This window comes from Oncorhynchus nerka, linkage group LG10 (assembly GCF_034236695.1).
Source record: "Oncorhynchus nerka isolate Pitt River linkage group LG10, Oner_Uvic_2.0, whole genome shotgun sequence".
In the NCBI taxonomy this organism is placed as follows: Eukaryota; Metazoa; Chordata; class Actinopteri; order Salmoniformes; family Salmonidae; genus Oncorhynchus; species Oncorhynchus nerka.
The window spans coordinates 78314209-78416227 of NC_088405.1; the positions used below are offsets into that span (position 1 = coordinate 78314209).

The window sequence follows — 102019 nt, forward strand, 5'->3', positions numbered from 1 at the left end:
CACTGTGGGCCATCCGATGATACCCCCAGACAGGGCCAAACAGGCAGGATATAACCCCACTCACTTTGCCATGGCACAGCCCCCACACCACTAGAGGGATATCTTTAACCATCAACTTACCATCCTGAGACAAGGCCGAGTATAGCCCACACAGATCTCCGCCACAGCACACCCAAGGGGGGCGCCAACCCAGACAGGAAGACCACGTCAGTGACTCAACCCACTCAAGTGACGCACCCCTCCTAGGGACGGCATGGAAGAGCACCAGTAAGCTAGACACTCAGCCCCTGTAATAAGGTTAGAGGCAGAGAATCCCAGTGGAGAGAAAGGAACCGGCTAGGCAGAGACAGCAAGGGCGGTTCATTGCTCCAGTGCCTTTCCGTTCACCTTCACACTCCTAAGCCAGACTACACTCAATCATAGGACCTACTGAAGAGATGAGTCTTCAATAAAGACTTAAAACCTGTTACGGCTAGACGTTCCGCTAGCGGAACCCCTCGACAACATCCGATGAAATGGCAGAGCGCCAAATTCAAATTAAATTACTATAAATATTAAACTTTCATGAAATCACACATGCAATACACCAAATTAAAGCTACACTTGTTGTTAATCCAGCCAACGTGTCAGATTTAAAAAAGGCTTTACGGCAAAAGCAAACTATACGATTATCTGAGGATAGCACCCCACCAAACAAACACATGACATTAATATTTCAACCAGCCAGGCGTGACACAAAATTCAGAAATAACGATATAATTCATGCATTACCTTTGAAGATCTTCTTTTGTTGGCACTCCAAAATGTCCCATAAACATCACAAACGGTCCATTTGTTCGATAAATTCCATCTTTATATCTCCAAAATATCCATTTATTTGGCACGTTTGATGCAGAAAAACACTGGTTCCAACTCGCGCAACATGACTACAAAATATCTAATAAGTTACCTGTAAACTTGTTCCAAACATTTCAAACAACTTTCCTAATACAACTTTAGTTATTTTTTTACGTAAATAATCGATCAAATTTAAGACGGGATAAACTGTGTTCAATACCGGACGAAAACAAAGTGGAGCGAGCTTTCAGGTCGCGTGCCCCAACCACAACAGTACACTTGGCTATCCACCCAGATAGGAAATGGCTACTTCTTCATTTCTCAAAGGAAAAACATCAACCAATTTCTAAAGACTGTTGACATCTAGTGGAAGCGATGGGAACTGCAAGCAAGTGCCTTAGAAATCTAGATCCACATAGAAAACCCATTGAAAACACTGTTACCTCAACAACAACAAAAATCCTGGATGGGTATTTATCAGGCTATCGCCTGCTATATCAGTTCTGTTATACTCACAGACATTATTTATTTATTTATTAAATCTACCAATTATACGCATATCCTAGCTTATGGGCCTGAGTAGCAGGCAGTTTACTTTGGGCACGCTTTTCATCCGCACGTGAAAATACTGCCCACCTGCCCAAAGAGGTTATTAAAGGTTGAGACCGAGTCTGCTTCTCTCACATGGGTAGGCAGACCATTCCATAAAAATTGAGCTCTATAGGAGAAAGCCCTGCCTCCAGCTGTTTGCTTAGAAATTATAGGGACAATTAGGAGATCTGCTTCTTGTGACCATAGCGTACGTGTAGGTATGTACGGCAGGACCAAATCGGAAAGATAGGTAGGAGCAAGCCCATGTAATGCTTTGTAGGTTAGCAGTAAAACCTTGAAATCAGCCCTTGCCTTAACAGGAAGCCAGTGTAGGGAGCCTAGCACTGGAGTAATATGATCACATTTTTTGGTTCTAGTCAGGATTCTAGCAGCCGTATTTAGCACTAACTGAAGTTTATTCAGTGCTTTATCCGGGTAGCCGGAAAGTAGAGCATTGCAGTAGTCTAACCTAGAAGTAACAAAAGCATGGATGAATTTTTCTGCATAATTTCTGGACAGAAAATGTCTGATTTTTGCAATGTTACGTAAATGGAAATAAGCTGTCCTTGAAACAGTCTTGATATGTTTGTCAAAAGAGAGATCAGGGTCCAGAGTAACGCCGAGGTCCTTCACAGTTTTATTTGAGATGACTGTACAACCATCAAGATTAATTGTCAGATTCAACAGAAGATGTCTTTGTTTCTTGGGACCTAGAACAAGCATCTTTGTTTTGTCCGAGTTTAAAAGTAGAAAGTTTGCAGCCATCCACTTCCTTATGTCTGAAACACAGGCTTCTAGTGAGGGCAATTTTGGGGCTTCACCATGTTTCATTGAAATGTACAGCTGTGTGTCATCCGCATAGCAGTGAAAGTTAACATTATGTTTTCAAATGACATCCCCAAGAGGTAAAATCTATAGTGAAAACAATAGTGGTCCTAAAACGGAACCTTGAGGAACACCGAAATTTACAGTTGATTTGTCAGAGGCCAAACCATTCAGAGACAAACTGATATCTTTCCGACAGATAAGATCTAAACCAGGCCAGAACTTGTCCGTGTAGATCAATTTGGGTTTCCAATCTCTCCAAAAGAATGTGGTGATTGATGGTATCAAAAGCAGCACTAAAGTCTAGGAGCACGAGGACAGATGCAGAGCCTTGATAATTTACCACCTTCACAAGTGCAGTCTCAGTGCTATGATGGGGTCTAAAACCAGACTGAAGCATTTCGTATACATTGTTTGTCTTCAGGAAGGCAGTGAGTTGCTGTGCAACAGCTTTTTCTAAAATCTTTGAGAGGAATGGGAGATTCGATATAGGCCGTTAGTTTTTTATATTTTCTGGGTCAAGTTGGACTTTTTCAAGAGAGGCTTTATTACTGCCACTTTTAGTGAGTTTGGTACACATCCGGTGGATAGAGAGGCATTTATTATGTTCAACATAGGAGGGCCAAGCACAGGAAGCAGCTCTTTCAGTAGTTTAGTTGGAATAGGGTCCAGTATGCAGCTTGAAGGTTTAGAGGCCATGGTTATTTTCATCATTGTGTCAAGAGAGATAGTACTAAAACACTTGAGTGTCTTCCTTGCTCCTCGGTCCTGGCAGAGTTGTGCAGACTCAGGACAACTGAGCTTTGGAGGAATAGGCAGAATAAAGAGGAGTCCATAATTTGCTTTCTAATGATCATGATCGCCAGCAGCATACCACCCTGCATACCACTGCTGGCTTGCTTCTGAAGCTAAGCAGGGTTGGTCCTGGTCAGTGCCTGGATGGGAGACCAGATCCTGCTGGAAGAGGTGTTGGAGGGCCAGTAGGAGGCACTCTCTCCTCTGGTCTAAAAAAATGTTTAAAAATATCCCAATGCCCTGTGTAGGGTGCTGTCTTTCAGATGGGATGTTAAACGGGTGTCCTGACTCTCTGAGGTCATTGAAGATCCCATGGCACTTATTGTAAGAGTAGGGGTGTTAACCCCAGTGTCTTGGCTAAATTCCCAACCTGGCCCTCAAACCATCACGGTCACCTAATAATCCCCAATTTATAATTGGCTCATTCATCCCCCTCCTCTCCCCAGTAACTATTCCCCAGGTCATTGCTGCCAATGAGAACGTGTTCTCAGTCAACTTACCTGGTAAAATAAAAATGATATTTTCCTCAAAGAAGTTCATGAATTTATTACTGCTGAAGTGAAAGCCATCCTCTCTTGGGGAATTTTTTAGCTTTGCGACATTATCAAAAATAAATGTAGGATTGTCCTCAATTAAGTTGGAAAAATAGGATGATTGAGCAGCAGTGAGGGCTCTTCGATACTGCACGGTACTGTCTTTCCAAGCTAGTCGGAAGACTTCCAGTTTGGTGTGGGCCATTTAAGTTCCAATTTTCTGGAAGCTTGCTTCAGAGCTCGGGTATTTTCTGTATACCAGGGAGCTGGTTTCTTATGACATATGTTTTTCGTTTTTAGGGGTGCAACTGCATCTAGGGTATAGCGCAAGGTTAAATTGAGTTCCTCAGTTGGGTGGTTAACTGATTTTTGTCCTCTGACGTCCTTGGGTAGGCAGAGGGAGTCTGGAAGGGCATCAATGAATCTTTGGGTTGTCTGAGAATTTATAGCACTACTTTTGATGCTCCTTGGTTGGGGTCTGTTGCGATTGCAAACATAATAAAATGGTGGTCCGAACATTAAGATCCACAACATTTATTCCATGAAACAAAACTAGGTCCAGAGTATGACAGTGGCAGTGAGTAGGTCCGGAGACATGTTGGACAAAATCCACTGAGTCGATGATGGCTCCGAAAGCCTTTTGTAGTGGGTCTGTGGACTTTTCCATGTGAATATTAAAGTCACCAAAAATGTTCATATTATCTGCTATAACTACAAGGTCCGATAGGAATTCAGGGAACTCAGCGAGGAATGCTGTATATGGCCCAGGAGGCCTGTAAACAGTAGCTATAAAAAGTGATTGAGTAGGCTGCATAGATTTCATGACTAGAAGATAAAAAGACGAAAAAATTGAAATTTGCTATCGTAAATGTTAGCAACACCTCCGTCTTTGCGGGATGCGTGGGGAATATGGTCACTAGTGTAACCAGGAGGTGAGGCCTCATTTAACACAGTAAATTCATCAGGGTTAAGTCTTGTTTCAGTCAGGCCAATCACATCAAGATTATGATCAGTGATTAGTTCATTGACTATAACTGCCTTTGAAGTGAGGGATCTAACACCTAAGTAGCCCTAAATAGCCACCCTTTGCCTTGATGACAGCTTTGCAGCCTCTTGGCATTCTCTCAACCAGCTTCATGAGGTAGTCACCTGGAATGCATTTCAATTAACAGGTGTGCCTTGTTCAAAGTTTATTTGTGGAATTTCTTTCCTTCTTAATGCGTTTGAGCCAATCAGTTGTGTGCGACAAGGTAGGGGTGGTATACAGAAGATAGCCCTATTTGGTAAAAGACCAAGTCCATGTTAGGGCAAGAACAGCTCAAATAAGCAAAGTGAAATGACAGTCCATCCTTGCTTTAAGACATGAAGGTCAGTCAATATGGAAAATTTAAAGAACTTTGAAAGTTTCTTCAAGTGCAGTCACAAAAACCATCAAGCGCTATGATGAAACTGGCTCTCATGAGGACCGCCACAGGAATGGAAGACAACTAGTTACTAGAGGTCGACCGATTATGATTTTTCAACGCCGATACCTATACCGATTATTGGAGGACCAAAAAAAGCCAATATCGATTAATAGGCCGATTTTTATATATATATTTGTAAAAATTACAATTACAACAATACTGAATTAACAATGAACACTTTTATTTATTATTTTTTAACACCCTTTTTCTCCCCAATTTCGTGGTATCCAATTGTTTTAGTAGCTACTATCCTGTCTCATACGAAGGTCGAAAGTCATGCGTCCTCCGATACACAACCCAACCAAGCCGCACTGCTTCTTAACACAACCCAACCCGGAAGCCAGAAGCCAGCCACACCAATGTGTCAGAGGAAACACCGAGCACCTGGCAACCTTGGTTAGCGCGCACTGCGCCCGGCCCTCCACAGGAGTAGCTTGTGCAGTTGGGTTGGGTTGTGTTTCGGAGGACGCATGGCTTTCGACCTTCGTCTCTCCCGAGCCCATACGGGAGTTGTAGCGATGAGACAAGATAGTTACTACTAACAAAAAAACAAAACAAAAAAAGAGTTACCAGCCTCAGAAATAGCAGCCCAAATAAATGCTTCACAGAGTTCAAGTAACAGACATATCTCAACATCAACTGTTCAGAGACTGTGTGAATCAGGACTTCATGGTCAAATATGGTCATTGTCTGTTCTTTTGAGTGTTGATGTTGAGTCTTTGCTCAACAAAGTTATGTTAGGATATATAAGTTATCCTGTACAAGCTTTTGTGCAGAATACATTACGTTGTTATAGGTGTCAAGCTTATGGGCATGTGTGTAGGAGGGAGGTTCCTAGGTGTGAGAAGTGTGTAGAAGGCCATGAGATAAAGGAATGTGTAGCATTGAGGAAAGTAGTGTTAATTATACGGGTGCCGATGGGGCTGGGGAACAGAAATGTACGAGAGAGGCAGGTTGAGGTTTCCAGGGTTAGAGTAGTGCAGAAGTTGTCATATGTTGATGCAGTGAAGAAAGTAAAGGAAGATGGGTCAAGTGTGAGGGACCCTGAGAGGAGTGGTGTGAGTAGTAGATCTCTACCAGTACATATATGTTTCAGTAAGATTGGATGTTTAGCATTTATAGCAATGGTTATCAACTGTACTGCAGGGATGGAACGTAAGTTGCAGAAAATTGAGGTTGTGGTGGCAACTGCAGAGAGGTATTTGGGTGTGAGAGACTTGCCATCAGAAGAGTTAGAGTGTGTTAAGTGGTGATGTCCAATCCTTTCAGGTTGTTGGCCTGAGGAAAGTCTAAATAGATTTAAATAGTCGAGTAGGGTGGTATTATTTTTATTGTATAAAAAGTGTGGTGTTAGAAGGGTAGTGTATTTGCTTATATTGTTATATTTTTTATTTTCAAGCGAGGTATAAGGGAGCTGTAATTCAGTCTAGTAGGTGGCGGTAATGCAACATATTGGATGTCAGACGCCGTTAAACCTCATCGAAGAAGAAAATTATTAAGAATGTTGGAACCTGACCAGTGGGTGTGGCAGTTTATGGAAAATGGCAAGCTGGGGAAGGGCTGCTGGAGTTTTGAGAAACTTTTTGACTAGACCTTGGTCGTACAGAGCGCTGCATCGTGCCTTGGGACCTGGCATTTTGGGGTCTCTTGTTGGAAGCGGACTGATATATTATCACTATGAACCGAGTAAAAGGTTTTTTCCCTTCACCGTTCATGCCGAGGAAGAAAAGGTAACGTATATTTGGCGCAGCAGTAACTAACGTTAGCTGGATTGATATCTATGTTAGCTAGCTAAAGTTAGCTAGTCAGCCACGATGTTTGACATTTTCTTGCTACTTAGTTACCTGTCAGTGCCTGGTGAATCAGTGTTTGTTCGCTACACTCGTCTACCATGATCACAACTGAATATTACAGTGCACAAGTAAACAGCCCTACATAGGACGATTCGCGGAGTCCTATATAGGGCTAAAGTAAACAAGTAACGTTAGTCAGGGTTGAGGAGTAACTGATTACATATAATCTGTTACATGTAAGGGATTACATTTTAAAAACTGTAATCCGTTACCTTTAAAAATATATATATTGTAATCAGATTACCTATAGTTTTGAAAAACTAGATTACTTAGATGATTATTTTTGAATTCTGAAAGGATGTTTAAGAAAAACAATATTTGACACTTATGTTTAGTAAATGACATTCAAATAATCATTGAAAAACGGCGCATGTTTACATTTGTTCCACCTGAGCGAGTCTGGCCACAATGATGACACACCAAATGTGTTTGATGGATCGCGGGAAAATAGCAGGAATAGGCTTTTGCAGGCTACAGTTCAAGCCATGTCTTCTAATGGTTCGACTAATGTCGGCATCCAAAGATGTTCCAACTCGAATAAATGGAGGTAAGGGTGGCAGCAGTGGTGTAGCCTACGGCGATACGGATATAACTTATTATTGATATCTACATAGCCCATTGACGTGAATCATACTGTTGCGCTGTCATTAGCTATTTGCGCCTTACGGATTGAGGTTGTTGTGGATGGCTGTTGAACCCAATAATGGTTGAATTCAAGAAGCTTAAACTGCCGATCAATTGAAGCCAGTGGACAGTGCGGAACCTAGCCTATGGAATACAAGTGGTATTTTATTGCTCAATCTAATTAATTCTGATAAATAAATACAACAAATCCATAGGCCTAATGCTCAAACTGGCACACTTTTGATAGACTTAAAAGGACATTCTGTAGTTGCTACATCCATATTTGGACTTATCAATTATATATATAATTGATATCTCCATTGATTGTTGAATATAACTTGTAAATGCCTCATGAGCTTAGTTCAGCTGTCACACTCCACGAGAACCCAAAATATAAGCCTGTTTTGCATCAATGTTTGTAAACATTGTAAGTCTAAACAAACACTTTATAGCCTCATAATATTGTTAAAACTATAATGTTAATATCATGGATGGTCAATCCACAGCTCTGTCTATTAATCTGAGAGTGGTTACATTTCTTCAGGCCCATCGCTCAGTTTCTTTACCAAAACAGAGGCGGGCAACCGTTTTGTTATTACTTCATCTGAGGATTTGCCCTTTAAACAGCTGCATATTAAGATATCAGAACTTTTGTGAAATAGCACTGTTGCAAATAGAAATCAAACTGGATCTGATCCTACTCCAGGCCAATGACCTGAGAGGACAGGACACTACTACTCAACACACCCTGTAACTCTCCTGAAGTCAACTCTACTCCCTCCAAGTACTTCTCTGCAACTGCCAATGCATCTATTTTCTGTGACTTATGTTCCATCTCTGCTGTACAGTTGATAAACATTGCTATGAACGCTTAGAGGACAACCTTACTTAAATTTCACTCATTGGTCTCCCTCTGTTCTTGCACAGATTTACTATTTACAGGGATCCTCTCAGAATCCCCCACCATTGATCTACCCTCCTCCTTTCACTGCCTCACCATACAACATCTTCTGCACTACTCTGACCCTGGCCACCTCAACCTGTCTCTCTCGCACTGGACACCCAGGGCTGTAGGGGTGCCCAGCAATGTGGGCACCCCTACAGTTTACATTTTACATTTAACATTTAAGTCATTTAGCAGACGCTCTTATCCAGAGCGACTTACAAATTGGTGCATTCACCTTATGACCTCCAGTGGAACAGTAGTGCATCTAAATCTTTTCAGGGGGAGGGGGGGTGAGAGGGATTACTTTATCCTATCCTAGGTATTCCTTAAAGAGGTGGGGTTTCAGGTGTCTCCGGAAGGTGGTGATTGACTCCGCTGTCCTGGCGTCGTGAGGGAGTTTGTTCCACCATTGGGGGGCCAGAGCAGCGAACAGTTTTGACTGGGCTGAGCGGGAACTGTACTTCCTCAGTGGTAGGGAGGCGAGCAGGCCAGAGGTGGATGAACGCAGTGCCCTTGTTTGGGTGTAGGGCCTGATCAGAGCCTGGAGGTACTGAGGTGCCGTTCCCTCACAGCTCCGTAGGCAAGCACCATGGTCTTGTAGCGGATGCGAGCTTCAACTGGAAGCCAGTGGAGGGAGCGGAGGAGCGGGGTGACGTGAGAGAACTTGGGAAGGTTGAACACCAGACGGGCTGCGGCGTTCTGGATGAGTTGTAGGGGTTTAATGGCACAGGCAGGGAGCCCAGCCAACAGCGAGTTGCAGTAATCCAGACGGGGAGATGACAAGTGCCTGGATTAGGACCTGCGCCGCTTCCTGTGTGAGGCAGGGTCGTACTCTGCGGATGTTGTAGAGCATGAACCTACAGGAACGGGCCACCGCCTTGATGTTAGTTGAGAACGACAGGGTGTTGTCCAGGATCACGCCAAGGTTCTTAGCGCTCTGGGAGGAGGACACAATGGAGTTGTCAACCGTGATGGCGAGATCATGGAACGGGCAGTCCTTCCCGGGAGGAAGAGCAGCTCCGTCTTGCCGAGGTTCAGCTTGAGGTGGTGATCCGTCATCCACACGGATATGTCTGCCAGACATGCAGAGATGCGATTCGCCACCTGGTCATCAGAAGGGGGAAAGGAGAAGATTAATTGTGTGTCGTCTGCATAGCAATGATAGGAGAGACCATGTGAGGTTATGACAGAGCCAAGTGACTTGGTGTATAGCGAGAATAGGAGAGGGCCTAGAACAGAGCCCTGGGGGACACCAGTGGTGAGAGCACGTGGTGTGGAGACGGATTCTCGCCACGCCACCTGGTAGGAGCGACCTGTCAGGTAGGACGCAATCCAAGCGTGGGCCGCGCCGGAGATGCCCAACTCGGAGAGGGTGGAGAGGGTGGAGAGGAGGATCTGATGGTTCACAGTATCGAAGGCAGCCGATAGGTCTAGAAGGATGAGAGCAGAGGAGAGAGAGTTAGCTTTAGCAGGATACAGTTGACACACACAGCTTTTTTTCACCGGAACTACACATTCCTCTGTCCCATGTCCTTCTACACACTTCCCACATATTGGAATCTCCCTCCTACACACTGCTGTGACATGCTCATGACGGCTATAACACTAGTATATTCGTCACAAAATCTTTTAACAGCATAACTCCTACAGTTGAAGTCGGAAGTTTACATACACCCTAGCCAAATACATTTCAACTCAATTTTTCACAATTCCTGACATTTAATCCTAGTAAAAATTCCCTGTTTTATGTCAGTTAGGATCACTACTTTATTTTAAGAATGTGAAATGTCAGAATAATAGAGTTATTTATTTCAGCTTTTATTTCTTTCATCACATTCCCAGTGGGTCAGAAGTTCACATACACTCAATTAGTATTTGGTAGCATTGCCTTTAAGTTGATTAACTTGGGTCAAATGTTTCGGGTAGCCTTCCACAAGCTTCCCACAATAGGATGGGTGAATTTTGTCCCATTCCTCCTGACAGAGCTGGTGTAACTGAGTCAGGTTTATCGGCCTCCAAGCTCCCACACGCTTTTTCAGTTCTGCCCCCACATTTTCTATAGGATTGAGGTCAGGGCTTTGTGATGGCCACTCCAATACCTTGACTTTGTTGTCCTTAAACCATTTTGCCACAACTTTGGAAGTACGCTTGGGGTCATTGTCCATTTAGAAGACCCATTTGCGATCAAGCTTTAACTTCCTGACTGATGTCTTGAGATGTTGCTTCAATATATCCACATAATTTTCCATCCTCATGTCATCTATTTTGTGAAATGCACCAGTCCCTCCTGCAGCAAAGCATCCCCACAACATGATGCTGCCACCCCCGTGCTTCATGGTTGGGATGGTGTTCTTCGCCTTGCAAGCCTCCCCCGTTTTCCTCCTAACATAACAATGGTCATTATGGCCAAACAGTTATATTTTTGTTTCATCAGAGCAGAGGACATTTCTCCAGAAAGTACCATCTTTGTCCCCATGTGCAGTTGCTAACTGTAGTCTGGCTTTTTTATGGCGGTTTTGGAGCAGTGGCATCTTCCTTGCTGAGTGGCCTTTCAGGTTATGTCGGAAAGAAGACTCATTTTACTGTGGCTCCAACCTAAGTATATGTAAACTTCCAACTTCAACTGCATATCCTAACATTACTTTTTCAGGTAAAGACTCTGAATCAAAGCTCAAAAGAACAGACTGCCACCTCTGTTTCAACATGCTCCCCACCGGATCTACTTTACACCATATGGCAGGCGTCGCAAACACCAGGGAACTTAAATTCCACCTCCACACTTAATGCTACCCCAGAAATCACTCCCTTCAATGGTGCCCTGTACCTAAGTGCAAAGCAAGATACTGGTCTTTCCTCAAGTTGCCGCATGGAGTGCCTGCTCCCTCTGATCGGAAAAAACACAAACATCACAAGTCTGCTTCGGGTTACCTTCACCGACTCAACAGCACCCACCATCTTTTCCACCCAACCTGAAACCATCCATGGATCAGCCAAAAGGCCTGGTACCACCCTATTCAAAAATCACACTCCCTCTGGACCCATACTCTGCCTCCCTCAGTCTTTTCAACCTCCTCTCTCTTTCCCTCCAATCCTCCTCCCTTAACCAATTACCCGACTCCTTTTGAAAATATTCAACCTTTCCAAGACAATCTTGTTTTATCCTCCTCGAGAGATATGCTAAGCCCTGTACTCCCTTCACCTCAAACGTGAACAATCTGCCCAAAATGCTACTGAACAACAAGCTAGCTAGCAAACTAGCCCCAATCAGCATTCGAGCCCGGAATGCTGATTGGCTGACAGCCATGGTATATCAGACCGTATACCACAAGTATTTTTACTGCTCTAGATAAGTTGGTAACCAGTTTATAATAGCAATAAGGCTACTATGATATATGGCAATATACCACAGCCCTTCGCTGTAGTAGATTGGTCCTATACCACCCCCCTCAGGACTTATTGCTTATATATACCACTATCCCCAACACACCCCACCATTCCTTCCCACTACTTTTGGGGTAAAAAAAAGAAGACATTGGGGGCTTAGCTGAAAGTTACAGCCTATAAAGGGATAACAGACAATAGGCTAACAGACATGAGCCAAGTAGAGAATGGGTTATAAGACCCCTGATTCATTTAATTTAGTCAGTTGAATTGCTGATTTTTAACAAGGTTAAAGGTTGCAGTACAGTTCAGCTTCAGTCCACAGGAGGGCACTGTGTCACTGTCAGAAGATGTGTGCTTCAGTCAGAAAAAGTTTCTCTTCTCTCTTTGGTCTCAGCTAGCTAGCCAGCCAGCCAGCCAAGCTAGCTACAGAAAAGAAACCAATCAAATGCACTCACTGGAAATAAACACTTTTCCTTTTATCGTGACTTATATCAACATCAGTTGAGGCTGCTGAAGGGAGGACGGGTCATAATAATGGCTGAAATGGAGTGAATAGAATGGCATCAAACATATAGAAATAATGTATTTGATACTATTCCCCTCTAGCCATTACCACGAGCCCATCCTCCCCAATTAAGGTGCCACAAATTTCCTGTGATCAACATCCTTACATGGTGACCACTCCGCTCGCGTTACAAAATGAATGTAAACATGCATGTTATTCGATCATTGCATCCAAACAGCTTGCGCTTGTCAACGAGCGTCTGCGTAGCCAGGCGCTAAGATATAACTTGGTTCTATTTGTGACGCTTGACGAGCTGAAAGTCCTGCCTCTCCCATCTCATTGGTTTTTGGGAACATATTCCCATGTGGGTGATTGAAAGATGAACTAAGGTCCACACTCCAGCCCAGTTGGTGGTGGTAATGCACCTTAAAGTTGGTTGCCAACCGCCATATAAAGTCCAAAGAAGAAGAAGCCTGAAGGAGGAGATATAACTAGAAACAAACTCAGTTTACCCTTTTATCTGTGGATTAATTAAAAATAACAACACAATTTTTAAATCGCAGGACAAATTAGCTAACAGCAAGCTAGCTAGCTAAACTCCCATGAATGTTTCATGCTTTTTGACTTGTTCCCAAATGATTAACATAATTGTAATATAGTTGCTTCAGAGTTCGTTTTGATATTTCAACCTACGTGTCCTGATCGTGTCTGGTGTGGATGGACAAAATCAACATGCGCGAACGCATGATCTAATCAGCATGTTGGTTTGCCCATTCACTAAATACACTGTTAAATAACTCCGACTGACACACAGTATCTTAAATTAGCCAACTCTTATGCTGAGGGAGACTAGCTATTTAGTATGAAAGTCCAGAGAGGACATATAAATAAAACATTTATCTCATGTTGATCACAATTGATTTATTTCATGATCATGACATAACAAAAGTTGTTTTGTTGAGATCACGATAAGCTCTATATACAGGAGTGGACATATTGATGATAGATTAAAAGTATGGCTGAGGCGGCAGAGCCCATGATGGGTCAGCGCATAGTGTAGCAATCCATTTTTAAAAAATTAAGGGATGGTACCTTCCATGCTAACATCATGCTTCCATTTGTGTTTTGGAGCTCAGTATCAGTTTATAAGTTAGAATGTTAGGAAGCCAAATCGCCTCTTACCTTGAGCTAAGAGCTTGTGGGGCATTTAAGCACTTTACGATGCCTGTAAGCCAGCTCTTTTTCTCCTAGGCTGTGTGCCACCCAAAAGACCACAGCCAATCGCATGCGAGCAACAATGCCACTAACTTGCCGAATCTTGTGAGTGAGCGCATTACAATCAAAGCAGTCACAGGGTTCCTTGATGAGGTGGTTCTCGTGCATCTGGACAAATGAATGGATAATACATGGTATTTTGGATTTATCTCATCTCGACAAAATGTTCTCGTGATCACAATTAAACAACTTTTATGTAGTGATCATGAGATAAATAAGTTGTGATCTCGACATAACGAGGGATTTATTTTATTCATATGTCCTCTCTTGACTTCTGTAAGTTAGCTATCACCAACTCTGCATACACCAAGGGGCCAGGGTTCTGAAGCACTGGTTTGACTGCTCCTACAGTTTTGCTTCGGTACAGCAGTTTAACTGACACCCGGCCCAGAAACACAATTTCCATAGACTGTCACATAAAGACATCAGATTTGAAGACACTTTAGTCATCAACTTTGTGCACAAAACATCCATTGAATTATTCAAATAATTGTTGCTGAGGTGGATTATTATTATTATTAATATTAATTATTTTTTTCATCACTTTTTTATATTCATCCAATGTCTTCCTTGTTTTTGGATGACCAGATGACGTCGCTGCTCGTTGACGCTGACCCCTACCTTTTTTAGGGAATAAAAGTATTACTTTTTCTCTGAGCAATTTTATTAGTATAAAATAATATAATTTCCCAATTTTTTTGGGAGCATACAATATAGCTCAGTACTTGAATGATTTATTTTATACAGTAATTTTTGCTCATCTTTATCAAGGGTGTCATTAATTTGGGACCCCACTGTATATCCATAGTAGGTAGACAGTTCTTACTAAATCGTCATCCCTTACATCACCACACCGAGCAGTGCACAATAAACTATTCAATCCAGTTGTTAGACCTATGTTCTCTATCTATGGGGAAATTGTGCAATCAGTAGCCTTGATAAATTGATAGCTGAAGCAAGTGAAATGTATTAACTAGTTGCTGTTAGACAAATAACAGACATTCATGCAATGTGCCACAATAGTTGGTCAGGAGTACTGACAATTCTTCTATAGTCATTACCTTATCCAATTTTCAGCTTTGCACTGCCCTTGTATTTTAGACCTTGTCTTTCTTTTAGTGCTAATGCTTCTTTCCATATTATAGTTGCTTCCAGTGTTCCAGCTGTCTGCCAGACGGATGTGCTTCAACCAGTTTGCTTCCATGACGTACAATAAGGAACTCTACATGACACCAAGGGATTTCCTCTTCTCAATCATGTTGGAGAATGTCGACCGTAAGTACAGTTGTATCAATTGATAGTGTCCATGTTGTAAAATGGCCTAGCTGGTAGAAAAGGGAATACTTCATGATGTAATGAATTGAATTGATTGGTATATGGCTACATAAGCTCCCTCTCTAAGTGTATTCAATTTTGTTACAGGCAAGAACTGCACTTTACATAATTTTCCTTTCATCTGCCATTAGGTAAATTACCAAAGAAAGCTCTAACCAAAAAGGTGAGTGTTGTGATCGGGTTAACTCATTGTCAGAACGGGTTTTGGGTTTTGGATTTTAGTCCTATCGTGCAATGCCATCAACATGAGCTTTACAGCAAGAGAATACTATTGGTTGTTTCTCCTTGTATAATATATGTTACTTGCAGGAGGTGGATAAGATGCTGGATGCTGCCTCACGGGTCCAGGCAGGTAACAGTCTGTTCAGACACTTCGGAGACGATGGTACGTTTTCATGCCATGGTCAAACAGCCTCACTGGTGCTATGTGCTTCATCAATGTAAAAAGATGCGGGATAGTTATACTTCAGGCAGGACATATGTATTTGATCACTATGTGGGAGTGTCAATCTAAACAGGATAAATGAACACTCACTGAAATGTTTGTGTGATGGAGAAGGCATGTTTTGTCTTGCAGGTCTGATATCCTACACAGAGTACCTGTTCCTGTTGACTATTCTGACCAGTAAGTTATAGACCCAGAATGACATACAGTGGAAACAGCCCTCCCTTTCAATGACATGCATTTGCAACCAGCATCCTCTAATTCTTACACAACACATTTCACTTCATCTGGGTTGTGTGGATTATGAGTCCATGTCCTTGTTTTTGTTTGAAAAGCCTTTTTTTGTCAATTTAAAATAACATCACATTGATCAGAAATACAGTGTAGACATTGTTAATGTTGTAAATTACTATTGAAGCTGGAAACGGTAGATATATAATTTTTTATGGAATATCTACATGGGCGTACAGAGGCCCATTTATCAGCAACCATCACTCCTGTGTTCCAATGGCACGTTGTGTTAGCTAATCCAAGTCTATCATTTTGAAAGGCTAATTGATCATTAGAAAAGCCTTTTGCAATTATGTTAGCACAGCTGAAAACTGTTCTGATTTAAAGAAGCAATAAAACTGGCCTTTAGACTAGTTGACAATGTCTGCACTGTATTTCTGATCAATTTGATGTTATTTTAATTGACAAATTATTTTTGCTTTTCATTTTAGAATAATAGTGAAGACATCAAAACTATGAAACACCTGGAATCATATAGTAACCAAAGTATTCTTCAAAGTAGCCACCCTTTGCTTTGATGACAGCTTTGCACACTCTTGGCATTCTCTCAACCAGCTTCATGAGGTATTTACCTGGAATGCATTATAATTAACAGGTCTGCCATGTTAAAAGTTAATTTGTGGAATTTCTTTCAAAATGCGTTTGAGCCAATCAGTTGTGTTGTGACAAGGTAGGGGTGGAATACAGAAGACATCCCTGTTTGGTAAAATACCAAGTCCATAGTATGGCAAGAAACACAACAGTCCGTTACTTTAAGGCATGAAGGTCAGTCAATCTGGAAAATTTCAAGAACTTTGAAAGTTTCTTCAAGTGCAGTCGCAAAAACTACCAAGCGCTATGATGAAACTGGCTCTCATGACCACCACAGGAAAGGAATGTCTTTGTGAGACGAAGAGTAGGTGAATGGATGATTTCCGCATTTGTGCTTCCCCCCATGAAGCATGGAGGTGTGTCGAGGCTTTGCTGGTGACACTGTGATTTATTTAGAATTTAAGGCACACTTAACCAGCATGGCTACCACAGCATTCTGCAGCAATACTCCATCCCATCTGGTTTGTGCTTAGTGGGATGATCATTTGTTTTTCAATGGGGCAATGACCCAACACACCTCCAGGCTGTGTTAGGGCTATTTGTGCTGCATCAGATGACCTGGCTTCCACAATCACCCGACCTCAAAACAATTTGAGATGGTTTGGGATGAGTTGGACCACAGAGTGAAGGAAAAGCAGTGCTCAGCATATGTGGGAACTCCTTCAAAATATAGAAAACCCTTGACTGAGTAGGTGTGTCCAAACTTTTGACAGATACTTATCTTTTTTTCTTTCTTACTTTCTAACCCTACCTCTCCTGATTGGAGTGAGAGCTAGTGAACAACAATGCTTAGCCCTCTACTTCCAGCTTATACATATTATGGACACAGTATTTTACAATAGTTCTATTTTGTTTGTTTTTACTCCATTCCTTCATAATTTACATGCATTAACATGTAGTGTGTGTGCATCTATCAGGTGCATTTCAGTACAGTACATATAGTGGAGACAACATGGGTGACAGTTGTCAACGTGTTCAGAGGGTCCCTGATTCGAGCCCAGGTTGGGGCAAGGAGAGGGACTGAAGCTGTTACACTGTTACACAAGTACATATAGTACCACCTTGTTTCACTCTGTTTTGGAACACTTTCTTCTGTTGAGTTTTGCCTAATGAACAGGACCCTGGTTTAGTGCAGCTGTAGCTTAAAGACGTGACCAGGCAGTGCCACATTAGTGAGCTCTCATATACTTTTCTGCATGCACGACACAACCATGCCTTGGCGGACCAGCACAACCATAATTGTCGCAATAATTTTGTACAGAAGCTGGCTCCTTATGGATTGCCGAGTGTCCGTTGCCCATGATATTCTCAGGACCTGCAGTTGTCTGCACATTAACTTCATTTATTGACATTGTACGTTAGATTATGGTATCTATCCTGTTTAGGATCGTACATTGTGTAGCCTTTTACTGTAACACATTGACTGAACCTGGGTGGTGTTCAGTTGGCACAAAACAAAAAAGGATGTCTTTTTTTCCATTGACAGTTTTTTATTGCTGTTTTCGTACTTACTGAACACACTGCCCATGTGGTAGTGTTTTGACGACTTAGCTTCCTCATTCAAAATGTTGCCCAGTCACCAACAATGTTGTGCTTGAATCATTATTTCAGGAGACCCTGCTGTTAACCTTGTGGCGTGGACAGCAATCGAAAACTAACCGCTCATCTTGTCGCTGCTTTGTTCTGTCCAAGCAGCACCTAGTGAAGTTAATTTCTAACAGAAAATGCATTGTTATTTCAGAGCCACACACAGGATTTCATATAGCTTTCAAAATGCTTGATATTGATGGCAATGAGCATGTGGACAGAAAGGAGTTTCTCAAGGTATGTTTTATAATCTATATTATAAAATGTTCCTTAAAGGGCCAATCTGCAGTTCAAACAACAGCAAACGGGTACCACTCAACAGTTTTAGGTAAACGGTTTTGGGGTGGGACTAGAGAAATGTAACCACTCTCACTTTCATAGACAGGACTATGGATGCAAGGACTAACCATCCATGAGAGCAAAATAATAATTTGAACTATGCTTTTAAGCTATAGTGTTATTTTACATTTGCATTGTTTATAAACAATGGAGTAACTCAAGCTTATATATAAGCTTATCATTAATTTTACATTTTAAAAATGGATGTAGCAATTGCAGATTGCCCCTTTTTAAATGTTTTATTTTATGCTTCTCAAGGAATTGATGGAATTGTATTCTGTATTCAGTGTCATGTATTGTATATCTATACAGTGGGGCAAAAAAGTATTTAGTCAGCCACCATTTGTGCAAGTTCTCCCACTTGAAAATTACAGGCCTCTCTCATATTTTTATCATAGGTACACTTCAACTATGACAGACAAAATAAGGAAAAAAAATCCAGAAAATCACATTGTAGGATTTTTTAAATGAATTTATTTTCAAATTATGGTGGAAAATAAGTATTTGGTCAATAACAAAAGTTTATCTCAATACTTTGTTATATACCCTTTGTTGGCAATGACAGAGGTCAAACGTTTTCTGTAAGTCTTCACAAGGTTTTCACACACTGTTGCTGGTATTTCGGCCCATTCCTCCATGCAGATCTCCTCTAGAGCAGTGATGTTTTGGGGCTGTTGCTGGGCAACACGGACTTTCAACTCCCTCCAAAGATTTTCTATGGGGTTGAGATCTGGAGACTGGCTAGGCCACTCCAGGACCTTGAAATGCTTCTTACGAAGCCACTCCTTCGTTGCCCGGGCGGTGTGTTTGGGATGATTGTCATGCTGAAAGACCCAGCCACGTTTCATCTTCAATGCCCTTGCGGATGGAAGGAGGTTTTCACTCAAAATCTCACGATACATGGCCCCATTCATTCTTTCCTTTACACGGATCAGTCGTCCTGGTCCCTTTGCAGAAAAACAGCCCCAAAGCATGATGTTTCCACCCCCATGCTTCACAGTATGTATGGTGTTCTTTGGATGCAACTCAGCATTCTTTGTCTTCCAAACACGATGTGTTGAGTTTTTACCAAAAAGTTATATTTTGGTTTCATCTGACCATATGACATTCTCCCAATCTTCTTCTGGATCATCCAAATGCTCTCTAGCAAACTTCAGACGGGCCTGGGCATGTACTGGCTTAAGCAGGGGGACACGTCTGGCACTGCAGGATTTGAGTCCCTGGCGGCGTAGTGTGTTACTGATGGTAGGCTTTGTTACTTTGGTCCCAGCTCTCTGCAGGTCATTCACTAGGTCCCCCGGTGTGGTTCTGGGATTTTTGCTTGTGATCATTTTGACCCCACGGGGTGAGATCTTGCGTGGAGCCCCAGATCAAGGGAGATTATCAGTAGTCTTGTATGTCTGCCATTTCCGAATAATTGCTCCCACAGTTGATTTTTTCAAACCAAGCTGCTTACCTATTGCAGATTCAGGCTTCCCAGCCTGGTGCAGGTCTACAATTTTGTTTCTTGTGTCCTTTGACAGCTCTTTGGTCTTGGCCATAGTGGAGTTTGGAGTGTGGTTGTTTGAGGTTGTGGACATGTGTCTTTTATACTGATAACAAGTTCAAACAGGTGCCATTAATACAGGTAACGAGTGGAGGACAGAGGAGCCTCTTAAAGAAGAAGTTACAGGTCTGTGAGAGCCAGAAATCTTGCTTGTTTGTAGGTGACCAAATACTTATTTTCCACCATAATTTGCAAATAAATTCATAAAAAAATCCTACAATGTGTTTTTCTGGATTTTTCCCCCTCATTTTGTCTGTCATAGTTGAAGTGTACCTATGATGAAAATTTACAGGCCTCATCTTTTTTAAAGGGGAGAACTTGCACAATTGGTGGCTGACTAAATACTTTTTTGTCCCACTGTATAAAGTATCCACACTGCAAAATATTGCCGCCCCTTACATGGACATTACCTAATTGGAGGTTTTGACACACACGCTCCTACAATGAATGAGTACTATGAACACTTGATGCTAACACAGAGGTACTCTATGGCCAGTACCTTAAGTCTGTGCCACATGTTTGTTCCTCTGAACTAGTTTCTCCCACCTCAATTGGTTCCTTCTGTCAAAACATTGGCCTATTAATTCTTAGTCTGAGGTATCACATTTTACAAGGCACAGAAACTAGCTTGTAAACATACTGTATCTTAGTTGGCTTTAGCACAATACAGTATGCATACATTGCTACAAAAATGCCTGTGACTATACAATTTTGTACAAAACCAGTGAAAAGTTGATTCCCTAATTTAGAACTGAGGCTGTTGTGAAAATTGGCAACACTGGGAACCACAAGGGTTAGAGTCAGACAACTGTTGTGTTCCTAAAACCCACTGCACATCTAAAAGGTGTTATGCACCTCCAATTAGATTATCGTTTGGTTTAGATGATGAGTTCCACACCTGACAAAGTAGAGCGGAGCAGCATGGATAATAATTCAGTGTGTTTGAGGGGATCTGTGTGAGCAAAGCAAGGCAAAGGATCACTAATCTTGATCACATAATAATTAGTAATTGGGCTACAAGGTGATTTGTAGATTAGTGATTCTATGTGGTCCAACTGCTTTGTAGTCGATCTCAAACACTCACTGTTTGCTGTTTCATACTGTTTCCAGTTTTAATATTAGACTGAGGCATTGTGGGTAGTTGATAACCTTTTGACTAATGAAATGTTCTATTATTGCTGACATTTCTTGGATTATTCAGATGAGTAAGAGGTATGTATGTGTTATTAGTGAATTTAACTGAAGTAGTAGTTTCCCGCATTCTGAGAACATGTAAGCTAGCTAAGAAATGCTCTCACAAGTAGTAAATGTTTTTAGCTTAATCTTCTGTTTTATCTGCATTATTATAATGCAAAGAATCATTGTTGCTGCTTTGTTTTATGATGAAGCTCAAGAAAATCATTGGGAAAAGAAAAGAGACCGTGCCTAAGGAAGGTGCCACAGATGTGGTAAGTCAACACACTTTATTTTTAAGGCGGAATTCTCATGTGACTTTTGGAAACACTTTTTTAGAATACTTTCTATAGATGACATTGAATGGCCTTTGGGGAAATGCCTATTGAAAGCACTAAGCCTGGCCAACTGTCATTATATGATAATGTAAACCGTTGTATACGGGCTAGAAAAATGATTGTTTACTCGTATTTCAAGCGTGATGGGGCTTGCAGTAATGACAAAGGCAGGAAGTGTTGAAACTTGATGTCATCTAAACAGAAACCAGTCGCAGAGGGGGATGATGTGAACACTACACTGCAGGCCTTCTTCTTTGGCAGGAATGGTGAAAACAAGCTTCAGTACAAGGGATTTTGCAGGTAAAATATCTGTGGGTTACAATGTAGTATCATTGGTGTTAAACGGTATAGCTACTCCCAACCTTTTCCTTGTAGGTATACCTAATCCTAGTAAAATCATGTTTTCGATACTTCATATAGACACTATGGATAGACTTCAGAGTAGGAGTGTTGATCTAGGATCATTGTTGCCTGTTAGATCATAATGAATATGGTTACATGGACAGGGGGAACTTGATCCTAGATCAGCACTCCTACTCTTAGACACTTTTTGAATACAGGCCCAGAACCGACCTAGTCATGTTCAGTGTCTTTACTCTGGATTTCTCCTCTAGGTTCATGGAGGACCTGCAGGCGGAGGTGCAGGAGATGGAGTTCCTGCAGTTCTCCAAAGGTATGGACACCATGCGGCGGGAGGATTTTGCCGAGTGGCTGCTGCACTACACCAACGAGGAAGCCAACGAGGCCTACTGGGAGAACATGAGGAAGAGGATCCCTGCGGGCCAGGTAAAAAGGAAAGTAATCCACCCTCCTTTCCTTGTTTCCTTGAGATCATCACAGATCAGTAAGGGTTGTAATAGGTGAAAGCGAGGTTGCCAATTACTACCCAAATGTTTTCCCCAATTCAACAAATTCAGATATGGGGGTCACTTTTTATTGAAGGATGACATTTCAAAACATTCGGATAGGGATAATATGCAGTAATGTCAATGTACCTTCAGGTCTAAGAAGTGAAATATAACACATTTTGGGGGACTCTTAAGGGGTGACTGATCAATGTACGACTTGGACATTTGTCCCACTTCTCTTGTAGAGCATCACATTTGACGAGTTCAAAGCGTTCTGCCTCTTCACCAACAACCTGGAGGACTTTGCCTTCTCTGTGAAAATGATAAGTGAAGCCAACCGACCTATCGGAATGGGTAATTTTCTTATCTCTACATAGTTTTTTGTAGGAAGGACATTTTGTCTGAAATATTCTGATTCTACACAGTCAAATCACTTTAAAGCAGCATTCAGCAGTTGAAACAGTAACAAAGGGCACTCCCTGCCCCTGTTTTGGTGAAAAGCTGAGGGAATGTGCTGGAGAAATGTAACCACTCTCAAATGTATATCCAGAAGGACTGACCATCCATGATATCAACATTTTAACCATGTTTTGAGGCTATATAGTGTTTATTTACATTTACTTTGATTACAAACATTTGCGTAAAACAAGCTTATTTTGGGTTCTGTTGGGGTACGACAGTTGAACTCAGTTCATGAGACATTTCTAAGTTATATTCTTCCATGGATACGTATCATAATTATTTTTTTTGTCCAATAATAGACATAGCAACTGCTGATTGCCCTGTTAGCCAAGTACATTATCCTGATAGTTTATTTCCCTTGCATTCTCTGCAGTCCAATTTAGGCGAGCTGTGAAGATTGCCACAGGGCACGACCTCTCTGAGAACGTGCTGGACACTGTGTTCAAGATCTTTGACCTGGACGGCGATAACTGTCTGAGCCACAAGGAGTTTATCGGAGTGATGGAAGACCGAGTACTGCGCGGCTTGAAGGTACAGGGGGCATTTAACTATCAGTTGAAGCAGTCCTTTATGGCGTTATTTGGTCTTGAGATCCACGCTTAACTTTAACTGTCATGCAAGTCTCCAATTGACGTTAATAATCATTGTGATGTGAGTTGCGGTCTCTGTATGAATTGTGCTATACAAATCAAGTTTAGGCTGAGGCTGTATGACCTGATTGATATGCGATGTTACTTTACGCACAAAAAAACATTCAGAAAAACCTGATGCAGCTGCTGCTCCCTCCCCATCCCTTCACGTTCCTCACTTTAGGCTACTCACCTTTATGAAAACCCCAGTCTTATCAGCAACATGGTTTACAATCTGCCTCACATTTCTGAACTAAAATAATATATTTTAAATTGATTTCACCTGTGCTTTTGAATATTTCCTGCATGTATTATTTTAGAACGCATGGGTGTGGTTTTATGCTGTCTGTTAACTCCCCCATCAATTGATGTAATCTATTTGGGCCTAGTACAGACTAAAAAGCTTTGTGCAATGATGTAATCATTCTAGATATGCTGTCATATCGGAGGCCTACCCTAAATTACAGGGGGGGTAGGGAGTTAATAGCTGCTTGTTACTCCCCACCTGAGAAAGGAATATTAAATCACTATTTGGATGTTGATCATGTCGCCCAATTTTTTTTGTATGTTCATCCCGGAGGTAAGTGAGAATTAGAAAAGGGGAGGGAGGGAGCAGCAGACATTGTGTAAAAAAATAACACGTGCAGTAAAGTTGTTTAGTCCTGGGCTCAGTTTGTCAAATGTTATCTGGATTTTGCCTATCGGATACGATTAAATGCATAGAAATAGAATGAATAGAACGGACAAATCAGTCTTGAATGGGGACTCCCGTTCTATTGTTATGCTTTTAATCTGATAGGATAGGGCCCTGGTGATCAGGTCATGCAGCCACTCTGGGAAGTTTATTAAAGCTGCAATATGTAACTTTTTGGGCGACCCGACCAAATTCCGACATGTCATTCTCATTGAAAGCAAGTCTAAGAAGCGGTAGATCTGTTTTATGTGTACTATTTCTATGCTACCCATTAAATTTAGTTTTTTTGTCTTTTACTTTTGGTTTTGTATACTAGCTTCAAACAGCGGAAAATACAATATTTTTGGTTATGGGAAAGATACTTGTTATTTTAGATGGTACAATCAATTATCTAAACAATGACTGCTTGTTTTGTTGGCAAACTATTAGAATTGTAGCAGAGATATTTGCATATTTTACCTTTAACGTTTATTATGTGATGTCTGTATTTCCCCAGGTGCAGCCCCAGCGTGGCATCACAAATTACTGGAAGTGTGTGAAGAGGGAGACCCTAAAGGGGGCCCAAGAGGCCCTCCGGGACACCGGAAGCCCTTTTTGAGGGGCTAGGCCATTGGATGGAGAAGCGTCTTACGAGTGTTCACTGGGTGACTCCAATGTAAAGCATTGATGGCTGACCACTAGTTGACCATTATCACTGGATATTTGTTAATGGAATATAAACATGGTCCTAATGAACTAAATCAATGTTTTTCAGGATTTTTGTTTGCGAAAATATAATTGCAATATACAGCACATAATCTATAGGTGAGGTTTATTCTAATATAAATGGGTTGTTGTGATGCTTGATACCAGTCTATGCATACAAGGCATATAAATGTGAGATCTTTTTACATTTTATTGAAAGTGTCTTGGCACTTTTTACCCTATTTCCCTCAAATGCAAGTGATTTGTTTAGACAGACAGACATGGTGTACTGTGGTATCATTTGAAAGTTCTAAACTGTTGAGTCATATAGGTGGAAAGAGTCATGTTTGAAATATGTTTGTCTTCAACACATTGCTAAGTACAGTTGTGTTGTAATATATTGGCACCCTTGCACAATTCACTTTGATTTCTTCAATAAGTTGACATTTAAACGTTTTGTTCACCCATGTATTTAAGAACTGCGCAGGATAAAAAAAAAAACCTGAAATTAAGATTGTTCACTACAAAGTCAAAATGGTGTGGACAAAATCATTCAGAATTCCAATTAATTTGGTTGAAGGAAGGAGATTCTTGTTTACGATGTGATTTTTCACCTGTGGTAAGTTGCATGTGCTTACAGGGTACAAAGCTATTCAATATGTTTTGAAAACAGAACATTCTGCTCCATTTCATTCCATTGTAAAGTGCAAGGGTGCCAATCTATTAGATCATAGCTGTGTACTTTTTTTTGTGTGTAGATTAAATAAATTCAGAATTGCTGCATTGCTCCTGGAATGTGCATTTGGGAAAGATTCAGACCCCTTGTTCTACATTTGGTTACGTTACAGCCTTATACTAAAATGGATTAAATACTTTTTACCCCCTCATTAAACTACACATACCCCATAATGACAAAGCTAAAACTTTTTCTTAGCAAATTTCTTTAAAAAATAACATACCTTATTTACAAAAGTATTCAGACCCTTTGTTATGAGACTTGAAATTGAGTTCAGGTGCATCCTCGATGTTTCTACAACTTGATTGGAGTCCACCTGTGGTAAATTCAATTGAATGGACATGATTTGGAAAGGCACACACCTGTCTATATAAGGTCCCACAATTGTCCGAGTAAAAACCAAGCCATTAGGTCTAAGGAATTGTCTAGAGCTCTGAGACAGGATGGTGTCGAGGCACAGATCTGGGGAAGGGCACCAAATACCAAATAAATTCTGCAGCATGGAAGGTCCTTAAGAACACAGTGGCCTCCATTCTTAAATGGAAGCAGTTTGGAGCCACCGTGACTCTTCCTGGAGCTGGCCAAACTGAGCAATTGGGGGTGAAGGGCCTTGGGCAGGGAGGAAGAACCTGATGGTCACTGACAGAGTGTAGAGTTCCTCTGTGGACATGGGAGAACCTTCCAGAAGTACAACCATCACTGCAGCACTCCACCATTCAGCCCTTTATGGTAGCGTTGCCACTCCTCAGTAAAAGGCACATGACAGCCTGGTTGGGGTTTGCCAAAAGGCACCCAAAAGACTGACCATGAGAATCAAGATTCTCTGGTCTGATGAAACCAAGATTAAACTCTTTGGCCTAAATGCCAAGCATCACATCTGGAGGAAACCTGGCACCATCCCTACAGTGAAGCATAGTGGTGGCAGCATCATGCTGTGGGGATGTTTTTTTTTTACAGACTGGGAGACTAGTCAGGTTGGAGGGAAAGATTCTTGATGAAAACCTGCTCCAGAGAGCTCAGAACCTCAGACTAGGTCGACAGTTTTACTTTCCAACAGGACAACACCCCTAAGCACACAGCCAAGAAAACACAGGAGTGGTTTCGGGACAAGTCTCAATGTACTTGAGTGGCCCAGCCAGAGCCCAGACTTGAACCAGATCGAACATCTCTGGAGACCTGAAAGCAGAGATGCTCCCCGTCCAACCTGAGCTTGGGAGGATCTGCAAAGAATGGCAGAAACTCCCCAAATACAGGTGTGCTAAGCTTGTGTCATACCCAAGAAGACTCAAGGCTGTAATCACTGACAAAGGTGCTTCAACAAAGTACTGAGTTGGGGGACTGAATATGTATTTAAATGTGATTTTATTTTATTGCTAAAACTTCTAAAAAACAGTTTTTGCTTTGTCATTATGGGGTATTGAGGGAAACAAACTATTTCATCCATTTTAGAATAAGGGTGTATGTAACTTAACATTTGGAAAAAGTAAAATGGTCTGAATGCGCTGTAAATGTAAACAAAGCGTATCATTTTTTATTTTACCTTTATTTTACTAGGCAAGTCAGTTAAGAACAAATTCTTATTTTCAATGACGGCCTAGGAACAGTGGGTTAACTACCTGTTCAGGGGCAGAACGACAGATTTGTACCTTGTCAGCTCGGGGGTTTGAACTTGCAACCTTCCGGTTACTAGTCCAATGCTCTAACCACTAGGCTACCCTGCCGCCCCAAGTTGGTAGAACTGCAATTGCACCACCAAAAAGGGAGAAAGAAAAAAAACAAGTGCAATGAATATTCTGTAATTTATTAGAGTTGACCCCATTCGATCACATTTGAATACGTGGGCTAACCATTGAAGCATGTTGCTAATTATCTAACCGTACATATATTTGGGAGGATTTCAGGAAAAGTCAATTAGACAAACAACCAGCTTACTTTTGTGGTAGATGAAACCGAGTGACTGATGCCAGAGGTTATCAGCGTGTACAGCATACATAGATACAATACAATAAAATTACAGCGCACAAAGCAGTCTTTGGTCTATAAACTCATACATATAAATGTGTATTGTATCAAAAGTAGAAATTACATAGTCGTTGAAAGTAAATTCACATTTTTGACATACAATATGTAATAAAGGAGCATACATAGACATTGTATGTGTTAATAAAATGTTGAAACCATGGCTTTTTTAAGGACCTACTGGTTTTGCCATTTATTTTTTCACAATTATATTTTTCCTGTCCAAATAATTGCATGATTCTGGCTACCCATGTACTTTCAATATCAGTATCATTCACTTGTATGACAGTATGCAACTAAATATTTTTTTAAATATAATATATAGAAACATCTGAAATGCTGAGAGATTGTCATATTGAAGAGCAGACCTGTGCTTTTAATCCTGGGCTTTTAAAACAAGGCCTCTTGAATAGCCTCTGCTGCTGTGTTAGACATGAAGAATAATGTGTGCCAGATTTTCTCTTGTTTAAACTGTTACTACTAACCCCTGCAGATGAGCCCAGCCCAGAAAAGACTTGTGGCCCCCCTCGATGGTTCTGGTGCCCTCCTAACTTGTTTAGAAGGTTGTTCTGTTGCCTCCTGGCTTGCGTGGTGATTCAGTTGTGAGGCACATGTGATGAACCTTCCGGGTGAGATAGATCAGGGAAGTGCTTTTAAAGTGTTGTTTGACCCGCTGTGGAGAAAGAGGACAATTACAATCTTTATTAGCAACAGAATCACTACTCAAATAGATCTATGGAAAAATATAAAGAGTGATGTCATCAGCCTCTCACCTCAATAAGACATGGTCAGGGGTCGTTCTCCTTCTTTACCGTCACGTCTCCGTCTCCGGCAAGGATGGTGGAGATCTCTCCCTGCATGAAGGCCCAGGGCACGGTGGATCCAGCCAGAGGGCAGCGCTCGCCGCTGGGGCAGTACACCTCTCCTCCGGGGCCCTGGCTGCGAATGGAGCCGCGCGTGCATGGGAAGCAGAACTTGTGGTGCGGGACAGATGGACACTGGACAAAATGAGTGTCCTCCAGGCGCTCTCGGCAAAGGGTGCAGCAGAGCAGGGCGCTTGGGGTGCCGCTTCCAGACTCCCCAACGCTGGTGGTGCTTGGCCCCCCTTGGCCCATAACTGCCTGGGAGACTGCAGCAGAGGCTGAAGAGGGACTGCCACTGGTTGGGCGACCAGATGCGGAGGAGTGGGCCGAGGACATGCCGGGGCCATCTCGGGACATCTGGTTGGAGCTCAGGCTGTCGGCCACTCCCATGAGCGCTGAGATGGGTGAGGGCTGGCTGTGGGAGCGGGGCGGGCCGTCCTGGGGGTTGGGCATGCCTGAGCCCAGGGGCTCCATGCCTGGATAGGCACCTCGAGGCCAGGGATCCCTGGCTGGGTGATCCCCCATGGGCCTTCCTTCACTCTCTCCGTTTTCTGATCCAGGGGATGCTTTGCGTCGCCGTGCAGCACCCTTTGGAGGTGCAGAGCGAACGGCAGGCACCATTGGCATGCCGCCATCTGCGTACAACTGTGGAAGAACATCGGGCATTGGTGGCTCCTTAAATGAACGCACGCCATCGCTCAGGAGCTCAGTGAGTGCACGCCAGTCCCCAGCGCTCTGCCGCCTCTCGTATTCCACGTAGCGCAGCCCAGAGTTCACTGCTTTGCCTGCGTCTTTGTTAGAGTCACGGAACATCTGCCTGACCAGCTCCGTGATGCCAGAGAACACTATTCCAGAGCCGCTGGGGTACTCCACAAACACCTTCAGCTCAAACTCTGGCCCGGCCCCGGCTTCGAAAGCGAGGATGCGCCCCACCAAGTTGTGGTCTTTCCTGAAGCGCACACTGAAGGGGGCACAGCCACAGAGGGTCACCAGGACTTCTCTTACCACTTTGGGGCGATTGGGCCAGCCCTCTGCCCGGCTCCTGGCGCTCTCCGCTAGCTCAGCCATGACCTCCCCATTCCTCCAACCTGCTTCCAGACCCACCAGAGCAGAGGCGCCAGCTCCCAGCGACATGGCTGACACTACCTGACGCCTACTAACATCACCCATTATAGGGCCAGAGGAGCCAGCAATCTGTTGCCCCCCAGCCCTGGTGCCTAAAACGGGAGCCAACAAGCCGTGAGGGGGCCCCACTAACCCCTGGGCTATCAAAGCATGAGGTATGGTCCCATGTAGAGCAGGTATGGCCCCAGCCATAGCCCGTCTGGTGTTGGGGCTCTGCCTGCTCCCTTCTGACATACTCACATCCTCAGCTCTGTGCAGACCATTGGGGAGACGGGGGGAAACTCCATACTCTCCCCTAACCCTGTCTAAACGCTCTGCGTGCTGCCTCCCTCCTTCCATTGGCCCACCTGAGCTGGGTTTTCCTTGCTGAGGGCCTGGGGACCTTCCGTCCAAAACACCGTGGCTGCTCTTCAACTGCCTGGCCGTCTCAATTAGAAGCTCGATTCTGTCTGCCCCGTCGTAGTTCACGCATCCCCGGCAAACAGCTTCGCTGAATTCCCAGAGCATGGCCCAGGGCATCTTGGGCAGATCGCAGAGATAGCACCATTGCCGCCTAGAGGATGTCTGTGAGGCAGACGACATGTTGTTTACAGGCCCTCGCACAAACTTTCTTGAGCGGCCAACGCGTTTCAGTCTTTACTTTTCGCGGATTTTTCAATATTCAGTCACGTCGAACAACATGCCCCGATTTTGTTGTAAAATGTCAAACTGTCCGAACAGCTCTTGTCGATTGCCGCTTTTAAAAGTTAGCTACGTTTTCTTTCTCGGGCTGCCCGTGTCGTTACGTCTGGGAGGAAGTAAAATGAGTTTAAGACACCGGATACACCTACTGCATTGCTGTTGAATTCTGGGAGTTGTAGTTGAAGTCGGAACTTCTTCCAGAGAAAGCTAGCCAGCTCACACTCATTGAACAATGAAAAATGAGCTACTAACTAGGAACTTGAGTAATGCCATTTTCAGTCACCAATGCTTCTATGCATGATGGCAAAAAGCTAAACGATGGGACTAGTTTATATTTACTGAAATCGATCATATCTAGAATTTATGAGATACCATTTAAAAATGTTGCGATACTAAGTCAACATTTTGAGATACAGACAGACCATATACATTTAAGCAATAAGGCACGAGGGGGTATGGTAATTAGCCAATATACCACAGCTAAGGGCTGTTCTTAGCTGTGGTATATTGGCCATATACCACGAACCTCTGAGGTGCCTTATTGCTATTATAAACTGGTTACAAATGTAATTAGAGCAGTAAAAAATATATATATTTTGTATACCCACGGTATGCAGTATGATTGGCTGTCAGCCAATCAACATTCAGGGCTCTAACCACCCAGTTTATAATTCATAATTTGTAACATTGTGAGGTGATTTCAAAGGTGACACCACAGGAGTGTTTTCCTGGGGCCCAAAGTTTATCCTGATCTGGTAGGCAAAGCTAACCAGGAAAAAATCTGGACCGTAATTCTAGGGTATGACAAGTAAGTAAGTAAATAATCAGCTTTAATATAAAACGGTTTTATATGGGCTATAATGGGACCACTTCTAATCAGGTCATACATTTGTTTTACGACAACTGCGATTAGACAACATAACTAACAGGAATGAGCTTGCTTTATGCAGGGTTGCATTGTGTAGGCAATTGCATCAGTAATTAAACAGTTACTCACGCAGTATGTCATCACTGTGCAGTGTTGGAAAAAGTACACAATTGTCATACTTGAGTAAAAGTAAAGATACCTTAATAACAGAAAATGACTCAAGTAAAAGTGAAAGTCACTCAGTAAAATACTACTTGAGTAAAAGTCTAAAAGTATTTGATTTTAAATATACTTAAGTATCAAAAGTAAATGTAATTTAAGAAATATATACTTAAGTATCAAAAGTAAAAGTATAAATCATTTCAAATAGCTTATATCAGGTAAACCAGACTGCACGATTATTATTATTTTTTAAATTTACGGATAGTCAGAGTCACACTCCAATACTCAGACATAATTTACAAATGAAGCATTTGTGTTTAGTGAGTCAGCCAAATCAGAGGCAGTAGGGATGAGCAGGGATGTTCTCTTGATAAGTATGTGAATTGGACCATTTTCCTGCCCTGTTAAGCATTCAAAATGTAATGAGTACTTTTGGGTGTCAGGGAAATGTATGGAGTAACAGTACATTATTTTCTTTAGGAATGTAGTGGAGTAAAAGTAAAAGTTGTCAAAAATGTACATAGTAAAGTACAGATACTACTTAAATAGTACTTAAAAGTATTTTTACTTAAGTACTTCCTTTACACAAATGCTATTGTGTTGATTAATTCCAGTCAATAATTTTGGATTCATAAGGTCGAGGTAGCCTAATCACCCGAAGTTTGAATATAATCAACATTTGATCACATTCACGTGTTCTCTTAACACATATAAATACATAGTTTATGGTCTATAAATACATGGCCTTACCGCTTCGTTTCCCCTGGCCAGAGGGGATAAGACTGCATAGGCTTCTCTAGGCTACCTACAGTTGTGGTTGTTATCAGTAGGCTACACTTAATCAGACTGAAGCACAGATTAATTGTGCATGAGTTGACAAATCATGAGGCAAAACAGACTAAACAACAGTAATTGGTCCCTCTTTTCAGCGCTTTTGTGTTTATTAAACCTAATCTAAAGTGTTGGGGCAAATACCAGTTGACCACATGTTTGCCAGTGGCCCTGTTGTGCTGTTCCCTGCAATGATAGATCTATATAAATCTCCACCTAATGCTACAAATTAAGAAACATATCCAGTTTGTTCTATCTCAAAATGTCGAGATACTATCTCGATTTTTTTTTAGATAGTATCTCAACATTTTTACATACGTATCTCAAATTGAGATAGTACATTTTATAAATTGGTGTTTATAAAATACATTTTATAAATTGGTGGCTGGATTGGGCTTCCTTCCATACACGACAGTGCCGTTTTAATGTGCTTATCTGATTTGCTTGGTGAGGCCATGGCATGAGGGAATGTCCGTTGTCCCCAATTGAGTGAAAAGTAGGCTCTTTCTTTGTCTATTCATAACTGTTAAGCTAGCTACAGGTGTAAACTATATACTCAGATGTTGAAACAAATTCGCGAATTAGCTAAGTATTTTGATTGAATTTGACTTTTGTCAAAAATTTTGGTGACGTTCATGTCTAACGTTACTCAATGCGAGCTAGCTAACTAATGCATAGTTAGCTAACGTTACAGTACACAATAATGTTAAATTGGTGAAAGAAATTACTTTTGCAGTAAGTAGCTAGCCAGCTACTTTTACGCTCATACTTTTATTATCTTATATAACTAACCACCTGTGTAGATATGTGTAGTCAACTCTTTGTTAGCTAACGGTTAACTTGCTAGCAAAATTTAATTTAATTTCACACAAATATCAACATTGTTTTTTGGTTTTGTCCATTTTAGAAATGTGGACCATCCAGGTCTCCCTCATTCTGAGCTTTCTGTGTGGAAGAGGATTAGGAGGAGCAGCCAGAGGAGAGTGTGAATGGGGTGTCAGTCTTTGTGAAATCGGTGACCCCCTCAACCGCATTTCAACCTGTAACTTTGAAAGTCCTCTGACCACCCTGTCAGGAGGCATAGAGATGCAGCAGTTCAGCACCAAGGTTCAGGACATTATAAAGACTCTGACTGACCAGCCAGTCAACACCCAGGAGAGTACCACTGTGAGTTTCCAACCCAGTCAAAGTACAGTGGTTGAGATTTATACCTTGTAACTAGAGGAAGATTCTTCACTGGTTAACTGCACAGTTTCTGTTCTGCAGAGTTATCTTGGCTTCCCTTACTACCTACGCATAGACCTACTGTGTGGTTCAAAGGTAACATAACACCTCTTACATCCTTTAATATGACTTATTTTGAATGCAAACACATTGACTAGAAGAAGAATCTACATCTACATACAGGAGTCTTCTAAGCGTGCCATTCGGGAGGCCCTTCTCACAGGGTTGACCCCCAATGTAGTCCTGACCTTCCAGGAACCTGTCCACCCCATCCGACTCAAATCGCAGAGACTGCAGATCATCCTTACCACAGCCCCCCTGCTGGACAGTGGTGTGTGCGCATGTGTGTCAGTTTTGTCTTGCATGTTGATTTGAACTAGGCCAAGTTTTTATGAGCTACATGTGTGGTCTGTTTGTAGAGTGGAATTCACTCATGTTCATTTGTGCTCCCGGTCAGGAATGTCAAGTGTGTGTGTTTCCCCCTGCAGTGCCCTGTGACAGCGACCTGTGCCAGCTGGGTTGGTATGCTCCCATGCCCATCCTTAATGGGTCGGTAGTATACAGGGTTCAAGTGGTGTCAAATGGCCAGGGTCAACTGGTGCCTGAGAGAAGGTCAGTGACAACTGTTTGTGTATTTAAATGTGCATGCATGCATAGGCCTATACCACACAGTGCCTGCCTAGCGTTGGTCGTGTACTTGCTTCACTTTACAGGATGTCAAATCGGCCACACTTAAAAGTTTACTATTGAATTCTCATCTAGAAAATATTTTTGGGGGTATGTCTATTAAGCAATAAGGCACGAGGGAGTGTGGTATATGGCCAATATACCACGGCTAAGGGATGTTCTTATGCACAACGCATCGCGGAGTCCCTGGACACAGCCCGTAGCCGTGTATATTTTGGCCATATACCACAAATCCCCGAGGTGCCTTATTGCTATTATAAACTGGTTACCAACGTAATTAGAGCAGTAAAAATAAACATTTTGTCATACCCGTGGTATACGGTCTGATATACCATGGCTGTCAGCCAATCAGCATTCAGGGCCAGAACCAAGATCATGACTCTCTCTACATGACTGCTGAACTACATGCTGTGTCTGTGTTTGTGTGAGCAGCTTTGCAGTGAATGTTAATGGCTATGTGCGCACCACTGACAGAGGGGAGACGGAGATCTCCTTTGGTACGGAGGTGAGGGACAGACAGATCCACAAAGAGGGAGAGGAGGAAGGAGAGAGAAAATTAAGCTAACAGACATTCTGTAGATGTGTGGGTGGTTTTGTGCGAAAATGTTTAGCACTAGGTGTCTTCTGAAGGAAGGATTTTTAAAGACATGTAAACAAAAATGTATTGAAGTTGATTATCCACGAGTAATTGTTAAAGTATAGATTATTTATGATTTATGATATTTCAAATGTATATACAGTGCTCTGCTCTTTCTATCTCTCTGTTCGTATGTCTATAGATGCCCGCACTGGAGGACATGATGGTTTTGGGCAGTCCCTCTCGCCCTCTGTGGGCAGTGGTGCAGAGTTCTCCCGTCCTCATCCTCCCTGGTATTCCTGGCTTCAAGGCTGTTCTAATGACCGCCACAGAGTTCCAGCACACCTCCCCCATCGAGGTAAAACCAGACACATAGTATAAAGATGCAGGCTCATTGACTGTTTGTGTGAGTGTGTAGTACTGTGTACCCAGAAGACCTGGGTTCAAATAGCATTTGAAAAAAGGTCAATCTATTTTGTCAGGGAGTCATGCTGAGACCAAGGTCTATTTTGCAGGTTAGCCCTGTAATTACAAAAATAAAAGTCAATACAATACATTATGCAAAACAGAGATACATTCATGGAAGGCAAACACATTCTTCGTCAAAAATCAGCTGCCTGAATTGCTATAGAGGCACCAAATCATCCAGTTTTGGAGATTATTCCACAAGGTGAATTTTTTTTCTCCTAAAACCTGATTTACATAACTCTTGTCGACTGAATTATCTGCTTTCTACTATTAAGCGAGAGGCATGACCTATTTCTATAGAAGAAGCCAATTTTTATTCTAAGCTTCTTTACTTACTCCTCAATATGCTTTTTAAAAGACAATTTATTGTCTTTCAAGATGCCCAGACATTTGTTATCTGGGACACGATAATGTGGACCCCATCCAAAGTACTTATGCTTAAGTCATTGGCGTCATCTCTATCCGTTCTAGAAAACAACATATACTTAGTTTTAGTTTTACCCGCTTTCAAAACTATTTTAAGGTCAAATGTTTTCTGTAAAACAATGACGTTCAGATAGAGCCTGGTTAACAGAAAGGGCAATAGAATACACAACAATATCATCCGCATAGTGACAGTTACAATTTTTTACAGACAAACCAATATTGTTTAAATAGATAGTAAAAAGTACATCACCTAAAATCAACCCCTGTGGGACACCTTTTGTAATATCAAGGAAACCTGACTTAGCACCATCAGAAAATACACATTGTGTCCTGTCAGTCAGGTCATTTTTAAACCAATTACATGCAGCCTCATCCAGACCAATTTTGGACAACATTTTTAATGAATAATGAGTGGTCAACAGTGTCAAATGACTTTTACAGGTCAATGAAAAGGGCAGCACAATGTTATCTTTTGTCCATACAGTTAACTATATAATTTATAACCAATGAAGCAGCAGAGATAGTGCTGACTGAAGCCAGATTGAGGAACTCTTAAAATACATTTTGTAGATAGGAATGATCTTAGCTGAGAGTTGATCAGAGTTTCTAATATTTTTGCTAGTCAAGAAAGTTTAGAGAGAGGGTGGTAATTATTTTGTTCCGATGGGTCACCGTCTTTGTGGAGAAGGAGCACATGGGTCGCCTTCCAAATGCTCGGGATAAAACCAGATATGAACGCCAGACAATTAAAAAAATATATATTTAGCAATCAAGGGGCTGGAAACCTGCAGTAAAAACAGGTCAAGCATATCAACCCCAGTAGGTTATGTAACATCAATCTTAAGCAATAGGTTATGTAACATCAATCTTAAGCAAGGCAGTTAGCACATCACAGGTAGTAACTTGTTGAAATGAAAACACAGATTCACTAGTAGTTGAGGAGTTTTCAGCTAGAGGCTGGGAACAAACTGACTGATCAGGGCCCTGTATCCCGATAGTGATGGAACCTAGGTATACGAGTGTTTTAACTATGCATCTTTCCTACAACGGCTGAAGATGTAACGTACATTTCCCAAAACACCCCGCAGATATGTCGTTGAGGCATGTCAATACTGATAGTATCAAAAGAAAGACAATGCTGCTCTCGGATCAGCTTTCTCCATTAAAATCTTAACTTAACATTATAATTATTCTACAATACTAACAATGGATCAGCTCCTAGAAAGATATGATCACCTATGGCTGCAAATATTGATACGGCTTATTATAATGCTTACACTATAACAGGTTACCAACTTTGTTAAAGCAAGGCCCCTGAACTCTCATGTATTTTCTGCGCTATCCAATGATATGGGCAGCGACCATGTAAGGCTTTTACAACATATAGAAGTGCGCTGGTTATCAAGGGGCAAAGTATTTACATATTTTTTTAAATTGAGAGACGAGCTTAAAGTTTTCTTTACTGACCACCATTTTCACTTTCCTGACCGCTTTCATGATGACGAGTTTCTCACACCACTGGCCTATCTGGGTGATGTTTTTTCTCGCCTGAATGATCTGAATCTAGGATTACAGGGACTCTCCGCAACTATATTCAATGTGCAGGACAAAATTGAGGCTATGATTAAGAAGTTGGAGCTCTACTCTGTCTGCATTAACAAGGACAACACACAGGTCTTTACATCATTGTATGATTTTTTGTGTGCAAATGAACTCAAGCTTATGGACAATGTCAAATGTGATATAGCACCTGAGTGAGTTGGGTGCGCAATTACGCAGGTACTTTCCTGAAACGGATGACACTAACAACTGGATTCGTTATCCCTTATCTGCCTCCAGTCCACCTACCGATATCTGAACAAGAGAGCCTCATTGAAACTGCAACAAGGGGTTCTGTGAAAATTTTATTTAATCAGAAGCCACCGACAGATTTCTGGATTGGGCTGCCCTCAGAGTATCCTGCCTTGGCAAATCGCGCTGTTAAGACACTGATGCCCTTTGCAACCACGTACCTATGTGAGAGTGGATTATCGGCCCTCGCTAGCATGAAAACTAAATATAGCCACAGACTGTGTTTGGGAAATGATTTAAGATTGAGACTCTCTCTAATACAACCCAACAATGCAGAGTTATGTTCGTCCTTTCAAGCACACCCTTCTCATTAACCTGTGGTGAGTTATTCACAATTTTCGATGAAAAAATTAGGTTTTATATGTAAGATTGTTAAATATAGAGCAAAATTATTGATTATTATATTATTATTTGTGCACTGGTCCTATAAGAGCTCTTTGTCACTTCCCACGAGCAGGGTTGTGACAAAAACTCACACAAAACTCATAAATGTATCGTATAGTGTGTGGCAGGCTTACAATGTTGGCAAAAAACAACATTTGAGAGTGCGCTGACTCTGATGCTAGAGGGGGTACACAGCTGGAGGTTGAATATTTAAAGGGGTACGGGACTATAAAAGTTTGGAAACCACTGCCCTATAATAATGCACTAAATCAAGATTTGGGAACATCATTATGTACATGTTAGGCTACACTTCATGAAATATATTGAGACAAATTACAGACAGTAGTGTACAAGTAGAAAAATAGAACTCGATTAATTGAACATAGGCCTATAGCCTACTGTAGACAATTTATATTTGAATGCATTCATCTGTTTTAATTTGTAGTATATTTTTTTATACGTCACTTGTTTGTATGAATTGCAAAGACATTGGCAACTTTGTAATGATGCCTGAGTCTGACAGAACTTGCTTAGGCAGGGAAGGGGAGGAATTTGCACACTTCAGCAAATACATTTTTTTCACAAATGTATAAGAATCACCAGCAGAGTCAGAAATAGAGCTTAACAAGTAATTGGATTTCGCTTTTTTAATAATAGTACAACTGTTTCTGAGTTGTCTGAAAGATTGCCAATCAGAGACAGTCAGTTTTCCTAGCTTTGGCCGAGGCTTGGTTCCTCTTGTGAATATCAAATGAATACCAAGTGTTTGATTTGTTCTTAACTGTATATTGTTTTAAAGGTGCATGTTTATCTGCTAGGCAACAGCCTGGGCAACTCCAGTCCTCGGGGGCCTGATTGGTGTCACACTTTTGTCCCAGTCCCAGCTAACACACCTGACTCCAATAATCAACTAATCATGATTTTCAGTTTACAATGCAATTAGTTTAAATCAGCTGTGTTTGCTAGGAGGGGCAAAGTGGGGGAAAGTGTGACACCAATCAGACTCCTGAGGACTGGAGTTGCCCAGGCCTGTCAGACCTCAGACAGTGAGGGGGATAAAAATAGAGGAGAAATGTTCAATGGCTAACTGAGTCAGGAATTCGGGAAACTCTGGATAACTCGCATTGGGATAATTCATGTAAAATTTTAATAGCCGATTAAGTATAGAGGTTCGGCCACTGTTGCGACTCGATAGGTTTGGGAGATCCCTCGATGACCAAGGGGAAGTGGGACATGGTGGACCCAAGCCAATCAGTAGAATACCCCGAGGCTGAGGGACTGTAGTCCTCCGCAAGTAAACAGGTGTTGCATTGGAAATTGCGCCGGTCCACGTTGTCCAAGAACAGAGCAAAATAGATGCAACTCCTACAACGTAAGAAACGTTTACCTTTGATATTTTTGTTTCATATACTCCCAATAATAAACTATACAAAAAGATGAAAATGTTTGAAAGCTTTAGTTGTGCTTGATTGCTCTTGCATGGTGCAATGGAACTAATGAAATAGTCCCTAAAGTGCAAACCCTGCCCATCTGTCACACCAAACAGGCTCAAGCAAACGTTTCATTTTAGTCAATTTCAATTCCAATTTTCCTGAATGCTTCTCCATAAGAAAAACATTGTAATTTCAGTTTACTACCTGAATTTACATGGAATTGACCCCCACGGTTTACACTTAGGTGGGCATCGAGAGCTGTTGGGCGGGCTCCCTGAACTGCCCCCAGGTGGAGTTCTCCTCCATGATCTTGGAGGCAATCTCCACAGAGAGCTCCCTGTTCATCCGCCAGAACCAGCTGCTGCACCGCTTCGTGGGCAACTTCTCTCTGCTGCCTCTAAGAGCCCCGCCCTCAGGTACAGCACACCGTCAGACACCGCTGGCTCCCATTCACCCTGCTTACACACTGGAACAAGAAATCTGGAATCTCTGTCCCCTGTGTCCACAGAATAAATCAAATCAAAGTTTATTTGTCACGTGCGCCGAATACAACAGGTGAAATGCTTACTTACAGGCTCTAACAAATAGTGCAAAAAAGGTATTAGGTGAACAATAGGTAGGTAAAGAAATAAAAGAACAGTAAAAAAAAGTAAAAGTAGCGAGGCTAAATACAGACACTGGTTGGTCAGGCTGATTGAGGTAGTACAGTGGGGCAAAAAAGTATTTAGTCAGCCACCAATTGTGCAAGTTCTCCCACTTAAAAAGATGAGAGAGGCCTGTAATTTTCATCATAGGTACACTTCAACAATGACAGACAAAATGAGAAAAAAAATCCAGAAAATCACATTGTAGGATTTTTAATGAATTTATTTGCAAATTATGGTGGAAAATAAGTATTTGGTCACCTACAAACAAGCAAGATTTCTGGCTCTCACAGACCTGTAATTTCTTCTTTAAGAGGCTCCTCTGTCCTCCACTCGTTACCTGTATTAATGGCACCTGTTTGAACTTGTTATCAGTATAAAAGACACCTGTCCACAACCTCAAACAGCCACACTCCAAACTCCACTATGGCCAAGACCAAAGAGCTGTCAAAGGACACCAGAAACAAAATTGTAAACCTGCACCAGGCTGGGAAGACTGAATCTGCAATAGGTAAGCAGCTTGGTTTGAAGAAATCAACTGTGGGAGCAATTATTAGGAAATGGAAGACATGGAAGACATACAAGACCACTGATAATCTCCCTTGATCTGGGGCTCCATGCAAGATCTCACCCCGTTGGTTCAAAATGATCACAAGAACAGTGAGCAAAAATCCCAGAACCACACCGGGGGACCTAGTGAATGACCTGCAGAGAGCTGGGACCAAAGTAACAAAGCCTATCATCAGTAACACACTACGCCGCCAGGGACTCAAATCCTGCAGTGCCAGACGTGTTCCCCTGCTAAAGCCAGTACATGTCCAGGCCCGTCTGAAGTTTGCTAGAGAGCATTTGGATGATCCAGAAGAAGATTGGGAAAATTTAATATGGTCAGATGAAAATATAACTTTTTGGTAAAAACTCAACTCGTCGTGTTTGGAGGACAAAGAATGCTGAGTTGCATTCAAAGAACACCATACCTACTGTGAAGCATGGGGGTGAAAACATCATGCTTTGGGGCTGTTTTTCTGCAAAAGGACCAGGACGACTGATCCGTGTAAAGGAAAGAATGAATGGGGCCATGTATTGTGAGATTTTGAGTGAAAACCTCCTTCCATCAGCAAGGGCATTGAAGATGAAACGTGGCTGGGTCTTTCAGCATGACAATGATCCCAAACACACTGCCCGGGCAACGAAGGAGTGGCTTCGTAAGAAGCATTTCAAGGTCCTGGAGTGGCCTAGCCAGTCTCCAGATCTCAACCCCATAGAAAATCTTTGGAGGGAGTTGAAAGTCCGTGTTGCCCAGCAACAGCCCCAAAACATCACTGCTGTAGAGGAGATCTGCATGGAGGAATGGGCCAAAATACCAGCAACAGTGTGTGGAAACCTTGTGAAGACTTACAGAAAACGTTTGACCTCTATCATTGCCAACAAAGGGTATATAACAAAGTATTGAAATAAACTTTTGTTATTGACCAAATACTTATTTTCCACCATAATTTGCAGGTAAATTCATAAAAAATCCTACAATGTGATTTTCTGGATTTTTTTTCGCATTTTGTCTGTCATAGTTGAAGTGTACTTATGATGAAAATTTCAGGCCTCTCTCATCTTTTTAAGTGGGAGAACTTGCACAATTGGTGGCTGACTAAATACTTTTTTGCCCCACTGTATGCATATACTATGCATATATGATGAACAGAGAGTAGCAGTAGCGTAAAAGAGGGGTTGGTGGGTGGCGAGACACAATGCAGATAGCCCGGTTAGCCAATGTGCGGGAGCACTGGTTGGTCGGCCCAATTGAGGTAGTATGTACATGAATGTATAGTTAAAGTGACTATTTATATATGATAAACAGAGAGTAGCAGCAGCGTAAAAACAGGGGTTGGGGGGGCACACTGCAAATAGTCCAGATAGCCTTTTGATTACCTGTTCAGGAGTCTTGGGGGTAAAAAATAGTTGAGAAGCCTTTTTGTCCTAGACTTGGTCCTAGAAATTGCACTGTTGATTCTCAAACTGAGACTACAGCACCTAGAGACGCATGAACACAGATTAAATTGCATATTCATTCATGAATTGTATGTTTCTGTCCATCAAGTTAAACAACTCAACTATTTTTGGATAAACTGCATATGTAAAAAGACTGTCAATGGATGACTCACATTGGGGAAAAAACAGTGGCAAAATTTCGGACACAAAGTCTCTTTGTGGCCATAGCAATCAGATCCACTAACAAAACCGTACATGGCTCCATTAAAACTCTCCGTATTCCCCTCTCTCTACCCTGTGTCAGAGGCGTGGCAGCAGGTGCTGCGCACAGTGTGCGTGTCCCGCATGGTGCCTGTGTTCATCCCGTACCACGGCACCGAGTACTTCTACATCCTGGGAGGAGGCTGGCAGAAGGGCACCCTCTACAGGGCCCAGGTCTACGGTCAGTCAGTCAGTTAGTTAGTTATTCAAGCAGACAGGCAGCCAGTCAATTAGTCAAACAATGAATGAATCAGTCAGCCAGTCAGTCCCAAATCCCTGGCTGTCAGATATGATGATTCTTTTTTTACTCCGGCTATGTGCTTAGCTGTCTCTTCTTTGGGATTTACTTCTCTGTTTTTTACTTATCACACAATTCTCTTAGTCTTTACTTCTCTTATTATTTTCCACGGTTCAATTTCCCCAACAGATGGGGATGTGACGTTTACTCAGTTGCTAGACTCCAAGGGCAGCACTGCTTGCGAGTTTATGAACAGTGAGTTCACCAGCCACTATATTTTCATGAATTACCATGAATGTTTTATATTAAGGTTTTTTGAAGTACTATACACAACTGTCTAATGTAGGCTAACTGATGGTTGTGTTATGATATATTATTTTTCATTGTCTGCAGACCTGTATTTTAAATTATTTGAAATACTTTATCTGTGCTTGATTGAACTTTCCTGGCTTAATTAACCAATAGAATAGTTACAAAGGTGCTAACCCTGCTCATTTGGTGCTCAAGGAAACGCTGGAAGTATTTGAATGAATTCAAGTAGTATTTGAACCCAGGTCTGAACTGTTTAGATTCACCCCTCATGTGTATATTATCCTCAGGTAAAGCCTGCCAGGTCAAATGGGCAGCCCAGGATTCTTCCCACAACCACCTGATTGACTTGGTTCTCCTCGAACTGCTACCGGACAATAAACAGGCCCACTCCTACCACCTCCTCATATTAGGTACAGTAGTAACAAGTTATTTCAGATGATTTACAGAAACTTTGAAGCCCGAAAGTCTGCACACTATAATTTCAATGTAACAGAGTGGTGTGAGAAGTAGGACATGTAATAATAAAACTGTTTCTGGTCTTTGCAGACAATAATTTCCACCTTGGCGACACCTTGCCCAAGTATATACCAAAAGGTAATTTCTGCCCCTATTATATATGTTTTGCATTTTGTAACTGAGTTGAGTTGGTTTAAACTCACTCCTCAGGTTGAAATACCCCCACCCGCTAGCTGTTCGGTGGTGCAGCTGGCTAAGGTGTTTCCAGAGGAAGGGCATGTGTGTTTGCAAGACAGAGGATGCAAGATTGAGTTCCAGTGTGAACTCTTGAGCGAGGAAGCTAAACTATTGAGCGACAGCATGACCACATTAATATTATGTATTATACAGTGAGGGAAAAAAGTATTTGATCCCCTGCTGATTTTGTACATTTGCCCACTGACAAAGAAATGATCAGTCTATAATTTTAATGATAGGTTTATTTGAACAGTGAGAGACAGAATAACAACAACAAAAATCCAGAAAAACGCATGTCAAAAATTGTATAAATTGATTTGCATTTGAATGAGGGAAATAAGTATTTGACCCCTCTGCAAAACATGATTTAGTACTTGGTTGCAAAACCCTTGTTGGCAATCAGAGGTCAGATGTTTCTTGTAGTTGGCCACCAGGTTTGCACACATTTTAGGAGGGAGTTTGTCCCACTTCTCTTTGCAGATCTTCTCCAAGTCAAGGTTTCGAGACTGACGTTTGGCAAATCGAAACTTCAGCTCCCTCCGTAGATTTTCTATGGGATTAAGGTCTGGAGACTGGCTAGGCCACTCCAGGACCTTAATGTGCTTCTTGAGACATTCCTTTGTTGCCTTGGCTGTGTGTTTTGGGTCATTGTCATGCTGGAATACCCATCCACGACCCATTTTCAATGCCCTGGCTGAGAAAAGGAGGTTCTCACCCAAGATGTGACGGTACATGGCCCCTTCCATCGAAGTTGTCCTGTCACCTTAGCAGAAAAACACCCCCAAAGCATAATGTTTCCACCTCCATGTTTGACGGTGGGGATGGTGTTCTTGGGGTCAAAGGCAGCATTCCTCCTCCAAACACGGCGAGTTGAGATGATGCCAAAGAGCTCCATTTTGGTCTCATTTGACCACAGCACTTTCACCCAGTTGTCCTCTGAATCATTCAGATGTTCATTGGCAAACTTCAGACGGGCATGTATATGTGCTTTCTTGAGCAGGGGGACCTTGCGGGCGCTGCAGGATTTCAGTCCTTCACGGCGTAGTGTTCCCAATTGTTTTCTTGGTGACTATGGTCCCAGCTGCCTTGAGATCATTGACAAGATCCTCCTGTGTAGTTCTGGGCTGATTCCTCACCGTTCTCCTGATCATTGCAACTCCACGAGGTGAGATCTTGCATGGAGGCCCAGGCTGAGGGAGATTGACAGTTCTTTTGTGTTTCTTCCATTTGCGAATAATCACACTAACTGTTGTCACCTCCTCACCAAGCTGCTTGGCGATGGTCTTGTAGCCCATTCTTCGTTTTTGAAAGTGTTCAGTTTCATTAAAATAAGATGAACCCTTACCACGATGCTCTTTGGTCCTCTCCTTCTTCCCAAGACAACCGTTACAGAAACACCCACCAAAAAAGGATCAAGCAGCGTTGGGGGGAGTGTGGCGAAGTCAGGTAGGAGACCTGCGCCAACTCCCCGTGCTTACCGGAGAGAGAGAGGGACCGGGCAGGCACCATGTTATGCAGTGGAGCGCACGGTGTACCCGGTGTGTGTGCATAGCCCGGTGCGGTACATTCCAGCTCCTCGTATCGGCCGGGCTAGAGTGGGCATCGAGCCATGTGCCATGAAGCCGGCTCTACGCATCTGGTCTCCAGTGCGTCTCCTTGGGCCTAATCTCAGCTCGTTACCTGTATAATTTTTTATTTTATTTCACCTTTATTTAACCAGGTAGGCAAGTTGAGAACAAGTTCTCATTTACAATTGCGACCTGGCCAAGATAAAGCAAAGCAGTTCGACACATACAACAACACAGAGTTACACATGGAGTAAAACAAACATACAGTCAATAATACAGTAGAAACAAGTCTATATACGATGTGAGCAAATGAGGTGAGATAAGGGAGGTAAAGGCAAAAAAAAGGCCATGGTGGCAAAGTAAATACAATATAGCAAGTAAAACACTGGAATAGTAGATTTGCAGTGGAAGTGGAATGTGCAAAGTAGAAATAAAAATAATGGGGAGCAAAATAAATAAATAAAATAAATACAGTAGGGAAAGAGGTAGTTGTTTGGTCTAAACTATAGATGGGCTATGTGCAGTAATCTGTGAGCTGCTCTGACAGCTGGTGCTTAAAGCTAGTGAGGGAGATAAGTGTTTCCAGTTTCAGAGATTTTTGTAGTTCGTTCCAATCAAAGACACCTGGGAGCCAGAAATCTTTCTGATTGAGAGGGGGTCAAATACTTATTTCCTCCCATTAAAATGCAAATCAATTTCTAACATTTTTGACATGCGTTTTTCTGTTTTTTTTGTTATTCTGTCTCTCACTGTTCAAATAAACCTACCATTACAATTATAGACGGATCATTTCTTTGTCAGTGGCAAAACGTACAAAATCAGCAGGGGATCAAATACTTTTTTCCCTCACTGTATTAGGTGAAATATTGACTTGTTTTGCATTAGGGTGAGTAACGGTGTGTGTTTGTGCAGGCAGTGGAGACTCGTTCACGGTGGTGACCAAGACTCAGGAAAATGTCACAGTGACTCTGCACTTGAGGGGCATGGTGTTCAACCCCATCAGTGCCATCCTCTACATCTGGGGCAACGCTCTGCTCTGCTCGTGGGTATTCAGCTGTGTGTGTGTGAGAGAGAGAGCGGCTAGCTTACATTTAGGGTTCATATAGCTATAGATTTGAGCGACAGGACTGTGAGCACACACAACTGAAACCGCCTCTGAAATAAAGGCTAGAAAGTAGCAGAAGTGTGTGCATAACGTTCGTGTAAGGGTTTCCATTAGGAAAATGTGGCGCCGAACATTTGGCTGGCATTATTTTAATTTACCAGACACCCACGGTTCTCAGAATGACAGAAATCACCTCTCCATCACGGTGTCCACAGTGTCGCCCTCCCAGAGTGCAAAGAACCTTGGCGTGACCCTGGACAACACCCTGTCATTTTCTGCAAACATCAAAGCAGTAACTCAGTCCTGCAGGTTCGTGCTCTACAACATCCGTAGAGTACGACCGTACCTCACACAGGAAGCGGCGAAAGTCCTAATCCAGACACTTGTCCTCTCCCTTCTGCACTACTGCAACTCGCTGTTGGTTGGGCTCCCCGCTTGTACCATCAACGTCCTGCAACTTATCCAGAACACTGCAGCCCACCTGGTTTTCAACCTTTCCAAGTTCTCTCATGTCACCCCGCTCCTCCACACACTCCCCTGGCTTCCACTTGAAGCTCGCATCCACTACAAGACCATGGTGCTTACCTACGGAACAGCAAGAGGAACTGCCCATCCCTACCTTCAGGCTATGCTCAAACCCTACACCCCAACCCAAGCACTCTGTTCTGCCACCTCAGGTCTCTTTGCCCTCCCACCCCTAGGGCAGCTCCCGCTCAGCCCAGTCCAAGCTCTTCACTTTCCTGGTACCCCAATGGTGGAACCAGCTTCCCCCTGATGCTAAGACAGCAGAGTCCCTTCCCATCTTCGGAACACCCCTGAAATCCTACCTCTTCAAGCAGTATCTTAAATAATCCTCCTCACCTTGAGCGCCCCCCCTTCTAGCTCTGACTCTACGTTGAGGAAGAATTTACTGTCTATGCCTGTCATGTGTTTGTCCCACCTAGCTGTCTTTAGATGAATGCACTAACTAGATAAGAGCATCTGCTAAATGACTAAAATATCAAAGTTAATTAATCCTATTAACAGAATATGCAACTCGATGATGCAACTGCGTGCGTACTTTAGAATAAAATAACGAGTAACGTTAGGCCTAATGAACAGCAAAATCACTAGTCTATGTCAATCTATTATCCCCCATAGTAGAAAAGTTGACCTATTCTAAATAGCCTATTCTAAACAGACTCTGGGATGATATATCCCACATTCATATAACCAGTACGCCTAGGCAAAAAAAATCTAAATAAGCCATGAGGCTGATGCAACAGATCAGAACGTTTCGCTTAAAATGTTGATAAACCATTATTTCTTCACATTATAAGCGGAGCAATGCGCAGGTTTGTGCCTTTGGCTACTGGACAATGAAAGAAAGTTGATTTGAAAACCAATAGAACATGAGAGAAATGGGCTACTTGTTTCAATGGCATATTTATGAAATAATTACCTCCCATGTTTGGTTGTGTTTTGGCTAGGCCGCTTTGAAGCAAGGTGAACATTCCTCATAATATGTCGTAAAATGATCAGGTTTCAAATAATTAAGTGTATGTTTTCAAAATGCATACTGCCTCCAGCTCATTGCAAAGTGGTGCGTGACGAGCTGAAGCCTGCCTACCGTTATATCCACTTGAATGGCAAAGGGGAAGTGTGCTTCAATTACAGTTGAGAAATAAAAATAATAGTAGCTCTTTTTAGCCTGGGCTATCAAAACTGTTTTTAACATGCGATTTAATTTAGAATTGTTTGCGCAATGATTGGGCATAAAAAAAAAAATCACGTTTCACTCCAGCTGCAACAGAAGCTGAAACAGATTTTCAGCTTTAACTAGACTCTCTTATCTGTATGCTGTGCACGTGTGATAAATAATAATCATAACGACTAATGAAAATACATCTGGCCATTTAATTCCTCTAAATTATGCAAAGTAACCCATAGACCGATAAGTATGAGCGGTCAAATGTATTTGCATCAACTGGTATTTTCATAAATTAATAGGCTAAAAAGCATTATTTTGCAATGGCATTTTTTTTCTTTTTTTTCTGATAATTAGCTGTTGCCAAGTTTATAATTTATTTTAAAAAATTATCTGCCAATATCCAGCTACTACCGGCTAACAGAAACCCTGGTGCAAGTGTGTGTAAACGCAGGTACAGTTGAAGTCGGAAGTTTACATACACTTAGGTTGGAGTCATTAAAACTCCTTTTTCAACCACTCCACAAATTTCTTGTTAACTAACTATAGTTTTGGCAAGTCGGTTAGGTCATCTACTTTGTGCATGACACAAGTAATTTCTCCAACAATTGTTTACAGACAGTGAATTATAAGTGAAATAATCACAATTCCAAAGAAGTTTACAAACACTAAGTTGACTTTGCCTTTAAACAGCTTGGAATATTCCAGAAAATTATGTTATGGCTTTAGAAGCTTCTGATAGGCTAATTGACATAATTTGAGTCAATTGGAGGTGTACCTGTGGATATATTTCAAGGCCTACCTTTCAACTCCGTGCTTATTTTCTTGACATCATGGGAAAATCAAAAGAAATACAAGACCTCAGAAGTTTTTTTAGACCTCCACAAGTCTGGTTCATCCTTGGGAGCAATTTCCAAACGCCTGAAGGTACCACGTGCATCTGTACAAACTATAGTACACAAGTATAAACACCATGGGACCACGCAGCTGTCATACCACTCAGGAAGGAGACGCGTTCTGTCTCTTAGAGATGAACGTACTTTGGTGCGAAAAGTGCAAATCAATCTCAGAACAACAGCAAAGCATCTTGTGAAGATGCTGGAGGAAACAGGTACAAAAGTACATATATCCACAGTAAAACGAGTCCTATATCGACATAACCTGAAAGGCCGCTCAGCAAGGAAGAAGCCTTTGCTCCAAAACTGCCATAAAAAAAGCCAGACTACGGTTTGCAACTGCACATGGGGAAAAAGATTGTACTTTTTGGAGAAATGTCCTCTGGTCTGATGAAACAAAAATAGAACTGTTTGGCCATAATGACCATCGTTATGTTTGGAGGAGAAAGGGGGAGGCTTGCAAGCTGAAGAACACCATCCCAACCGTGAAGCACTGGGGTGGAAGCATCTTGTCGTGGGGGTGCTTTGCTGCAGGAGGGACAAGTATACTTCACAAAATAGATGGTATCATGAGGAAGTAAAATTCTGTGGATATATTGAAGCAACATCTGTCATGGAAATGTCCTTAATTACCAAATGATGAGAGAGCAAATCACACACCAGTCAGAGTTAACCTTCACCTTTAATAATAATTAAGCTTTTGCAATAGCATTTTGACTTTCAACATTTCAGTATCTCTAATGAAAAGTTGAGAGTGGTCAACATAATGGCAACTGAGATCTTTTATAGCAAAGATCCACCCCCCTAGTCGCCTCTTCAACCTCCTGAGGTTGAAGAAATTTGGCTTGTCACCAAAAGCACTCACAAACTTCTACAGATGCTCAATCGAGAGCATCCTGTCGGGCTGTATCACCGCCTGGTACGGCAACTGCTCCGCCCACAACCGTAAGGCTCTCCAGAGGGTAGTGCGGTCTGCACAACGCATCACCAGGGGCAAACTACCTGCCCTCCAGGACACCTACACCACCCGATGTCACAGGAAGGCCATAAAGATCATCAAGGACAACAACCACCCGAGCCACTGCCTGTTCACCCCGCTATCATCCAGAAGGCGAGGTCAGTACAGGTGCATCAAAGCTGGGACCGAGAGACTGAAAAACAGCTTCTATCTCAAGGCCATCAGACTGTTAAACAGCCACCACTAACATTGAGTGGCTGCTGCCAACACACTGACTCAACTCCAACCACTTTAATAATGGGAATTGATGGGAAATGATGTAAAATATATCACTAGCCACTTTAAACAATGCTACCTAATATAATGTTTACATACCCTACATTATTCATCTCATATGTATATGTATATACTGTACTCTATATAATCTACTGCATCTTTATGTAATACATGTATCACTAGCCACTTTAACTATGCCACTTTGTTTACATACTCATCTCATATGTATATACTGCACTCAATACCATCTACTGTATCTTGCCTATGCCACTCTGTACCATCACTCACTCATATATCTTTATGTACATATTCTTATCCCCTTACACTTGTGTCTATAAGGTAGTAGTTGTGGAATTGTTAGCTAGATTACTTGTTGGTTATTACTGCATTGTCGGAACTAGAAGCACAAGCATTTCGCTACACTCACATTAACATCTGCTAACCATGTGTATGTGACAAATAAAATTTGATTTGACATGACAAACCACAGGTCTTAGGAACTTACACAAAGAAAGACTTTACTTCAGAGAGGAGTATCCCATAGCCAGACAGCATTGGCTAAACAAAGCTCTTATCTCGTTCTTGGTATAAAGTGGTACCAAGACATTACCCCCACCCAATGATATACAGTGCCTTGCGAAAGCATTCGGCCCCCTTGAACTTTGCGACCTTTTGCCACATTTCAGGCTTCAAACATAAAGATATAAAACTGTATTTTTTTGTGAAGAGTCAACAACAAGTGGGACACAATCATGACGTGGAACGACATTTATTGGATATTTCAAACTTTTTTAACAAATCAAAAACTGAAAAATTGGGCGTGCAAAATTATTCAGCCCCCTTAAGTTAATACTTTGTTGCGCCACCTTTTGCTGCGATTACAGCTGTAAGTCGCTTGGGGTATGTCTCTATCAGTTTTGCACATCGAGAGACTGACATTTTTTCCCATTCCTCCTTGCAAAACAGCTCGAGCTCAGTGAGGTTGGATGGAGAGCATTTGTGAACAGCAGTTTTCAGTTCTTTCCACAGATTCTCGATTGGATTCAGGTCTGGACTTTGACTTGGCCATTCTAACACCTGGATATGTTTATTTTTGAACCATTCCATTGTAGATTTTGCTTTATGTTTTGGATCATTGTCTTGTTGGAAGACACATCTCCGTCCCAGTCTCAGGTCTTTTGCAGACTCCATCAGGTTTTCTTCCAGAATGGTCCTGTATTTGGCTCCATCCATCTTCCCATCAATTTTAACCATCTTCCCTGTCCCTGCTGAAGAAAAGCAGGCCCAAGCCATGATGCTGCCACCACCATGTTTGACAGTGGGGATGGTGTGTTCAGGGTGATGCGCTGTGTTGCTTTTACGCCAAACATAACGTTTTGCATTGTTGCCAAAAAGTTCAATTTTGGTTTCATCTGACCAGAGAACCTTCTTCCACATGTTTGGTGTGTCTCCCAGGTGGCTTGTGGCAAACTTTAAACGACACTTTTTATGGATATCTTTAAGAAATGGCTTTCTTCTTGCCACTCTTCCATAAAGGCCAGATTTGTGCAATATACGACTGATTGTTGTCCTATGGACAGAGTCTCCCACCTCAGCTGTAGATCTCTGCAGTTCATCCAGAGTGATCATGGGCCTCTTGGCTGCATCTCTGATCAGTCTTCTCCTTGTATGAGCTGAAAGTTTAGAGGGACGGCCAGGTCTTGGTAGATTTGCAGTGGTCTGATACTCCTTCCATTTCAATATTATCGCTTGCACAGTGCTCCTTGGGATGTTTAAAGCTTGGGAAATCTTTTTGTATCCAAATCCGGCTTTAAACCTCTTCACAACAGTATCTCGGACCTGCCTGGTGTGTTCCTTGTTCTTCATGATGCTCTCTGCGCTTTTAACGGACCTCTGAGACTATCACAGTGCAGGTGCATTTATACGGAGACTTGATTACACACAGGTGGATTGTATTTATCATCATTAGTCATTTAGGTCAACATTGGATCATTCAGAGATCCTCACTGAACTTCTGAAGAGAGTTTGCTGCACTGAAAGTAAAGGGGCTGAATAATTTTGCACGCCCAATTTTTCAGTTTTTTATTTGTTAAAAAAGTTTGAAATATCCAATAAATGTCATTCCACTTCATGATTGTGTCCCACTTGTTGTTGATTCTTCACAAAAAAATACAGTTTTATATCTTTATGTTTGAAGCCTGAAATGTGGCAAAAGGTCGCAAAGTTCAAGGGGGCCGAATACTTTCGCAAGGCACTGTATATTAATTGTCATTTTAGACACTCCCATCCCAAATACAACCAATTCTGGACAAGCTCACGGAGAGGAGAGTGAGCCTCTAGGTCAAGATAAGGGCAACGAGAGAGGGAACATAGAATGGTTCCAGACACTGCCATCCTCCTCTCCCCGATGGGAAAAGTAGGGAGTGACTGGCACACGGACATGGTAGAGCCAAGAGATAATTGGTTCCCCCTCAATCATCCCTTCACATGGTTTAAAATATACGTTTACACATGACGACAAGTTTGACCTCTCCCCTCTCTGCGGCCCAAGTAACTGAACCCTGACAGAGAACAGATAACTGCAAATGGCCACCATATAGTACAACAAGATACCTTCTGATGAGAAGTAACTCACAAGCATATAATGAAAATAAAACATCTTATCTATGTTACCCAACTAATTCTGATTTATCCCCAACACATCTCAAGACATCAGTTAGGAAGTTAAAGCTTGGTTGCAAATGGGTCTTCCAAATGGACAATGACCCCAAGCATACTTCCAAAGTTGTGGCAAAATGGCTTAAGGACAACAAAGTCGAGGTATTGGAGTGGCCATCACAAAGCCCTGACCTCAATCCTATAGAAGATTTGTGGGCAGAACTGAAAAAGCGTGTGCGAGCAAGGAGGCATACAAACCTGACTCAGTTACACCAGCTCTGTCAGGAGGAATGGGCCAAAATTCACCCAACGTATTGTGGGAAGCTTATGGAAGGCTACCTGAAATGTTTGACCCAAGTTAAACCATTTTAAAGGCAATGCTACCAAATACTAATTGAGTGTATGTAAACTTCTGTCCCACTGGAAATGTGATTAAATAAATAAAAGCTGAAATAAATGTTTCTCTCTCTACTGTTATTCTGACATTTCACATTCTTAAAAAAAAGTGGTGATCCTAACTGACCTAAAACAGGGAATTTTTACTAGGATTAAATGTCAGGAATTGTGAAAAACTGAGTTTAAATGTATTTGGCTAAGGTGTATGTAAACTTCCGACTTCAATTGTACATGCATGATGCTTGCATGAAGGTAGGTCATATTTGCAGAAAGTCATTGTCTATCGTTTGTCTGTGGTTCCCAACAGTCAAGACCAGGGGATGAGCTACCTGTTCTTTAATGGCTTCCCTCTGGATCAGATGATCAAGTACTTCACTCTGTCCTACCACGGAGAGTTCGCCTTCGTCACAGAGACCGAAGAGGTATGTATATCCGTGTGAAGTACTTTTTTGCTCATTCATTGTGAAATTACGTGTATTTGTGTTACAAATGAGTGTGTGTGAGCATGTTAGTTTGTGTGCACGTGTGTGTTTCAGCTGTGGTGGGGGCAGGAGGGCGTGGACCAGGTAATGCGAGTGCGCCCCTCCCTGGGCTGGCAGGCCTTCTCTAGCCTTCAGGCTCTGAAGGGCGACAGCTCCTACTCCATGACCCACAGCCTGCTCACTGTCTTCTACGACTGGGACAAACAGTTGCAGGAGGTAACCCTATAACTATTATCAATTTATAAACGTGGATTGTGTATCAGTCTCATAGGGATGTGTATGATTAACCAGATTGACAAGTGTATTGTGGTAGAATCAGACAGTTGTGGCAGTCTTAAGATTTGATCACAGTTGTTATATAAAATAGGTTGTACATCACTTGTACAATCTGAGTGTGCACTAGGCCTATTTGTTTTCATGAGAATATACACTGCGTGTACAGAACATTAGGAACACCTTCCTAATATTGAGTTGCATCCCTTTTGCCCTCAGAACAGCCTCAATTTGTCTAGAATGGACTCTACAAGGTATCAAGCATTCCACAGGGAAGCTGGCCCATGTTGACTCCAATGCTTGACACAATTGTGTCAAGTTTGCTGGATGTCCTTTTGGTGGTGGACCATTCTTGAAACACACGGGAAACTGCTGAATGTAAAAAACCTGAGTGCGTTGCAGTTTTTGACACTCAAACCGGTGCGCCTGGCACCTACTACCATACCCTTTTCAAAGGCACTTAAATCTTTTGTCTTGTCAATCCACCCTCTGAATGGCACACGTCTCAATTGTCTGGAGGCTGAAAACTCCTTCTTTTAACCTGTCTTCTCCCCTTCATCTACACAGATTTAACAGGTAACATCAATAAGGGATCATAGCTTTCACCTGGTCAGTCTTTGTAATGGAAAGAGCAGGTGTTCCTAATGTTTAGTTGTCTCAGTGTAGATGTTGTATAATTCCACCTGTGGGAGGTTGACGGTAAACCCTCTCTTTCGTCTCTCTTTCCTCTCGTTAGGTGGTTTACACAGTGGACTCTAAGGGAAAGGGTTCTGTGGTGAAGAGGGAGCTGCCTGTGCCAGAGATACTTTCCTATAGTCACTTCTCGACCACCCCCCGCAAAGTCCACCACTTGGAGTACTGTTCCTTTATCTGGGTTTTCTACTGACTATACATTTTTTGCCGAATATATATATATATATATATATATATATATATATATATATATTACCGTTTTCCTTTCTCCCGCCCTTTCCCCTCTCCCCCCAGGTCGTTCAGTGCCTTCTCTTTTCCCCTGACCTGCCCCTTCTTCTGGGAGCACATGGCAGACCTGCCCCACCCAGAGCCCTACAACCGCATCCAGCAATACCTGACCCGGCCCCCCCTGGTGCCCACCTCCTTGGGCCTCCAGACCACTGCCTCCCTGGCCACCTACCAGGGCCTGCTGCACCACCTGCTCCAACTGCACTCGGACTACATCATGGTAGGCCTATATCAGCCGTCTGTCTGCTCCATACATCGCCCAATCCCAAGTCGACCCCAATTCACTTGTGGAGATGAGAGGATTTCCCCAGGTCCTACAAATGAGAATGTCATCTCGGTCAACTTACCTGGTAAAATAAGGGTTAAAAAACATTTGACCATTATCTACCTCAGATCTCCACAAGTGCATAGAGCGAAGAATCGAGGGGCCAATTTGGGATTGTGTCCTACTCCTTCATTCTCCTTCCTCAAGCTCCAGTGTAAAATTACCGCCTCCCATCAGGCTGGTGAAATCCCTCACCTCAGTGCTGTTGTGATTGCCAGAGGAGGCATTGCTTTTGTGAAGGATTTAACGATACTGACTTGATTGACTTTACCTCTTTCCAGGACATTGGCGACCCCGTCCATAACCCAACCTGGCGCTGGTGGAAGGACAAAGTTATATATGCGGTCAGATTCTTCTTCTAAGAGTTTGACCCTGCACAGAAAACACACACGCACAGATGGATACACACACAAATATATACACCATCTGTCACTCCACATGAAAGTTTCCTTTTACCCCTTAATACCAATCATGTCCTCTTGGCTCCCCAGGACTACTACTTCTACATGGCTAGCAACGGCGTGTCGTCCACAGGCTTCAACGTGGAGATTGGGGGCTACTCCCGGGCCTACATGAGTTCGGAGATCACCTTCCCAGACATGGTGTACCTGGACCGGGTCTCCTCCTTCTCCTTCTCCATCTACATCGCCTGCGGCTCAGCCAAACACCTCTCTGTGGAGGAGAAACCCCGAGGTGGGAGCAGAGAATGGGCTCATGTTCATTAGGCTATATTTAAAAGAAAGTGAATGATGTTTGTACTCAAGTCATACACCAGTGAAAATCATTTCAACATACTAATGAACTGTTTAAGAGCATTCTGTTGGCGTTCCTGTGATGTTGTTTTACGTCATTTGTTGTGTGTCTCTAATGATTGTCGTACCTTAAAGAGCTCAGTGACATCAACTACATCTGGCTCTCAGCTGAGGTATCCAACAACCGCTACATCCATGTGTCTGTGACCAGGAACGAGCTCTTCAACAGAGGGGCCGTGTTATATAAGGTAACACATACAGAAACCAAGCCTATGATACCTCAGTATGTCCCTGACTTTTACAATCTACAACATATTTCTTCATTTTCACATATTTTCAGTTGATCACAGTGGCAGTGTGCTCACAGCTCAGTGTAATATAATATTTGCCATTTAGCAGACACTTTTATCCAGAGCATGCATACATTTTCATATCGGTGGCCCCAGTGGCAATCGAACCCATGGCCCACGACCCTAGCGTGCTCTACCAACTGAGCAAACAGGACAAACTGTATAGTGTTACCATTACAGAACAAAATTTTGTTCTTCCGCGTTCCCAGGTGACTGTGAAAGACAGGGGGCTGTTTCCCGGTCAAGTGCTGGCGGGTGAGGGGCTCCTGGCTTTCAACCTCCTGCTAAGGGTGAGATGCGAACGGCGAGGGCCTGGAACAATATGGCTCATATATTTGACAGGGAATGCTACAACTCTGAATGTTTGGAGATGTTTTATGAGTAGTGTTGTTGAGTCTTCTATCCACCAGGTGTCTCTCTCTCTCTCTCTCGAACTGATGTGTGAATGCAGGTGAGCAGCTCGGAGATGAAGTGCTACCAACAGAAAGACCAGGGGATAGCCCTTAGAGTCAGTATTATGTTGTCTGTACTCCATCTATGCTGTCCTATTTTGTTAGACTCATTTAGTAGGGTCAACTTCAAGACAACCCAATGCATTGAAAACACTGGTGCTATAGGCCATTCAATGCCATCTAATGCATAATTCACATGGCTCGATTATTTTCCTTTCATGTCATCCTTTCCATCACAATTTCAGCAACTATGGTGGATGTGTTACCAGGCTAGCCCAATACAGCTCAGCTCAGCCCTATAGTGTGACCAGGCATACATGTCTCTGCCACCTGTAACTGATATTCCGTTTTGTTTTGCACCACCACTTAGGGGCTGCACAGGGTGCCCATCTACATTGGCTGCCCTCCCGGGAACCGCCTGGCGTTTGACATCACAACCACCCTGGAGCAGTGTGCCAACAACAACAAGCGCTACTTCAACTGCCCCAAACCCGACCCCATCATGCCTTGCTTTTACTACGAAGACCGTGAGACTATGACCCTGAACTAAACCTGATTTGAAATAGTCAACGTTTGCGAAGACATAAGTTTTGACCCTCAACCTAAATCTAAATTGCATACATACATCTTGTACATTAGTGCGGCGGGGAGCACGGCAGTGAAAATGTATAATGTAAGCCCCCTCTAAATAGGAAAAGGGGGATACCTAGTCAGTCAGTTGTACAACTGAATGCAGTCAACTGAAATGTGTCTTCTGCATTTAACCCAACCCCTCTGAATCAGAGAGGTGCTGCAATAATCGACATCCACGTCTTCAGCGCCTGGGGAACAGTGGGTTAACTGCCTTGCTTGGGCAGAAGGACAGGTTTTTACCTTGTCAGCTCAGGGATTCGATCCAGCAACCTTTGGGTTACTGGTCCAACGCTCTAACTACTAGGCTACCTGCCGTCAACTACCTACCCAATTTACATGTCCTCCATTGTGTCTCTGTCTGCAGTATTCTATCCCTTCTTCTTGATCCAGGACATGGTCTCTGGAGAGTCCGAGAGATTCCTCGGGAGGTAAACCCCCTCCCCCTTCATATTAATCTCATCCCCTCTTGTGCTGCCTTTTTGTACTCAAGACATAAAAAGAAACGTCTTTGTGGTTTCTATACATTAATTGCTGTTGTTGAAGCCCATGGCTTGATATCATACTGTCTCTAATTGTTACACTACAGCTATACCTTTAAGGTGGTTGGCGGAGGAGCTTACTCGAAAGATCACATCCGCCTCTACACTCCAGAGGAGGTGCTTATGTATAACAGCCTCAACTACAGGTAATGGAGTTGCACTGGAGCTACACAGGAAAACACACAGGAACCAAATGTATCGTTTTAATATATTAGGACCAGGTTGGTTTAAAATACGATACCAATAGAGATGCATATGTGTGTGATTCACCCTGGTTTCCCTCTGTCCCACAGCTCCCAGAGGACACTGGTCTGGATGTTTGAAGACATGGACAGCAGTGTTAATATCACTAAGGAAGGATTCGTGGTCATGCATGGCAATACAAACAAGATTCGGTAACACTCACCTACACATATATACATATATACACATTATTTCAGCTTTTATTTCTTTCATCACATTCCCAGTGAGTCAGAAGTTTACATACACTCAGTAAGTATTTGATAGCATTGCCTTTAAATTGTTTAACTTGGGTCAATCATTTCAGGTAGTCTTCCACATGCTTCCCACAATAAGTTGGGTGAATTTTGGCCCATTCCTCCTGACAGAGCTGGTGTAACTGAGTCAGGTTTGTAGGCCTTTCTGCTCGCACATGCTTTTTCAGTTCTGCCCACAAATGTTCTATAGGATTGAGGTCAGGGCTTTGTGATGGCCACTCCAATACCCTGACTTTGTTGTCCTTAAGCCATTTTGCCACAACTTTGGAAGTATGCTTGGGGTCATTGTCCATTTGGAAGACCCATTTGCGACCAAGCTTTAACTTCCTGACTGATGTCTTGAGATGTTGCTTCAATATATCCATATAATTGTCCTTCCTCATGAAGCCATCTATTTTGTGAAGTGCACGAGTCCCTCCTGCAGCAAAGCACCCCCACAACATGATGCTGCCACCCCCGTGCTTCACGGTTGGGATGGTGTTCTTTGGCTTGCAAGCCTCCCCCTTTTTCCTCCAAAAATAACGATGGTCATTATGGCCAAACAGTTCTATTTTTGTTTCATCAGACCAGAGGACATTTCAGGTTATGTTGATATAGTACTTGTTTTACTCTGGATATAGATACTTTTGTACCTATTTCCTCCAGCATCTTCACAAGGTCCTTTGCTGTGGTTCTGGGAGTGATTTGCACATTTCGCACTAAAGTACGTTAATCTCAAGGAGGTAGGACACTTCTCGTTCCTGAGCGGTATGATGGCTGCGTGGTCCCATGGTGTTTATGCTTGCGTACTATTGTTTGTACAGATGAGCGTGGTACCTTCAGGCCTTTGGAAATTGCTCCCAAGGATGAACCAGACTTGTGGAGGTCTACAATGATTTTTCTGAGGTCTTGGCTGATTTCTTATGATTTACACATGATGTCAAGCAAAGAGGCACTTAGTTAGAAGGTAGGCCTTGAAACACATACACAGGTACACCTCCAATTGACTCAATGATGTAAATTAGCCTCAGAATCTTCTAAAGCCATGACATAATTTTCTGGAATTTTCCAAGCTGTTTAAAGGCACAGTCAACTTAGTGTATGTAAACTTCTGACCCACTGGAATTGTGATACAGTGAATTATAAGTGAAATAATCTGTCTGTAAACAGTTGTTGGAGAAATTACTTGTGTCATGCACAAAGTAGATGTCCTAACCTCTTGCCAAAACTATAGTTTGTTAACAAGAAATTTGTGGAGTTGTTGAAAACTAGTTTTAATGACTCCGACCTAAGTGTAATGTAAACTTCCGTCTTCAACTGTATATATACACACATACCTATATACATACATATATATACACACACACTCACAGACATACTATTTGAAGCATGTATATGTGTATAAATATATATATATATATATATACACACACGTACACAAATATATACACATATATATATATATAATTATATATATACACACACGTGTGTATATATATATATACATATGTATATATACGCACATATGTGTGTATATATATATACGTATATATACACATACGTATATACACGCAAATCGGAAGGACGCCTTTTTTCACAGACGATTGCACTCTCTCGAAGGAATCTCCAAATGGGTAAAAAAACGGAGATTCTCTCCTCCCAAAGGCACGAAACCATGACTGTGCAACTGGAAACATTTGTGACTGGGAATAATTTTTTTGTAAATTTTTTATTTAATGCACATATATATATATATATATATATATATATATATATATATATATATGTATATATACACACATGTATATACACACGTATACATACATGCAATATATCACAAAAGTGAGTACATTTTTGTAAATATTTGAGCATATCTTTTCATGTGACAACACTGAAGAAATGACACTTTGCTACAATGTAAAATAGTGAGTGTACAGCTTGTATAACAGTGTAAACTTGCTGTCCCCTCAAAATAACTCAACACACAGCCATTAATGTCTAAACCGCTGGCAACAAAAGTGAGTACACCCCTAAGTGAAAATGTCCAAATTGGGCCCAATGAGCCATTTTCCCTCCCTGGTAACACTAACGAGTCACATGACACAAGAATGAAGAATGTCTGGTTGTCAATTGGATACGTTGTAGTAACGTCGTTGCGTGATAGACGGGATACACTGTCTGTTCCTTCCTAACCCTCGTTTGCAGCGGCTGTTGCTAACCCAACGGCTAGGAGGTATCACTTCTGTAGTGAATAAGAGTTCAAAGTTCATACCATTCGCAACCAAAGCTCACGCTGATGTTGGCTTCGTTCTGTAGTTATTATCTGAACCATTCTGACATCGGACCGTCGTCCTCGGAACAGGAGGTTATATTGTCATCAAGGCTTTATATAGGAAAGGAGAGGAGGGCGTGTCGGGCCACTGTTTGAGCAGAGCCCAACCTTATGAAAACCCAAATCTCACATTTTAGAAGCTAAAATCACATTTCATCCCATCACGAATAATTTCATATTCAAACATTTAAATTGAACAACAATTCCATGTGAATCCTATAACTCTGATGTGTAGAATTTCCACTGTTGAGTTTGTAATCTTATCATTGATGAGAATGTCTCAGATGACAACCGAACTGACATCATATTCATTAAGTACCACCGCATATGTTCAATTGGTTGAATTACCAGAATATAGTTCATTTCCCCCACCTTCTGATGTTCCCAGAATCTCAATGTTAACCAAGGGTTTTGCAAATGTAACATCAGTAGGGTAGAGAGAGGAAAAAGGGGGGAAGAGGTATTTATGACTGTCATAAACCTACCCCCAGGCCAACATCATGACAATACTGTACTCTATACCACCTACTGCATCTTGCCATTTTTATGTAATACATATATCACTAGCCACTTTAAACAATGCCACTTAATATGTTTACATACCCTACATTACTCATCTCATATGTATATACTGTACTCGATACCATCTACTGCATCGAGCCTATGCCGTTCTGTACCATCACTCATTCATATATCTTTATGTACATATTCTTCATCCCTTTACACTTGTGTGTATAAGGTAGCTGTTGTGAAATTGTTAGGTTAGATTACTCGTTGGTTATTACTGCATTGTCGGAACTAGAAGCACAAGCATTTCGCTATACTCGCATTAACATCTGCTAAACATGTGTATGTGACAAATAAAATTTGATTTGATTTGATGTACATATATATATATATACACACATATAAATCTACACACGTATGTATATATATATATATATATATATATATATATATACTCATATACACGTGTGTGTGTGTGTATATATATATACATACACATATATATATGTGTATGTATATATATATATATACAAACACACGTGTATATACATATATATACATGTAATATACACTGCTCAAAAAAATAAAGGGAACACTAAAATAACACATCCTAGATCTGAATGAATGAAATATTCTTATTACATTTTTTTTTTTTACATAGTTGAATGTGCTGACAACAAAATCACACAAAAATTATCAATGGAAATCAAATTTATCAACCCATGGAGGTCTGGATTTGGAGTCACTCAAAATTAAAGTGGAAAACCATTACTACAGGCTGATCCAACTTTGATGTAATGTCCTTAAAACAAGTCAAAATGAGGCTCGGTAGTGTGTGTGTCCTCCATGAGCCTCTATGACCTCCCTACAACGCCTGGGCATGCTCCTGATGAGGTGGCGGATGGTCTCCTGAGGGATCTCCTCCCAGACCTGGACTAAAGCATCCGCCAACTCCTGGACAGTCTGTGGTGCAACGTGGCGTTGGTGAATGGAGCGAGACATGATGTCCCAGATGTGCTCAATTGGATTCAGGTCTGGGGAACGGGCGGGCCAGTCCATAGCATCAATGCCTTCCTCTTTCAGGAACTGCTGACACACTCCAGCCACATGAGGTCTAGCATTGTCTTGCATTAGGAGGAACCCAGGGCCAACCGCACCAGCATATGGTCTCACAAGGGGTCTGGGGATCTCATCTTGGTACCTAATGGCAGTCAGGCTACCTCTGGCGAGCACATGGAGGGCTGTGCGGCCCCCCAAAGAAATGCCACCCCACACCATGACTGACCCACCGCCAAACCGGTCATGCTGGAGGATGTTGCAGGCAGCAGAACGTTCTCCACGGCGTCTCCAGACTGTCACGTCTGTCACATGTGCTCAGTGTGAACCTGCTTTCATCTGTGAAGAGCACAGGGCGCCAGTGGCAAATTTGGCAATCTTGGTGTTCTCTGGCAAATTCCAAACGTCCTGCACCGTGTTGGGCTGTAAGCACAACCCCCACCTGTGGACGTCGGGCCCTCATACCACCCTCATGGAGTCTGTTTCTGACCGTTTGAGCAGACACATGCACATTTGTGGCCTGCATCACTTTGTATACCAGGGTTGGCTGGCCTTCTCTAGTCACTCGTAGGCTCAGGCACTAGTATACTTTGATTTACAAAGCCATTTTGGGTTTACTACCTTTTTATTTGGGCATTTTTATTGTTCAGAAATGTGGTGGGTACTCTCTTCGTTCGCTGGACTTTATCCTGCTAACTGTTCCAAATGTCTGAACTGAATTTGGTAAAAGGGCTTTTATATACTCTGCGCCATCATCTTGGAACGCCTTACAAAATACTTTTAAACTGGAAGAACTTGTCCCGATTGGTATTTTTAAATCACTGATGAATGATCTTGAGACTGATTCCCTGACCTGTCAATGTTTTTAATTTGCTGTTTTTGATTTTGTTATACTCTTGTGAATTCTATGGTGATTACTTGTAGTTTTTCATGTTGTTTGTCTGTATTTTTTGTAATGACTTGGCCAGGACGCTCTTGAAAAAGAGATTTTAAATCTCAATGAGCCCTTACTGGTTAAATAAAGGTTAAATAAAATAAAAAATACATACTCACAGTGCATTTGGAAAGTATTCAGACCCCTTGATTTTTCCATATTGTTACGTTACAGCCTTGTTCTAAAATTAATTAAATTGTTTGTTTTTTCTAAATCTTTGCATAATACCCCATAGTGACAAATCAAAAACATGTTTTTAGAAATGTATTAAAAATAAAACAACTTAATCAGATTTACTTAAGTATTCAGACCCTTTGCTGGGTACTTAGTTGAAGCACCTTTGGCAGCGATTACAGACTGAAGTCTTCTTGGGTATGACATCTTTTTTTGGGGAGTTTCTCCCATTCTTCACTGCAGATCCTCTCAAGCTCTGTGAGGTTGGATGGGGAGCATTGCTGCACAACTATTTTCAGGTCTCCAGAGATGTTCGATCAGGTTCATGTCCGGGCTCTGGCACTCAAGGACATTCAGAGACTTGTCTCGAAGTCACTCCTACATTGTCTTGGCTGTGTGCTTAGGGTATTTGTCCTGTTGGTAGGTGAACCTTCACCCCAGTCTGAGGTCCTGAATGCCCTGGAGCAGGTTTTCATCAAGTATCTCACTCATCTTTCCCTCTGGGGAGTCTTGTTGGTTCCAAACTTCTTCCATTTAAGAATGATGGAGGCCACTGTGTTCTTGGGGATCTTTAATGCAGCAGTTTTGGTACCCTTCCCCAGATCTGTGCCTCGACACAATCCTGTCTCGGTGCTCTATGGACAATTCCTTCGACCTCATGGCTTGGTTTTTGCTCTGACATGCATTGTCAACTGTGGGACCTTATATAGACGTGTGTGTCTTTCCAGATCATGTCCAATCAATTGAATTTACCACAGGTGGACTCCCAAGTTGTAGAAACATCTCAAGGGAAGATCAATGGAAAAAGGATGTACCGGAGCTCAATTGAGTCTCATAGCAAAGTGTCTGAATAATTAAAATAGGGTATTTAGTATTGAATAAATTAGCAATAATCTTTGCTTTGTCATTAAGTGGAATTGTGTGTGGATTTGAGGAAAACTGTATGTAATCAATTTTAAAATACAGCAGTAACGTTAACTAAATGTGGATAAAGTCAAGGGGTCTGAATAATTTCCGAATGCACTGTATATAGTCACATACACTGGATAGGTGCAGTAAAATGTGAGTTGGCTATACAGCACAATCAGATCTGGGACCAGGCTACATACTGATCACTGACTGGGCTACTTGTTGATGTGCAGGTGGATGTGTCAGGGGAAATCTCCCTGTGGCAACATGGCGGCTCAGAGCCTGGAAGCACCAGACTATTACTTTGTCATCGAAGTCTCAAACAAGTACGGCTCAAATTTTGCATTACATCTGTGTATAGGGTGTACTTTTTGTCAATGGGTGCACACAAAAGGTCTGATTGCATATTAACAGTGCCTTGTGTTCTTCTTTAGGGGTATAGATTTGAGTACGTACTGTGACTATGCGTTGCGGTTTATACTCCATGTGCATGGATTCCCATTGGACCCCAGCAGAGGCCTTTTCTACATGCTGGTGTGTTCCCTGTGTGTGTCCCAAATTGTACCCTATATAGTGCACAACTTTCTCTGGTCAGAAGTAGTGCACTAAATAGGCAATAGGGTGCAATTTGGGATGTAACCCTGGATTCAAATAGAATAGAACCACAACTCTTTCTGCACTGTTGTCAAGTATTACATTTGGTTGACCTGTCTTTTTTCCTCCAGATGACTCTGGCCACCATCGTAGGAATCCTCTTCTGCTTCATTGTGTATAACTGCTGTGGTCCAGGCTTGAAGAATCTGTTAAAGGCAGCCTACCATGCCACCAAGCACAGGAGCCACGCAGTACATGGTAAACCACCCCAAAACCTTATCTTTGAGAATGACCTGTATATTCAGTGATTAGTTGTTGACTGCAAACAGTCGTACCTCAAAGTTAGTGATACAGTGCATGCTCCTTGAGAATGGGATTAGTAATCAACCGCCTACAGCGATAAAATTGTTCTGTTCGGATGTGACTAAGAGTTAACTGTATTTCTTCTGACATTGTTCATGGTTTTGTATCTGATGCTATGTACTGAAGAGGGTGGCATCTGTGTTTCAGAATCCGATGTCTCACTGGCACCTAGTATAGGGGATGGATTTCACAGATCCAGGGATTCAAGGCAGGGCTTAAGCCTAATATCTACTAACTGAAAGAAGAAAAGAATATCACCATAGTTCACCATTCACTTTATTAAAAAAAGAGGCAGTGTTAACATGGAATTTTAATTTGTTTCATAATAGGAAAAGGTTCTTTGTTCTGAGGTCTAATGTACTGAACAAATTCAAATGTTTTAAAATAAAAATCAAACAATACACACTCTGGTAAAAAATCTTGCCCTCAATATTATCACTTAAGTTAAAGGAAAACGCTGGTCAATCTCATACATTTCGTTTACAATTCATTGGGTCATAGAGGGGACTTGGAGTGAAGACGTGACTGCAATATACACTATGCATGGACACAGAGTTAAGTGGGTGGGGGCCAGTTGGCATGCCTAGTTGGCATGCTGTGCGGTTGAGAAACACAGCTTCAGTGTGTAGGGGTACGGACCACCTGGAAAAAAGGGGGGGAAGGTTAGCCAACTGGAGAGATGTCGGGCCAGAATAATACATTCTCATTAACTAGTCTGGGGTGAATTCCCAAAAACAAAGAATTTTTTGCATTAAGATCAGTGTTCCTCCATTTATGCATGAGTCAACATCCGCAGCGTTTACCATGAATGTGATCTCTGTGAACATTTGGTAAATTGCCTTTTAAAAAGGCTCATTGTCGGTAGGGTGGTGCAGGGCCTTCGAATGAATCCCGGACTGATCTTAGTACTAAAGATCATGTTTTTGGGAAAATCACTCCTGAATGACAGACTAGTTACTGTGTGTTTGCTCACCGTTGGTATCATTAGCTGTGGTGTTGTTATCGCAGTCTGAGTACTTACTGGGGTTCTTCATCTGGTAGTGGTTCATCATGGCCAGAGCCTCCATGGCGTCGTTTATAGATTCCCACTCCAGCAGCCCGGATGAGCTCCGCTCACCTGTCGCGCCACCCGAGGCGAGAGACACACATTCCAATTTATTGACACTGCAACATCAAACCAATGGGAACTCACTCCAATTTAAAAGACCAGATGCAACATAATTCATGCAAATAAAGTTCATATTACTCACTCTTTCCAGTGAAGAGTTTGATGTTAGATGGGTTCTTCACACCAAGTTCCTCACAGACCTGAAAGGATAAAGGGTTTGTTCATGAGAAATGCATTTTCCACCCACACACAAACTAAGTAAGCCAAACTTGTCAAGTTCAACCCTCCCAAGAGAACCAACAGCCCAATTCTAAGCTTCCAGCCCCCAATCCTCTCCAGTTGTCTTACCCCGTTGAAGATCTCCACGGAGATGTCGGGCTGCCCGTTGAAGAAGTGCAGGACGTTGCTCGGGTGCTGAATGCGGTTCTTGGCCGCCTGCTCCGGGGAGGTGAAGCGGTTGTTGCGGGAGCCATGGAAGTCCTTGAAGCTGCTGGAGCCATCCTCCAGCTCGTAGGACTGACCAGGCATGATGGCCTGCTGCTTGGACACACTGTGGACAGAGGATGGACAACATGTTGCATCAATGTGTTTCTAGTCAGTTTCTATGGACATCAATGTGTATGCAGAGTTTGAAAGCAGCACTGACCAGACGTTGAGCTTCTGTTCAAACAGGAAGTTGTTGTTGAGGTGGCTGATGGCGCGGTCCACAGCGTAGCAGTCGCCCATCTCCACCATGGCTGCCCCCGGCTTACTCTTCATGAACTTCACCTGAGGACGGAGGGGGACAGGGCTCAGAAAACCTATCCTACTATCCAGTGGTGTAAAAATACTTAAGTAGTACTTTCAAAGTTGTTTTTGGGGGTATTTGTACGTTACTATTTATATTTGACAACTTTTACTCCACTACATTCCTAAAGAAAATGTGATTTTCTCCAATACATTTACCCGGACACCAAAAATTACATTTCGAATGCTCAGGCAGGGCAGCAATATGGTCCAATTCACGCACATATCAATATTATGCGTTGTCATCCCTACTTCCTCTGATCTGGCAGACTCACTAAACACAAATACAGCATTTGTAATTGAGTGTGCCTGTCTGTCTGTAAGTGAAAGTCACCAAGTAGAATACTACTAAAGTCATTTTCTATTAAGGTATTTCACTTTTACTCAAGTACGACAATTGAGTACTTTTTCTACCACTGCTACTACCCACCTCCAACATGACCATAGAACCTTGTCTATACCCCCAGCAAGAACATAACCCTGAAGAGTCTATAACCTCCGCCTCAGTAATGCGCCGTTCCCATCTGAACTCACCCGCTCCACATTGCCGTAGAGACAGAAGACGTTGAAGACCCTGTCGGCGTTGATCTTTGCAGGCTCCAGGCCGTACACCATGACAACGGGGGAGTCAGCGTGGGCGCTGTAGTCACCAGGGGGAGGAGGGCCATGTCCATACCCAGGTCCCCCGTAACTGCCGCCACGTCCGCGGCCACGCCCTCCCATCAGAGGCCCCATGCGGCGACCACCCTCGTAGTGTGGAGGAGGTCCGTAGCCACTTTCATCATGGTAGCCGTGATAACCACCGGTTGGGCTGCCTTGTGAAATAAAAAGATATACAGAGGTGATTGGGCAAACCGTTACTGGAGTCATTCTAAACATCCCAACAGAGTTGACCTGTGACGCTCATAGTACAATGAACGTCTCTGCCTACCATACTCTGGAGGATGGTCTCCTAGTAGAGCTGGCTGTCTCACACGCTTGTTGGGGTTGGCATTGGGATCTGAGGGCAAGAAACGGCAATAAAGTGAGCCCCTGACTCGACAGTCTATCAATGTGTCAAAAGGGGCACATCTACAAACTATGGGTCAGTGCTGTGATTAACATGCACAAGAAGCTGGGTAGAGATATTGAGCGTGTTAAGAAAATCATATGTATTTGTTACCATAACTACAAAATGTAACATACTGGAGATTTGTAGGAGGATTTAACATTAGCACAGCAAATGGAATGGATACTCTTAACCACTCCCATTCGAACTCACACACCTTGTGAATTGTTCCAATTGCCTTCAGCATCAGCATCTGTACAGGTACATACACATAGTCAAAACCAAAACAAATGATGTACAAACTAAACAAATATTCTTCTACCTAAAGAAAGGCTCAATACATTTATTATAAAAAATATTATATTGTGAAGGATGTTCTAAGAGAGCAGACTAGAGCACAACCGTGGAAAAATCAAATTGAAACACTAACGGGCTACACGAATTATTATACTCTTTATTGAGCTATTAAATGTAGACATCAAAACAACTGATTTATTCTAGCATGAGTTGGGTTTCCTAGTCTGACAACAAATGCATGGTACCCCACCCATGGGCCACAATGTCTGAAATACCGTTGACAGAAAAACAAAAACCAGGCCTGGAATTTCATATTGCCATTGCCTAGAATGCTGGACCTATTTTGTGTGAATGAATATACTGAGTTTACAAAATATTAGGAACACTTTCCTAATATTGAGTTGAACAGCCTCAGTTTGTCGGTATGTACTCTACAAGGTGTCAAACATTCCACAGGGATGCTGGACCATGTTGACTACCACAGTTGTCAAGTTGGATGGATGTCCTTTAGGTGGTGGACCATTCCTAGTATACACAGAAAATTGAGCGTGAAAACCCCTGCAACATTGCAGTTCTTGACACATACAAACTGGTACGCCTGGCACCTGCCATTTTTAAATAAAATGTTTAACTAGGCAAGTCGGTTAAGAACAAATACTTATTTACAATGACGGCCTATCCTGGCCAAACCCGGATGATGCTGGGCCAATTGTGCGCTGCCCTATAGGACTCCCAATCATGGCCGAATGTGATTCAGCCTGCGTTCGAACCAGGTACTATAGTGTCGCCTCTTGCACTGAGATGCAGTGCCTTAGACCACTGCGCGACTCAGGAGCCCAACATACCCCAGTATTTTGTTTTGCCCATTCACCCTCTGAATGGCACATACACAATCCATGTCTCAAGGCATAAAAATCCCTCTTTAACCAGTCTCCTCCCCTTCGTCTACACTAATTAAAGTGGATTTAATAGGTGACATCAATAAGGGATGTCACCTGGATAATATCATGGACTACCCAACAACAAACAAAGAAATGTCCAGCTTACTGTGATTTTACAAACTACATCAGCTTATACATCTAACCGTGGTCTGCCTCAATGTGGAAAACTAGATATTTCCATGTTGCTGTGAGACTACACATTTCTATCTTAAAGAGCACTAGCAGAAATCTGAGGAGATTCCAGACCTGGAATTTGATGCATGAGTTTGATAAAAGTCAACAATTCACATATGGGGTTGACAAAGTCAATCACAACAAACCATTTACATTACAATCATTATCTATTACCAGGTCAGTCATGTCCCTTTACATGTACTTACAGCACCAAACACGGAGAACACAGGATGCAGAGGGCAGGTAGGGGGGCACTCTTCAGCAAGGATCCTACCCGCCAAACCTGTGACTCCAGCTTCAACTCACAGTTTCCACCTTTCCACACCACCAGAGAAAGAGCATCCACCAATCTTCCATGCTTGGCTTCAAGTTGCTGTCGCTTTGTTTTTATGGGTTGCCATTTGAGGCCAATTTCCAGCTTACCGTGCTTTGAACGCAAAGCCGGAGGACATTTGCACCGTTTGATTGAGGCGTGTCTTGTCGTCAGACACACAGAGCCAAACCTGCATCACACGGGAGGCGTTAGAGGTATCACTTACGGGCCAGTTCAGAAAGAAAAAAAAACAACGTAGTAGAATCAACAAGAACAGCACGGAAAAGAGGGGAAATGGGAGGGGAAGGTAAAGGGGAAAAAACAGCACCTGAGTCCATCAATGCAGAGAGAGCTTTGGGAAAATGCTGAAGTTTCTATCAGTCTGCCTCTATGCTTGTATGCTTGGCGGGTGTTTGATGCTTGTGTCTTCGTGGTCCCCTTTTGAGTTTGTGGGGTGCGTCTTCTCATGTAAGTGGGCACACATGTGCTGCTTGTTTGTTTTTTTGTACAATAGAGGTGGTCCCCCCATGGCGAAGTGAAAGGCATCTAGTGCTTGGCAGTAAAATCATCTGGAATGGCATTGTCTGCGTGGTGTGTTGTCATGGCGATTCAGCTTGGTGTGTCGTTGACGTGAATATTCAGCTCGGTGGTGTGTTGTGTTGTTCAGCACAAGATGGGAGAGTGATAGCAAAAGGAAGCCCACACACCCAAGTCAAGAGATGGGATGGCATAGTGGTAGTTTGAGAAAAGAGTGGTCTCTCTGCCTCTGTATATTGTCTCAGTATGTAGTGTCATCTGTTCCCTTCTTAGGCTGTTTAGAGTGTGTTTAGAAAACTCCACTGTTGCTCACTGAAGTGGTTGTGTCTGACAGTCAGATCCCGAGGGCTGGGAGGAGTGGCCTTATCGGCCACACACCAGACTCCCGCCCCCATCACACAATGTGTTTTGTCAAAAGGTGAGATCTTCAGCATTCTGGAGATGAGATATGCTGTACTTGTAAGAGGATGGATGGCTATAAATCTATTAGATCAGTCTGTGGTGGTGGTTAATGCTGGGTGTCTGCTCACAATTGACTCTTGGGAGTGTCTCAGGCCCTTACCATGATCAAAACAGGACGGCTACTTTCCTCAAACCAACAGTGGGATAAAGAGTAAAATGTTTTTTCCTTGCAGAAGTGTAGAGTGGTGGTGAAAATTGGGAGTAGGAAGTATTGAGAGTTGAGGTTGTGTGAATTCCAGTGTCTGTTGCCCCCATTGTGTCCGATGTTTACTGAGGAGCTGGTTGGTTTGGAGTACCAGTGAGTGGGGGCTGTAGTGGAGTCTGTATGAGTGTGCACAGTGAGGACACAATGAGGAGCCCCTCTTTCTCACGGGGCAGCCAGCCGCACCTTAACACCTGCACATTAACAGGGACCATCTAAACACATGGGACAGGCGTTTTTTCACCTGTTACCTCAGTGTCAAGTGTCTGAAATGAAGATGTGGCCATGGTGGCTCATATGAGAATCTGAACTACCAATAAAAAAAACTCACCAGGGTGATTAAATGGACTACCACTCCAACTAAAATGGTGTTCCCTTTTGCATAAAAGGGATCAGGGCATATGGCTAAAAGCAAGGAAAAATCACATACTGCTGTTGCACCGTGTCCCATTAGATGCCAAATATTCTGCACTTTAAGAGGTTGAACTAAAAGAGCAATGTATCTACAAAGCATCATACATCACTGGAATTCTACGATTTTATTTTCGACTCATGGCAGCACAGCATCTCCAAATGGAGACAGAATGCCACAAGAAACCCTACTTGGATACAAAACATCCATCCACAAATGGAGTAAACGACTGACAGGTCGTAAATTGGACTTCTTGAAAGTTCCAGAAATAACATTGAACAAATGTCTCTGCAATGTTCCTAATGAAATAAAGTTAAGGGATAATCCACCCCAAACCACAAAGTCTTATGATTAACAGTGTTAACACTAATATATCCAGGACCTATATACTAGGCGGTGACAGAGGAAAGCCCTAGAAATGGTTAAAGACCCAAGTCATAGACTGTTCTCTCATCTACCGCACGGCAAGCGGTAACAGAGCGCAAAGTCTAAGACCAAAAGGCTCCTCAACAGCTTCTACCCTAAGCCATAAGACTGCTGAACAATTAATCAAATGGCCACCGGACTATTTACATTGACACCCCCCCATTTATTTATTTTTACACTGCATAGTCACCACACCCCTACCTACATGTACAAATTACCTCAACTAACCTGTACCCCCTGTATATAGCCTCTATTGTTCATTTGTGTTACTTTATATAAACATTTATTTAAGACAATATTTAACAAATAAACTCTTTCTTGAACTGCACTGTTGGTTAAGGGCTTGTAGTAAGTAAGCATTTCACGTAAGGTCTACTACACATGTATTCGGCGCAGGTGAAAGAAATGTTTCATTTTGTCATAAGGTTGTTAGCAATGTGAAAATCATTGTGGAAATCTGACTACAAAACTCTCTCTGGGCTGACTGGCTTGCTAACTAGCAAACGTAGCTACACACCATAACAAAGTCATGTGAAGTAGCTAGCTAGCTGTAACATTGCCAAAACTACTATCAATTAAGGAGTCTCTCACCGGGTTCAACTTGCAGTTCCTCTCTGCCCAGAGCAAGTGCAGAGTATGATGCTATGTTTCCCAGACACAGGGTGCATTGCAAGGGGAAGCTGAGCTGAATAACTTGTACTCAATCTAAACAGTGTACCATCTCAAATAAATATATACTTTGTCATGAGACGATATAAACAGATAGATGTATGCCCATACAGGAAGAGTAGCTGCTGCTTCGGCAGCAGCTAATGGGGATCCATAATAAATACAAATACCACCGACTGGCTGATTTGATGATCTGAAGTGCGGGTAATGTTTTTTTTAAATTAAATGTGATCGTGTGTTATCTCCAGTGACGAGAACCATTTAGCTATGACACGTTCCTTCATGATTTTACAGACGGAGCATTTTAATTTTACCCCGGTAGAACATAGTCTTTCACCAAATTGACAGGAGTTTAATTTCTGGGGTGGATTATACATTTCACTTAACCCCCCCATCCCTCCCAATGTCAGGGAAACCTGGTCCATGACAACTACAGGGTCAGCAGTTATCTAACTCCCCCTGGCTAGAATAGAAACCTACAGACACTTAAGCCCCAAGGAACAGATTTGAATGCCAAAACCTGACCTTAACTGTGATTGACTAATCAAAAGGAAGAAATAACCAGAACTGTATTTTGCAAACAAAATCTCCAATATGTTTAAGATTAACGGATGCATGGGCATTCCAAGTGAGACGCCTAGGGTGCTACACAGTGCTTGGGTGTTGACAGGAGCTTGATGTGTGGAAGTGAGATTGTGAGGTGTGACATGCACTGCAGGGAATGTGAACCTGTGTGATGAGACCCCAGGTTCTTCACTGTGGCATAACAGGGAATTCATCAGTTTACCCATGAATGCATGCAGTGGTCTGCAATGCAGACAATTCAACATGCAGGAGCATGTGCTGCAAAATGGCTGCCCCTCAAGGTCACTCCTCGTGCCCTTACTGCACGTCTGTGGTGTTGAGAGAGCATGAGGACACAGGGTGATGCATCACAGATGTAGCGCCTCTGAACAGCTTCCGCTGCGGTTGTGGCTAAAGTTACCGTGGAGCAGGGCGTTCAAAGGCACTACAGCCGGAGGCCTGGGACTCTACCCATCCCACAGTGTCATTAGAGCAAAAGGAGGAGAGGAAGGGTAGGGGGACGGCTTGAGGGGCCGTGTGTGTTTTACCTTGGCCACTCAGGTTGGGGTTTGTGTAGTCCCAGGTGTCCTGGTCGTTCTTGAACACATTGAGGCGGGTTGGCTGTGAAGACAGACATTCAAACATTTCATTATTTTGCCCATCGCTGTGTTCCTTCAGTGAAATGAGCTCGGTGTTTGGATGGACAAATGGAGATAAGCATGTAACCACTCACCTTGGCGTACTCAATCTTCAGTGTGCAGCAGCCAGAGTAGATGTCTGCCCCATTTAGAGAGGCTTTCGCCCTCTGGGCACTTTGCACAGAGTCAAATGTATGGGAAGTGAAGGAAACTATGGATAATAAAAGCATTTGCCTACTTTACACATGACATGTTCACCTTGTCATTCAAAGCTCTGCTCACGAAAACAACGAGCACTTGTTACACAATTAGACCTATATCAAGAACAAATAAACAAATATTTACTAGCTGCCAACTGCAGACGACTTGTCAGGGGTGCTGACAGAAGCTTCGAGTGTGGAGTGAATTAAGATTGTGTGGCATGGACTGCAGGGAATGTGAACCTGTGTGGTGATGAGATCCCAGGTCCGATACACATTTTTGAACAATGAGATTTTGAGCAAAGGATATTCCACCATGGCCTGAACTCCATTCTTCCTGAAGATGACGATCCTTTGCACAGGCCCACAGTTGTTACAGACGGTATACAGCACATCCTGCAGAACAGAGAACCAAAATAGTTTGATTGAAGGCCCAGTACAGTCAAACTTGATTTTGCTGTGTTTTATATACAGTACCAGTCAAAAGTTGACACACCGACTCATTCAAGGATTTTTCTTTTTACCATTTTCTACATTGTAGAACAATAGTGAGGACATCAAAACTATTAAATAACATATGGAATCATGAAGTAAGCAAAAGTGTTAAACAAATCTAAATATATTTGAGATTCTTCAAATTAGCCACCAGTTGCCTTGATGACAGCTTTGTATACTCTTGGCATTCTCTAAACCAGCTTCATGAGGTAGTCACCTGGAATGCATTTCAATTAACAGGTGTGCCTTGTTAATTTGGAATTTCTTTCCTTAATGCATTTGAGCCAATCAGTTGTGTTTTGACAAGGTAGGTGTGGTATACAGAAGGTATATTTAGTAAAAGACAAAGTCCATATTATGGCAAGAACAGCGCAAATAAGCAAAGACAAACGACAGTCCATCATTACTGTAAGACATGGTCAGTCAATGCGGAAAATTTTAAGAGTCACAAAAACCATCAAGCACTTTGATGTAAGTGGCTCGCATGAGGACCGCCACAGAAAAGGAAGACCCAGAGTTACCTCTGCTGCAGAGGATAAGTTCATTAGAGTTAACTGCACCTCAGATTGTAGCCCAAATAAACTCAATTAACAGACACATCAACTTTCTTTTAAACTTTATTTAACTAGGCAAATCAGTTAAGAACAAATTCTTATTTTCAATGACGGCCTCAGAACAGTGGGTGTTGCCTTGTTCAGTGGCAGAACGACATATTTTTACCTTGTCAGCTCGGGGATTTGATCTTGCACCTTTCAGTTACAAGTCCGACGCTCTAACCACTAGGCTACCTGCCACCCCAGAGGAGACTGTGTGAGGACTTCATGGTAGAATTGCTGCAAAGAAATCACTACTAAAAGGACACCAAAATACAAAGACTTGCTTGGGCCAAGAAACACGAGCAATGGACATTCGACCAGTGGAAAACTGTTCTTTGGTCTGATGAGTCCAAATTTGAGCTTCTTGGTTCCAACCACTGTGTCTTTGTGAGACGGAGAGTAGGTGAACGGATTATCGCCGCATGTGTGGTTCCCAACGTGAAGCATGGAAGTGGTGTGAGGTGCTTTGCTGGTGACACGGTCTGTGGTTTATTTAGAATTGAAGGCACACTGAACCAGCATGGGTACCACAGCCTTCCACATTGATACACCATCCCATCTGGTTTGCACTTACTGTGATTATCATTTGTTTTTCAATAGGACAATGACCCAACACACCTCCAGGTTGTGTAAGGGCTATTTGACCAAGAAGGAGAGTGACGGATTGATATACCGGATCTCAACCCAATTGAGATGGTTTGGGATGAGTTGGACAGCAGAGGGATGTAAAAGCAGCCAAAAAGTGCTCAGCATGTGGGAACTCCTTCAAGACTGTTGGAAAAGCATTCCAGGTGAAGCTGGTTGAGAGAATGCCAAGTGTGCAATGCTGTCAAAGGCAAGCTACTTTGAAGAATCTAAAATCTATTTTGCTTTGTTTAACACTTTTTTGGTTACTACATGATTCCATATGTGTTATTTGATCGTTTTGATATCTTCACTATTATTCTACAATGTATTTCCACACTGAGGTTGGAATAATACTGGGAAATTGTGAAAATGATAATATAATGCCATTTTATTGTAAGAGCTGTTTGAAAAGACTGGCAAAAATGTCAGCCTGTTTTATTGGGATGGAGTTGGGGACTGCCTGCCTGGTGGTAAATTAGTTAGACTAATGAGAAAGACTCTGCCAATAACATCTAGTTTTCGACCACCCCACTTAGACCACTCTGACAGTCCTTGCGAAATTCTTGCTTGAGAAATTGCTCTTTGCTGTAAGGTATTTCATTCTTATCAAATCATTTCTGGGTATTGAGACAAAAAAAATGGCTCAATTGGACCTTTAACAGTGTGTAAAACAATGTGTTGCAGTGAGCCAAACAATGGTGCCTTGTCATAGCAATGAAACAGCCGCCTTGTATAACGGTGGGTGTGTTACCGAGGTTATGGGGTAGATAGGGTTCATGATGGTGAGCAGAAGCACGTTATTGACGCTGCGTGAGTCGTCTGGGTCTCCGGGCCGGGAGATCTTCTGGCTGGTGGAGTAGTTGATGAAGGAGGGGTGCCCAGCAATGTAGACCTGGTTCTCAGCTGCGTAAGTCACAGCGTTGCAGGATCCATTCAAGTCCTCATACTCCACCAGGGCCTGGCGCTTCTTGGGCATCATGACAACATAACTGAAGAGAATGCAAGATTGAATAATTTGGTTTCTATGCACTGCAATTAGGATAATAGCTACAGGAAGAAAATACATCAATGTTGCAAAATCTAAAATCTATCCAGTCCAAGAAAAGGCTTGTTCAAGTGTGTTGGACAGTCACCTGATGGTCCCGAACTCCTGCAGGGCTTCCACTAGATCTGCTTCCATGATGCCATCAACAAGGCCCCTGATGTGGACCACCGGGGAAGGGAGCGTTTTATGGGGGTCATCATAGCCCTCCTTACAAACATGACAAAAAAATGTAGATTTAAAAAATAAAAAATAAACTACAGATGACAATACCACGATAATATACACATCCCCAGGGTGTGATACCAATCAAAACCAACCCATTAATGACAGGCACCACCCTAGGGTACCAAAAAATCCTAAACAATGATGGGGTTGATATGAACAACACAAACTGAATTTATAGAGTAGTGGGGGGCTTTGCATAAAGCCTGGTCTTCTTGAAAAGACAAGCCCGTGCATAAGTGAGTGGAATGGCTGCCTGCCAGAAGATGGTTAGCTGGCTAACGCTTGTCGTACATTCCACGTAGGCCCAAAATAGCTTACGTTCCCCATACAAACAAGTGATATCAACACAAGGTTCTGCCCAAATGCATTGCGGTGTTTGACAATACTAGGAAACAAGTGTACTAAATTAATGAAAATGGTCACCAAGTATCTCCGCTTGGTTTTATTGATGGTGAGCCTGATGACAAACCTGAACTTAAATCTTCATCACACAACGCTAACGTTAGCTTACTAGAAACATAGCTTCATTAACCACACATTAGACCAAAAAAAACTAGTTAACCATGTTAACGTTTAATATAGTTTATGATTTTATATACAAGCTTGGTTGAACAAGCAAAAACGCCGGTTGTGAGGCTAGTTCTGCTAGCTAATTACAGAAACGTTACCATAGCTAACTAGTTCCGCCTAGTTTAGGCTCGCTCATGTTCAGCATTCATATTTTGCACACTTGAAGTTCCAAAACGCTGGCTATTTTTGTTTTACTGATGCATGAACCTTTCCTTCCCAACGAAGTCGCAAGTCAATGCTTACCGTCGTCATCCCGTCTTCGGTTTTCTGTCTTTTCGTTGCTCTGCCACCCTCGTTGTAGTAGCGACCTGCTGCGGCGGCCATGTTGTCCCAGACAAAACCCTCAAATGGAAAATCGTAAAGCCGAGTGAAAAACTACAACGCAACACAAAGGAGCTCGAGCACACTTACAGTGGTGAGAGTGATCCTTCAATCTTTCACAACAGACCAATCGTGCGAGTGTGATACATTTTCCCTCCCCTAGTGTTTGGACGGTAGAAACATTGATAGAAAAGAGGTGAACACTGGGATGTTGCATGTCTAGTCTCTTGAATATTTTTGTTATTCAATGTAGATAGCCAATGTTATATCACATCATATAATTAATACGTTGTGTTTACCAATGTCTATGGAACGTTAGCTGGGGATACAAGCACTACCATTACCAAATCGTTTCTCACAAAAAAAAAAAAAACACACTTAGGATTGCAAATCAACGGCTAAAGTATTTAGCTATAATGTACAGTTTGTCTGGGAGATGGGCAAAGGTGTCCCTGTGAAAACCGCTTCATACAGTAGCTAATAAATCATAAAAATATCTGCAATTATTTGGTCAGTACATGTTGTATCCTTGAGATCATAGGAGTTCGGATGAAAATCGTACCCAAATGAAACTGCCTATTTCTCAGGCCCAGAATATGCATAGAATTGTCAGTTGAGGATAGAAAACTATAAAGTTTCCAAAACTGTCAAAATATTGTCTGAGTATAACAGAACTGATATTGCAGGCGAAAACCTGAGGAAAATCCAACCCGGAGGTGCTGTTTTTCCTGAAAGCTCTCCGTTCCATTGCCTGCCTTCGCTCCATTTAACAGGGGATATCAACCAGATTCCTTTTCCCATGGCGTCCACATGTTGTGAACAGTCTTTAGACATAGTGTCAGGCTTTTATTTAGAAAAATGAGCAAGAAAGATCACATTGCGTCATTGGATGGCTGGGTGACAACAGCGTTTTGCATGAGCAGCAGCTTGGAGCAGACAGTTTCTCCCTCTCTCCTATTGAAGAAGCTACAGTCCGGTTGAAATATTATCAATTATATATTGTAAAAACAACTGGAGGATTGATAAAAACTTTTGACATGTTTCTACAAACTTTACAGATACTTTGGAATTTGTCATCTGCCCGGACGTGACCGCTCGAGCCTGTGGATTTCTGAACCTACTAACACGCCAACCAAATGGAGGTATTTTGGATATAAAAAAAATCATCTTTATGGACAAAACATCCGAAGAGCAAAGGTAAGCGATTAATTTGATTGCTTTTCTGATTCGTGACCAATCTACTTGTCTGCTAGCTGTTTAATGTTTTGTCTGCTGAAAGAGATGTCCTTACATAAATGCTTGATATGCTTTCGCGGGAAAGGTTTTTTGAAATCTGACACGCCAGGTGGATTAACAACAAGCTAAACTGTGTTTTTCTATATTGCACTTGTGATTTCATGAAAATTAAATATTTTTAGTAATTTAATTTGAGTTTTGGCGCTCTGCAATTCAGCGGATGTTGACAAATGATCCCGCTAACGGGATGGGTGCATCAAGAAGTTAAGAACATTCTTATTTACAATGACAGCCTAGGAACAGTGGGTTAACTGCCTTGTTCTGGGGCAGAACAGATTTTTACCTTGTCAGCTCGGGGATTCGATCTAGCAACCATTCAGTTACTGGCCCAATGCTCTCACCACTACGCTACCTGCCACCCCAAAATTATACAAATAATTTGATTTAGAAATATATTTCAAAAAGAGGTTACAAAATCACTATACATTGAAATCAAGCCTAAACAACAATGTAAATCTCAATTAAACAATTAGCCTTCAATTTGAACATTCTCTTTTTGAACTGTCAGCATAGTTTGCCTGAAAATTGAATCCAACTACTAAATACGCTGACATGAGCTATTGCTTAAATGTGATTCATAATGATTCTGATCCCAATTAGATAATTTAATTGAAAAGTTACATCCAAGTTTTAAAATACTTTGAGTCAATGGTGAGTAGTTACAACCACTTGGACCATGAATTAGATCACTAACGTTGGTGTAAAGATTAATTTTATTAAAAAGATCCCGCCATTTACATTGAAAATGAAATAAAACCCCAAATCATTTAGCTAAAAAAAAAACTGACAAACTAGAGTAAAACGCACAGAATGCAAAAAAAATATTTTAAAGAATACTGTAAAACGAGCTATTGAAATGTACATGACGGAAAAAGGAGTTTAGGAATCCTTTGTACATACAGATGAAATAATGCCAAAGCCAGAGGATGAAAAGCAAGGGATAAATAAAAAAAATGACAGGAGAAAGAAATCAAATACATAGACAAGGGCGTAAAATGGCTTCAAGCCCCGAGGCAAACGGGGACAGCGGAACAGGAGAGGGCAGGGAGCGGTCTCACCCCCATGGTCAGTCGGCATCAGGAGTGGGGCTTTTCCTCTGGCTCGGAGACCTGGATCGACTGAAACAAGGGATGAAGACCGTTAGCAGTTTCAGTGGAGCACGACCTTCGAAACAAAGCAAGAACATTAGCATAGCTATTCCTTCAGCATAGTGCACCAGGCAGTATGGAGAGCACTCAAACCACTAATCCTAATTTAATATATCATTGTGTTTAGATAGAGGGGACAAAAATGGTAGAAACTGATAGCTGAACGAGCATCTGGAAATCCCAATTACAACACAATAGCGAGTAATCTGGGATAAAAACTGGAGACTACATCGGTGGTACAGAAGATGGGAAAACCAGTTCAGACAGGTGATCCATTTTGACCAGTTGAATTTAACGGTCTTCAGTACCACATGCATGAATAAAAAAGTATTACGTCAGTGCCACATGACAGAAAAAAATGTGTAGGGGTGTGAAGATTGAAGTTCAATACCTGTCCCTCTTGGTGGTGGCTGAGCGGGACTTGGACCGGGAGCGAGATCTGGAGACGCTGCGCGCCCTGGGGCGGGACACGGACCGGGAGCGGGAGCGAGATCGGGAGCGACTGCAGAGGAAACAGCATGGTGGTCAGTAGGCAAGGAGGGGACTAAAATCCTCAATGCAATACTGGTTATTTTTGTACTGGCACCCAATTTCATTCCACTTCAAGCAATAGCTAGGTTTCTATCAATTTGTCAGATTTACACAAATACACTGCTCAAAAAAATAAAAGGGAACACTAAAATATCATCCTAGATCTGAATGAATGAAATATTCTTATTAAATACTTTTTTCTTTACATAGTTGAATGTGCTGACAACAAAATCACACAAATTATATATGGAAATCAAATTTATCAACCATGGAGGTCTGGATTTGGAGTCACACTCAAAATGAAAGTGGAAAACTACAGTACAGGCTGATCCAACGTTGATGTAATGTCCTTAAAACAAGTCAAAATGAGGCTCAGTAGTGTGTGTGGCCTCCACGTGCCTGTATGACCTCCCTACAACGCCTGGGCATGCTCCTGATGAGGTAGCGGATGGTCTCCTGAGGGATCTCCTCCCAGACCTGGACTAAAGCATTCGCCAACTCCTGGACAGTCTGTGATGCAGAGACATGATGTCCCAGATGTGCTCAATTGGATTCAGGTCTGGGGAACGGGCGGGCCAGTCCATAGCATCAATGCCTTCCTTTTGCAGGAACTGCTGACACACTCCAGCCACATGAGGTCTAGCATGGTCTTGCATTAGGAGGAACCCAGGGCCAACCGCACCAGCATATGGTCTCACAAGGGGTCTGAGGATCTCATCTCGGTACCTAATGGCAGTCAGGCTACCTCTGGCGAGCACATGGAGGGCTGTGCGGCCCCCCAAAGAAATGCCACCCCACACCATGACTGACCCACCGCCAAACCGGTCATGCTGGAGGATGTTGCAGGCAGCAGAACGTTCTCCACAGCGTCTCCAGACTGTCACGTCTGTCACATGTGCTCAGTGTGAACCTGCTTTCATCTGTGAAGAGCACAGGGTGCCAGTGGCAAATTTGCCAATCTTGGGGTTCTCTGGCAAATTCCAAACGTCTTGCACCGTGTTGGGCTGTAAGCACAACCCCCACCTGTGGACGTCGGGCCCTCATACCACCCTCATGGAGTCTATTTCTGACCGTTTGACCAGACACTTGCACATTTGTGGCCTGCTGAAGGTCATTTTGCAGGGCTCTGGCAGTGCTCCTCCTGCTCCTCTTTGCACAAAGGCGGAGGTAGCGGTCCTGCTGCTGGGTTGCCGCCCTCCTACGGCCTCCTCCACGTCTCCTGATGTACTGGCCTGTCTCCTGGTAGCGCCTCCATGCTCTGGACACTACGCTGACAGACACAGCAAACCTTCTTGCCACAGCTCGCATTGATGTGCCATCATAGATGAGCTGCACTACCTGAGCCACTTGTGTGGGTTGTAGACTCCGTCTCATGCTACCACTAGAGTGAAAGCACCGCCAGCATTCAAAAGTGACCAAAACATCAGCCAGGAAGCATAGGAAATGAGAAGTGGTCTGTGGTCACCACCTGCAGAACCACTCCTTTACATTTACATTTAAGTCATTTAGCAGACGCTCTTATCCAGAGCGACTTACAAATTGGTGCTTTCACTTATGCCTTTATTGGGGGTGTCTTGCTAATTGCCTATAATTTCCACCTGTTGTCTATTCCATTTGCACAACAGCATGTGAAATGTATTGTCAATCAGTGTTGCTTCCTAAGTGGACAGTTTGATTTCACAGAAGTGTGATTGACTTGGAGTTACATTGTGTTTTTTAAGTGTTCCCTTTATTTTTTTGAGCAGTGTATAATATTGGCATTTTACCAACAGAGGTGTTGTCATCAAACTGGCTTCTTGTGAATAAAAGGTTGTGTGTAATGACAGTGCTTTTTTTAGTGCACTGTCAACTTTCATTTATTGGAAAAAAAATTACATCCATCCCATTTTTATTTACTTTGTCAATGGTTTTTGCACAAAAAGTCTGCGATAAACAAATGCACACTTGTCTTGACATGCACTCTAGCAAACAGTTTACAGACACAGTGCAGAGGGTAGGCTACATGAGATTATGGATAAGAGCAAGATCATTTGTAGTTTTCAATTGGCAGCCAAACAAAGATGACCCATCTATTGGAAAGGAGCATCAAGCTTATCACGATGCACTTTCATCCACCTTGTGAAGTTAATCACAATTTATTAAAACTGTAGCCTAATATAGTGTGCACACTTTTTAAAGTTTAATTGAGGACCACACCACACTACCGCAACATTGTTATTCTATCATTCTATCAACAATGGCTAAGAGGGCGCCTTGAGCTTCGATAAAACATTTCAGGATTCTTCGTTTTTTTCTAGTGTTGCTCAAATTTCCTTAAGTTTGTTTCGTGCATTACTACACACACACAGGTAGAACTTTTGGAATACGAATCACTGGGTACTCACTGTCCACCTGACCTCAAAGAAATCCCTGAGACAACAGAACGATAGACTAGCTTCTTCGGCGAGGAGCTGAGGTGCTTGGGAGTCCTACCAGAGAGTAGGCAGAAAAGACACCTAACGGCGGGGCAGACGTGGCGGGGTCTTAATCTCACTAAGATGCTGGGCAACCAGTCTTCCATTACAGATTAATTGACAACAGCTCAGCGTTCAACGCCATAATGCCCTCAAAGCTAATCACTAAGCTAAGGATCCTGGGACTAAACACCTCCCTCTGCAACTGGATCCTGGACTTCCTGACGGGCCGCCCCCAGGTGGTGAGGGTAGGTAGCAACATCTGCCACGCTGATCCACAACACTAGAGCCCCTCAGGGGTGCATGCTCAGTCCTCTCCTGTACTCCCTGTTCACCCACGACTGCATGACCAAGCACAACACCATAATTAAGTTTGCAGACGACAACAGTGGTAGGCCTGATCACCGACAATGCCAAGAACCTACAGGGAGGTCTGAGACCTGGCCGGGTGGTGCCAGAATAACAACCTATCCCTCAATGTAATCAAGACAAAGGAGATGATTGTGGACTACAGGAAAAAGAACACCGAGCACGCCCCCATTCTCATCGACGGGCTGTAGTGGAGCAGGTTGAAAGCGTCAAGTTCCTTGGTATCCACATCACCAACAAACTAACATGGTCCAAACACACCAAGACAGTCATGAAGAGGGTACGGTAAAACCTATTCCCCCTCAGGAGACTGAAAAGATTTGGCATGGGTCTTCAGATCCTCAAAAGGTTCTACAGCCGCACCATTGAGAGCATCCTGACTGATTGAGTCACTGCATTACCTCAATTAGCCCGTCTAACCGGTGCCCCTCCACAGACTGTACCGGTACCACCTGTATAAAGCCTTTCATGGTTTACTTAACTGTTGGTTAGGGCTTGTAAGTAAGTATTTCACTAAGGTCTACCTACACTGTTGTATTCGGCGCACGTGACAAATAAACGTTGATTTGATTATAATACTCACCAATTTTCAATCATTAATGACCAAACTTTCCAAACCCAGAGCAAGGATCTCCTTCCAGTGGGACATCAGATCCTGCAACACTTTTTTTTCTGAGGCTTTGCTTTCCTCCGACAGATGATATACAACCAGCATGTTTTACAGTTTTGAGCAGATAGGAAGCAGGCTCTCTAGCAAGAGCGGTGGGCTCTGCTTTATGACCAACAACATGGTGTGTCGGTGGGAACTTGAGTTTATGCTCTGCCGACTTGGAATACTTGGTCATAAAATGTTGGCCTTTTTATCGTCGAGAGAGTTCACCAGGATTAAATCGCCATAGGTGTGTACATCTCGCCCCAAGCAGACACCAAAAAGGCTCTGAAAGGTCTTCATTGGACCCTGAACAAACTGGAGAATGCATTCCCGGAGGCAGAGTACACTGTTGCAGGGGACTTTAATGAAAGTAATTTGAGAACCGTGCTCCCAAATTATTACCAACATCTACTGTCTAACTCACGGAAATTCTACTCTTGACCATTGCTACACACTTTTGACACAGGTATAAGGCCCTCTTCCGTCCTTCCGGAAAATCCAACCATGACCCCATCTTGCTTCTCCCCGCTTACAAAGATTCTAGAGGGAAGTTCCGGTGATCAGGTTGGTACAGTGTTGGTCCGACCAATCAGAATTCACGCTCCAAGACTGTTTTGATTACGTGGACTGGAATATGTTCCGGGTTGCCTCTGGAGATGTCAACAAATATGCAGACTCCGCCACCAGATCCATAAAAAAAAAAAATGCTTAGTTAATGCTTACCTATAGGATCTTTCAAAACGTACCTGAATCGAAAACCATTGATAGCCAAAAAAACAAAAACAATGTATTGATACCCTTGTAGGGAAACAGATGCTGCTTATAAACAGGACAATAATTGACTTACGCAGATTGAGCATGGCGAAACAAGAAGAGACAAAGTTGAAAACGTGAGCTACATACTCAGTCTCTCCTGAGGACATAAGTCTTTCAAAACATGTTAACCTTAGCAAGGCTGCCAGCCCAGAAGGCATCTCCAGTCGTGCCCTCAGCATGTCGTGCCCTCAGCATGTGTAAATGGCTGTTATGTTCTGACATTTTCAATCTCCCCCTACCTCAGGCCTCTATACTAGAGGTCGACCGATTAATCAGGGCTGATTTCAAGTTTTCATAACAAAAATCGGTAATAGGCATTTTTTGGATTCCAATTACATTGCACTCCACGAGGAGACTGCGTGGCAGGCTGACCACCTGTTACGCAAGTGCAGTAAGAAGCCAAGGTAAGTTGCAAGCTAGCATTAAACTTCTCAAAAAAAAATATAGACATCATATTCACTAGTTAAACTAGTAATATCAACCATGTGTAGTTATCTAGCTTGTCCTGCGTTGCATTGGGGCGGCAGTGTAGCCTAGTGGTTAGAGCGTTGGACAAGTAACCGAAAGGTTGCAAGTTCAAATCCCTGAGCTGACATGGTACAAATCTGTCATTCTGCCCTTGAACAAGGCAGTTATAACCCACTGTTCCTAGGCGGTCATTGAAAATAAGAATTTGTTCTTAACTGACTAGCCTAGTTAAATAAAAGTAAAATAAAATATAATCAATGCGGTGCATGTTAATTTATTGAATCACAGCCTACTTCGCCAAAAAAGCGCATTCGCAAAAAAAGCACATGCATTTCTTAAAATCAATACACAAGCATATTTTTATTACCTGCATATTGAGTTACATTCATGTTAGCAGGCAATATTATTTTAACTAGGGAAATTGTGCCACTTCTCTTGTTCTGTGCAAGCAGAGTCAGGGTATATGCAGCAGTTTGGGCCTCCTGACTCATTGCAAACTGTAACAAAGACCGTAATGAATTTGCCAGAATTTTACATAATTATTACATAACGTTGAAGGTTGTGCAATGTAACAGCAATATTTAGACTTAGGGATACCACCAGTTCGATAAAATACGGAACGGTTCCGTATTTTACTGAAAGAATAAACATTGTTTTCTAAATGTTTTCCGGATTTGACCATATTAAGCCTATGATTTGATAGAGCAGTCTGAGCGGTGGTAGGTAGCAGCAGGCTCGTAAGCATTCGTTCAAACAGCACTTTCCTGCGTTTGCCAGCAGCTCTTCGCTGTGCTTCAAGCATTGCGCTGTTTATGACCTCTTGCCCATCAACTCTCGAGATTAGGCTGGCAATACTATAGTGCCTATAAGAACATCCAATAGTCAAAGGTATATGAAATACAAATGGTATAGAGAGAAATAGTCCTATAACTACAACCTAAAACTTCTTAACTGGGAATATAGAAGACTCATGTTAAAAGGAACCACCAGCTTTCATATGTTCTCATGTTCTGAGCAAGGAACATAAACGTTAGCTTTATGTAGGTAGCACATATTGCACTTTTACTTTTCACCAACACAGTTTTTGCATTATTTAAACCAAACATAATTCATTATTTATTTGAGACTAAATTGATTTTATTAATGTATTATATTAAGTTAAAATAAGTGTTCATTGTTCATTCAGTATTGTTGTAATTGTCATTACAAAATACATCTATTTTTTATATAACTTTTTTTTATATCAATTTAAAAATATATATTTTGAAACAATTTTTTTTAAATTAAACTTTAAACGGCCGATTAATCGGTATCTGCTTTTTATGGTCCTCCAGTAAACCGGTATCTGCATTGAAAAATCATAAATCGGTCTACCTCTACACCCACCTGCTTCAAGATGTCCACTATCATACATGTGCACAAGAGAAGGAAAGTGAACCAACTGAATGACTACCGACCAGTAGCATGCACTTCCACCATCAGTGCTTCGAGAGGCTAGTCAAAGACCATATCGCTTCCTCCCTCCTCGACCCTTTCCAATTTGCCTACCGCCCTGACAGTTCCACAGACGGCGCCATTGCCCTGCACACTGCCCTTACCCACTTGGACAAAATAAATGCATGATAAAACGATGTTCATTGACTACAGCTCGGTCTTCAATACCATAGTGCCCTATAATGGGGCGGCAGGTAGCCTAGTGATTAGAGCATTGGACTAGAAACCGAAAGGTTGCAACTCTGTCATTCTGCCCCTGAGCAAGGCAGTTAACCTCTTGCCTCTACTTGGGACGCTTGCGTCCCAACTAGAGCTCTGGAAATGCAAATGCGCTACGCTAAATGCTAATAGTATTAGTTAAAACTCAAAAGTTCATTAAAATACACATGCAGGGTATCAAATTAAAGCTACACTCGTTGTGAATCCAGGCAACAAGTCCGATTTTTAAAATGCTTTTCGGCGACAGCATGAGAAGCTATTATCTGATAGCATGCACCAATACACTACAACAGAAAAGCACAGCAGGGGACGTAAACAAAATAATTAGCATTTCGGCGTTACACAAACCGCACAATAAAATAGAAAACAGTCATTACCTTTCACCATCTTCTTTGTTGGCACTCCTAGATGTCCCATAAACACTATTGGGTCTTTATTTCGATTAAATCGGGCCATATAAAGCCAAGATATCGTTATATGTAGACTGTGTGATAAACGAAAAAAACAGCGATTTCACAACGTAACGTCATTTTTTAAAATTCAAAAAGTAGACGATAAACTTTCACAAAACACTTCGAAATACGTTTGTAATGCTACTTTAGGTATTAGTAAACGTTAATAAGCGATAAAAATCATCCGTAGGCGATGTAAATATCATTAGCTGTCGTCTTGGAAAAAATTTCAGGAGAGAGCTCTTCCGGAATGATCTGGGCGGAGACCGGAGATAAGCGGTGCCCCTGTTTCGGTTCAACCAAGAATCAAAGATGATTCAATTCACAAGACTCTAGACAACATGGGGATGCTGTGGGAGTTGAATGCTCGGTCTTATCTAATTCGGCTCACTGTTAACAATTGCTGGAAGTGGCGCAAGGATATTTATTTCCATTTTCTGTGATCAGGTTTTCCTGCGCTTTCCGATGTAACGCACGTTATGTAATAGCCACAGTCGTGATTTAACCAGTTTTAAAAACGTCCGAGGGTTTCCTATCCACACATTCTAACCATATGAACGTACTATATTCCTGGCATGAGTAGCAGGGCGCTGAAATGTTGCGCGATTTTTAACAAAATGTTCAAAAAAGTAGAGGGTCGACTGAAGAGGTTAACACTGTTCCTAGGCCGTCATTGAAAATAAGAATTTGTTCTTAACTGACTTCCCTAGTTTAAAAAAGTAAATAAAAATAAGCTCATTACAAAGCTCAGAACCCTGGGTCTGAACTCCTCCCTTTGCCACTGAGTCCTGACCTTAACGGGCCACCCCCGGCCTGTCCCCGAGGACCCTCAGAGATCATACTGTTGGACTGCATCACAGCCTGGTACAGCAACTCCACCGCTGTGGACCGCAAGGCTCTTCAGAGGGTGATACGTGCAGCCGAACGCACCATTGGGTGCTCTACAGGACACCAGGTGCCACAGGAAGATCATCAGGGACACCAGCCCACGCCCTGTTCTCATCACTTCATCACCCAGATGCAGGCAGTACAGAAGCATGATGCTAAAAACCGAACCACTGGCCAATAGTTTCTACCCTCAGGCTGCTGAATAGCCACCCCTAGTCAGCTCTCCCGCCATGGACATTTCTCTCCTGCTCCACCTATGGTCATTCCACCCCACCAACAGCATTTACTCTGCCTCCACCCCAATGGACACATTCATTCATCACTGCCTCAGTTATTATTATGTATAATGTTATTTATATAGTTCATTTTATAACCATTTACATTATTTTATTTCACTAGTCCTGCATGTTGGAGCTCAAAGCCTAATATTTTCATTCTACCCTGCAATCACACCTGCAACTCTGTACGTGACCATAAGACAATCTGAAACAATTGCACAAGAAATTGTTTACGCCTCAATTCACTGCATAATCTAATCACCAACAACAACAAAATACCCACCCTCGTCTAGCGTATTTTGTTTTGCCGACATTTAACAATTTTAGTTTCCATCAGGGTTTTGTTTATCCAACAGGTACTTTACTAAAAAAAAAAGTTGAATGGAAACTTGGTTATTGGCATACATTCACCATATAGCAATTATCCGGTCTTCTAGTCAGATTGTAGATTAGGTCTACTTTAAACCGTGCCAAAGTCCTATATTATTCCCCCAAGGAATAGATTTCACCAGTAAGCTGCCTCTGCCATGACAGTACAGCCTTGGGTGCAATATAGGTTGGTTTTCAACATTGATGAAAACATTGATGAAAACCCCTTAAAGGGGGCAGTGGCGACACTACACAAAATGAAAGTCAATTTTTAAATCAGTCATTACCTTCAGTTGCATAATCTGTCTCAGTAAGAGCTGGACGATGGGCCTACCATGTTGAAAGACCACTTCATTACTGACTATCGTGTATGTGAGCCTTACCTTGCTGGTCGACTTCTGGACGACCTGCGCACTGGACTTCTGGACGACCTGCGCACTGGACTTCTGGACGACCTGCGCACTGGACTTCTGGACGACCTGCGCACTGGACTTCTGGACGACCTGCGCACTGGACTTCTGGACGACCTGCGCACTGGACTTCTGGACTTGGAACGTGCTGGGGACCCAGATCTACTGTGCAAAGACAATACCCTCAGCATCATCATGTCATTTATTCAAAGCTGCTCTATCCACTATAAGCAAACTAAGGGTTGGGTGCCTATGGTGCCTTTAATTAAACTCCTTGACTCCTCTACTTTGTGTTACAGCCTGAATTTAATATGGATTCAATTGCATCTCTGACCTACACACAATACCCCATGTCGAAGTGGAATCATGTTTTTATTATTAATAAAAAATAATAGTATTGAGTCAATAGGTATTCAACCCTGTTAATGGCAAGCCTAAACAGGTTCTGGATAAAGAAAATGTGGTTAACAATTCACATAATATATTGCATGGACTCACTGTGAAAAAATACACCCAATACACCCAATAATAGCCTAGAATTTCAAACAGATTCAACCACAAAGACCAAGGAGTTGTTCCAATGCCTCGCAAAGGGCACCTATTTGTAGATGGGTAAAAAAAAAAAAAAAAACAGACATTGGAGAAGTCCTTAATTACACTTTGGATGGTGTATCAATACACCCCGTCACAACAAAGATACACAATTGCCGGAAAGGAAGGAAACCGCTTAGGGATTTCACCATGAGGCCAAACAGTTGAGTTTTATGGCTGTGATGGGCAAAAACTGAGGATGGATCAACATTGTAGTTACTCCACAATACTATCCTAATGGACAGTGAAAAGGAAGCCTACACAAAATAAAAAATATTCCAAAACATGCATCATGTTAGCAATAAGGCACTAAAGTAAAACTTGTAAAAGACGTGGCAGAGAAACTAACTTAATTTCCTGAATACAAAGCGTCATCTTCAGGACGAATCCAACTCAACACATCACATCACAGAGTACCACTTCATATTTTCAAGCATAGTGGTGGCAGCATCATGTTATGGGTATGCTTATCATCGGCAAAGACTATTTGAGGACTATAAAAAGTGTGTAGTTGATTTGAAAATTCCCGAAGGGCATTCTTACCTGGTGACCTATTTTTAGAATTTTGTGTACAGAACCCTGATATAGGTAGGTAGTATTCTAGGCAATTGGAAAATAGGAATTGGGTGTAGAGCCACCTAGGCAACAGAAGGTCCGTAATGACACGATACCAACTTAAACTAGGTCCGTAATGACACGAGGTATCTGCAGTACCAACATAAACTAGGTCCATAATGACACGAGGTACCAGTGGCTACCACAAAGACACTACACTACCTATGTAAACTAACTGAAACAAGATGCAGGAAGGGGAGAATCAGATCTACGCACATCTAGGTCTGGTTATCCAACGAAGGAGGGAAGCCTAAATTGAGAGATGAATTCATTCTAAATAATAGCAAGGTGATTTATAAGTGATAATAAGGTGTCTGTTGCCTAAATGATCTGCTGGAATAACTATTGAGAATGGAGTCGTATTTAAATTACTGGATCATAGAAGAGACAGTTAGCCAAATGTAATGAATCCTAAATAATAGCAGAGATAATTGCGATAGAGTTATGCCCATCGAATTGTGTTTTTATTCTTATGGATTGACTGATGTAGGTTATACATTGTGACTTACATGTTACTTTTAAGTATTGGACATTTCATAAGTGTGAAGCCGAAAGAGAAGGGACAGTTGTAAAGTTTAGTTTTAAATCGTACGATAGCGGTAAGGCAGAACGTTGTTGGAAGAGAGGTTATATTTTTGTCCACTGGAGTTAGTCGCGCTCACTGGGCAATATTTGGCTGTAAGAGATTCAGGTCTGAATAGTTGAATCGTAAAAGTTGTGATAGTTTCTGGTTATTGATTCTTGGTTTGATTGTTTAGGTTATTGATTCTTGGTTTGATTGTTTAGGTTATTGATTCTTGGTTTGATTGTTTAGGTTATTGATTCTTGGTTTGATTACACCAGTGAAATTGAACAGAAAGTTAAGGTATTCTAACAATCTGTTTCCATTACTTGGAACAATGTCAGGTCAGTAAAGTGGATTGCTGGTTGAGTTAATTTTATTTTGCAGGGACAGTGCACATTAATCACAGTTGTGTGGGTCTAATGGCAGGGTATTCATATCAAGCATTTTGAGAGACTTGTTAGCAGACAGACTGAATGGGTTTTAATGTTACAAAGCAAGCTTGGGCTAAACTAGTCAAGTAGTAGGGGAATTTCATAGATTTAAAGTACAGTATTGTATCCAAGGGTAGCGCATGCTCAATTAAGTACATTGATGAAATTTAAAACTAATGGTTGGAGGTAGTACAATGAGAAGATGACACTATTATTAGGTTTTGTTTGCGTTTCTGAATTAATGCTTACCAAGTTTTTTTTTTCTGTCTTTCTTTTGATGAGATCGAGGCATATTTATACCAAATTGAAATGGCCTGGAAATGTTTTGTTTGTTTAGAACCTGGGGGTTGTCTTTGGGTTTGAGGAGATTTCCATTTTTCATAGTCTCCCACACACATATGGAATATTAGATTTAAAAAAAAAATTTACCCAAATTTTCATGGTATCCAATTGTTTCTACTATCTTGTCTCATCGCTACAACTCCCGTACGGGCTCGGGAGAGACGAAGGTTGAAAGTCATGTGTCCTCCGATACACAACCCAGCCAGCTGTACTGCTTCTTAACACAGCGCGCATCCAACCCGGAAGCCAGCCGCACCAATGTGTCGGAGGGTACACCGTGCACCTGGCAACCTTGGTTAGCGCACACTGCGCCCGGCCCGCCACAGGAGTCGCTAGTGCGTGATGAGACAAGGACATCCCTACCGACCAAGCCCTCCCTAACTCGGACGATGCTAGACCAATTGTGCGTCGCCCCACGGACCTCCCGGTCGCAGCCGGTTACGACAGAGCCTGGGCGCGAACCCAGGGACTCTGATGGCACAGCTGGCGCTGCAGTACAGCGCCCTTAACCACTGCGCCACCCGGGAGGCCTGAAGTTTTATTTTAAGAGGTTAAGCCCACCCGACACGCAGGCGTGCCATCTAGCCATCTGGAAATGCAAATGCGCTACGCTAAATGCTAATAGCACTCGTTAAAACTCAAACGTTCATTAAAACACACATGCAGGGTACTGAATTAAAGCTACACTCGTTGTGAATCTAGCCAACAAGTCAGATTTTTAAAATGCTTTTCGGCGAAAGCATGAGAAGCTATTATCTGATAGCATGCAACACCCCGAAATACCTGAAGGGGCCGTAAACAAAATAATTAGCATAGCCGGCGCTACACAAAACGCAGAAATAAAATATAAAACATTCATTACCTTTGACGAGCTTCTTTGTTGGCACTCCTAGATGTCCCATAAACATCACTATTGGGTATTTTTTTCAGATTAAATCGGTCCATATATACCCTAAATATCGATCTATGAAAAGTGTGTGATCCAGGAAAAAACACAGTTTTAAAACGCAACGTCATTTTTTTAAATTAAAAAAGTTGACGATAAACTTTCACAAAACACTTCGAAATACTTTTGTAATCCAACTTTAGGTATTAGTAAACGTTAATCTATCAAATTGATCACGGGGCGATGTGTATTCAATAGCTCCACGTCTTCAAATCATGGTCGAAAATCTCTTCCAAAACATCCTGTCGGAGACCGGAAGGAATGGGGTCTCTCTTACTCGTTTGACCAAGAAACAACACACAGGCAATTGACAAGACTGGCGACATTGTGTGGAAGCTGTATGACTTGCAATCTCAGCCCCATCTAATTTGCTGTCCCATAGACAATACATGCAACTGGCGCATTGATATATTTTCCAGTTTTCGGTGATCAGTTTTTCTTGCGCTTTTTGATGAAACACACGTTGTTATAGTCACAGCCGTGATTTAACCGGTTTTAGAAACGTCAGAGTGTTTTCTATCCACACATACTAATCATATGCATATACTATATTCCTGGCATGAGTAGCAGGACGCTGAAATGTTGCGCGATTTTTAACAGAATGTTCAAAAAAGTAAGGGGTAGGCTTAAGTGGTTTTAATTGGCAGAAAAGGGCGGGTAGGTAGAATGATTGGGGTTCATTGCCGTACGTTTATTGTTTGATAACACAGCTCCAGACGGATCAGTGACCAATGCCCTGGCTGGTTTAACCACATTGGCTCACAAATTAGCAGAGAACTCTGGGGCGGATAATTCTCTTACAAATTGGTTTGACAGTATGTTTGGGAAATGGGAAAATGTCATCACTGTTGTGGGCAACTTTCACCTGTATGAGTGTGTTGGTTATGTGTGGATGTTGTTGATTCCGTGTATGAGAGGTTTGATCACCAGGACTCTGGAGAGGTCAGTGACGCAACAGATGGTGAGGTACGGACCGATTCCGAGCTCCAGTCAGTGGGATGACGAATACAGGCCTGCAGGCCTAGGAGATGGCTCCGTTTCTTTTAACTACGAGGAGCCTATGTTGGATGAGACTATTTTTAATGTTTAAACTTTTTTTTATGAAGATTGGATTTTTAATACAAACAGGAAGCGTTATAATTGGATATAGGCCTTTAACAGTCATTGATGAATATCGAATATACATACATGTATTGGTTTGAAATATTCTTGGATACCATTTATGTCTCCATATAGTGTTTGATATATTAGTGTGTATTATTTAGTCATTAAGGGTGGATTGTTAGTGATTTAAATGTTGAAAGATAATGATGAAATAATTCCACTCAGAAACCTTATAACTGTATGAAATTGATTAGAATCATACAATTATAATATGTTCTTTTGCAGTTTTTGTCAGTAAAAAAAAATATATATATATATACATACACACACGAGTGTAGTTTTAGTCAGAATTAGGGTAAAACAATATATCTGTACAATATGTCTTTATAGTATCTTAAGACTGCCTGAGCAAAATTCGGTGCCGACCTAGCTGGAGATTTGGGAGAGGACAGGGAGTACTTCTCAAGGTCTCCCTAATCTTTGTCGGTTGGGTAGCAATACAGTATGTGCATAGGATACCTACTGTTTGTGTGTGAATTTAAGTGCGTAAAGAGCCAGTATAAAATGAATGGTTTTGTACAACGAACTAGCGCTCTCGTGAATAAACATTTTGACTATCATAGCTGAGCCTCAGTCTGTTTCATTCAACCAGAATCTTACAAATTCTGGGTTGCAGACTGAGTAGTTTAATTGAAGTAGTTTATGAACGTTGAGAACATAATTCTCATGACAAGTTTCTTCCACTTTGACAGAGTATTGTGTAGATCGTTGACAAAAAAGGACAATAAAATCTATTTTAATCCCACAACCTAGAAAAATCAAGGGGTGTGAACACTTCCTGAAGGCACTCTAGTTGGGATGATAGCTACTAACTAAGTCAGAAAAATACAATAAAAATATGTTCACCAATTTCTGCAGTAGATTAAGTCTTACCTGTTTTTGCACTTTGAGTATGATGGGGATTTATAACGCCTAGTGGAGGGAGATAAGGGAACTCAAAGCTATTAACAGCAATTAAGAGAACACTGATCTGAATCAGTCAGGTAGGTCTCTTCGAATTTCAGACAGGTTCGAGTTCGGCTAGAACAAGAACTGATCAAATAAAGAGACCAAGTCTTTCAAAAGATAGAGTCAACTTGCAGGGGTCCTTTTGTGACACAGAACCACTCACCGGTCGCGGCCGTTGCTTCGGCTGCGTGAGCGGTAACGCCTTCCCCTGGACCTTGACCGTGAGCGGGACCTGCGAGAGGATCATTGATCAAATATGTGCAGTAGAAAGGTGTAGCATTTAAAGACATGTATGACGCCTCCACAAAAAGTACATTCTCTTGGAGCCACCATGTTGTTGAATGTCATTCAACAAAAGTAACATTCCAATAACAGTGGGAAAGACCGCCTCTACAGTACCTGCTGCGGCGGCCACCACCCCTCTTGCTAAAGCGATAGCAGTCATATGCATAATGGCCATTCTCGCCACATTGGTAGCAGCGGTCGTTGGGGTCGAAGTGCCGGCGGCTGGGGCGGTCGTGGCGTGACTTGCGAGACATACCCGTTGACAACTCCACTCTTATGCGGGCACCACAGAGCACTCTGAAACATGACAATGGTTTAAGAATAGATGGCATTTTGGGGCATACAACTGAGACCAAGTGTCATAGATTGAGCCCTTTGAATCCAATCAATACGGTGCTGCTGCTGTAAGCAATTCAACCGCACGTGTACTCACTTGCCGTCCATGCCCTTTGTCGCATCCTCAGCATCTCTGGGATCTTCGTACTCGACAAAGGCAAAACCAGGTGGGTTCCTGGCCACCCAGACACTGCGCAAAGGTCCATAGTAGCTGAAAGCCCGTTCCAACTCCCCCTTGGCAGCACCGTTGCCTAGGTCACCTACATACACCTTGCAGTCAGTGTTGCGCGAGGAGCTTCGTGATGACGAGTAGGACATCTTAAAAGCTGAAACCAGATAAAGGAGTGGCAAACATACATTGAAGCACCATGCTTGGGGCGGCAGGGTAGCCTAGTGGTTAGAGCGTTGGACTAGTAACCGGAAGGTTGCAAGTTCAAACCCCTGAACTCGCAACCCCTGAGCTGACAAGGTACAAATCTGTCGTTCTGCCCCTGAACAGGCAGTTAACCCACTGTTCCCAGGCCGTCATTGAAAATAAGAATGTGTTCTTAACTGACTTGCCTGGTTAAATAAAGGTTAAAAAAAAAAAATTTAAAATGCAGTTCTCCAAAACTAGCATGGCCTTTTTAAGTGGGTAGGAAATAATCACTAACTCATAATTTTATGAAAATATTGAATTTATCCAGAAGCTCATGTTATGGGAACACCCTGTCAACAATGAAATAGTTTCAGCGCAAGCTACAAAGAGGCAAAATCAAGGTGAGCTAGCTACAACATTAGCTAACATTAAAAGGCAACCGCACTTGGCCTCTTATTAAATAAAAAAACACATTTGTGTGTGGCTGCAGACAGCCCGATGTCTTGATTTAGATTTGGCCAATTAAGAAATGTGGTGTGTTAGTTTGATGTGTGTGTTTGCAGGTGGCATGAGTTACTGGTGTGCAACCGTGGCTAAGTTGGTTTTTACTTTGAATCGACGGGGCTAGTCAGGGACCGTCAATAAATTACACAGTAAATTATTATATTTTCATGTTGCACACCTTTTAGTTCTCAAACACTTTCAATATTTGTATAAGAACTTCTGCAATTTATAGTTGGTTTGAAAGGCATTAAAATTTGGAGCTATTTGGAATGTTATCGTCCCATGTACACTAATTTACTGATGGCCCCTAACTAGCCCCAGAAGGATATGCAAAGTCAACCCAAATTTACCACAGGAATTACAAATCGGGCCACGTGCAAATGCTCCCGAGTGGATTAGCGGTCGAAGGCACTGCATCTCAGTGCTAGAGGCGTCACTTCAGACACCCTGGTTTGAATCCAGGCTGTGATTGGGAGTCCCATTGGGCGGCGCACAATTGGCCCAGCGTCGTCCGGGTTTGGCCGGTGTAGGCCGTCATTGTAAATAATAATTTGTTCTCAACTGACTTGTCTAGTTAAATAAAGGTCACACACACCAAATTGATCACTATTTGCGTGCTGCCAGCAGGTTTGAATCAAACCCAACCAGGGTTGCTATATCAGCAGCTTTCCCGCCAAATTAGGCTACTTTGAAAAGTATGTTGCGGGTGAAAATGTATTGCGGGTTTTTGAGCTACGACAAAAGTCCAGTGCGGCCATCATGGCATCGAATTATTATTTATTTTATCTGTGCCCTACTACTACTGACCATCAGGAAGTGAGGCAGGTGGTTGCTAAGAATGAGTGGTGCGGAGGGCTGTGTGTGTGTTGAGAAAGCACTGCAGCAGAGTCAAGTATTCGAGAACAGCAGCACAAGTTGCTTCCTGACCACCCACAGTCCTAGCAATCATTACTAGAGCCTACACAGCAGAGGAGATAAAATGAGAAATAATCATCCAACAGTTCCAGAGAGAGGATTTAATATTGTGCTTTCTCTCCGGGTATGCTATATAGTCGGGGACGGTCCAAACAGACTCAAGGACAGCCCTGGGACGATAGATCCAAAAAGCATACAACTAGGCCTACTGTACATAAAACACATTTTAAAAAAGCAATGAAGCTGATGCAACAGATCAGAATGTTTAGCTTAAAATGTTGATATCAACTATTATTTCTTCACATTACAAGCACAGCAATGCACACACAGGAGTAGTTTCAATGTTGCAGAGTTTAAAATATCCATTCAAATTTTTGAAAAAGGGGAGATCTACAGATGCAACAAGGGTTACTAAAATCACTACGATTGTGAATGCCGACTGCCTTCGCTCAGATTGCAAAGTGGGCGACGTGCGCCGGCCTTTCTCTCAGCTTGTGACCATTTGATCTGAAGAACCTGTGCCTCAATGACATCACCAGAACCAAGACTTTAGACGTTAATGTGAATTATCCTACATTATAATTGTAAAACATGACCGCTGTTTAGCCTGTATGTATGTAATTAAAAGTCTCAAGTTTGGTTACATTTCTGGCATATCCCTCATGTAAGCGTCACTGTGGACATGAGGCTGTAAGTAGCCAATAAAACCCAGGCTATACATGTAGTCTAATTGTGTACATTTATGCAAAATAGATTTAAGTATTATTCCAGTGTTGGTATTTTAGGGGAAATATTTTTAATGTCAATTGCTGGCTCAGTTGACATACCCATTTATCAATTTCAGTAGTAGGCTACCAGTAAACATTTTTTTTTTTTTATTTGGTACTGGTCATCTTCAGTTTGGGACGTTTTAAATTGCACTTTGGGACGATGGTGAAAAAAAGTTTGCCTCAATGTAGCACTAGCTAGCCAACATTGGCTAGAAAGTTGAAGCCAGGAGAGAGAGGAACAGATTAACTTCATTACTGGCTATACAATTGTCGTAGTAGTGACCGAATAATAGTATAATACAACTTGATGTACTGGACTCACGATGGAAAGGAAAGAGGGACGAGAGCCATCTAGCTCCAGAGGGATTATGACTGGGGAAAAATAAAAATCAAGCTGCCTACAGCCACATGAATGTAAAATGTTTTATTTAATAAAAGCAAACTGTTGGGGCTTTTCGATTTTTATACTCCAGTTTAAAAATCGATTTTAAAGCAATGTGCCTTGTTACACCATTTCACAATGTTTTCTTAACCATTCCCTATAATCATTCATATCGTTCAGATTAAATCATTTATGTGACGAACCAATATCAGAAAGGGCGAAATGCTGAGAACCAGGTAAATTAATTTGACCAGTTTTATTAGAATTGTCATTATGGAGACACATTATGGATAAATGTGGGAACTCCTCTCTAGCAGCGAAAAATGTTGGCCTAGTTCTCAGGCCTTGTGGGCGGACTTTGAGTAACTAGCTGGTCAGCCAGACATGTACTTTTTGATAACCACAACGTTAACTAACAACTGTAACTAATGTATTACAAGTAACAGTAATTAGTTACTACGGGTAAATGTGTAATTAAGTCGGGACCAATGCACACAATTAGCTCGCTTCCTAGCACCAGTGTGTGCCGTACAAAAAAGTGCGCGTACTGCGCTTGTTAGAAATGATAGGCCGCACATTGGTTTTATACGGCTTTGTTCACCAAATAAGGCTATACAAGTAGGATAAATATCACGATATAAAACAGACTGCTTTAAATTTATTCCAAGCATGTTTGATAACCAAAATTTTATTTAAAACAATTCGTCGAAAACGCAGCTTGGACCACCATATTCAATGGCTGCCATATTCACTTGATGCAGATAGCTATGCTAACACTAGCCGCCTCAACTCAGCGAGTGAATGAACACAGTTTCCCGGTTGGCCTCAGACGTCAGCTGAAAACACGAGTAAGAAAATGTGATTCTTTTTAAGAGTTTATACATTTAATTAATGTCGTCTTTATTTCCTTAGCATAGTTACAAATCAATCCGGGCACTCACCTTTTCCAGGTCCACCTTTCCCGTATTGACCTAGCTGTTAGCTCTTCACACAGAGCAGCAGCACGTTTTACAGATAACCCAGAGAAGGAAATACCGCCAGCCTTCCCTGGCCAACCGGAGAGCGCTTCTTCTTTCGGTTTCAAGGAGGAGGGATTTCCTCAATAGTAACATCCCATTGGTTCCTACAAACAATATACACGGTTTCCACTAGATGGTGCAGATACAATCTCAAAATTGGTGTAAAAATTAATGGTGAAAAAAATATAAATTGGAACGAGTGACGACTACTAGTCATGGTAAATACTACCGAAACGTCACAACATTAACGTTGGATGGACTATTCCACAAGTAAACAAAATTGACTATTAAAATAAACAGGTGGATGAATGAATGAAACATTTTACACAATTGGGTCTGGCTCCAGCCTAGCCATTGAACATGACTCGAGCTTGAGGTAGTCACCTCATACAAGTACTTGGGAGTATGGCTAGAAGGTGCACTGTCCTTCTCGCAGCACATATCAAAACTACAGGCTAAAATTAAATCTAGACTTGGTTTCCTCTATCGTAATCACTCCTCTTTCACCCAGCTGCCAAACTAATCCCGATTCAGATGACCATCCTACCCATGCTAGATTACGGAGACATAATTTATAGAACGGCAGGTATGCTCTCGAGCGCCTAGATGTTCTCTACCGTTTGGCCATCAGATTTGCCACCAATGCTCCTTATAGGACACATCACTGCACTCTATACTGGTCCGTAAAGTGGTCATCTCTGTATACCCGTTGCAAGACCCACTGGTTGATGCATATTTATAAAACCCTCTTAGGCCCCCTGTCTGAGATATCTACTACAGCCCTCATCCTCCACATACAACACCCGTTCTGCCAGTCACATTCTGTTAAAGTTCCCCAAAGCACACACATCTCTGGGTCGCGCATCTTTTCAGTTCGCTGCAGCTAACGACTGGGACGAGCTGCAACAAACACTCAAACTGGACAATTTTATCCAATCTCTTAATTCAAAGACTCAATCATGGACACTCTTACTGACAGTTGTAGCTGCTTTGCGTGATGTATTGTTGTTTCTACCTTTTTGCCCTTTGCGCTGTTGTCTGTGCCCAATAATGTTTGTACCATGTTGTTGCCATGTTCTGTTTCTACCATGCTATGTTGTTGTCTTAGGTCTCACTTTATGTAGTGTTGTCTCTCTTGTCGTGATGTGTGTTTTGTCCTACATTTATATTTTATGATTTATTTTTAATCCCAGCCCCCACACGAGGCCTTTTGCCGTTTGGAAGGCCACCATTGTAAATACGAAAGTTCTTAACTGACTTGCCTAGTTAAATAAAAAATTAAATAAAAATACTTATATTACATTCAGTGGCGACCCGTCATTCAGGGAAGGTGGGGCAGAGACCCAACAGTTTTGAGCCCAACATTTCTAGCACTTGCCTGTTTCGCATGTTATTTTGGCATTAATATGTGTCACATATCTGTTTGCAACAAATATATATATTTGAGTTAATAAAACCGCATACAAACATGGTCTCTTTTTTGTTTTCTTGACTAAGGCAGCTCCAAAAGCAGGTGTTACAACCTAGCTCAGTGCTTTCTGTGGTGGTTGTGTTGGGGCAAGCCAGCAGAAAATATGGAGCGTTGCGCCGTGATTGGCTCAGTGTTCTGTCACTCATGGGGACATTACTCACCTCCAAGTTTAATGGTAGACTTTGTAAATTCTATCCCCTTGGGTGCTGCAATAGAAGTGCCCGTCCAAGAAGGCTCAAGGTCATTGGCCACAGATCAAATGACGTCAAATCACATTATATGAACAGTAGCTTGGATTGGACTGATCATGTCAACATCATACTTTCAAAATCTTAACTAGCAGTAATCATCATGAATCAAGTCGACAATCTACTGGCAAATCCTTTTTAATCCTTATCATATGAAGATAAATAAGGAAGAGAAATTATAGATAAAACGTATTCGGTGCTCATCGGCCATTGGACATTAACATTACTCAGCAAGTTGGAAATCACAAATTCAACAATGAGTGGTTTGTAAGGAATCAGTGACAGTGGCTGTGTGGTCCCAAATCTGGGATTAAGGGTCTCTTTTCCAAATTTAAAATGATAAACATTCAACATTGTCCATGCTGTCAATGAAGCATGATTTTGCCGTGCTCAAAACAACTGTTAACTTGGAACTGTGAAAACTTGACTTCAGTGAGTTCAAGACAACTGGGAATTCCGGAAAAAACGAGCTCCGACTGGGAAATACATTTTGAAAGGAATTGTAAATTGGGAACTCGGGCCTTTTTCTAGAGCTACGACCTGAAGATCAATGACGTCATCATAAAATGACCTTGTTTTTTTCAGTTCCCAGTTGTCTTGAAAGCACTATACATCCAGCGAATGCCAGACTTTGATGACAAAATTTGCCCACAAAGGACCGCCATGCCACCTTCCTGTTCAAGTGAGCACAACACAAGGTGAGTCCAAAAATGTCTTGTATGCGGCTGCATAAATTATGTAATATGCCAGGGAGATATGTATACTGTAGCTAAGAAAGTAATACTAAGTGTATGTTGTGTAGTAAGCTGTTAGTAGCCATGTGCCTCACCCTAATAATTTGATCTGTTTACCCCTCTTCATTTCGCCTACTGTTCTGACTTGGTGGTGC

The 102019-nt window shown here is 42.2% G+C and overlaps 5 protein-coding genes across 12 annotated transcripts; 2 read left to right on the forward strand and 3 right to left on the reverse strand.

Moving 5' to 3' along the window:
- The first annotated feature begins 6556 nt into the window (after positions 1 to 6556).
- micu2 (mitochondrial calcium uptake 2) lies at positions 6557 to 27527 on the forward strand. The gene is made up of 12 exons (XM_029671378.2): positions 6557 to 6777; positions 14780 to 14909; positions 15101 to 15132; positions 15279 to 15354; positions 15547 to 15594; positions 18038 to 18120; positions 21157 to 21216; positions 21482 to 21579; positions 21894 to 22065; positions 22373 to 22481; positions 22963 to 23120; positions 24409 to 27527. Exons 1-12 carry the CDS (start codon positions 6589 to 6591, stop codon positions 24508 to 24510), a joined length of 1257 nt encoding a protein of 418 aa, XP_029527238.1. The 5' UTR covers positions 6557 to 6588; the 3' UTR covers positions 24511 to 27527.
- On the reverse strand, positions 27118 to 30145 carry LOC115136038 (interferon regulatory factor 2-binding protein 1-like). The gene is made up of 2 exons (XM_029671379.2): positions 28125 to 30145; positions 27118 to 28024 (listed from the first exon to the last, which is right to left on the reverse strand). Exon 1 carries the CDS (start codon positions 29919 to 29921, stop codon positions 28140 to 28142), a length of 1782 nt encoding a protein of 593 aa, XP_029527239.1. The 5' UTR covers positions 29922 to 30145; the 3' UTR covers positions 27118 to 28024; positions 28125 to 28139.
- A 2645-nt stretch (positions 30146 to 32790) lies between these two features.
- LOC115136039 (cation channel sperm-associated auxiliary subunit gamma-like) lies at positions 32791 to 65144 on the forward strand. Its single transcript, XM_029671380.2, has 29 exons — positions 32791 to 33048; positions 33148 to 33201; positions 33289 to 33436; positions 33594 to 33717; positions 34225 to 34297; positions 34572 to 34727; positions 39176 to 39347; positions 41866 to 42003; positions 42250 to 42315; positions 42660 to 42782; positions 42919 to 42966; positions 45546 to 45675; positions 52917 to 53031; positions 53146 to 53307; positions 54101 to 54219; positions 54352 to 54565; positions 54952 to 55014; positions 55162 to 55363; positions 55558 to 55670; positions 55982 to 56062; positions 56224 to 56280; positions 56595 to 56751; positions 57222 to 57285; positions 57444 to 57542; positions 57690 to 57791; positions 64018 to 64110; positions 64219 to 64318; positions 64510 to 64636; positions 64889 to 65144. The coding sequence occupies exons 1-29, from the start codon at positions 32791 to 32793 to the stop codon at positions 64978 to 64980; spliced, it is 3450 nt and encodes a 1149-aa protein (XP_029527240.2). The 3' UTR covers positions 64981 to 65144.
- On the reverse strand, positions 64996 to 77440 carry hnrnpl (heterogeneous nuclear ribonucleoprotein L). 7 transcript variants are annotated; one of them, XR_010464922.1, is made up of 14 exons: positions 77320 to 77438; positions 76370 to 76488; positions 75988 to 76225; positions 73827 to 73914; positions 73414 to 73508; positions 73229 to 73301; positions 67901 to 67936; positions 67567 to 67635; positions 67170 to 67450; positions 66496 to 66617; positions 66198 to 66399; positions 65992 to 66049; positions 65763 to 65905; positions 64996 to 65383 (listed from the first exon to the last, which is right to left on the reverse strand). XR_010464922.1 is itself a non-coding variant. In XM_065023764.1 (14 exons), the coding sequence occupies exons 1-14, from the start codon at positions 77398 to 77400 to the stop codon at positions 65325 to 65327; spliced, it is 1665 nt and encodes a 554-aa protein (XP_064879836.1). In that variant the 5' UTR covers positions 77401 to 77440; the 3' UTR covers positions 64996 to 65324. The 7 variants fall into 7 exon arrangements, 6 of the variants coding, with proteins under 6 accessions (XP_064879836.1, XP_064879840.1, XP_064879835.1 ...); XM_065023764.1 differs by having other exon boundaries at positions 65715 to 65858; positions 77320 to 77440; XM_065023768.1 differs by having other exon boundaries at positions 65763 to 65858; positions 77320 to 77437.
- A 1948-nt stretch (positions 77441 to 79388) lies between these two features.
- LOC115136041 (serine/arginine-rich splicing factor 7-like) lies at positions 79389 to 99447 on the reverse strand. 2 transcript variants are annotated; one of them, XM_029671389.2, is made up of 7 exons: positions 99334 to 99447; positions 95561 to 95789; positions 95242 to 95424; positions 95006 to 95074; positions 89214 to 89402; positions 80233 to 80343; positions 79389 to 79811 (listed from the first exon to the last, which is right to left on the reverse strand). In XM_029671389.2, exons 2-7 carry the CDS (start codon positions 95779 to 95781, stop codon positions 79760 to 79762), a joined length of 825 nt encoding a protein of 274 aa, XP_029527249.1. In that variant the 5' UTR covers positions 95782 to 95789; positions 99334 to 99447; the 3' UTR covers positions 79389 to 79759. The 2 variants fall into 2 exon arrangements, with proteins under 2 accessions (XP_029527249.1, XP_029527248.1); XM_029671388.2 differs by having other exon boundaries at positions 89214 to 89405.
- Positions 99448 to 102019: the final 2572 nt, after the last annotated feature.

Excerpts from the sequence above, each read along its gene's own strand:
- micu2 (XM_029671378.2), top strand. The coding sequence starts at position 6,589 with ATGGCAAGCTGGGGAAGGGCTGCTGGAGTTTTGAGAAACTTTTTGACT. Across the intron at positions 15,355-15,546 it reads CAGACACTTCGGAGACGATG|GTCTGATATCCTACACAGAG; the intron begins GTACGTTTTCAT and ends TTTGTCTTGCAG. Across the intron at positions 15,595-18,037 it reads CCTGTTGACTATTCTGACCA|AGCCACACACAGGATTTCAT; the intron begins GTAAGTTATAGA and ends TTGTTATTTCAG.
- LOC115136038 (XM_029671379.2), bottom strand. The coding sequence starts at position 29,921 with ATGTCGTCTGCCTCACAGACATCCTCTAGGCGGCAATGGTGCTATCTC.
- LOC115136039 (XM_029671380.2), top strand. The coding sequence starts at position 32,791 with ATGTGGACCATCCAGGTCTCCCTCATTCTGAGCTTTCTGTGTGGAAGA. Across the intron at positions 33,718-34,224 it reads CAACTGGTGCCTGAGAGAAG|CTTTGCAGTGAATGTTAATG; the intron begins GTCAGTGACAAC and ends TTGTGTGAGCAG. Across the intron at positions 57,792-64,017 it reads GGCAATACAAACAAGATTCG|GTGGATGTGTCAGGGGAAAT; the intron begins GTAACACTCACC and ends GTTGATGTGCAG.
- hnrnpl (XM_065023763.1), bottom strand. The coding sequence starts at position 77,400 with ATGGCCGCCGCAGCAGGTCGCTACTACAACGAGGGTGGCAGAGCAACG. Across the intron at positions 67,451-67,566 it reads AGACCATCCTCCAGAGTATG|GCAGCCCAACCGGTGGTTAT; the intron begins GTAGGCAGAGAC and ends TTATTTCACAAG. Across the intron at positions 65,384-65,714 it reads CACAGCTAATGATACCAACG|GTGGTCCGTACCCCTACACA; the intron begins GTGAGCAAACAC and ends CCTTTTTTCCAG.
- LOC115136041 (XM_029671388.2), bottom strand. The coding sequence starts at position 95,781 with ATGTCCTACTCGTCATCACGAAGCTCCTCGCGCAACACTGACTGCAAG. Across the intron at positions 95,425-95,560 it reads ACAAAGGGCATGGACGGCAA|AGTGCTCTGTGGTGCCCGCA; the intron begins GTGAGTACACGT and ends GTCATGTTTCAG. Across the intron at positions 79,812-80,232 it reads GCCACCACCAAGAGGGACAG|TCGATCCAGGTCTCCGAGCC; the intron begins GTATTGAACTTC and ends CCCTTGTTTCAG.